General features: G+C 51.0%; 1 protein-coding gene and 1 pseudogene across 2 annotated transcripts; one reads left to right on the top strand and one right to left on the bottom strand.

Annotated features, from left to right (window-relative positions):
- The first annotated feature begins 29,548 nt into the window (after positions 1-29,548).
- On the top strand, positions 29,549-112,952 carry LOC133347981 (filamin-C-like; annotated as a pseudogene).
- A 2,449-nt stretch (positions 112,953-115,401) lies between these two features.
- On the bottom strand, positions 115,402-120,984 carry LOC133347937 (zinc finger protein OZF-like). Of its 2 annotated transcripts, none has more exons than XM_061560696.1 (3): positions 120,900-120,984; positions 119,062-119,131; positions 115,402-118,175 (listed from the first exon to the last, which is right to left on the bottom strand). In XM_061560696.1, exon 3 carries the CDS (start codon positions 118,133-118,135, stop codon positions 116,555-116,557), a length of 1,581 nt encoding a protein of 526 aa, XP_061416680.1. In that variant the 5' UTR covers positions 118,136-118,175; positions 119,062-119,131; positions 120,900-120,984; the 3' UTR covers positions 115,402-116,554. The 2 variants fall into 2 exon arrangements, with proteins under 2 accessions (XP_061416680.1, XP_061416681.1); XM_061560697.1 differs by having other exon boundaries at positions 115,402-118,145.
- Between the last annotated feature and the right edge of the window lie 23,195 nt (positions 120,985-144,179).

The following is a 144,179-nucleotide window of genomic DNA, read 5'->3' as shown; positions in this document are numbered from 1 at the left end:
GGCCTGAACCGCGATGATTGGGGCCGCCTCCAGATGGAGGATATTTCTCTCATCAAATTTCGTCGTCGTGTCGAACAGTCAGAGGGGAGTAGGGGTCATGATGGCTTTGCGTCCTTTGTCCTGCGCGATGGCCTAATGTCGTGGGATGACAGCCTGCGCCGATACAAAATTGTTGTGCCCACCGCCCTGTGGGGAAAAGCTGTTTGGGCTGCCCACGAGCGACTCTTACATTTAGGGGTGCATAAAATCCTTGCCATGCTCTAACTTGACCTTATTCTGGCCAGGCATGGCTAGGGATGTGGCTGACTTGCTGCAGGGCTGCACTCACTGCGCCCGGCGGAAGCCGCTAGCCCGACCATCTTGCCCGCCCCTGCAGTCGATTCAAGTGTCCTGCGTTAATGAGCTTATCGCCTTGGACATCCTTGGACCCTTTCCTGCCACTCCCCAAAGTAACAAATACCTGCTGGCTGGGGTGGAGTACTTCACGCGCTGGCCTATGGCTTGGCCACTCCCCAAATAGTCAGCAGCAGCCATCGTCGAGGCCTTTGTCGAGGGCTATGTTCTGGACAAGGGTGCTCCCGAACGGCTGCTGACCGACCAGGGATAAAAATTCTCATCCACCTTGCTGCGGGACGTGTGCAACATGTTGGGCGCACATAAAATCCGTACCTCCCCATACCACCTACAGACTGACGGCATGGTCGAGCGTCTACATAGAATGTTCACCTCCATGCTGTGTCATCAGGTGAGCCAATTGCAGCTTCATTGGGATCTACAGATTCCCGGGGTCCTAGCCGCATACAGAATGGCACCTCATGCAGCCACCGGATACTCACCGTTCCACTTGATATATGGCAGAGACGTTGACCGCCCCATGGAGGTGCAACTGCATGTTAAACCGGCCACCCCAAAGTCTAAGAAAACTGACCATATGTGATTCAATCTTCAGAAGTTGTCCGAGGCTAGGTAAGCCACGAGGGTAAATTTTGGTGCACGGCAACTGGCCAACGAGCGGTTGCGGAGCCTTCGTGCATCCACACATACATGGGTAAAAGGGGACAAGGCCTGGCTCCATTGCCCCCAGGTACCATTGGCAACATCGCCAAAATTACGACATCGTCCAGGTTGTGCGCCCTGTTATATATGTTGGGTTATGAAAAATTGATAAAAAATAATAAAATTAAATGAAGATTCGAAAAATGCGTAAATCTCAGAAAACATGCAAATTTATGTAATTATGTACATAAATTATGCTAATTATGGAGATGATCGTATTAATTTATGTGCATGCTTGCGATTACGTTAATGTTTAGGCTTAGCTTCGCTGCCCAGAGTCGTATCAATCGGGATAAAACAATTATTCTTGCTTAAACATTTATTGATTATATCTTAGTGTGTTATGTTAAGTCTCCAAATTCATATCTCAACGCAGGATACAGTTCTTATAAATAAGACTAGCGGTTAGTACCTGGCGCTGCCCGGGCGAAAAAGGCAGACACATGTAGTTACACATGCAAATGCATTGATACACACACATAGAGTTACACGCACAAATGGACTCACACATACATATATAGACTGAACAACAACAACCGCCATTCGTCACTAAGTGGCGGCGATGTCACAACAACGCTTGTGCCAGGCTATGTGCACCTTGAGGCCACGTGAAGTGTCGAACGACCACTGGCAAGAGGTCACGGGGCAAACCCAGATGGCACAGGTCGACTGACTGAGACGACTGGCTGATGCACCACCTTTGGCCCCTACTGTGGCAACTTTCTGTGCTTTAGCCACCCGGCGCTCCGCTCGTTGTTGTGAGCGCTGCTCCTCCGCCCTCCATTGTTGTTGGAAGGTGACTGCCTCCAACTGGCCAGTAGCGTCCTTCAGGAGCCTCCTCCACAGTGGCCGATCTTGACACGGCTGGTACCAGTCATCCGCAAGTAGACTCAGCTCCAAGTCCTCCTGTAGCACATCACTCCATCTCTTCTGCAGCCCGTGCCGCGCCCGTTTAGCCCCCTTGATCCGGCGGAACAAAAGCTGTTTAGGCATGCGGTGGCTGGCCATGCGGGCTACATGACTCAGGCAACGCAGCCTTGCCTGCCGGAGGTCACCGATGGGACTTTGACCACATCTTTAAAGGATTTGTGAGCTCCTCTCACAATGCAGCCTAGTTAAACCCAGAATGGATCGTAGGCAGGCCAGCCTAAATGTTTCTAACCGGCGAAGATATTCCATTAGGGGGGTCCAAGTGTGGCAAGCATAGAGAAGTGAGGGTAATGACCGTGGCCGAGAAGACCTGAAGGTTCGTACGGAGTGATAGACCAGGTAGCTTCCACACAGCGTTACGCAGCCAATGAAAAGATACTGCAGCTCGACTGATTCTAAGTGAGACCTCTGCTGTTAAACCGGAGCCGGTCATTAGCACACTGCCCAGGGAAACTCTCCACTGTCTCCACAACTGGCCCATCACTAATTGGGAGTTGTGGGGGTGGAGTGTCCGATGGTACAAAATAGCCAGGCAGGTGCTTAGCTTTGGTTGGGCTGATGGTAAGGCCCCACCTGTTGGTGGCAAGCTCCAGGTTCAGCAGCAGCACCTCGAACTCCTCCTCCGAGTGAGCAGCCATTAGCAGATCATCGGCATACATAACGTGGTTCAGCAATAGGGAGCCATCCCTTGACCGCACCCGGGGATGGATCAGCCTCCCATTGTATCTGTAGCAGATTGGAATTCTTCTGGTACAGGCATTGAAAGCTCGACGAACTACGTGGTCCAATGTGGGAGCTAGAGGACATCCCTGTTGCACCCCAAGGTGTAAAGGGAATGGCTCTGACTCACGGCCACGTAGTTAAGACGCGGGGCCGCTCACCATCATGAAGGTCCTTAAGGATGGTGATGAGTGGGTTCAGGACTCGGAAAGCACGAAGAGCAACCCAGAGGCCAGGCCTACTGATGGTATCATAGGCCTTGAGCAGGTCAATAAAGCACACGCATGGACTAAGATGCACACATGGACCTACAGACTGACTAACATGGAGGCATGCACACACAGCGACTAACACACACGCACATGGACTGAAACACACACACACACATATGGACTGACACACACAACACATCGACTTACAGACACACACACATATGGACTCACACACACATAGACATGCACTTGAGATACGCACACATGGAGTTACACACACATATCGATGTACACACATACAGCGACTCACACACACACACCGACTTGCACACAGCAATACGTGGACTAAAACACACATTGACGTAAACACACATATGTACTTACACACACACACATATGGACTAAGACATACACACATGAACTTACACATACATAGACTGAAACACACATAGCCCTACACACACATACACATATGGACTGTGACACACATATCTGCTTTAGATACACAGACATGGATTAACACACATATGGACTCACACACAGACGCATTGACGTACACGCACACAGATCTACTGACACACACACATGGACTAACACACACAGATAAACACTTTGACGTTGTCCGTTCGAAAAAGACACCCACATGGAGTGAAAGACACGCATGGCTCTACACGCACACACATATGGACTCAAAGACACACACATGGAATCACACACACACATCGACGGGCACAGCAATCCCCGATGATGGCACAGCTATCAGTATCGCAGTACTACGTATGAGTAAATAGCGTGACGTGAAGCGATGGAAACAATAGAAATGAATTTAAGAAATAAGCAGAAATCACAGACTGGCAGTAGACCGTGGCAGCGTTATTAAAGCGCAGCAAAAAAAGGGGAAATTGAGCAACCCAAAAATCCAAAAATAGTTTTGTGTACACAAACATAATTATTGTAACATGTCAACTTGTTTCATAATGGTAAACAATGAACCTGAGTTGTTATTTTCACAAAAACATAATTATTGTAACATCTGTGAATTTGTTTCATAATGTTGAACAATGAAGCTGAGTTTTAATCTGCACACAAACATTATTATTGTAATGTTTGTCAACTAATATGTTTAACAATAGTAAACAATGGACTTGAGTTGTTAGTGTAAAAAGCAAGGAAATTTGGACTTACCATAGCCATGTTGAGGCCTTGTGCCATGCGTAGTCCCCATCCTGGCCTACATTGGCGAGGCGGTGGAGTTGGCACATTGCCAGGCTAGGGGCTGGGCCGCTACCCCCCCTCCCCAGCATCCCCTGCCCGTGCAAGAATAATGTTTTGTAAGCAGTAAAATATTATTATCTACGGAGTCTTTAGTATAAACTGGACGCACCGTGTTGGGGGGGGGGGGGGGGGGGGGGGAAGAGGACATGACACTGAATAAATATCTGCAGCGTGATGTGTGTATGTGTTGGCTGTAAAACGCGTAAAAGAAAATGTCCCCTTGAGATGGAGCGAACGTGCGTCACTTGGCAGGGTCCACCCCCACGCAATTGGCGTCACTTGGTACGGTAGACGGCGTGCAATAAGTAAATAATTAAAAATAGAAACGGCACAAATGTGTTAATTAAACTACTTTAAAGTTTACGGATGGGAAAACGGAATAGCCTATTCCCACCATGGGGCTTAGGGCGTGCCGGCTGGCAAATTATTTCGGTCTTAAACCCCACCGTCCCAGAGCCAAATCTCCCGCAAGCGCGAGCGCACGGAGACTTTTATATATAAAGAAAGAAGAAAGAAGAAAGAAAGATAAGATTGTTTTCATGAACTTAGGAAAGAAACACTCAAACTCTTATGTTTTAAGCAATTTTAATTCTAAACAAAAACCTGACACTCTAATATGCGAACTCTCATCCTTCCGCGAGCAGTATAGATAACCATCAAGGTTGTTTCACTTTGGCAATCGCACATATCATTAATTCCACTGTGCAACGCGAGCTTAGACGGTGATGGAGAGTCTTTAAAACAGGTATGCAATGATAGTCATACGAAAGGCAATAAAAGCAATTATTATACCCCAAAGGCAAAGTATACGTCAATAGATTAATCGGCAATATTATATATTCAACGAAATGTCTTGGAACAATGGTGTGCGACGGTGGGCGTGCCCTTTTACGGTAGATTCATATCTCTGGCTAAGCTTGAATTAATTCGTGGACAGGGTTATATGGCAAAGGAACAGGTTTAACACAATATTCTCTCTCTGTGAGCGTGTAGAATCGTGATGAAGGTTTCGAAAGTTTATTTACATCGATGAATCTATTGGTAATTTATGCGATTAAAAAAAACTGAATAAAACAAATTAAAAAAACGACTAAGGCACTTATAAACAACGTATTCTTATCACTCGATGAGCCACGATGCCTTCACGGCCAGCTGATAGTTCATACACTTTTATAATTAGTCTTCTTATGATTGGCTAGGGTCGGTTCCATTGTGTGGGGGCATTTGATTGTCCCCTTGATAAATTCTTGGGGGAGCAGACGTCGGGTGCGTCGTGGGTTTGTGAGCGTGGGGGGTGGGATACGAACGGCTTCGGAGAAGTTCCCTCTCGCTCGGGCGTGGCTGCAGCGAGCCGTCGGCTTTCTCCGCTGCTAGCTGAGCGTCGTCGGCCCGATGCTGTCCTTGGAGAGGCTCGGTCGCTCGTGACGCTCGGTGGTGCCCAGTGGCCCCCGGTGGTGCCCGGTGCTCGTTCGCTCGTGCGCTGGTGGCTGGCACCTTTGTGCTCTGGGCACTGGGCGACGCGGCTGTGCGCGCTCTCCGGCTCCGGGTGCTCTGGCGATGAACGATGCTCTCGTTCGGTGATGGCAGACGCTGGGCGCTTTCGCTATTTCACGAGTGATAACTGGAATCTTCGCCAGTCTCACTCGCACTGCGGTGGCTCGGTGTCGTGATACTTCTTCTGTTGGCACAGAATTCTTGCTTGGTTTAGCATGTCGCTACCCAGCGAGCCCCTCCATACTTGTTGAGTTTTGCTGAGTCTTCTTCTGCGTCGGTGGTGATGATCTCCTGCGTCGGTGGTGATGATGATGCTCCTCCGTTGGTGGTGATGATGTCTTCGATGTATGGCCGTGTCGCTGCTTATATCTGAAAAATCTCTCTGCTTGGCACACCTGCCGGAACCAACCTTTGTTTCGTTCGCTTGTGTGTTGACACAGCTGCATGCGTGTCCGTGTGTGTGTTCTGATTTATTGGAATAATTAAGTTATTCAAACGAAGCAGCTGTGCCGGATTTTCCGTTCATCCTCTGCAATAATTAACCTGGAAGGGGGGGGTCTTCCTCGTGGTGGGTGTTACTTTGTCTCACACAACTTCCAAGTTTTTCCGTTTTCTGTTTGGAAGTTAAAATGAGACTCACTTTATTTCTCATAGCATTATTGTAATTTTGATTGTAAGTGATTCAAGGTATGTTGTAGCCGGGTTCACGGTATTTCCATCGAGGTTTGATGATTCTTTGCTTGTGTGCAAATCTTGCTATCCATGCTGTGGGAAGACAAAGGCGGTTGGGAGGTTCTTTCTCTATGGAGTACATTCCATCTTGGTTAGGTATGACTGACATATTATTGGTTTGTGTTTATTCAGGATTGGTGATTTAGCCTTATTATTGTAATGTGAGGATATATCAGGCTAAATGACATATCACAACTCGTCATGATGATTGGCTCTGCCGGTCCTGGTTTATAGCCAATGGGGGGAAGCCTAGGGGCGTGGCCCTGACGTAATGGAAAGGTGACAGCTGTAAGTAGGGGATTGGTTCTGCTGGCTTTGGCCACAGCCAATGGGGAGATGAGTCAGGGGCGTGGTCCCGGCAGCTTACGAGGAACGAACAGAGGAAGGGAGCCACGCGGGAGCGGGGCTCCCGGTTGCCACGTGGCAGTGTGTCTCTCTCTCTATCTGTCCCTCTCACACTGCCTGTCAGCAGCGTGAGGGAAAAGCTGTAATACAAGTTGAATAAAAGACAGATTCCAGAAGTCGCCTCAACAAGCTTTATTACATTGGTGTCAGAAGTATCTCTTGAGACAGTTTGGACGATCCTTTAAGATGTCCAAGCACCTCAAGAAGAAGAACCCACCGAACCCTCCGTCGGAGGAAGAAGTTGAGGCGGACGAGCTGCTGGGAACTGCGGGTCCTCTGCCTCCGGCTGCTGCTCTCCCCGACGCCGCTCATCGCCGACAGGCTGGAGAAGCTATGTCCTCGACTGCGGATGAGAGATGGCGGCGACTGGCGAAGCAAATTGATTCGCTCCGTGCAATTTTTCTGAATCTGGTGACAGTGGTCGCATCTTCAGGGGCACTCGGTCGGCTGCGTGGAATGCAACCAAGAGCCGATGGCCAGGATTTTCAGCGGGATTCGACGTCCGCCATTGCTCCTGCCGCGGAGGGAGAGGCCTCCATCTTGGGCGGGGCTGCTGCAACGAAGCTGCCGGACGCCATCTTGGGAGGGGCTGCCAACACGCGGCCGCCGGACGACATCTTGGGCGGGGCTGCCGACATGCGGCCGCCATCTTGAGCGGGGCTGCCGACATGCGGCCGCCGGGCGCCATCTTAAGCGGGCCTGATGCCACGCCTGACGCCATTCTGACGGAGCCGCGAAATACACGGGTAGCAGGATTGGGGACGCTCGAGGCGTTGGACATTCACCGCGGACATCGCTTTCCTCAAATAAAGGAATTTGTCGCTGGAGGCGATTGGAGTGCGTTCACGTGGCGCTTCGGCTCATCCTTTCGGTCGGTGCGATGGACAGAGGTGGACGCACTGGAGGCGCTGCCCACGCTGCTGGATGATGTCTCCTTGGCGGTCTTCCGATCCATCCTGGCGAGCAAGAAGAAGACGCTGCATGACGCTTTTACGGAAATGGCGGAGTTTTACGAACCGCCGACGGCTGCTACAAGGAAATTTGTCGCGTTGTTGAGGACCAGAGGAATCGCCCTTGGCGTACCGAGGGGCGCTGTTAGCGCTTGCCATGGCCGCTTACCCCGACTCGTCAGCTGATCTCCTGGATCCTCTCATCCTTTCCAGAATGATTGAGCTGGCCCAGGAACTTAACATCTCGTTGCCACTGTGCGGACACGAACCTCTTACGTCGCGATGGGTGGCGCGCTACTTGGACGCCAAGTTTAACCTAAAACGCTGGGATCAGATGGCGGCATGGACGGGGAATCCCGAAATAGATGGTCCACCATTGGGGTGGTCTCCAAGTCGGGTCGTCCACGGCTCCAATGACTCCAGCGACGACGAGGTGATGGCTGCTGTTCCTCGCTGGGCCCCGAAACGCCGGCCGCGCGAGCGGTGTGATGGGGCCGGACGACCACGTGCAAAGACCGGGACGAGCGACCACCGGGTGACGGCGGCCACGTGCTTCAAGTGTGGCCGACGAGGCCATTTCACCCGGGATTTCCGCTGCTGACCTCTGCCTTCTCAGCTCCCATCGGGCCGGCTTCCATCTCCTCTACCGGATGCGGATCCACGGCAACCTCGGGCAAGTCGGCACACATCGGACACCCGGCAGGTCTTGTCACATCACCCATCCACTCGCAAACATGTTTGCACTCCCAATGGTAATTGTGGTGTACCTGTGGCGATGCCACACTCTGCGAGACAATGGAGAAAATTGGCCCGTAGGGTGGTGGCTGCCGCATCGGGGTCCTCGACAGTACGGGGTACCATCGATGGCGTCGATGTTCGTATTTTGGTGGAAACAGGCGCGTCTGCCACCATAATTTCCGATGTAATTTTTCATCTCCTGTCCATTCCTACGTCACGGATCCGACCGGTTAATGACGCGTGCGTTGCTGCTAATGGGGGTAGCATGGGTATTTTGGGGCAAGTTGATGTGCGCATTGCTATCGGGAATATCACCGCAGAGGGACCAGTGTTGATTTCTCGTTCAATGGCCGTCCCATGCCTATTGGGCACCGATTTCTTGCGCCGCATGCCAGTTAAGATACTCGTCGACCAAGGTTGTTTAGAAATGCCAGGGGGCCGTAGGATGTCGTTCCTGCCTTCCCTGCTGGGCCGTTCGCCCCCGGGTAACGCGGTTAACGCGATTGTTGCTGCCACGGTCGAGGTGCCGTCGGGCTCACCAATACTTGTTTTGCTGCATTACTGAAAGCGTTTGGATGCTGCGGACGGTGCGACGGGTGTGCTGTTGTCCCCGTCGAATTCAGTGGCAAGATCCTTTTCCCTAGTAGCGGCTCAAACTATCGTTCGGCCTGGTCAGGCCCCGTTCATACAAGTGTTAAATGGGGGCCCGAACCGGGTCGTCATCCCGGCTGGATCGGTATTGGCTCACGCCACTACCGATTTCACCAACTTTGAGGGTAAACCACCCACTAACATGGCCGCTGTCGGGCCTCGATACGATCATTCACACGATCGATGGATCACAGATTTGTGTGGGGAAAATACATCTTTGTCAGCCACGCAAAGGAGTGCTTTGCATTCATTATTGTTGGAGTACGTTGACGTTATCAGTAAAAACGATTAGGATCTGGGCCATACCTCGCTCTTGTCGCACCATATTGACACCGGTGCGGCGGGACCGATTTGTATGCACCCATATCGCATGAGCCCTGCTGAAAGGGAACACGTGCGCGGCGCGGTGGAAGACATGTTGGCGGCCGATATAATTGCGCCGTCCAACAGTCCTTGGGGCGCGCCGGTGGTGCTGGTTAAGAAAAAGGATGGTGGGATGAGGTTTTGTGTAGATGTCCGCCGATTGAATAATATATCCATGGCAGATGCATACCCCTTGCCACGGATGGACGACTCATTGGATGCTTTGTCAGGGGCAAATTTTTTCTCCACCCTCGACCTGTTGTCTGGGTTTTGGCAGCTTCCCCTCGATGATGAGTCCAAACCAAAAACGGCGTTCCGCACGCCACAAGGCCTCTTTGAGTTTAACCGCTTACCTATGGGCTTGAATGCGGCACCGGCGACGTTCCAACGTTTGATGGAACTGGTGCTAACGGGGCTGCAGTGGGAAACATGCCTCATATATTTGGACGATATCATCGTATTCAGCCGCACGTTCGAAGAACACCTCTAATGCCTGAAAACTGTCTTTTAGAGGATGCGCTCGGCTGACCTTTAATTTAAACCGATAAAGTGCCACCTTTTGCAACGGTCTGTCCGATACTTGGGTCACATCGTCAGCTCGGACGGTGTGTCCACGGACCCTCAGATAACGGCGTGTGTCCGAGAGTGGCCCACGCCCACTTCGGTGGGCGACATACGGCGGTTTATTGGGTTCGCATCCTACTATCGCCGTTTTGTTAAGAACTTCATGACGCTGGCTAAGCCACTGCATGTTCTGACGGGGAAAAATCTGAGATTTAAATGGGGCCCTGAAGAGGAGCGCTCTTTTCAATCTCTTTGGGATCACCTCGCCACCGCGCCGACGCTCGACTACCCGGACTTTTCCCAGCCGTTCATCCTTGACACGGATGCTAGCGATATCTGCATAGGAGCCGTTTTGTCGCAACGGAAAGACGGGGTCGAGCGAGTGGTGGCATACGGCAGCAGGGTTCTGTCCCCTGCCGAAACGCGATATTGCGTGACACGACGGGAACTGTTAGCAATCGTACATTTTGTTCGCCAGTACCGGCCGTACCTGTATGGAAGGAAATTCCTCGTGCACACTGACCACGCGGCCTTACAATATTCGTTGAAATTGGAACCATCGGGTCAATTGGCTCGGTGGTTGGAATCATTACAGGAATTTTCTTTCGATATCACGTACCGCAAGGGTACTCGCCATGGCAACGCGGCCGCTCTCTCCAGGTTGCCCCCGACTCCTCTCTGCGCCTGTCTGACGGGTACGCACTGCTGTGCAGCACTGCCTACCTCGCCCTGTCCGGTTATGGGGGCGATGTCGAACGATGAAGGCCAGGATGTACCCGTTGGCGCCGACGATACGCTGCATTTGCCACACTCGGTGTGGCTACGTGAGCAGGAGGCCGATGCCTCTATGGCTCCGCTGTGGAAACTGATCGGGAAACCGAGATCTCAATTTGTGGGATGGAAATGGCAGATGTTCCGGGGCCAGGCGGGACTATTGATGTGTACGGGTGGAGTGTCTGACCGTTCACGCCTGGTTGTGCCGACATCCCTTCGCCACGACCTGCTCCGCGCTCTGCACGCCGACAAACTGATGCACCTCGGCGTGCAGAAAACGTTGGCCGCGATGCAGCAGGATTTCTTTTGGCCCGGCATGACGGCAGATGTCACTAACTTTATCCGGTCATGCCATGATTGTGCACAGAAAAAACCACCTCGTCAAAATTATGTTCCGCCACTACGTTCGATTGAGGTATCCCGTATTAATGAGCTAGTTGCTCTGGACATCCTGGGCCCGTTCCCTCCATTGGCTAGGGGAAACAAATACCTTTTGGTGGGGTCAAATATTTTTCTCGCTGGCCTATGGCCTGGCCTCTGCCTGACCAAACGGTCTCGTCCATCACCAAGGCTTTCTTGAATGGTTATGTCATGGATAAAGGAGCACCCGAAGGGCTGCTCACGGATCAAGGACGTAACTTCTCCTCCAAATTGCTCAAGGATGTATGCGCTGCGCTGGGCACAAAGAAAATCCGTACTTCCCCTTACCATCCGCAAACGGATGGCATGGTGGAACAGTTTAACCGCACCCTTTCGGCCATGCTTTGTCACACGGCGAGTGAAAAACAAACCGATTGGGACTTGCACATACCGGGTGTCCTGGCGGCATACCGCATGGTTCCGCATGCGTCCACAGGATATTCGCCATTTTTCCTGATGTATGGCCGTGAGAATGTACCCCCGATTGATGTGCAACTGGGTGCGGCGGGTAAACAACCGTCCCCTTCCTTGCCTGATCACATACGGGACTCGCTTAAACGGGTTACGGAGGCACGAGAGGCCGCCAGATGTGTGACGGCCCGTACGCAGGCAAGGAATGAGAGGTATGCGCGTTGATCGCGAACTGACATCCCCTGGTCAGTGGGTGATCTGGCATGGCTCCATTGCCCTCAGGTGCTAGTGGACACGTCCCCTAAACTGCACAAGCCTTGGCGGGGGCCTGTGAGGCTGGTGGACATTCGAAATCCCAGAGTGTTCGCATCCAGTACGGCCAACGTCGTTGGTATGTCCATTCGTCGCGACTCAAACCTTACGTTGACCCGCGTGCTGGCCCTTCATCTCCACTTGTTGACCTGCCGGGGTCTGGCATGCCGAATGTGCCACTTGCCTCGCCCGTTGATCCCCAGCGGGGCTGTGTTATACCCCCCGCAGATGAATAGGTTTTGAGGGACGACGAGACCCCGGACGTCCCTCCAACAACGGGACCTGTCCCAGATACAACGGAAACCGAACATTCTTCTTCTTCTTCTCCACGGCAACCACCTCCTGCTGATCAGTCGGCGAGGGAACCACGCGCGAACAACAGAAAGGGTCCGGCGTCGCGTACGCGGTTGAAATCTCTTCCGTTTCACTAGTATTGATTGCTTTGCGGTCTGTCACCCTGTTGTTACTGCGCTACAGGGGCACCCTAATGTATCTGTTGTTAAATGTTTTGAATTTCCCGGCGCGTAGACGCCTACTCCCCCCTTATCTTGTTAATGCATCTTAGACGCCCTAATAATTTTTCCAATGGAATTCGGCTTGTCACCCTTTTCGCAGCCGAGACGGCTGACTTTTTACACCGGGGGGGGGGGGGGGGTGATGTAATGTGAGGATATATCCAGCTCAATGACGTATCACAACTCGTCATGATGATTGGCTCTGCCGGTCCTGGTTTATAGCCAATGGGGGGAAGCCTAGGGGCATGGCCCTCACGTAATGGAAAGGTGACAGCTGTAAGTAGGGGATTGGTTCTGATGGCTTTGGCCACAGCCAATGGGGAGATGAGTCAGGGGCGTGGTCCCGGCAGCTTACGAGGGGGCCTGTAATATTCCATGGAGGCTAACCAGGATTGGTGGAAACGTACCACGTGACCCGGGTATTAAATAGGGGTGGAGACGAACGACACGTGGTCAGAACGGGAACGAACAGAGGAAGGGGGCCACGTGGGGAGCGGGGCTCCGGGTTGCCACGTGGCAGTGTGTCTCTCTCTCTATCTGTCCCTCTCACGCTGCCTGTCAGCAGCGTGAGGGAAAAGCTGTAATACAAGTTGAATAAAAGACGGATTCCAGAAGTCGCCTCAACGAGCTTTATTATATTATTACCACATATTTCATAGGGTTTTATTAACCTTCGTTCCACTGCCTGTATCCTGGGTTTGTGTTGTTTGTTCTCGAGTTATTATTATCTGATATCCCGAGGCTATGGAATTCGTTTTGGCTTAGGAACGACCCTGACTGCCATAATTATTCTTTGATGCTTCTGTCAGGTCGCGTAGAATATAATTAAAGGTAACAATAACATTAGTATTGAATTAATGAGTCATGATCCACTGGTGTAGATTGTAGCCTGGTTTTTAATTGCAGTGAGTATGAGGATCGATAATGTTCGCTTAATTTTTGTCGCTAAGTTTTGGATTTTCGTTATTAGAAGAAACATGCAAATGTTAACCAAAGCGAAACGCCTGTGTTCTCTTTCGTCGGGGGGGTGGGGGGGGGTGTTTTTTTTATGCATGACCCTTCTGTTGGCGGGAGGGTGTCATTATCTTTTATGGTTCATCTCCTGTCCTCTGGCCTCGAGTGTGAAAGGCAGCTGTGGTGAGGGTGGGTGCTACAACCTTTGTTTGTGTCCCCGTGATTGATTGAATGACCACCCGTCGTGCCTAAACCCTTTGTTGTGCCGCGCTCTTCTACTTCACTTACACATTGCGGGGGCCGAGTGCGTGATGTGTCCGAGCCAGGTCGTGTATCCACAGTGCCTAACCCTGAGCACAGCCGTCTTGTTGCACCCTCATATGCCGCAGGAGTGATTTCTCAACGGCCGTCAGTGCCAGCCGCTTCCATCAACAAGCGCTCAAATTTGTACATAGTGTAATATTTGTACAGGTGGGCTGGGGTATTTGTCGGGGTTGTTCTTTCTGTTGTTGTTGAGGCACACGTACTTGTTCTGATTTTACCATGTTCTTGTGGCGATAGTTGGCAGATGGGACGGCTGGATGCTACAAGGGGGGAAGGGGGTAATGTAGTGGCATTGTTGGACGCGATCGCCACTACTCGTTGCCAGCAGTGCTTGCCCTGTGTCAACAGGGGACGGAAGAGAGGCTGAGCCGGCTAGGTGAATGTTGTGCCGTTTAGTCCTAGGTAATCCCTGGGGAGCATCGTGACCAAGGGTGCGGACCCCAGACCCCAGGAAGGGGGCTGGGGGGATTACGTCACACTCCAGGTCCCTTGAGAAAATTCTATAAGGAAGGTGTGGGTAGGGGCGGAGTGAGCTGGGACTGTGTATAAAAGCAGGGTCCCTGAACGGTCCCGGCAGTTGTCGTCTGCCTGAAGACCGAAGAGCCACCTGAAGACTTGAAGTAAAGAGCCAAAGGAGCAGAGCCCGAACCCCTGACTAGGATTGGGCTAAAGCTTAAACCAGTGGAGGGCTGAAGCTTAACCAGTGTAGGGTGAGAGCTTATCCAGTGTGAGGGCATTGTTGTGTCTATACCCCTTTTTTTAAAAAGAATTATTCTGCCAATATATATAATTATTTTTTAAATAGACACGGGGCAACTTGGGAACGAACCATTCCCACTTCCACAGATGTGCGCGCACACCTCGCTTCAAAGGCTAGAGGGCATGAAAGAGGGCAATAAATGTCATAAAACTCCCCTAATTTCACACAAGAGGAACAAGGGAGGGGGGAATTGCAAGCGGGAGTAAGGATGACATCCATTCGTTAAAAAGCCTTACAAAAAAAAACCAGGCGCAACGGAGGAAATATAATTATATTCTTAACAAAGAAATAGCATCGACAACAAAAAAAAAACAGACGGGTTTTGATCCTCATGTATTAATTCCATACGGACATTATGTACACTTGGTAGTTTCTACGCGGCCGGGCCGAAGCATCAAAGAATAATTATGGCATCAGGGTCGCTCCAAAACAAAAATCCCTAGCCCGGGATATCAGATTAAATAATCACAAGAAGTCAAATATTAAGTACGGAATTAAAGTGGATCTCCTAGGAGAGTTAAGGGCGGAGAAGTCCCTCATAATTAACCAAACGCAACATTCCATGAGAAGCGAGCAACTCACAGCCATCTGTCTTCCCGAGAGGATCTCCACACGCAGGCACAAATCCAGGAAATGGCCCTATAAAGATCGTAGCACGCGGGCAACGACTCGAGAAAGGAAATTAATAAATAAACACACGCGCAGGGTGCTCCCACCACAGCTCACAGGCGTCTTTGTCTCCCCGCAGCACGGACAGCAAGATTTGCACACGCGAGCAAATAACATTTCCATGGGGAGATCGGGCCACGATGAAATACCGTGAACACGGTTACGGCATAACTTGGGTCGCTTGAAATCAAATCACAATGGAACTAAGCAGCAAATAAGTCGCATTTCAACTTCCAAACCAAAACAACTTAAGCTGTGTGAGACAAAAGATATAACGCCCAGAGCAAGGGAGGGGATCATTAAGCTCGCTTAACATGTAGGTTTTCGCAACAATATTATTCATAATCAACTCGGTGCGAACGCGAATCGTCGGTCTGGTTAATGGATAACTTAGGTGTCGCCGTCGCGAGGCCCCCACCCCTCCTTCCAGAATGATTACACAGCTGGTCTTTAAAGCTCCCATAAACGCGACACACGGACGGACACACACACGGACGCAGATGTGTTCACCCCCACAGGAATGTTTTATGACACAGCCTTTGAACAACTCGGAAAAACTGAGTGGATTTTCCCGATATAAGCAGAGGCAAAATCCATTCAAAGCATCTCGTCTCCGGGCTACGGCCCCCACCAGAGATCTCCAGGGCTACAGCCCATCTCATCTCAACGCCGACAACGAAGAAGCTCTTCCGTCATCCAGAATGACGAGGTTCGCGGGGTAGCGACGTGCAGCAACAAGCCGAGGTCTGCACCACCTGAGAAGAATCGCTACCCTGAGTCGCCGAGCTGCGAGTGAAGCTGACGGAGACTCCAGCTATCACTCCCGAGCCAACAAAGACACCCAACGTCCACCCTGCAACGAACGAAGCATCGCTCATCGTCAGAGTGACGACCAGCGAACAACCTGCAGGAAGGGCGGAGATCGCCAAGTGAGCAAAGCAGAGAGCGCGAAGCAGTGGAGAAAGCCTGATCGAACGGCTGAGGAGGAGGACAGCGCCATCAAATGCGCCGTGTGTTTAAAACACACACTGACCAACGACCAGTGAGAACAGACTAGACGTCCAGAGCGACGGCGAGCATCGTGCCGACTCAACAACCGTCCAGCAGTGGAGAAGCCGGGGGCTGCCACCAAGAGAGAGAAAGAGCTATCGAATGCGCAGTGTGTTTGATACACACACCAACACCCAGTGAGAACCACAAGACGTCCAGAGCGACGGCGAGCATCGTGCCGACTCAACAATCGTTCAGCAGTGGAGAAGCCGGGGGCTGCCGCAAGAGAGAGAAAGAGCTATCGCATGCGCCGCGTGTTTAATACGCACACCCAGATCAACCAGCATCAACCAAAACCGACTCGTCATCCCGCAGTGGAGAAAGAGAGTCAAAGTCTTCCGAACGAGCGCCGCCGTCAGAGCTGCAGAGAGCGCGCCACCGCGCCGTCAGCTACCGAGGACCGCCAAGCGCCGCCGCTCAACTCCCTGCGGAGAAAGTCGCGTCCGCAATCCGCACGGGCTGTGAGGAAATCTCCGAACAGGGTCGTATCACCTCCTCCCCTCACAGACTCAAGGAAGCACATAGTGAATATAGTCAAACCGTTTTCTTTGTCATAGAGTCTCGCCGAAGAATTAATTAAAACAGAGCCAGATTCGCTCTCCCACCAACACACACGCCCTCACCCACCATTGTCTCAAACATTCCGTTAACAGATATAATCTTGCCGACGAATCGATTGAAGTATGCTTCACTTTCGGAGTACAATAAGTGCTTTTATTGCCGTCACATGAATATTGTCGAATGCTTGTTTTCAAACTTGGCCAGTCGCCGATGGTGATCGATACATGAGGAAACTAATGAGATGTCTGGTGGAAAGTAGAAGTTACGGTTGTTAGAAGAGTGTTAGCCTTCAATTTAGTTAATTGCATAATCTCGCAAATGAATAAGTGTTTTAGTCATTAATTTTAGTTAATTGCATAATCTTGCTCATGAATTATTGACGCATGTTTGACCTGCATGCTAGAATGTCACATGTTTGTTTAGAATAAAATTGTTATCACAGAAGCATATCGAGTGTTCCCTCCAAGTCCATGCAAAACTGTCTTATTCTTGAGAACTGTATCCTGTGATGAGATATGAAACTGGAGACCTAAAATAACATAACACACACTAGGATAATGTTTAATCAATGATAATCGTGTTATCCTGATTGATACAACTCTGGATAAACGAAACTAAGCTTTATTATCATAACTGCACACATTAACATAATCGCAAGCATCCACATAAATTATTACGATTATCTCCGTGATTATCATAATGTATGCATATAATTACACACATTATCATAATTTATGCATATTAATACACATATTGACATAATTTATGCGATTTACGCATTTTTCGGAAAAATATTAATTTTTATTATTTTTATCAAAATTTCATAACCCAACATATACAACAGCATGATAGTCCGGAGGAGATGCCTCCCTAGAGTATTGGGTGGAAGGGGCCGTTACCTCTTTGTGTTATGGTTTATTAATGTTATAATAAACGTGTTACCTCCAAAGAAGCTTCCTCCCATTTGTACCCACTACACATGCATATGTAGTGACATAAATGGTGTCACTAGGGTGTAGTGACAGTACCGGGTGAGGAGTGGTACTGTACGTGCGGAGCCACTCTCTCTGGCACCAGAGTGGGTGTGCCATGCCACAGAGTGGCTGGATAGAGGACAAGGTCCCGGTGGCAGTGGGAGAGAGATCGGGTCAGGACATGGTAACCTGTGTGAACCCGCGAGGGCACGTGACCAGACAAGGGTAGGCAATGAGACCCCCAGATGGGGGTGAGAGGGTCACGTTGTGGGGACCTAGAGCCCCGAGAGATCGAGAGGTGGGGGCGTGGCCAAGGGCGGAGCGATATAAGCGAGGTCCCGAGAGGAATTGGGGGTCTTCAACTCGGAACAAAGCCGCCGTCGACGATCCTGGATCTCGGGTGTCCGACTTCGGTGTTATTCCGGAGAGTGTGCTAGGTGGTTAGCCATGGTGGTCACCACCCTAAGTGTTATCCTGTTTAGGGGTTAAGTTACCCCGTTGTGTTAACAATAAATGTGTTGCCTCCATTTCCAGTGCGCGCCTGAATGGAACCCACAACACATACATACCCACCACTATTTCTTGAAGGGGTAGAAAAGTTAGTCTTCCAATCCGGATAATACGGTAATAATAAAGATTCGATATATTTTATTTTAAGGCAGTGTTTTAGCAAATGTATTGCGTTATTTCAGTTTAGGTATCGCTTTACCTAGATTTGAACCCAGGGTCTCAGCTGTGCCAGCTCAGCACTCCAAGTCACCAGCCTGGCCCAGTGCGAGACGTATTTATTTATTAAAACGCGATCATATGTAATGAGACATTATACACTGAATAACCATAACACTGAAAACGTATTACTCTTCAGGGAAAACCTACAGCTAATATTTGTAATACAATGTCAGTAACACGTTTCCTCACTGCTGCCAATGTAACGCTCACCAGCCCTCTTTATTCTTCTTTTTTTATATATACAAGTCTTCTTGCGTGCTTGCGAGGGATTTGGCTCTCGAACGGTGGGGTTGATGTCGAAAAAAAATTGCCAGCCAGCATGCCCTAAGCCCCGCAGTGGGAATATGCTATTCCTTTTTTACGTCTGTCACCTTTAAATTAGTTAATTTAGCGATTTAGTGGGATTTCGCTATATTTATTTATTGCACGACATCGACCGTACCAACTCGCGCCAATTGCGTGGGGGGGGGGCTGCCAAGTGATGTGCGTTCGGTCGAGCTCACGGGGGCCATTTTCTTTTACGCGTTTAACATGCAATAAATATACACATAACGCAGCGGCTATTTATTCACAGTGTGATATCCTCTTCGCCCCCCCCCCCCAACACGATGCGTGCAGTTACTGCTATAAAGTCCGTAGATATTAATATTATTACAGCGCTTAGATAGCATTATTGTAGTAGTATTGTTTACTATTATTAAACAAATACGTTGACAGATATTACAATAATAATGTTTGTGTGCACAAAACTAATTTTTCATTATTAGGATGCTAAATATTCCCTTTTTTAGCTGTGCTTTTATGACTCTGCGACGGTCTACTGCCAGTCTGTGATGTGGCCTGCTGCCTGCTGATTAATTAACGTCAGTGCACTGGCACTTTATAATCTACATTGCTAATTTTCCTTTTGACCATTATGAGTGTATGCCAGTCTATAATCTGTTGCCTGCTTCTTTACTATCACTCAGTGTACTGCCAGCCTTTCATGTCGACTGTATTCTGCTTTTTCTGCCCGTATTGCCAGCTTTTTATGTCGACTGTGGCAATGCTTATGTCATTGAGTCGGCGTACTGGCAGTCTATAATCTAGACTGTAGCCTGCTATTTAACTTACCTGTGCGTAGTGCTGCTCTTTAATTTACACTTATTTATGCTTATTTCTTCAATGCATTTCTATTGTTTCGATTGCTCACGTCACGCTATTTACTCATACGTAGTACTGCGATACTGATAGCTGTGCCATTATTGGGGATTGCTGTGCACGTCGATGTGTGTGTGTGAGTCGATGTGTGTGTGTTTGAGGAGTGGTGGTCATGGTTACTTATGCCCCCACCAAAGGCGAACATCCGTGGAGGGATACAGGCAAAGCCGACGAGTCAGATGCCTTCTATGACCTCCTGTCACAGGTGCTGGCTAAAGTGGCATCTCGGGACAAAGTCATCTTGTTGGGTGACTTCAATGCCCTAGTTTGTCATGATGCTGGCACCTGGTCTGGAGTGATTGGAAGGCATGGGCCAGATCAGCTCAATAACAACGGTAGGAGGCTGCTAGATTTGTGTGCAGCCCATGGGCTTGTAATTACCAACACGCTCTTCCGGCATCGGCGCATCCACACAACATCATGGATGCATGCCGGGTCCAAGCAAGAACATCTGCTGGACTACATAGTGACGGACAAGCAGATGCGAGCCCATGTCCTTGACACCAGGACCTGCCGTGGAGCTGATCTGCCCTCTGACCATCGACTAGTCATCTGTAAGATGCGCCTGCCAATCTTCCACTCCGGTGGTGGGTGTACACCCAGGACCCCATTCCAACCTAAAGTGGCCTGGTCTCAGTTAGCTGATGAAAGTTGCAAGCTAGAATTTCATCATCGCTTGCAGCTGGGGTTGGCATCGTCCCCCACTTCTCCTGATGTCGAGGGTAAATGGGCGAGGTTTAGGACTGTGACTCATGCAGCTGCAATGGCTGCTTTGGGTATGCGGTCCAGGCCTCCCCAGAAATCCTGGCTGACAGAGGAAGTGTTCAGGATAGTTGAGAAAAAGCGACAGGCCCACTCTCATCGGCTACAGCATCCCACGTCAGAGAATGAGGAGGCTTACTGCAGCCTTCGCTCGGAGGTTCGGAGAGCCGTAAGCCACTGCAAGGATTGGTGGTGGTCGCGGGTTGCTGAGGAGATGGAGTCTGCCTCAGTGGCCCACGATCACAAATCACTATTTAACTCCATCGAAAAAGTAACCTGCAGCACCACACCTATTACCATCATTAGGGGACAAATCGGTGATCCAATCTCTGACCCCCAGGAAAAGATATGCAGATTTCCTGAGCATTTCTGTGAGGTCCTGGGGGAGGGGAAATCCCTCAGCCAGGAAAACATCATGGCACAAAGTGGGGATAAACCTGCTGAGGCTGGCTGAGGTGCCATCTGTTGAGGAAGTACTGAAGGCGATCCGGAGTCTGAGACCAGGAGAGGCACCGGGCAGAGATGATCTCCCAAGCTAAATGCTGAGGGAGGGTGGCGTTTGTGCACAGACTGCCCTATATAACATCATAACAACAGTCTGGACCACTGGATGGGTTCCGCAGGATTGGAAGGATGCCCTGGTGGTCCCCCTCTTTAAGAAGGGGGACGGCACAGACTGTAACAACTACAGGGGCATCGTACTCCTTAGTGTGCCGGGAAAGGTCCTGGCAATGATTATTCAACATCGCCTTGCTAGGCACGCTGAGGAGAGGCTTGCGGAGCCCCAATGCGGTTTCAGGAAAGGGCGGTCCTGCACAGATGCCATATTTTCTGTCCGTCTGCTACAGCAGAGGTGTAGGGAATTCCAACAAGACCTACATATGTGCTTTATTGACCTGGTCAAGGCCTGTGATACCATCAGTAGGCCTGGGCTCTGGGTTGTTCTTCGTGCTTTCGGAGTCCCTGACCCTCTGCTCACGATCATTAAGGACCTTCATGATGGTGAGCGGGCTCGGGTAAAACTACGTGGCCGGGAGTCACAGCCTTTCCCTGTACACCTTGGGATGCGACAGGGATGTCCTCTGGCTCCCACATTATTTAACATCTATTTTGACCACGTAGTTCGTGAAGCCTTTAATAGCTGTAATGGGGGAATTTCCATTTGGTACAGATATAATGGGAGGCTGATCGATGCCTGGGTGCGATCAAGGGATGGCTCCCTATTGGTCAACCACGTTATGTATGCCGATGATTTGGTAATAGCTGCTCATTCAGAGGAGGAGTTGGAGATGCTGCTGCTGAGATTAGAGCATGCCACTAAGAGGTGGGACCTTACCATCAGACCCACCAAAACTGCCTGGGTATTTTGTACCATCGGACACTCCACCCCCACAACTCCCAATCGGTGATGGGGCAGTAGTGGAGAGAGTGGAGAGTTTCCCATACCTGGGCAGTGTGCTTATGACTGGCTCCAGTTTAACAGCAGAGGTCTCACTCCGAATCAGTTGAGCGGCAATATCTTTTCATCGGTTGCGTAATGCTGTGTGGAAGCTACCTGGTCTGTCGCTCCGCACGAAGCTTCAGGTCTTCTCGGCCACGGTCATTCCCTCCCTTCTCTACGCTTGCGAAACGTGGACCCCCCTAATGGAGCATCTTCGTCGGTTGGAAACATTTAGGCTGGCCTGCCTACGATCCATCCTGGGTTTAACCAGGCTGGATTGGGTGAGGAGCTCACATATCCTTGAAAGATCTGGGCAAAGTCCCATCGTTGGGCTCCTCCGGCAGGCAAGGCTGCGTTGGCTGGGGTCATGTAGACTGCATGCCCAGCCACCGCATGCCTGAACAGCTTTTGTTCGGCCGGATCGAGGAGGCTAAATGGGCGCAGCATGGGCTAGAGAAGAGATGGAGTGATGTGGTACAGGAGGACGTGGGGCTGAGTGGATTTGCCGATGACTGATACCAGCGGTGTCAAGATCGGCCTCTGTGGAGGAGGCTCGTGAAGGACGCTACTGGGCAGTTGGAGGCAGTCGCCCTCCAACAACAACGGAGGGCGGAGGAGCGACGCTCACAACAACGAGCGGAGCGCTGGGTGGCTAAAGCACAGCAAATTTGCACAGTAAGGGGCACAGGTGGTGCATCAGCCACTCATCTCAGTCATCTCAGTCAGTCGACCCGTGGCACCTGGGTCTGCCCCGTGACCTCCTGCCAGCGGGCGTTCGACACTTCATGTGGCCTCAAGGTGCACATGGCCTGGCACAAGCATCGTGGTGACGTCACCGCCACTTAGTGGAGAATGGCAGTTGTTGTTGTGTGTTTGAGTCCATCTGAGTATGTAAGTCAATGTGCGTTTGTGTGTCTACAGTATGTGTGTCAGTCGATGTGTACGTGTGTGTAAGTCCATACATGTGTGTGTCACTCGATATGTGTGTGTAAGTCAATATGTGTGTGTGAGTCGATATGTGTGTGTTAATCCATGTGTGTATATCTAAAGTAGATGTGTGTGTGTCACAGTCCGTATGTGTGTGTGTGTAGGGCAATGTGTGTGTCAGTTTATGTATGTGTGTGTAAGTCCATGTGTGTGTGTCTTAGTCGATATGTGTGTTTGTGTGTGAGTCGATATGTCTGTGTGTGTCAGTTCATGGGCGTGTGTGTTAGTCGCTTTGTGTGCGTGGCTCCATGTGAGTCGGTGTAAGTCCATTTCTTTGTGTGTCTGTAGGTCCATGTGTGCGTGTCAGTGAATGTGTGTGCTTTATTGACCTGGTAAAGGCCTATGATACCATCAGTAGACCTGGCCTCTGGGTTGTTCTTCATGCTTTTGGAGTCCCTCACCCTTTGCTCACGATCCTTAAGGACCTTCATGATGGTGAGCGGCCCCGCGTCAAACTATGTGGCCGTCAGTCAGAGCGATTCCCTCTACACCTTGGGGTGTGACAGGGATGTCTTCTGGCTCCCACATTATTTAACATATCTTTTGACCACGTAGTTCGTGAAGCCTTCAATGGCTGTACCGCAGGAATTACCATATGGTACAGATACAATGGGAGGCTGATCGATGCCCGGGTGCGGTCAAGGGATGGCTCCCTATTGCTCAACCATGTTATGTATGCCGATGCTCTGATGATTGCTGCTCACTTAGAGGAGGACTTGGAGGCACTGCTACTGAACCTGGAGCTTGCCACTAAGAGGTGGGGCCTTACCATCAGCCCCACCAAAACTAAGCACCTGCCTGTGTATTTTGTACCATCGGACAATCCACCCTCAATACTCACAATTGGTGATGCGGCAGTTGTGCAGAGAGTGGAGAGTTTCCCATACCTGAGCAGTGTGCTCACGACCAGCTCCGGTTTAACAGCAGAGGTTTCACTCCAAATCAGTCGAGCACCATTATCTTTTCATCGGCTGCGTTACGCTGTGTGGAAGCTACCTGGTCTTTCGCTCCGCATGAAGCTCCAGGTCTTCTCGGCCACGGTAATTCCCTCCCTTCTCTACGCTTGCGAAACGTGCACCCCCCTAATGGAACATCTTCACCGGTTAGATACATTTAGACTGGCCTGCCTACGATCAATCCTGGGTTTAACCAGGCTGGACTGTGTGATGAGCTCACAAATCCTTGACAGATCTGGACAAAGTCCCATTGGTGACCTGTGATGCCGCCGCCACGAAGCCGTTCGGCAGGCACCCCACCCCCGACCTCGCCACCACCAAGCAACGGAGCCAACCCCTCGTCCCCCTCACCTCACCTCACATGATCACACCCGCACGCATTCCCCCCCCCCCCCCCCCATAGAGCTGGAAGGGAAGGTCACCTGATCGACCGATTTTTATCCGAGAAACCCTTATCGGGATTAACTCTCACGGTTTCCGGCGATCAGGGAATTGGACGGCCTCCCCCGACGCTACTTTGCACCGCGGCGCTGCGACCGGCTTTAAGATGGTATGGCCGCGGCGAGGGGCATTCGGCCACCGCGGTTGAAGCGCATCCCCCACACACACCACCCACGTGTCGACGGGGCAAGCAGGGGAGGGACGGGACAGCATGAATAGCGGGACCGCAGGGGCTCTTGCGCATAGTCACGGAGGGTTGGGATAATTACGCTTGAGCGCGCAGGTACCATTGTTAGGGAGGGTAAGGGATTAATTAGGATTTATGCCGTGCACGCCGCACATTGATTAGCATATCAAAAGCGCCCGGAACCGCCGTGCGCGTGCCAGGGGGCGCGAGCCCATTGTTAAGGAAAAACTCAGAGCCGCATCCCTTTGATGTAGGGAGGATAAATAGGGGGCGCAAAGGGGAAATCGCTCTCTCACTCCAGCGCCAGGCGACAGGACGCTCTCCAGTCCAGCGACCCGAACGTCCGTGAGACGCATCGAGGTACGCTGCGAGTACGGGATCAACGAACCGCCGTTGGCACCTAACAGTGAGTAAGAAGGTGAAGTAGGATCATAGCTGATAAATAGAGAATAGATTCAGGGGTGGTAGAATAGGACAGCCTCGTCGACTCATACTGATTTAGCATCAATTCGCAGGTAGCAAATAATAAATCATTAATAGCGAAGCGTGGCCTCGTGTGATCTCGTGAGCGGTGTGAACGCGTGTAGTGCTGCGGCTCGCCTCGTGGGTGCGCTGCGCAGAGCGGCGCGAGAGTGGGTGTCGCGTGTAGAGCTGCGTGTGTGTGTGTGCGTTCGCTCTGCGTAGGATACAGGTGTAGTGTTGTACAGATGGACTCTTTAACGTCTTTTAGTAGCACACACTTTTATTTGTGAATACAGTCCCTATGCACTGAGGGGTATACGGTCCCCTCACCCGTTACACTCTGAACGTACAAGCCTACAGGCTACTCATACCCTGCTCCTTCAATGTCCTCTGACTGGACCTAGGGAGATGTCTCCCTGACCACTGGTTACTCTGAGCCCTAGCCCTTATAAGGGCTGGAGGGCTTGGTCCAGGGTCTTATGCTTCTTCCGCCGTCTTGGGTCTTCGTGTCGTCGAACTCCCCGAGAGCTCTGAGTGTTCTGGCTTTATACTCGTTCGTGGCCGGGTTGTCCAATCCCCGGCCACCTTGTGGAACCCTGTGATTGGTCGTTCCCAATCTGCTTTTCGATCCCAATTCACCCTATCTGACCCTGACCGTTAGGTCGCGCGGGAAAACCTTGTTTACGGTCAGCTCTCACAACTTGTGAGACCCTGACCGTTAGTTTGAGCGGGAAAACCTTGTCAACGATTAGCTCTCCCAGTTTGTGAATATCGAGTGGGTAACTCTACTACACAGGTGCGCGATCATAACGTGAGGAGTCAGGGTGGAGTTGGAGTGCACGGAGCTGTGTGTGTGTGTGTGCGTACGTTCGCTCCGTGTGGGTTGCAGGTGCGCGATTAGGAAAGGGAGGTATCGTGGTAGCGTAAAGGGGGCATAATACTACTCGGTATCTAACCATGCCTACGACGCGGACCCGCAGTGGAGGGGAATCCTCGAGCGACGGCTCCCACACCATGGGTGAGGAACCCAGCAGCGGTCCGCTTAGCAGCGGGGGGGCGAGTGATGATGTTAGCCCGGCCGTAAGCATTATCGAGGGAGGGATCTCGGGGGCTAGCGACCCCGACAGACCTCCTACGGCAGGCAAGGCTGCGTTGGCTGGGCCATGTAGCCCGCATGCCCAGCCACCGCTGGATCGAGTGGGCTAGAGAAGAGATGGAGTGATGTGCTACAGGAGGATGTGGAGCTGACTTGACTTGTCGATGACTGGTACCAGCGGTGGCAAGATCGGTCTCTGTCGATATGTGTGTCTTTGTAAGTCCATATGTGTGTGTAGGTCAATGTGTGTGTGTGTAAGTCTATGTGTGTGTGTGTGAGTCGATGTGCGTGTGTAACTCGATGTGTGTACCTAAAGTCGATGTCTGTCTGTGTGAGTCCATATATATGTGTGTGCGTGTAAGTCGATGTGTTTCTATGTGTGTGGGTCGATGTCTGTGTGTAATTCAATGTGTGTCTGTCTTTTTTGCCCGGGCAACGCCGGGTACTTACCGCTAGTATTAAATAAATGCCACCCAACCCGAGTCCATTGTTATCTCGGGGCATTCGCTCAGGCCACACTGCCCCGTCGTCTCTGAGTGGATAATTCCCAAGCAGAGGCTGCTGATGCTGAGAGGCGACCCGTGGCGGAGTGGCGATTGCCGCAGTCACCACAGTGCAACCACGGGCGACGCTCCACCGCAACATCACTACTGCGCAGGCTAGGTGCACTTTGAGGCCACGTGAAGTGTCGCAGGCTCGCTGGCAGGAGGTCACGGGACAGACCCAGGTGCCATGGGTTGCTTGACTGAGATGGCTGGCAGATGCATCACCTGTGTTACCCACTATGCCAACTTGCTGTGTTTTAGCTGCCCAGCGCTCTGCTCATTGTTGTGAGCATTGCTCCTCTGTCCTCCACTGTTGCTAGAGGGCGACTGCTGCCAACTGCCCTGCAGCGTCCTTCACGAGCCTCCTCCACAGAAGCCGATCTTGACACTTCTGGTACCGGTCATTGACAAGTCCACTCTCATCTGAAAGCCCAATCCACTCCAACCACACCACCACCACACGTTTGGCACTCCCTGAGCGACAACATTGAGGACCTTGCAATGAAACTCTTCTCAATCATATTTGCACACTGGTTATTTCAGCTGTAATTTATCAGATAAGATCATAGATTTATTATAAACACATCGATAGGTTAATATCGCAGTGGAGGTGGCCTGTAGACGCCGCTGAGGTCCTGTGTCAATGCTAGAACCCAGACAACTGCCTAGGAAGAAGCCTCGTGTGCAATGAGCAGAGGTTGCAAACGGGTTTTGTTTCCTACCCATACCCGGCCGGGTACGGGTAGGGTACGGATATCGGGTACCTGATTGCGACCTCTGGGATGAAGCCATGTTGCAGGCGCGGTTGGATTGATTCTAGGAACTTGAATTGTGAGAAGAGACAAGACGATGGGAAATGAGTGATAAAGTTACTCACTAGTGACTCACGGTCTACCGGTACCCGGCCGCACCAGGGTCGCAAACGGGTACCCGTACCCGGCCGGGTACGGGTAGCCGGGTATCGGGTAGGGTACGGGTATCGGGTACCCGGTTGCGACCTCTGGCAATGAGCAGTGCATTTGACAAAGGCTGCGCATGAACACTTGTGTCTGATGGGCTGTGTTCATATCGCACCTCCGATTAGCACGGTTGGCTACGTACGGTGCGAACAAAGTTCAACATACATATCATTGGGGCTTATAATTATCAAACAACTCCCAACGCATTTGTCATCGCTGTCTGATTCTGATATCAAAGGCGTAAAGTATGGCAACCATGAGACCTTTAAGCCAGCAGTGGATAGTCCACGTTTGTTGCAGTACAGTGCCTACTACTGTACTGCGGGCTGGTTTGGATTCAAATGCGCCTCCCGTAGGGACACACCGCTGTGCCTATGAAAAAGACGATTAATAAAAAACGGTATTGATTTACCGAACATCGGCTGTATAAAAAAGGCATAACTAAATTCACGTCAAAAACCCAGGTAATGTCAAAACACACGAATGAAATAAAATAATTTGTATAGCTACCGAGTGCTCCGGCTGCTCGTTCCGTGATGCCTGACCCCCCTTTGTTTAAACCGCCCCATAGAAGTTCGAAACACGTGGACTGGGCTCTTGTTATCTTATTTGCTGTGTGCAGATCAACCCTGTTGGCTTCCCATTAACCTCCACTGAGAAACATGAACTCCTCCACTTTTTTGGACACTCCAAATCTTTTCTTTAATACAATTTGGCTTGTCGACTAAAATCGCAAAAACAAATATTTTCCCCGCGCATTCGGATTTTGAATTTCCACCTGAAATTGAAACGGGGGATTTTGCTGTTGGATAGGGACGGCCGTCGTATCGGTCCGGTTGTGTGTAAAGAAGCAGCGCGAGGAACACAGAGGTTGGGGGAGGGGCCGGTGTACTTCCGTGGATGTCTATCGCTCAGATAATGTGGCCGTGGGGGAAGGACGGGGGTCTGTGTGCAAACTTTGTAGCTGTGAACTCGGGTGGGGGCAGTGGGGGGTATGGACGACGACATCGAGAAGGGTTCGAATGCTTAAAAAAACCATGCGAGTTTAACACGTAGTTTTTTCGGTTAGATCGCGAAATAATTTACGCGATAATAAAAATGTAAGTCGTATAAATTGAAACACGTGGCGAGCATGCAGTAAGGGGCTTGGGGGGGGGTCCGGCCCGTGTGTTCGACACCCTTCTTGCGCTCGTGCAATATATCTCGATTGGATCTTTAATTAATTCTTGGCGCCAGGCTGTCTGGTATCATTGTGCCAATGTCACGTGGACGCTCCCTCTGACTACAAAGACAAAGATCCCCCGTATAGCCTTAGGCTGTTCGGGAAATACTATTAACGAGTCGCACATCATTAAGACCAGCACGGCACACGAGGGGTGGGTTGACCAGCACCATGCCCAGTAGCGATATGTACACACTGCAAGCTCCGGGCCAGATTTGAGGTGACCCCGCAGGAGGAGGAAACATAGATACAAATAATTATAACAGATGCAATATGCACTTAAAGAATAAACATTTTTATGTCAATGTTAAAATAAATTAAATAACCCCGTGTGCTAACTTTTAGGCCACCCTGCATTGTTTGGCATATTGTGACGGTGGCGCAATCAGCAGTTCCTGTCACCTTAGATGACCCTACTTGCAAGCGCCTTTTACTTGAACTCCAATTAAACCCGACACGTGATTCCTTTTAAGTCAACAGCTGTGGGCGGGGCTTTGGACGACTATACAAGATTAGACGCGAATTTAAGTTTCCGCAGAAGTTACCGCGTGCCCAGTCGGTGCATCCCCTTCATTGCTCGGTGGCAGTGGTGAGTCAGGCGCTCTCCGCTGCTCGATAATTGCTGTTGGCGACAGAATTGGCGGTGACTTCAACAGAGACTCCTGCTTCATGGAATACTTGCGCAGCAGCTACAGCTCTGTGAGTAGCAGCGCGCAGCAAAGCCAAGGCCAGCCGACACCGCGAATGATGAACGCTCACGGCCGCAGCAGCGGAGGCGACTTTACGTCGCCTTCGTCCGGAAACGGAACCCTGCAGAGTCGCCATCACCTCCATGGTGAGGATCTGCAGCAGCAGCCCCGAGAGTATCAGCTTTTCCCGCAGGAGCAGTTCACGTGGTCACCAATTGCAGCACCACGCCGACAACCATCACCACCACGATCTCCATCACCAGAACCGTTAACACTGGACACGATTTTCAACGAGAGTCGTTCGTTGCCAGGGGTAACACCACCACATGGCCAACAGCAGCAGCGACGGCACTGCTGTTTTGAGTTCCCACCTGCGAGGAATAGCGAGTCGGTCTGTGACTGGCGGCAGCTGCTGGAAAGGCAGCAGCAGCTACAGCAGGAGAGGCAACATCAGAAGCTGCAGGAGAGTCAACTCATGAAGTGGGGCCAGCAGATTGCGGCAGCGAGTACTGCTGACGTGACCCGTGCCGCTGTGTCGACCCGTGCCAGTGGGCAGAACCGTGCCTCTGACTCAACCCGTGACGGTGGCTCGACTCGTGCTGCTGACCGTGCGGCGAAGAGAGCCATCCGCTGCGCTTTCTGCTACAGTAACGGGGCCTCGGTCAGGACCTGCTCGTCACACGCGCTCAAGGACGCCGACGGCCGCGTCCAGTGCCCTGTGATGCGCGCCTACTCGTGCCCGCTGTGCGGCGCGAGTGGAGACTGGGCCCACACCATCTCGCACTGCCCCACGGCGCGAGAGCCCCAGCGCAAGCAAATCCTCCACACCCACCGTCTGTCATCGGGGAAAATGAACTCGAAGTATCGTCATCGTTGAACCCGCTCGCACGCTCGCCTTGATAGTAATGATGATGACACCACCGGTGGTGATGATGTGATGGTAATGATGATGGTGACGCCGAAGATAGGCGGTCGTGTTTGCGGTGTTTTCTGAGATGATAATAGTGTGGTTTAGTGCGAGCTTGTAGCAGAAGTTAATGCTTTCTCTGGTCTGAAGATGGTCCACTCCCAGAAATGTCAGCTCACTAGGCACTCTATAATATGCCGCACAACCCAATCAGAATATACTCGACTGTTTATAGTACGTTTCGCCTTTTCGTGTAGAATCGGTGACTTGACCATCAAGTAGCCCTACGTGTTTGCGCTCACTGATATTGTGATAATGACAATACGATGCGAGTTTGAAATCGTGTTTTGAGTACAGCTGTTTGGGCGCATCTTATTGCGCTTTATATGGCACGCACTCGTCACTCGATGCGTGTTTTAAAATCCAAAGGGGTTGGCAACGTGCACGGCGGCACGCGCGCTCTGGCGTCAATGCGATGTCTGGATGGGCGCAGTGAGACTTGGCAGTACTGTGGTGGTGGTGGATGCTACATTGATTAGTTGCGTTACATTGCCTGCGTCTCGTGTAATAGGGATATCTTTGTTAACAAGTTGGGATGATTCTTATTGTCTAGACATTTGCGTCGGAGTGGATCTGCTCCATGTCCACCTTGTAGAAGCTCCCGGCTGATGCCTGCTTTTATGGAAACAAGCTGGTTCTTCGCTGTTCGAAAACACGATCGTTTGTCTTTAAACATTTAGATTTTCCTTGCATGCCAGTTTGTTGGAATTAATATTGTTCAGAAGCGTTTGGTTTGTTGTATCCGTGAAAACTGAATATAATAAATCTTTGTTGCCTTAAACTGCGTGCGCTGTTAGTGTCGCTCTTTTAGTGACAGTTATTGTGTATATGCATTACAACGATACTTTTACCGTTATACATAGGGTCCTATTTAAAAATCATGGAAATTATGGAGATGGGTTTGGGCCAATGAAGGCATGAGAGTTTGTTTAAAAATTTACAGGTGTGTGCATTGCATGCATGTGCGGTGAGTGGTAGCGTAACGGTTAGCGCGTTGCACTACAAACCTGGCCTACCGAGTTCAATTCCCGCTCACGGCCAACACCAATGACGATTATCTGAATTGGTTCTGGGTCTCCCCATAGGTCGACTCGGCCTCAGGGAGAGTGGGGGAGAGAGAGAGTGGGGGAGAGGGAGGGAGAGAGTGGGGGAGAGGGAGATAGTGGGGGAGAGAGGGAGGAAGAGTGGGGGAGAGAGAGGCTGGGTTGAATAAGAGTACATTTGGCCGGATGTGAACGTCTGTAAGAGCATTTCATCCATCTGACTCCTGCACACGAGATGGTGCCATCGCTCCGTCTCCAGTCAAGCAGAGATTTCACAACTCATTGGTCGTGAGGGATCGTTTTCCACTGGTGTGTCGGCTGCGAGTCGAACTCGAGTCGCCTGTTCCGTCGAGGAGCGGCGCGCCAACCGCTGCGCCGCCGCTCTGCCCGTACGATAGACGAACGTCGTCGTCGGCGGTGACGGGAGGCCTTCCGAGTCCTGCTGCGGCCTCCGTAACTCAATCTCCCTCCTATTCCCCCCACTCCGCCTCCCCACAACTCCCCAATACCCCGTGAGGTCATGCCAGCCACGGCCAATACCAATTATAACCTCGTCTTGGCCCAGCTGTCACCGCGACCCGCCACACACCCCCTCCCGCACCTCCACTTCTCTCCGCGTGCCGGGCTGGGTGTCGGGAGAGCCCAGGGTCCCACATGCTCGGACTGTTCATAATAATAATCGTGAAGAATCCGGAGGCGGCAGCCCCCCTCTGGTCATCCCCCCGCCGGGGGAGGACCCGGGTGACGGCAGCCTCAACAGAAGGCCCGTGCCCCGACTGGCAGTCCTGGGACCCCAACAAGCCAGTGGACAATGCTCGGGAGGCCATGCAGCAGGCGGATGACTGGCTCGGCGTCCCACCGGTGAGCTCACCTGGCGACCAAACTAAAAACTTTTTTTTTTATTTTACCAGGTAAGGCCCACTGAGCTATACAGCTCTTTTTCAGAAGCGACCTGGTCACAAATCACAGCTCAACGAATTGGCTATTCACGTGGAAATGTATAGCAGCCAAATACTTTAAAACGCACGTTGATTCTAAATGTGGAGGGGAAAACCAGATGACCTGGAGAGCAATCCACGCAACCAGGGGGAGAACATGCAAACTCCAAATATACAGGTGACAGGGTTGGGATTGAACCGGCGATCTCCTATATATCAGACGAGGTAGTTAACATCTCGCAACTGTGGTAGCCGCTGGGCTGCTCGCTCGATATGCGCAGACCCAGCAGCGCTGAGCCACTCTTGTTTTCTGTAACAGGCGAGTCAGTGAGTCGGTCAGTTAGTCAATCAGTCGGTGAGTCAGTGATTCGGTCAATTTGTTAGTGAGTCAGAAAGTTAGTCAGTTTGTCAGCCAGTCGGTCAGTGGATCAGTCAGTGAGTCAGTCGAACCATCCAATGTGTTTTTGGGTGGTGAAATAGCCCAGCTTGTTGCAGAGGTTTGTGGTTCCAATCTAGCAGGCCTCCCTGGTTTTTAATGCTGTGTTCACTATAAAATTCGCGCCCTCATCATTCGAAGCGAGTAGGCCATTGTGTGGCGGCATCGCGATTCATATTGTTTGCCATATTTTAAAATTACATTCAAATCACTAAATTTGGATCACACGAAGCAGCAGCAATTCTCGCCACTCGATTACAAAAACTTGGCAGCACCCTCCTGAAAAACAGTCATGGGACTCACACACGCACGCACATACTAATAATAATAATCGTCTGTAGCACCATAAATGCTTGGGTGGCCTCCACATGACCTTCACCTCGATCTGCTCCCCACCTAGGTAATCGCCCCAGAGGAGCTCGTCGACCCCAATGTGGACGAGCACTCGGTGATGACCTACCTGTCGCAGTTCCCCAAGGCCAAGCTGAAGCCAGGGGCCCCCCCTCCGGCCCAAGATCGACCCCAACAGCGTGAAGGCCTTCGGGCCAGGCGTGCTGCTGCTACACACACTCGCCGCACCGCGTGGTAACGATGCTGCAGATGACTTGGTGACGAGTATAGTGGTGATGGTGATAGAGAATATGACTCCCGATGAAAGTGGTCATTGATGATGCTGATGAGAATGATGACAATAATGATGGTTGTGATGATGATGGTAATGATGATCGTAATGGTGATAATGATGATTCATCAAGATAAGTAATGGTTATGATGATGATGATGGTAATGACAAAGTGGCAACGATAATGAGTGATTTGACAATAATAATGACGATTACGGTGGCAATGATGAATATGAATGTTTAAATGATGCGGTGATGATAGTGGTAATGGGAACGATAATATCGGTTAGTGATGCCGGCAATGATGATGATGATGGTGACGATACTGATAGCAATGACGAGGACATCGGTAATGACGATGTAGACGAAAACAAAGATGATGGCGATGACGATATCGGGCGAAGGCGTGGATAACGACGGCGGTGACAATGTGACCGGCGGGCAGGTATCGAGCGCTCGGGTAACGAGGTGACGCGCCCCGCGGACCTGGTGCTGTGCGCAAAACACAGGAAGACAAAGGCGGCCGGGCTTGGTCGCTGACCTACCCACCCACCCCCTCGTGTGCCGTGCCGACCTTCATAGGTATTGCTCGCCGACAGCCCTTGCCCCCCAAAATGGTCTCAAGGTCACACGGGGGGGGAGGCATCTTCGTGTTGGTCCGGACCCTGACGCCGGCGACACGCGGTTGGGCCCTCACGGGATCTTAACGCCCGTCGTGAGCGGCGGCTGCAAGACGGCGCGCCTGGCGTTTGCAATGTTATAATCGTAAACAATGCCGCAGTCGGTGCTCTGCGTGTAAATACTCGGGGCGCCAGGCCTGCTTGTCTGTAACCCTGGCGCCCAGGGGGTCTCGGTGTCCACGGTCGTCAGGGTCCCCAACCCCCGCCTCACTTCGTCGTCTGTTTGCGTGTCCGCTAGGCCAAGGTGACACCCAACAACAACAAGAAGCACACCTTCTCCGTTTTGTGTACCACCCAAAGGTGGCCGGCCTGCACAAGGTGAGAGTGCCCCCCAAAAGGGGGCCCCGTCGTGGGCGATCCATTTACAGATGGCCCACGAGGGCCCTTCGCGGACGATCCACTTACCGACGGCCCCACTTTCTACAGTATCAAACATAAAAATAACCGGTACTACTTTTTCCTCCAAACTCTTTCTATTTGTCTGTACGCTAACTCGCATCTCCTCCTCTGCTAAGACATGAGGCCCGTCGGCTATGGCATTGTCATGTTGAAAATGGGGGGTATCTATAAATGGATCACCCTGTAATATCGCCTTTATAAGGGAACACTTTGTGTGATACGTGATGTTTCGGGCAAAATGGCCCTGTCGTAGCATAGGAATAAGGGCCGTTGTCCAAAATGTCACCTGTTTCATTCTTTTCTTCTTAAGGCCACGCTGTGGTTATTGACAGGGAACGTGTTGAATTTGGTTGGGGTTTGGGATTTTCTCTTCTATAGTACACTACTGTATAAAGGTACTGTATAGTCACTGCAACCAGGTTACAAGCTCACGCCTGGTTGGGGGTTCACTCAGCCCATCATCCTCTGAGTCAATAAAACGAGCACCAGTTTGTGGGGATAAGTCAAATGTAGTTGTCGTCTGGATAGGCTCAACCCCCTGCCACAAGGAATGTGGAATTATCCACCAGCGCCTCAGGGCTTGTAAACTGGAGGTGAGCACCAGTTGCCCTGAATGTTCACTCGAGGTCGGACTTCGCTTTGACGTTGACCGTTGCGTGCGGCGTCATTGGCGATGGAGATCTCCAGTGGGACCCAGTGCCACGGGCCCAGGTCACCGGCCACCACCAACCCTGGCGTCTTTCCTGGATTGGTCGACCTCCACGAATCCTGGAAGCTGATGGGTGTGTGTGTGCCAACAGCACACCGTTATCAACAGCGCTACCAACAACCATCACGAACACCGCCACCAAAGCCACCTCAATCAGCACTAATACCATCACCACAGACACCACCAGCACCATCGCGAACAACAACCAAACTCCAATACCACCATCATCATCATACTGCCACCACAATCACGAATCCGGCACGGCGCTTAAAAAACATTTGCTAGCAGTCCTGGCTTCATGGCTGCACGAGAGATCTTTGTGTGTGCACGTGCGTGCGCGTCTGTATGTGCATGCGCTAACAGTAATGTAGCGGTTAGCGCGCTGCGCTACGAATCTGGCAACCCGAGTTCGATTCCCGCTCACGGCCAACACCAGTGTCAATTATCTGAACCGGTCCTGGGCCTCCCCTATGTCGACTCAGCCTCAAATAAGTACCTGGTGTGGTGTGTAAACATCACCACTGGGGAGACAAAATTGGCCGGGCGTGGTGTTGGCAACCCACCCACTCGTGTGCCATGCCGGCCTTCAAAGGTGCTTGCTAACAGCACTTGTCCCAACGGTCTGTTAAGGCTATACGGGGGATCTTTATCATTGTTTTTTGTGTTCGTTTGTGTGTGCAGCCTGCAACCCGAGCGCGTGCCGCGCGTGAGGTCGCGGGCTGCAGTCCAAGGGAGTGTGCGTCAAGGAACACGCCGACTTCCGCGTGCACAGCAAGGGCGCCGGCACAGAAGAGCTCGATGTCACCATCCGCGGACCGCGTGAGTGGCCGCGCCCTGCCGACGAGACAAATAAAATTAAGCTGCTTGCGGCCAAGGATGCGCTTGTGCGTGTGTGCGTAAGCAATGCTCGCAACAACTAGCAAAGTGACAGGCAGGTAAAATGCAGAGATTTTGGCACAGCTGGTACACCTGCCAGTCATCTCAGTCAACTCATGGCACCCGGGTCTGTTCCGTGAAATCCTGCCAGCAGCGCGAGCCATCCACAAATCACGTGACGGCCTCCATGTGCATCTAGCCTGGCACAAGCGCTGTGATGAATCCACCGCCACTTGGTGGTGAATGGCGGCTACCGGTTCGGTTTTTATACCTCTCTCTCTTTCTCTATCCATCACCATGACCACTGCATGCCTCCACTCATTGAGACTGCATCCGGAGGAGAGAGTGGGGGTCACGGTGGAGAGTTCACGACCCGATGGGCGTTCCTTCCCCTCGCCTCTCCTGCAGGTGGCACGGACGAGGCGGTGAAGCGCACAGACATCGGCGATGGCGTCTTCGAGTTCAAGTACTGCCCCGCGGCGCCCGGGAAGTACACGATCATCATCACGTGGGGCGGCCACAACATCCCTCGCAGGTGACCATGTGCGCGCTCCCGCGGACTCAAGCACGCGCGGCACAGCGACGATCGCAGTTCCAACTCGATTTACCATTTCAAACAAGCGCTGATTATTCAAATACAGTTTGTTTCTACAATTAACTGGTAGGCTTTAAAACTTTTTTACAGCCCTCCAGGAAACGATCCTGTTTGTGAACTTAGTGCACAGCAGGTAGGTGCTCCCGATTTCCAGATGAATAAAAAAAGAATCGGGCCTAGACGCGTGGACTGTCGGACGGTCACGCGTCACGCCGCGTGCGACATCTCGTTGTGCGGCTCGCACGGTAACGTTATCATCGCTAATCCGACATTTCTGAGAACAAACGATTGAGTTTGACAGCGTTACGGAATCCATGACTTTTTTCTACCTTCAAGACTGCTTTGTCCTAACTCTGCTGTGAAAGGGAGACTCTCAGCCTCGTTGTAATGAAGGCACAGGAATAAATGAGTGATGTACGTTTTGCTGCACCAGCCCCTTCGAGGTGATCGTGGAGGTGGAGGCCGGCACCCAGAAGGTGCGGGCCTGGAGGCCCGGCCTTGAGACCAGCGTTGTCGGGATATCGGCAAACTTCGTGGTGGAGGCCATGGGGACAGAGGTCGGCACACTTGGTGAGACGTGCAGATGCACGGCCACACACATGCACAGCTGCATGCACACACAAAAGACGCGGTCATGCACACACGCTCGTATGCACGTATATATAATGGCACACTTTGTGTGATACGTGATGTTTCGGGCAAAATGGCCCTGTCGTAGCATAGGAATAAGGGCCGTTGTCCAAAATGTCACCTGTTTCATTCTTTTCTTCTTAAGGCCACGCTGTGGTTATTGACAGGGAACGTGTTGAATTTGGTTGGGGTTTGGGATTTTCTCTTCTATAGTACACTACTGTATAAAGGTACTGTATAGTCACTGCAACCAGGTTACAAGCTCACGCCTGGTTGGGGGTTCACTCAGCCCATCATCCTCTGAGTCAATAAAACGAGCACCAGTTTGTGGGGATAAGTCAAATGTAGTTGTCGTCTGGATAGGCTCAACCCCCTGCCACAAGGAATGTGGAATTATCCACCAGCGCCTCAGGGCTTGTAAACTGGAGGTGAGCACCAGTTGCCCTGAATGTTCACTCGAGGTCGGACTTCGCTTTGACGTTGACCGTTGCGTGCGGCGTCATTGGCGATGGAGATCTCCAGTGGGACCCAGTGCCACGGGCCCAGGTCACCGGCCACCACCAACCCTGGCGTCTTTCCTGGATTGGTCGACCTCCACGAATCCTGGAAGCTGATGGGTGTGTATGTGCCAACAGCACACCGTTATCAACAGCGCTACCAACAACCATCACGAACACCGCCACCAAAGCCACCTCAATCAGCACTAATACCATCACCACAGACACCACCAGCACCATCGCGAACAACAACCAAACTCCAATACCACCATCATCATCATACTGCCACCACAATCACGAATCCGGCACGGCGCTTAAAAAACATTTGCTAGCAGTCCTGGCTTCATGGCTGCACGAGAGATCTTTGTGTGTGCACGTGCGTGCGCGTCTGTATGTGCATGCGCTAACAGTAATGTAGCGGTTAGCGCGCTGCGCTACGAATCTGGCAACCCGAGTTCGATTCCCGGTCACGGCCAACACCAGTGTCAATTATCTGAACCGGTCCTGGGCCTCCCCTATGTCGACTCAGCCTCAAATAAGTACCTGGTGTGGTGTGTAAACATCACCACTGGGGAGACAAAATTGGCCGGGCGTGGTGTTGGCAACCCACCCACTCGTGTGCCATGCCGGCCTTCAAAGGTGCTTGCTAACAGCACTTGTCCCAACGGTCTGTTAAGGCTATACGGGGGATCTTTATCATTGTTTTTTGTGTTCGTTTGTGTGTGCAGCCTGCAACCCGAGCGCGTGCCGCGCGTGAGGTCGCGGGCTGCAGTCCAAGGGAGTGTGCGTCAAGGAACACGCCGACTTCCGCGTGCACAGCAAGGGCGCCGGCACAGAAGAGCTCGATGTCACCATCCGCGGACCGCGTGAGTGGCCGCGCCCTGCCGACGAGACAAATAAAATTAAGCTGCTTGCGGCCAAGGATGCGCTTGTGCGTGTGTGCGTAAGCAATGCTCGCAACAACTAGCAAAGTGACAGGCAGGTAAAATGCAGAGATTTTGGCACAGCTGGTACACCTGCCAGTCATCTCAGTCAACTCATGGCACCCGGGTCTGTTCCGTGAAATCCTGCCAGCAGCGTGAGCCATCCACAAATCACGTGACGGCCTCCATGTGCATCTAGCCTGGCACAAGCGCTGTGATGAATCCACCGCCACTTGGTGGTGAATGGCGGCTACCGGTTCGGTTTTTATACCTTTCTCTCTTTCTCCATCCATCACCATGACCACTGCATGCCTCCACTCATTGAGACTGCATCCGGAGGAGAGAGTGGGGGTCACGGTGGAGAGTTCACGACCCGATGGGCGTTCCTTCCCCTCGCCTCTCCTGCAGGTGGCACGGACGAGGCGGTGAAGCGCACAGACATCGGCGATGGCGTCTTCGAGTTCAAGTACTGCCCCGCGGCGCCCGAGAAGTACACGATCATCATCACGTGGGGCGGCCACAACATCCCTCGCAGGTGACCATGTGCGCGCTCCCGCGGACTCAAGCACGCGCGGCACAGCGACGATCGCAGTTCCAACTCGATTTACCATTTCAAACAAGCGCTGATTATTCAAATACAGTTTGTTTCTACAATTAACTGGTAGGCTTTAAAACTTTTTTACAGCCCTCCAGGAAACGATCCTGTTTGTGAACTTAGTGCACAGCAGGTAGGTGCTCCCGATTTCCAGATGAATAAAAAAAGAATCGGGCCTAGACGCGTGGACTGTCGGACGGTCACGCGTCACGCCGCGTGCGACATCTCGTTGTGCGGCTCGCACGGTAACGTTATCATCGCTAATCCGACATTTCTGAGAACAAACGATTGAGTTTGACAGCGTTACGGAATCCATGACTTTTTTCTACCTTCAAGACTGCTTTGTCCTAACTCTGCTGTGAAAGGGAGACTCTCAGCCTCGTTGTAATGAAGGCACAGGAATAAATGAGTGATGTACGTTTTGCTGCACCAGCCCCTTCGAGGTGATCGTGGAGGTGGAGGCCGGCACCCAGAAGGTGCGGGCCTGGAGGCCCGGCCTTGAGACCGGCATTGTCGGGATATCGGCAAACTTCGTGGTGGAGGCCATGGGGACAGAGGTCGGCACGCTTGGTGAGACGTGCAGATGCACGGCCACACACATGCACAGCTGCATGTGTAGTGACATAAGAAGGGAGGGGCTGCTGTAGGCTCTGGGTTCCCAGGTGGGTCCAGACGCGTAATCCCCTGGGCGCCAGGCGCTGGGTTCCCAGGAGGTCCAGACGCTTAAGCCTCTGGGCACCGCCAACGGGGGGGGCTGTGTGTGCTCTGTGGGATGTCTGGTGGCGCACACGGCCCCACCCCTCGTTGGGGACTGGGCATATAAGCGGAGCTCCCTGGACGATCGGGGCGAGTTGTAACTCAAGACCCAAGACCCACGACCAGCCATCTGAAGACCCTGGGATGCTGCGAGAGCCAGCGCTGGGACTCTGGAACTCCCGACGCTACGACCTTGTGAGGGCGAGTTCCGGAGCATAGCCAGAGTAGAGTATCTAGGCTGTGTAGCTAGGCTGTGTACCTAAGCTGTAGCAGAGTACCAGGACTGTTGGAGTGTTGTGTTGTAATAAAGAAGTTACCTCTACAAGTGTCTCCGGAACCTGTTACATTTGGCGTCAGAAGTGGCAATGGAGACAAGAGGTGAACCACGTACCTTCAGTCCTGACGGCGATGAAGAAGAGCAGGCAGCGATGGGGCGGCCAACGCCGGCCGACAGCGATGCTGCACCGCCGGCCGACAACAACGCCGCACCGCCGGCTAAGCAGCTGTCTGCTCCGCCGACCGTCCCCTTTCCAGCGTTGGGAGCAGAGATGGAGGAGGCGCTGCTTCGCCTCGCAGAGGTGCTCTGCGCCACCGCCTCCCTCTGGGGCGAGATGCGGTGCTCGCGGCCGATGGCGGCGGGAGGGAGAGAGGAGGCGCGGCGCTCGCCCGAGCCCGCCGCCGCCATTCCCCCCACGGATGTGAGGGATACTTCCGGGTGTGTCGTCACTTCCACCAGAGGAGCAGTGACCGCTGGGAGCGACATCACTTCCGGGCCCAGCGTGTGCCAACCCGACGACGCCGCGTCATCAGCGCTGCGTCCCTCACCGCCGGGTGACAGCTGTTGGCAACCTAGCACGCCGCGTCATCAGCGCTGCGACCGGACAGTGAGGGCGCCATTCTTACTGTAACCGGCGCCGGGGCCGGCACATGGACCGACACGCTGCTCGCCGCCTGTGCTGCTCTGGCCAAAGGTTGGAGGTCGGGAGACCAGGCCCCTGACACTTCGTACATTTACGCGCTCTGGATTAATGATTTTTTTGTTGATATTTTCTTCGTTGTCGTCGGGGAGTCGTGACTGTTGTTGGGTAAACTGTGTGGAGCTTCGCTCGTGAGTGTTGTCAATGTGTGTGCGAAACTTTGCTTGTGATTGTTAACAATGTATGGTTTATATTGAGCTTTGTTCGTGATTGTTAATGTATAGCTTGTGCTGTCATTGTTAACGATGTATATACTGTATGGGGCATTTATCTTGAGATGGTGACATGCTGCCAAGGATTGGAATTGTCATGCTGGCTCTCAAATATCTTGGGGTGCAGATCCTGACCAGGATGTCCCAGCGGGTGTTGCGTGTCTAACACGAGAGTTGTGGTCCCGTCATGCTATGGCTGACGGCTTGACCTGACAGCCCGGAGATAGACACTCCGTGGCATGTCTAGCCTAGTGGGCTGTGTGCTCACATGGCTCGGAGAGTGTGGTCCCGTCATGCTATGGCTGACGGCTTGACCTGACAGCCCGGAGATTGAAACACTCCGTGGCATGTCTAGCCTAGTGGGCTGTGTGCTCACATGGCTCGGAGAGTGTGGTCCCATCATGCTATGGCTGACGGCTTGACCTGACGGCCCGGAGGTTGAGACCCTCCGTGGTACGTCTGGAGCAGTAGGCTCACCCTGACGGCCTGGAGATTGAAACACTCCGAGGCGCGTTGAAACAGTGGGCTGGAGATTCGTGGTGTTCAGGTGTAGTTGTCCCGTTACGTTGGGACTGTATCCCTCAGTTGTTAGGGTGCATGTTGTGCAGGGAGTGAACAATGGGTCGTTTCAGATCGGTCGGTACAGCTATACGCTGTGATGCGAGTCTTGGAGAGAGGTTGGGTCTCAGATCGGTCGGTACAGCTATATGCTGCGATGCGAGTCTTGGAGAGCGGTTGGGTCTCAGATCGGTCGGTACAGCTATATGCTGCGATGCGAGTCTTGGAGAGCGGTTGGGTCTCAGATCGGTCGGTACAGCTATATGCTGCGATGCGAGTCTTGGAGAGCGGTTGGGTCTCAGATCGGTCGGTACAGCTATACGCTGCGATGCGAGTCTTGGAGAGCGGTTGGGTCTCAGATCGGTCGGTACAGCTATACGCTGCGATGCGAGTCTTGGAGAGAGGTTGGGTCTCAGATCGGTCGGTACAGCTATACGCTGCGATGCGAGTCTTGGAGAGAGGTTGGGTCTCAGATCGGTCGGTACAGCTATATGCTGCGATGCGAGTCTTGGAGAGCGGTTGGGTCTCAGATCGGTCGGTACAGCTTTATGCTGCGATGCGAGTCTTGGAGAGAGGTTGGGTCTCAGATCGGTCGGTACAGCTATATGCTGCGATGCGAGTCTTGGAGAGAGGTTGGGTCTCAGATCGGTCGGTACAGCTATATGCTGCGATGCGAGTCTTGGAGAGAGGTTGGGTCTCAGATCGGTCGGTACAGCTATATGCTGCGATGCGAGTCTTGGAGAGAGGTTGGGTCTCAGATCGGTCGGTACAGCTATACGCTGCGATGCGAGTCTTGGAGAGAGACTGGGTTGAAGTCCCCCCCGATATGGCCGACGTGCGCGGTTTTAGGATGGAGACGCCACGTTGGAAAGGCGGGGGGTGCAAACGGTTGACATGTAATGTCGGTGGTGGTCCTCATTGAGGGCTGCTGGGACGCAAGCACGGGATGCCTTTTGGAGATGCGGTTCATGCGTGCGGCCACCATTTATGGACAGGAGCAGGCAGATTTATTTTGTTTGTGTCATGTAAATTTTATATATATATTTTTAAAATGTAGATACTGGAGCAGCCCTGAAGTGCGACTTCTTTGCCCAGTACATGGGTCGGCCCTGAAGTACGACTTCTCGACCCGGGACTTAGACAGACGTCCGGATAAGTGCGTGTAGAGGGATGCTCGACATGTTGGTCTTCGCCTTCTCTCCACCTGACGGATGGGAGGCGATTGTGTGATTTCGGTTCGATTACCGGTGTTGGTTGTGCATCCAACGCGTCGGAATCTGTATATTTGTTGTTGTTAATTCCCCGTTTTCTATGCGGATCCCGAGGAGGGCTAGGTGTGCCGCGGGTCGTTTGTTCACGTGTCATTGCTTCACCTTTTTGTTGATTTATGCTTGTATATAGTGTAGAGTTGTACAGGTTGGTTATGGTATTTATGGTTGCTTTCTTGTTCTCTTTTCTTTTCCTGTTGAAGCTCGCGTATTTTTTTTCTTCTCTCTCTCCCTTTCGTTAATTTAAACTTTCTAATTATTGACAGCCGGGACGGCTGGAGGCTACATAGAGGGGGGTAATGTAGTGACATAAGAAGGGAGGGGCTGCTGTAGGCTCTGGGTTCCCAGGTGGGTCCAGACGCGTAATCCCCTGGGCGCCAGGCGCTGGGTTCCCAGGAGGTCCAGACGCTTAAGCCTCTGGGCGCCGCCAACGGGGGGGGCTGTGTGTGCTCTGTGGGATGTCTGGTGGCGCACACGGCCCCACCCCTCGTTGGGGACTGGGCATATAAGCGGAGCTCCCTGGACGATCGGGGCGAGTTGTAACTCAAGACCCAAGACCCACGACCAGCCATCTGAAGACCCTGGGATGCTGCGAGAGCCAGCGCTGGGACTCTGGAACTCCCGACGCTACGACCTTGTGAGGGCGAGTTCCGGAGCGTAGCCAGAGTAGAGTATCTAGGCTGTGTAGCTAGGCTGTGTACCTAAGCTGTAGCAGAGTACCAGGACTGTTGGAGTGTTGTGTTGTAATAAAGAAGTTACCTCTACAAGTGTCTCCGGAACCTGTTACATTTGGCGTCAGAAGTGGCAATAGAGACAAGAGGTGAACCACGTACCTTCAGTCCTGACGGCGATGAAGAAGAGCAGGCAGCGATGGGGCGGCCAACGCCGGCCGACAGCGATGCTGCACCGCCGGCCGACAACAACGCCGCACCGCCGGCTAAGCAGCTGTCTGCTCCGCCGACCGTCCCCTTTCCAGCGTCGGGAGCAGAGATGGAGGAGGCGCTGCTTCGCCTCGCAGAGGTGCTCTGCGCCACCGCCTCCCTCCGGGGCGAGATGCGGTGCTCGCGGCCGATGGCGACGGGAGGGAGAGAGGAGGCGCGGCGCTCGCCCGAGCCCGCCGCCGCCATTCCCCCCACGGATGTGAGGGATACTTCCGGGTGTGTCGTCACTTCCACCAGAGGAGCAGTGACCGCTGGGAGCGACATCACTTCCGGGCCCAGCGTGTGCCAACCCGACGACGCCGCGTCATCAGCGCTGCGTCCCTCACCGCCGGGTGACAGCTGTTGGCAACCTAGCACGCCGCGTCATCAGCGCTGCGACCGGACAGTGAGGGCGCCATTCTTACTGTAACCGGCGCCAGGGCCGGCACATGGACCGACACGCTGCTCGCCGCCTGTGCTGCTCTGGCCAAAGGTTGGAGGTCGGGAGACCAGGCCCCTGACACTTCGTACATTTACGCGCTCCGGATTAATGATTTTTTTGTTGATATTTTCTTCGTTGTCGTCGGGGAGTCGTGACTGTTGTTGGGTAAACTGTGTGGAGCTTCGCTCGTGAGTGTTGTCAATGTGTGTGCGAAACTTTGCTTGTGATTGTTAACAATGTATGGTTTATATTGAGCTTTGTTCGTGATTGTTAATGTATAGCTTGTGCTGTCATTGTTAACGATGTATATACTGTATGGGGCATTTATCTTGAGATGGTGACATGCTGCCAAGGATTGGAATTGTCATGCTGGCTCTCAAATATCTTGGGGTGCAGATCCTGACCAGGATGTCCCAGCGGGTGTTGCGTGTCTAACACGAGAGTTGTGGTCCCGTCATGCTATGGCTGACGGCTTGACCTGACAGCCCGGAGATAGACACTCCGTGGCATGTCTAGCCTAGTGGGCTGTGTGCTCACATGGCTCGGAGAGTGTGGTCCCGTCATGCTATGGCTGACGGCTTGACCTGACAGCCCGGAGATTGAAACACTCCGTGGCATGTCTAGCCTAGTGGGCTGTGTGCTCACATGGCTCGGAGAGTGTGGTCCCGTCATGCTATGGCTGACGGCTTGACCTGACGGCCCGGAGGTTGAGACCCTCCGTGGTACGTCTGGAGCAGTAGGCTCACCCTGACGGCCCGGAGATTGAAACACTCCGAGGCGCGTTGAAACAGTGGGCTGGAGATTCGTGGTGTTCAGGTGTAGTTGTCCCGTTACGTTGGGACTGTATCCCTCAGTTGTTAGGGTGCATGTTGTGCAGGGAGTGAACAATGGGTCGTCTCAGATCGGTCGGTACAGCTATATGCTGCGATGCGAGTCTTGGAGAGAGGTTGGGTCTCAGATCGGTCGGTACAGCTATATGCTGCGATGCGAGTCTTGGAGAGCGGTTGGGTCTCAGATCGGTCGGTACAGCTATATGCTGCGATGCGAGTCTTGGAGAGCGGTTGGGTCTCAGATCGGTCGGTACAGCTATATGCTGCGATGCGAGTCTTGGAGAGCGGTTGGGTCTCAGATCGGTCGGTACAGCTATACGCTGCGATGCGAGTCTTGGAGAGCGGTTGGGTCTCAGATCGGTCGGTACAGCTATACGCTGCGATGCGAGTCTTGGAGAGAGGTTGGGTCTCAGATCGGTCGGTACAGCTATACGCTGCGATGCGAGTCTTGGAGAGAGGTTGGGTCTCAGATCGGTCGGTACAGCTATATGCTGCGATGCGAGTCTTGGAGAGCGGTTGGGTCTCAGATCGGTCGGTACAGCTATATGCTGCGATGCGAGTCTTGGAGAGAGGTTGGGTCTCAGATCGGTCGGTACAGCTATATGCTGCGATGCGAGTCTTGGAGAGAGGTTGGGTCTCAGATCGGTCGGTACAGCTATATGCTGCGATGCGAGTCTTGGAGAGAGGTTGGGTCTCAGATCGGTCGGTACAGCTATATGCTGCGATGCGAGTCTTGGAGAGAGGTTGGGTCTCAGATCGGTCGGTACAGCTATATGCTGCGATGCGAGTCTTGGAGAGAGGTTGGGTCTCAGATCGGTCGGTACAGCTATACGCTGCGATGCGAGTCTTGGAGAGAGGTTGGGTCTCAGATCGGTCGGTACAGCTATATGCTGCGATGCGAGTCTTGGAGAGCGGTTGGGTCTCAGATCGGTCGGTACAGCTATATGCTGCGATGCGAGTCTTGGAGAGAGGTTGGGTCTCAGATCGGTCGGTACAGCTATATGCTGCGATGCGAGTCTTGGAGAGAGGTTGGGTCTCAGATCGGTCGGTACAGCTATATGCTGCGATGCGAGTCTTGGAGAGAGGTTGGGTCTCAGATCGGTCGGTACAGCTATATGCTGCGATGCGAGTCTTGGAGAGAGGTTGGGTCTCTGATCGGTCGGTACAGCTATATGCTGCGATGCGAGTCTTGGAGAGAGACTGGGTTGAAGTCCCCCCCCGATATGGCCGACGTGCGCGGTTTTAGGATGGAGACGCCACGTTGGAAAGGCGGGGGGTGCAAACGGTTGACATGTAATGTCGGTGGTGGTCCTCATTGAGGGCTGCTGGGACGCAAGCACGAGATGCCTTTTGGAGATGCGGTTCATGCGTGCGGCCACCATTTATGGACAGGAGCAGGCAGATTTATTTTGTTTGTGTCATGTAAATTTTATATATATATTTTTAAAATGTAGATACTGGAGCAGCCCTGAAGTGCGACTTCTTTGCCCAGTACATGGGTCGGCCCTGAAGTACGACTTCTCGACCCGGGACTTAGACAGACGTCCGGATAAGTGCGTGTAGAGGGATGCTCGACATGTTGGTCTTCGCCTTCTCTCCACCTGACGGATGGGAGGCTGGCAGGGTGGTGTGGATCCCTGCCATCCATGCGGTGATTGTGTGATTTCGGTTCGATTACCGGTGTTGGTTGTGCATCCAACGCGTCGGAATCTGTATATTTGTTGTTGTTAATTCCCCGTTTTCTATGCGGATCCCGAGGAGGGCTAGGTGTGCCGCGGGTCGTTTGTTCACGTGTCATTGCTTCACCTTTTTGTTGATTTATGCTTGTATATAGTGTAGAGTTGTACAGGTTGGTTATGGTATTTATGGTTGCTTTCTTGTTCTCTTTTCTTTTCCTGTTGAAGCTCGCGTATTTTTTTTCTTCTCTCTCTCCCTTTCGTTAATTTAAACTTTCTAATTATTGACAGCCGGGACGGCTGGAGGCTACATAGAGGGGGGTAATGTAGTGACATAAGAAGGGAGGGGCTGCTGTAGGCTCTGGGTTCCCAGGTGGGTCCAGACGCGTAATCCCCTGGGCGCCAGGCGCTGGGTTCCCAGGAGGTCCAGACGCTTAAGCCTCTGGGCGCCGCCAACGGGGGGGGCTGTGTGTGCTCTGTGGGATGTCTGGTGGCGCACACGGCCCCACCCCTCGTTGGGGACTGGGCATATAAGCGGAGCTCCCTGGACGATCGGGGCGAGTTGTAACTCAAGACCCAAGACCCACGACCAGCCATCTGAAGACCCTGGGATGCTGCGAGAGCCAGCGCTGGGACTCTGGAACTCCCGACGCTACGACCTTGTGAGGGCGAGTTCCGGAGCGTAGCCAGAGTAGAGTATCTAGGCTGTGTAGCTAGGCTGTGTACCTAAGCTGTAGCAGAGTACCAGGACTGTTGGAGTGTTGTGTTGTAATAAAGAAGTTACCTCTACAAGTGTCTCCGGAACCTGTTACACATGCACACACAAAAGACGCGGTCATGCACACACGCTCGTATGCACGTATATATAATGGCACACTTTGTGTGATACGTTATGTTTCGGGCAAAATGGCCCTGTCGTAGCATAGGAATAAGGGCCGTTGTCCAAAATGTCACCTGTTTCATTCTTTTCTTCTTAAGGCCACGCTGTGGTTATTGACAGGGAACGTGTTGAATTTGGTTGGGGTTTGGGATTTTCTCTTCTATAGTACACTACTGTATAAAGGTACTGTATAGTCACTGCAACCAGGTTACAAGCTCACGCCTGGTTGGGGGTTCACTCAGCCCATCATCCTCTGAGTCAATAAAACGAGCACCAGTTTGTGGGGATAAGTCAAATGTAGTTGTCGTCTGGATAGGCTCAACCCCCTGCCACAAGGAATGTGGAATTATCCACCAGCGCCTCAGGGCTTGTAAACTGGAGGTGAGCACCAGTTGCCCTGAATGTTCACTCGAGGTCGGACTTCGCTTTGACGTTGACCGTTGCGTGCGGCGTCATTGGCGATGGAGATCTCCAGTGGGACCCAGTGCCACGGGCCCAGGTCACCGGCCACCACCAACCCTGGCGTCTTTCCTGGATTGGTCGACCTCCACGAATCCTGGAAGCTGATGGGTGTGTGTGTGCCAACAGCACACCGTTATCAACAGCGCTACCAACAACCATCACGAACACCGCCACCAAAGCCACCTCAATCAGCACTAATACCATCACCACAGACACCACCAGCACCATCACGAACAACAACCAAACTCCAATACCACCATCATCATCATACTGCCACCACAATCACGAATCCGGCACGGCGCTTAAAAAACATTTGCTAGCAGTCCTAGCTTCATGGCTGCACGAGAGATCTTTGTGTGTGCACGTGCGTGCGCGTCTGTATGTGCATGCGCTAACAGTAATGTAGCGGTTAGCGCGCTGCGCTACGAATCTGGCAACCCGAGTTCGATTCCCGCTCACGGCCAACACCAGTGTCAATTATCTGAACCGGTCCTGGGCCTCCCCTATGTCGACTCAGCCTCAAATAAGTACCTGGTGTGGTGTGTAAACATCACCACTGGGGAGACAAAATTGGCCGGGCGTGGTGTTGGCAACCCACCCACTCGTGTGCCATGCCGGCCTTCAAAGGTGCTTGCTAACAGCACTTGTCCCAACGGTCTGTTAAGGCTATACGGGGGATCTTTATCATTGTTTTTTGTGTTCGTTTGTGTGTGCAGCCTGCAACCCGAGCGCGTGCCGCGCGTGAGGTCGCGGGCTGCAGTCCAAGGGAGTGTGCGTCAAGGAACACGCCGACTTCCGCGTGCACAGCAAGGGCGCCGGCACAGAAGAGCTCGATGTCACCATCCGCGGACCGCGTGAGTGGCCGCGCCCTGCCGACGAGACAAATAAAATTAAGCTGCTTGCGGCCAAGGATGCGCTTGTGCGTGTGTGCGTAAGCAATGCTCGCAACAACTAGCAAAGTGACAGGCAGGTAAAATGCAGAGATTTTGGCACAGCTGGTACACCTGCCAGTCATCTCAGTCAACTCATGGCACCCGGGTCTGTTCCGTGAAATCCTGCCAGCAGCGCGAGCCATCCACAAATCACGTGACGGCCTCCATGTGCATCTAGCCTGGCACAAGCGCTGTGATGAATCCACCGCCACTTGGTGGTGAATGGCGGCTACCGGTTCGGTTTTTATACCTTTCTCTCTTTCTCTATCCATCACCATGACCACTGCATGCCTCCACTCATTGAGACTGCATCCGGAGGAGAGAGTGGGGGTCACGGTGGAGAGTTCACGACCCGATGGGCGTTCCTTCCCCTCGCCTCTCCTGCAGGTGGCACGGACGAGGCGGTGAAGCGCACAGACATCGGCGATGGCGTCTTCGAGTTCAAGTACTGCCCCGCGGCGCCCGGGAAGTACACGATCATCATCACGTGGGGCGGCCACAACATCCCTCGCAGGTGACCATGTGCGCACTCCCGCGGACTCAAGCACGCGCGGCACAGCGACGATCGCAGTTCCAACTCGATTTACCATTTCAAACAAGCGCTGATTATTCAAATACAGTTTGTTTCTACAATTAACTGGTAGGCTTTAAAACTTTTTTACAGCCCTCCAGGAAACGATCCTGTTTGTGAACTTAGTGCACAGCAGGTAGGTGCTCCCGATTTCCAGATGAATAAAAAAAGAATCGGGCCTAGACGCGTGGACTGTCGGACGGTCACGCGTCACGCCGCGTGCGACATCTCGTTGTGCGGCTCGCACGGTAACGTTATCATCGCTAATCCGACATTTCTGAGAATAAACGATTGAGTTTGACAGCGTTACGGAATCCATGACTTTTTTCTACCTTCAAGACTGCTTTGTCCTAACTTTGCTGTGAAAGGGAGACTCTCAGCCTCGTTGTAATGAAGGCACAGGAATAAATGAGTGATGTACGTTTTGCTGCACCAGCCCCTTCGAGGTGATCGTGGAGGTGGAGGCCGGCACCCAGAAGGTGCGGGCCTGGAGGCCCGGCCTTGAGACCGGCGTTGTCGGGATATCGGCAAACTTCGTGGTGGAGGCCATGGGGACAGAGGTCGGCACGCTTGGTGAGACGTGCAGATGCACGGCCACACACATGCACAGCTGCATGCACACACGCTCGTATGCACGTATATATAATGGCATTAGTCATGACACCCATGTAGGCGGCATTGATGTTGTTGATGCTGATGGTGCCACCGACATTCGTGTCATAGACGGTGACACTGACTGTGACGGTGACACTAACGTCGATGACGATGATAATGTTGTTGACGTCTCCCCATTTCCGGTCCTCTCCTCACTCCACTCCCACCCCCCAACTTCCCCCACCTCGTTGCACCAGGCTTCTCAATCGAGGGGCCGTCGCAGGCGAAGATCGAGTGCGAGGACAAGGGCGATGGCTCGTGCGACCTCTGCTACTGGCCCACGGAGCCAGGCGAGTACGCGGTGTACGTCGTGTGCGACGATGAGGACATCAAGGGCAGCCCCTTCATTGCCCACATCCTCATGGCACCGCTTGACCACTTCCCCGAGCGCGTCAAGGCCCACGGCCCGAGCCTGGCGCACACGGGCTGCGTGGTGGACGCGCCGGCAGAGTTCACCATGGACGCTCGCGCCGCTGAGTGAGGGGCGCTCAAGATCTATGTCCAGGTGACGCACGGGCGCATGGGTTGCAGACGGCACTGCAGGTTGCTAAATTAAACATTGGCATAATGTGTCAGGATTCTAATAAAGCAGCACACCAACGAGCCGTCACACAAATTAGTCTGTGCGCAAGCAAGTCGGCACGCTAACCAGACACCATGCGGCCGTGCCAGCATGCTCACGAGTTGTTCCTCTTAACGAAGCAGCGCTCCATCGAGCCAACATGCAAATGAGCCACCTCGCTCACGAATTGGAATGCTGATGCGCTGGCATGCTCAGGGTTTGGCACCCTAACGAGTCGGCATGCTAACGATCTAACTCACTAACAAGCATGTACGCTAATGAACCAGCACTCTTAATGAGCAGCATGCTAATTAGCTGCCTCACTTGCTGGGTAACACCTGTCAGTGGACACACCAATAGCTTTGGAAACTCAGAGTGTGTGTGTGTGCATTTGGTTAGTGCGCTGCGCTACGAACCTAGTGGCCTGAGTTTGATTCCCGATCACAACCAATAACAGTGGCGAATATTTGAACCGGTTCTGGGCCTCCCCTATGTCGAATCAGCTTTAAATTGGTATGTGGTGAGGTGCGTAAACATCAGCACTGGGGAGACAAAGGCGGACGGGATTGGTACTAGCCACAGAATCCCCTCGTGTGCTTTTTTGTATACGGGATCTTTTTCCATGTTAAGTATGTTCAGTTTATTTTGGATGATAATGATAAAGGAAGCAATGTTGATGTTGCTGATGACGATATTAATGACATGAGAGTGCTGGTTTGACAATTGATGATTATGTTGGTAGTGGTGTTGATGCTGCTGAGAACGATAGTGGCGGTGATCCTGATAGTGGTGGTGCAGTGAATAGCCTGGTCGCTCGTGACGGTCGGTGTGTGGCGTTGATGAAGATGATGATTATGGTAGTGGTGATGTTGATGATGCTGTCTCTGATGAAGCAGCTGCTGATAATTGTCGTGGTGTTGATCATTAGTGACGTTGGAGTGAATATCCGATGGTGATGGTCGCTGTGTGGTAGTACGCCGAGGGGGAACTGATCAACGTGGAGGTCCGCGACAACCACGATGGAACGTTCCACTGCTGCTACACTCCGCGCAAGACCATCAAGCACACCATCATCATTGTGTGGGGCAGCGTCAACATCCCGCTCAGCCACTTCAGGGTGAGCGCCCAACACTTGCAGCAGCAGTAACAGCAGCAACACTTTTAAATCTTGATTGAAAACTCATTGTGATTATCTTCTTGGTTCTTTTGGTAAAGTCACGTAGTAGGGAAGTAATAAAATAATAAAAATAAAACATAATAAAATAATTCTTCCCTACTACGTGACTTTACCGAAAGAACCAAGAAGATGAATAAATCGAAATTCATTGTGATTAGTTTGTTATTAATCCCCTGCACCTACGATTAGCACGGTTGGCTATATATGGTGGGAAATAATTTAAACATACATACAACAACCGCACTACAGGTGGGATACCCCGCTGGGTGGTGACGTGGCTCAATGGTAGCAGCGCCCTCACTGCTCGTTAAACAGGGGGTCGCGGTTCGAATCCAGCGGCTACCCTGGTTATTACCGCAATGTACAGTGAGGGAAAAAAGTATTTGATCCCCTGCTGATTTTGTACGTTTGCCCACGGACAAAGAAATGATCAGTCTATAATTGTAATGGTAGGTTTATTTGAACAGTGAGAGACAGAATAACAACAACTAAATCCAGAAAAATGCATGTCAAAAATGTTATAAATTTATTTGCATTTTAATGAGGAAAATAAGTATTTTACCCCCTCTCAATCAGAAAAATTTCTGGCTCCCAGGTGTCTTTTATACAGGTAACGAGCTGAGATTAGGAGCACACTCTTAAAGGGAGTGCTCCTAATCTCAGCTTGTTACCTGTATAAAAGACACCTGTTCACAGAAGCAATCAATCAATCCGATTCCAAACTCTCCACCATGGCCAAGACCAAAGAGCTCTTCAAGGATGTCAGGGACAAGATTTTAGACCTACACAAGGCTGGAATGGGCTACAAGACCATCGCCAAGCAGCTTGGTGAGAAGGTGACAACAGTTGGTGCGATTATTCGCAAATGGAAGAAACACAAAAGAACTGTCAATCTCTCTCGGCCTGAGGCTCCATGCAAGATCTCACCTCGTGGAGTTGCAATGCTCATAAGAACGGTGAGGAATCAGACCAGAACTACACGGGAGGATCTTGTCAATGATCTCAAGGCAGCTGGGACCATAGTCACCCTCTGCTATTCACCCTGTACACCAACAGCTGCACCTCCAGTCACCAGTCTGTCAAACTCTTGAAGTTTGCGGACGACACCACCCTCATTGGGCTAATCTCTGATGGGGATGAGTCTGACTATAGGAGGGAAGCTGACAACCTGGTGACCTAGTGTAGCCAGAACAACCTGGAGCTTAATGCTCTTAAGACCGTGGAGATGGTTGTGGACTTCAGGAAGAATACAGCCCCACTCACCCCCATCACCCTGTGCGACTCCCCAGTCACCAATGTTGAGTCCTTCCGCTTCCTGGGCACTATTCTTTCCCAGGACCTCAAGTGGGAACTGAACATCAGCTCCCTTATCAAGAGAGCTCAACAGAGAATGTACTTCCTACGGCAGCTGAAGAAATTTAATCTGCCAAAGACAATGATGGTGTGCTTCTATACAGCTATCATTCAGTCCATCCTCACCTCCTCCATCACCGTCTGGTACGCTGCTGCAACTGCCAAGGACAAGAGCAGACTGCAGCGTATCATCCGCACTGCTGAGAAGGTGATTGGCTGTAATCTACCAACCCTTGAGGACCTGCACACTTTGAGGACCCTAAAGCGAGCGAGGAAGATTGCGGACGATTCCTTGCACCCTGGATACTCTCTGTTCCAGCTACTCCCCTCCGGCAGAAGGCTGCGGTCCATCAAGACCAAAACCTCACGTCATAAAAACATTTTTTTTCCATCTGCTGTTGGCCTCCTCAACAAGGCCAAGGGCTTAAAATGACTTTTACACTTAAAATGACTGTTACACTTACTATAACATTTTATCTACATAATTACACCTTTCCATACTTACAACGTGTAATCTTATTTGTATTTTTGTATTTTAAGATTGTTTAATACGGCTAATTAACATTTTACATTCGCATTTTATAAGGTATACTTATTCATAATTTTAAAGATTTTAGCCCTTTGGTATTACTTATACTTTGTAACGTTAGTATAGGTAGAGTGTATACCTTTTATATAAGTTAAGATTCCTACTTGTTCAATGTATGCACCGTCCCGCCATAGTGAATTCCTTGTTTGTGCAAACTTACATGGCGATTAAAACCGTTTCTTCTTTCTGAAAAACAGTTGGTAACACACTACGCCATGAAGGACTGAAATCCTGCAGCGCCCGCAAGGTCCTCCTGCTTAAGAAAGCACATGTACATGCCCGTCTGAAGTTTGCCAATGAACATCTGAATGATTCAGAGGACAACTGGGTGAAAGTGTTGTGGTCAGATGAGACCAAAATGGAGCTCTTTGGCATCAACTCAACTCGCCGTGTTTGGAGGAGGAGGAATGCTGCCTATGACCCCAAGAACACCATCCCCACCGTCAAACATGGAGATGGAAACATTATGCTTTGGGGGTGTTTTTATGCTAAGGGGACAGGACAACTTCACCGCATCAAAGGGACGATGGACGGGGCCATGTACCGTCAAATCTTGGGTGAGAACCTCCTTCCCTCAGCCAGGGCATTGAAAATGGGTCATGGATGGGTATTCCAGCATGACAATGACCCAAAACACACGGCCAAGGCAACAAAGGAGTGGCTCAAGAAGAAGCACATTAAGGTCCTGGAGTGGCCTAGCCAGTCTCCAGACCTTACTCCCATAGAAAATCTGTGGAGGGAGCTAAAGGTTCGAGTTGCCAAACGTCAGCCTCGAAACCTTAATGACTTGGAGAAGATCTGCAAAGAGGAGTGGGACAAAATCCCTCCTGAGATGTGTGCAAACCTGGTGGCCAACTACAAGAAACGTCTGACCTCTGTGATTGCCAACAAGGGTTTTGCCACCAAGTACTAAGTCATGTTTTGCAGAGGGGTCAAATACTTATTTTCCTCATTCAAATGCAAATCAATTTATAACATTTTTTGACATGCGTTTTTCTGGATTTGTTTGTTGTTATTCTGTCTCTCACTGTTCAAATAAACCTACCATTAAAATTATAGCCTGATCATTTCTTTGTCAGTGGGCAAACGTACAAAATCAGCAGGAGATCAAATACTTTTTTCCCTCACTGTACCTATTTGGGATTATACAGCAGTAATCATCGCCCCATACTGGCAGCAGACCAATGCCCCAGGCCACAATTGCAATTGAAACTCATCCTGGCCTCGAGAGTGAAAGTTCATAACTGGGTTACACATATAATCTTGGAAGTATAATTGATGTAATCGATTATGCCCCCGATTATCGATTCAATTGCTCGACTAATCGGGTAACACAGGGAAAAGAGTCTCACCTCTGCTCCAACGTGTCGCTGGATGGGAGGTGATAGGCGAAGCTTGGCGATGTCCTAAGCATCCTCAGACGTGTCACGCTGGCTCAGCGGTAGTGCGATCACTTTCTGAAGGTTTCGAATTCAAATCCTGGTTGGGGGTTGACTCAGCCCATCATCGCTCAAGGGCCAATAAAATTAGTACGACTTTGTGGGGAAGGCAACAATGGTTGTCTTATGGATAGACTTGTCGCCGCCACAGCGATGTTTAAATTCCATCATTGGCTGTGCAGGGTTGTAAACGGGGGATCAGAAATCATGTGGACTTTTTAGTGTTCATTTTGATTTGCTGACTTGAAGAGATGCCTCACCTGGCATCTGCGCCGTGCGATTCCTCTTGGCCAGGTGAATGTTGGAGAAGGGAGTCACCCGGAGAACGTGAAGGTGTACGGCCCGGGTGTGGAGAAAACCAGCCTCAAGGCCAACGAGCCGACCTACTTCACCGTCGACTGCAGCCAAGCCGGCCAAGGTGAGGCCTCAGCGACAACGGTAACACCATCGTCGTTATAGTAGACACACAGAGAAATAAACACACACTGAGATGGAGACAGTCATTACAGAGAGACAAAGACAGGCACACACACTGAGATACAGAGACACACACTGAGATGGAGATTGAGATACATACCATCACCCGAACTCCGGTCATTCTCGCAATGACTTTAAGCTGGCCATAGAAGACAGATGGTCACTGCATCGCGCACTTTCAGATGCGCGTCTGTGGCCATCTGAAGCGCTCTTTTTTCTGATATTAGGAAGCCACTGGAGCTATGCTACTTTTAAATCATCTAGATTGAAAACTAATTTCTTGAGAACTTCTTTTTGTGTTTACTTTGTTGTCCTTCCCCCACACCTCTGATTAGCACAGGTGGCTACGTACAATGCAAAACAAGTTCAACATACATACAGAGATGAAGCCGCACACACACACTCTGTCTTTTCTACCCATCTGCTCAGGTAGCTCCGTGGTAGAGCGAGCGGCTCTCAGTCGGAAGGCCCGGAGTTCAATTCTCAGTTGGTGGTTGACTTGGTCCATCATCTTTCCGGGGTCAATAAAACTAAAAACGAGGAATTTCCACGGCTGGCTCTGCAGGGTTGTAAACCAATACCTCTATTCCCATTTGAGCAGCAAGAGAAGTCAAGAGAAAGATAAACTGGTCAACGCCAATAGCAATGCGGCGGCGGCTATGCTGACGGAAGGGTCCCCCTCCTCGCCCCTCCCCCCCCTACGCAGGTGACGTGAGCATCGACGTTAAGTGCGCCCTGGGGGTCGTGGGCCCCACGGAGGCCGACATCGACTTCAACATCATCAAAAATGACAACGACACCTTCACCGTTAAGTACTCACCGCCGGGTGCCGGCCCGCTACACCATCATGGTGCTGTACGTTGAGCAGGTGGTTAGCGCGCTCGCATGCACGCACCGTGCGCATATAGACACAAGTGCACGAACAGTCGTCACAAATGCAAGCACATGTGCACACAGACGAAGATCTCCCCGGTGCAAGAGGGAGTGGGTCGACTTAGGGGAGGCCCTGGACCAGTTCAGATAATAGTCACTGGTGTTGGTGGCCGTGAGCGGGAATCGAATTCGGGTTACTGGTTTCATAGCGCAGCACGCTAACCGCAATCCCCCACCTCAACACACTCCTCACATGCATGCGTGGGTCCCTGGCTCGATGAATTGATGAGATACCAAGAATGACACCCCAGTGATAGGACCTCGGTGATGGAGCCTGTGTAGAGGTGTTACGGGAGTGGTGAACAAACACACCAGGGGTGGTTATGCCCGCACACGGAAGGATGCTTACATCCACGTCCGCACCGTTTAGCCTGGGGGGCTAAAACGGCGCTGTGATCCCCCACGGCCCCACCCCTCGGTGGGGGAGTTGCTATATAAGGCGGTGAGCCGGTGGGCTCGGGGTTCAGTGTTTAGCTTAAACCAGCGAAGAAGGAAGACCGGCTAGATAGGCCCTGGGACTCCTCTGGATCGCTGTCCTTCTGTAGTAACATAAGAAGGGAGGGGCTGCTGGGGGCTCTGGGACCCTGGGAGGGCCAGGCGCTTAAGCCTCTTGGCGCCAGGCGTGGGTTCCCAGGCGGGTCAGACGCTTAAGCCTCTTGGCATCAGGCGTTGGGTTCCCAGGCGCTTAATCCCCTTGGCGCCGCCAAAGGGGGGGGGGCTGTGTGTGCTCTGTGGGATATCTGGGGGCGCACACGGCCCCACCCCTCGTTGGGGACTGGGCATAAAAGGGGAGCTCCCTGGACGATCAGGGCCAGTCATAGCTCAAGACCCAAGACCCAAGACCAGCCATCGGAGGACCCTGGGACGCTGTGAGAGCCAGTGGTGGGACTCTGGAACTTCCGACTCTATGACCTTGTGAGGCCGAGTTCCAGAGCGTAGCCAGAGTAGTGTATCTAGGCTGTGTACCCAGGCTGTGTACCTGGGAGTTGTTACAGAGTATCAGGACTGTTGGACTGTTGGAGTGTTGAATCGTAATAAAGAAGTTACCTCTACAAGTGTCTCCGGAACTCGTTACATTTGGCGTCAGAAGTGGCTATGGAGACAAGAAGTAAGCCACATACCTTCAGTCCTGACGGCGATGAAGAGGAGCAAGCAGCGATGGGGCGGCCAACGCCGGCCGACAGCGACGCTGCACCGCCGGCCGACAGCGACGCCGCACCGCCGGCCGACAACAACGCCGCACCGCCGGCTGAGCAGCTGTCTGCTCCGCCGACCGTCCCCTCTCCAGCGTCGGGAGCAGGGATGGAGGAGGCGCTGCTTCGCCTCGCAGAGCTGCTCTGCGCCACCGCCTCCCTCCTGGGCGAGATGCGGTGCTCGCGGCCGATGGCGGGAGGGCGAGAGGAGGCGCGGCGCTCGCCCGAGCCCGCCGCCGCCATTCGCGCCACCGGCGATCCCCCCACGGATGTGGGAGATGCTTCCGGGTGTGTCATCACTTCTGCCGGGGGAGCAATGACCGCTGGAGCAACGTCACTTCCAGGCCCAGCGTGGTCCAATCAAACAACGCCGCGTCATCAGCGCTGCGACCTTCACTGCCGGTCGACAGCTGGCTTAAACCTAGCATAGCGCGTCATCAGCGCTGCGACCGGACAGTGAGAGCGCCATTCTTACTGTAACCGGTGCCGGGGCCGGCACATCGACAGACACGCTGGTCACCGCCTTTGCTGCTCTGGCCAAAGGTTGGTTGGAGGTCGAGAGACCAGGCCCCTGACACTTTGTCAATTTACGCGCTCCGGATTAATGATTTTTTTTTTGTTGACATTCTCTTCGTTGTCGTCGGGGAGTCGTGATTGTTGTTGGGTAAACTATGTGGAGCTTCGCTCGTGAGTGTTGTCAATGTGTGTGCGAAATTTTGCTTGTGATTGTTAACAATGTATGGTTTGTATTGAGCTTTGTTCGTGATTGTTAATGTATAGCTTGTGCTGTCATTGTTAACGATGTATATACTGTATGGGGCATTTATTTTGAGATGGTGACATGCTGCCAAGGATTTGGAATTGTCATGCTGGCTCTCAAATATCTTGGGGTGCAGATCCTGACCAGGATGGCCCAGCGGGTGTTGCGTGTCTAACACGAGAGTTGTGGTCCCGTCATGCTACGGCTGACGGCTTGACCTGACAGCCCGGAGATAGAGATACTCCATGGCATGTCTAGCCTAGTGGGCTGTGCGCTCACATGGCTCGGAGAGTGTGGTCCCGTCATGCTATGGCTGACGGCTTGACCTGACAGCCCGGAGATTGAAACACTCCGTGGCATGTCTAGCCTAGTGGGCTGTGCGCTCACATGGCTCGGAGAGTGTGGTCCCGTCATGGAATAGCTGACGGCTTGACCTGACGGCCCGGAGGTTGAGACCCTCCGTGGTGCGTCTGGAGCAGTAGGCTCGCCCTGATGGCCCGGAGATTGAAACACTCCCAGGCGCGTTGAAACAGTGGGCTGGAGATTCGTGGTGTTCAGGTGTGGTTGTCCCGTTACATTGGGACTGTATCCCTCAGTTGTTAGGGTGCATGTTGTGCAGGGAGTGAACGATGGGTCGTCTCAGCTCGGTCGGTACAGCTATATGCTGCGATGCGAGTCTTGGAGAGAGACTGGGTCGTCTCAGCTCGGTCGGTACAGCTATATGCTGCGATGCGAGTCTTGGAGAGAGACTGGGTCGTCTCAGCTCGGTCGGTACAGCTATATGCTGCGATGCGAGTCTTGGAGAGAGACTGGGTCGTCTCAGCTCGGTCGGTACAGCTATATGCTGCGATGCGAGTCTTGGAGAGAGACTGGGTCATCTCAGCTCGGTCGGTACAGCTATATGCTGCGAAGCGAGTCTTGGAGAGAGATTGGGTCTCAGCTCGGTCAGTACAGCTATATGCTGCGATGCGAGTCTTGGAGAGAGACTGGGTCGTCTCAGCTCGGTCGGTACAGCTATATGCTGCGATGCGAGTCTTGGAGAGAGACTGGGTTGAAGCCCCCCGATATGGCCGACGCGTGCTACTGGTTGTGACGCCGCGTCGGAAAGGCGGTGGGGTGGTAAAACGAAAATTCCCCCTCGATATGGCCGACGTGCGCGGTTTTAGGATGGAGACGCCACATTGGAAAGGCGGGGGGTGCTAACGGTTGACATGTAATGTCGGTGGTGGTCCTCATTGAGGGCTGCTGGGACGCAAGCACGGGATGCCTTTTGGAGATGCGGTTCGCGCATGCGGCCACCATTTATGGACAGGAGCAGGCAGATTTATTTTGTTTGTGTCATGTCAATTTTATATATATATTTAAAAATGTAGATACTGGAGCAGCCCTGAAGTGCGACTTCTTTGCCCAGTACATGGGTCGGCCCTGAAGTACGACTTCTCGACCCGGGACGTAGACAGACGTCCGGATAAGTGTGTGTAGAGGGGTGATAGACATGTTGGTCCTTGCCTTCTCACCACCTGACGGATGGGAGGGTGGCAGGGTGGTGTGGATCCCTGCCATCCATGCGGTGATTGTGTGATTTCGGTTCGATAACCGGTGTTGGTTGTGCATCCAACGCGTCGGAATCTGTATATTTGTTGTTGTTAATTCCCCGGTTTCTATGCGGATCCCGAGGAGGGCTAGGTGTGCCGCGGGTCGTTTGTTCACGTGTCATTGCTTCACCTTTTTGTTGATTGATGCTTGTATATAGTGTAAAGTTGTACAGGTTGGTTATGGTATTTATGGTTGCTTTCTTGTTCTCTTTTCTTTTCCTGTTAAGGCTCGCGTATTTTTTTTCTCTCTCTCCCTTTCGTTAATTTAAACTTTCTAATTATTGACAGCCGGGACGGCTGGAGGCTACATAGAGGAGGGTAATGTAGTGACATAAGAAGGGAGGGGCTGCTGGGGGCTCTGGGACCCTGGGAGGGCCAGGCGCTTAAGCCTCTTGGCGCCAGGCGTGGGTTCCCAGGCGGGTCAGACGCTTAAGCCTCTTGGCATCAGGCGTTGGGTTCCCAGGCGCTTAATCCCCTTGGCTCCGCCAAAGGGGAGGGGGTGTGTGTGCTCTGTGGGATATCTGGGGGCGCACACGGCCCCACCCCTCGTTGGGGACTGGGCATAAAAGGGGAGCTCCCTGGACGATCAGGGCCAGTCGTAGCTCAAGACCCAAGACCCAAGACCAGCCATCGGAGGACCCTGGGACGCTGTGAGAGCCAGTGGTGGGACTCTGGAACTCCCGACTCTACGACCTTGTGAGGCCGAGTTCCAGAGCGCAGCCAGAGTAGTGTATCTAGGCTGTGTCCCCAGGCTGTGTACCTGGGAGTTGTTACAGAGTATCAGGACTGTTGGACTGTTGGAGTGTTGAATCGTAATAAAGAAGTTACCGCTACAAGTGTCTCCGGAACCCGTTACACTTATAAGGACCGACCAGGGCAAGCCAGTGGCGTGGCCCCGAGAGCCCAAAACGGATTGGCGGGAACGACAATTGGCAATCTATAGCTGCGGATGCCTCGTTCCAGCAGCGATTGCCGGTCCTCAAAGAGTTTGTGGGGGAAGATGGCGACTGGGGAGCCTTCCAAAGACGTTTCCTCGCCCACCAAGAAATGTCGCGATGGACGGACGACGAAGCACTACGCGTGCTACCGGCGATGCTTGACAGTGACGCCCTCGCTACCCTCACCTCGGCGCCAAGATCGGCGCGCGCCACGCTGCAGATGGCGCTTCAACTCCTGTCTGCAGTCTACGGACCACCTTCTGACTGCAGACAGCTGTTTTACGATCGTCAGCGGGGCGCCAAGGAATCGCCGCTGGCATACCGCACAGCTCTCCTGGCCCTGGCGAAGACGGCTTTCCCGCGGATGGACGAGGAAGGGGTGGACGCTATGGTGGCTGAGAAGATATTGCTGTTGGCTGACGATTTGGACATCGTCGTCTTGGCACAAGACGACAAGGAGATGTGTTCCCTGCGGGCCGCACGGCACATCCACGCAAACTTGCTGTCCCAACGTCGCAAGGCCAGCAAGGCAGTGGCCAGGCATACCGTGGCTGCAGCCACCCTCCCATCGGAAGAGGTCTGCGCTGTGGGTCGCCCGACAGAATGGAGATCCGGGGGCCGGCCAGCTCGGGACGGGCCGAGCCACCAGGATCAACCCAAGCCGTCTGGGGCGCTCACGCGGTGCTACAACTGTGGCTCCTCGACAACGCGGTGTGACGCCTCGGCCGGACGATGCGCCTCTACCCAAGGCTCACCAACAAACTCCGGCAAATCGTGGCACCCCACATGTTTGGCCTACGCACACACCTGTGACACACTCATGCACTGCAACGAACGGGGATCAGAAATCGCTTGTCGTTGCGTCGAAAGGTGCCACGATGGGGAGGGCGTTTCAACCGGGCCAGTGGTCTGAGTTGGCCCATCGCGTTGTTGCCGCGTCGGCGGGGTCGTCGGTCGTTGTGGGGCATATTGATGGGGTTGAGGTGCGGGTCTTAGTTGATACGGGAGCATCGGCGACCATTGTGTCCGATTTAATTTATAACATTCTTCCCGTTCAAAGCCGTCCTTTGCTCTCCGTTGATGTTCCGTGCTATGCTGCCAACGGGGGCTCGCTGGGCATTATCGGACAGATCCGCGCGCAAATTTGTATTGGGGACATCAAATTATCCGGGCCGGTATTGGTCTCCTCCTCGCTGGCAGTTCCGTGCCTGGAGACGGACTTCTTGGCCAAAATGCCAATTCGAATCTTGATCGACCAAGGCTGCATCGAACTCCCGTCGGGCCAACGTATGATGTTCTTGTCCTCCCCCCCTACTGTCCGTACGGCATTTGCGACGGTACAAGCGCTTGTTGCGAGGACGGTACGCGTACCACCGGGAGCTCAGATGCTCGTGCCTCTTAGGTTGCGTCGACCATTCGCTAAGGGGATTGGGGATCGGGGTGTTCTGTTGGGACCGTCTAGGGCCGGGGTCAACGGACCTGATTTGATAGCGGCCCAAACCATTGTGAAATGGGACAGGGACCTGTTGTATATGCCGGATTATGAAATTTTGATAAAAATCATAAAAATTTATAAAAATTGGGAAAATGCGTAAATTGCGGAAATGATACTAATGTATATAATTATATGCATACATTATGATAATCACTGAGATAATCGTATTAATTTATGCGAATGCTTGCGATTATGTTAATGTGTGTAGTTATGATAACTAGGCTTAGTTTCGTTATCCAGAGTTGTATCAATCGGGATAAACGATTATCTTTGATTAAACATTTATTGATTATCTTAGTGTGTTTATGTTATGTTAGGTCTCCAAATTCATATCTCAACGCAGGTTACAGTTCTTATGAATGACAGTTTTGCATGGACTGGGAAAGAAGCACTCGAACATTTGGTGTTAAGCAATTTTAATTCTAAACAAACATATGACACTCTAATATGCAAAAGCAAAAGTATACGTCAATAGATTCATCGGCAAGATTATGCAATTAACGAAAATAAATGACTAAAACATTTTTTATTCATGTAACTCGACGGCAGCAACTGTTTTGCACGATCAGTTGATATTGAACATACCAACTTGAAATTGCAACCCTTTTCGAAACACAAAGATAACTTTTTGAAAGTCTTATTCGTGTGCGTGTTGTGTGTGCGTTGTCCCTTGTAAAATTAATTTTAAAAAACATTTTGAGTCGGGAGTTATGTCGTTAGCTTGCGGGGTGTGGGGGAGGGGTTATACCACCCGCAGCAGCTTCCCTCTCGCTTGGGCGTGGCCGCAGCGAGCCCATCCTGCCTTCTCTCTCCACTGCTAGATTGAGCGGCGTTGGCACGATGTTCCTTGAAGAAACTTGCTTGCTTGGCGCTTGATGGTTCCGGGGGCTTGGTGCTGCTCGTGCACTCTCTCTCCGCTGCTAGATTGAGTGGCGTCGGCACGACGCTCGCCGTCGTGGTGCGCGATGATTCCGTTGTCGGATAGCGCGCAGCTCCTCCACCGCTGGATGACGAGTTGGCACGACGCTCGGTGACGCCCGGGTGTGCTGCTCGTGCGCTCTTTCTCTCTACTGCAAGATGAGTGGCGTCGGCACGACGCTCCTTGAGGAAACTTGGTTGCTTGGCGCTTGATGGCGCCCGGGCTTGGTGCTGCTCGTGCACTCTCTCTCCGTTGCTAAATTGAGCGGCGTTGGCACGATGTTCGCCGTCGTGGTGCGCGATGATGCCGTCGTCGGATAGCGCGCAGCTCCTCCACCGCTGGATGACGAGTCGGCACGATGCTCGGTGACGCCCGGGTTGTGCTGCTCGTGCGCTCTCTCTCTCTACTGCTAGATGAGTGGCGTCGTGGTGCGCGATGATTCCGTTGTCGGATAGCGCGCAGCTCCGCCACCGCTGGACGTCTTCTCTGTTCTCAGCAGGTGTTGGTCGATATGTGTGTGTATTAAACACACGGCGCATTCGATGACGCTCTCCTCTTCCTCACGAGCGGCCTGCCAGACTCTTTCCACTGCTCCGTTCTCTCTCCTTGCTTTCAACTTTGGCATGCAGCTGACAGCTTCATACGGGCACTCGCTGATGCCTCTCCCGCCCTTCCTTCAGGTTTTCGCTGGTTCAGGTTCTCTCACGAGAATGATAGCTGGAATTTCACAAACTTCACTCCCACTTAACCACACCTCGCCACTTCGTTCTGCGAGAAGCGACACCGGCCATCGGTATCAGACTTCTGCGACTCCAACGACCCCTCCTCGTTCCATCTCTCCTCGAGGCACGATGCGCCCCAGCTCCCCTTGCAAGCCCCGTCGCAACGCCGCGTCGCAAGCCGAGTTGCAAGACTGAGCGCGACTTGAACCAGACTGCACACAGACTTCTGCGCATTTGTGCTTAAACTCAAAAACGTGACTCCCCACTGTGCATCTCTTGCGAGAGGAAAACAAACAACAACAAAAACAGACACCCTCCCGACCCCTCCTCGCGACCCTTTCTAACCTCCTAAGTATTTATGGTGCCATCTGTTTGTGCCGGACCGTTGGAGACAAAGGTAGCTGAGGAGATTTTGACGTTTGTTGTCTATCTGTATTCAGGGATTGCACTGTTTTACTCGAGTTATATTTTAATGTCCTGAGGTTAAGTGTAACTAAGTTTCCACTTAAGCTTTCTTGACTGCTGGAATTCGTATTCTTTAGTTTTTAGTAAGGTCATGTAGATAGAAACATACAATACAAAATAATATATATGCGGTGAATACGAGTAAAATAAGGGAATTACTAATAAAAAGCCCCTATTGTAGGCTGCAGTCTTATACCGTTGGTTGATTCTTTTTGTTAAGTTTCTACTTTTCGTTAAGGAAAACGTTAAAGAAAACGCGAGTTGCAACAGTTGTTTTTCTCTGCTCTGCACGTTATCCGTGCATCTCCAGATGTCTTGGGAAGGTTAGGCCATCGACCTTTTGTCCATCTAGATGTCTCTGACCTCTCTGTGCTCCGAAGTCTTGCCGTTTAATGGCCCTCCCCGTTTCACAGATTCCTGGTGTGCTTGTGAGGAGTAGGGGCTGCTTTCATTATTTAATTTAAAAAAATATAGAGATATAAAAAAAACATTTTGTTTGGCCTAATTATTCTTAATATTATTTTTTGAGAAAAGGGGCATAGATACAACAATCCGCCCTTTTAAAATTATCAGTGGTCGATTTAAACAAAATAAATGCCCCTTTATTCCGTTATGAACCCATCAGCCGCCCTCGTGTTTCGGCGGTTATTCCTTACAACGTGCGCGTACATATCACAAACTTAGCATGGTTGCATTTGAAATAAGGAATTTTTTTAACATCAAGGCAACAAGTTACATCGGTTCTTATCCATCATAACTACTGAATTTTTTTTATTTTGTAAAAAAATGTTTTATTAGTATTTTTTTTATTTAAAAAAATGTATTTAAAAAAACATTTTTAGTTCCTGGGAAACGCTAGGTAGTGGTTTCGAACGCATTTATGCGTTATTTTCCTCATGTTATCTCCTTGCCATATTTTTTCCAAGCTCCGAGTGTCTGGTTTACCACTTATCGCTTTGATCATTCGATCACGGTTTTTAGGTTCGTTTTTGTAATTTCCTCTATCACTCTCTCACGTCGTCGGAGTGTGTGGTGTAAAATTGTGCTGCACATAATCAGAACTCGCGCACACAACCAACTTCTGCACTCCGTTATCAGTGGCACTTGCTCCCTTTGCGACAACATGCACATTTGCCGAGTCAGCGTGTCGATTCAATTCTGTGCCCCGTGGTGTCTCCCCCTCCGTGTCCATGAGGGTGCTGGATTTCGACACAACTCTCGATACGTTCTGGAAATTCGCCTCCTCAATTTCAGCATTCCGATCCACGTAAATTTTTGTTTCATTGGGATATTTTTCATTCAAATGCTGACGCCTGCACTCCTCAGGGCGTGTCTCTGTGCTCCATCTCCCTGCACCACCATCGCGCGATCCTGCGACGTGCTGCACTGTTTTTCCTGTGCACTCCGGTTTTTCTCTTTGTCTCTGCTGTCTGTTATCTACTGTCCGATCACACTTCACTGCAGTCATGTTTTTGCGTTCGATCGGCACATAATTTACGGGAGAAATGCTTGCGTTTTCTACCGCATCGTATGCATTTAATGTTTCCCGATCGTGGCGGTATTTGCCCGCCCTGTCACTCGCAGCCTGCTTGCCTTTTCCAATGGGGCAATGATTTAGCTTCAACTCAGCAGGTGGGGCGCGTATGGGCAACTTGCTCTCAATTACTGTGGGTGGTTCATCACGTATTTGGGCCGCATTTTGTGTCTCAGTTAAGCCAGTTTGTTTTTCCTTATTATCTGTTTCTCTATTCCCTCCTGGTATAGCCAGTGGGGGAATCGGTCGGAATTGGACCGATTGTGTTTGACCTCCCATCCTGCGATTCTCATGAAGGTTTGCCTGTGTGCCTCCACAGTCTGTGTGCCACCCTCCCTCTATATGGTTATCTCGCCATCGGGGTGTGTACTTTTGACCTTGCGTGTGTCGTGGCATGGGGTGCTGATATGGTTCTGCTCTTAACCTCCACATCCTGCGATTCTCGTACATTTTTGGCCCCGTGCTTCTCCAATTTGTGTGCCACCTTTTTCTTGGATTGTTACCTTGCCATCTGTGTGTGTAATTTTGACCTTCCGTGTGTCATGGCATGGGGTGCTGGTATGGTTCTGCCCTTGACCTCCACATTCACTCTCATTTGTGTGCCAACCTCTCTCTGGGTTATTTTGCCATATGTGCGTGCGTGTTCACTCCTCTCTGCATTGTGGGACTGCTCGGTGATTTTTATTTCTCTCTGAGAGGCTAGGTTCATTATCCCTCTCCCTGTGTTCTGGATCCGAATTATGATTCTTAGCTCTGTATAACCATGCCATGTACGCCTTGCTCTCTATGCGGTGTAAGGAGGCTGTTTCTGGGTTCAAAACCATTCTCACACTTTTTGTAATCTCTGGGCTCAAGGATTAAAAAAATATAATTTTGAACATATGGTCCCCTTCGTGATACCGATTCACATCACCTGCGTAATACGCTCTTTTAAATCGGAGGAGGTAATCTCGCGGATCCTGGTCCATGCCCTGGGTCATCGATTTTACAGCATAAAACCCCTCAGTGAGTGTCGAATATTCTCCAAACTTCCGAATCACTGCCAGGCTCAGTTGTTTGAAATAATTTCTAACCTTGTATGGTAGCGACTTTACCCATGGTATAGATTGTCCATGTAAACTCCTTTTCAACAGACTCACTTTCTCATCCCGTCTCCTCAGACCTCTGATCATTGCCTCCTCTTCTACTGTTGCGATGTGGGTGTGTATATCCCTGTTCTTATCAATTTAAGGGTTTTACTGTTGAAAGAGTATTCATAAAGTTGGTCGTCGTCAGAGTCATCGTCGGACGAACTATCATCAGACGAGCTTTCGCTTTGATCTGTGCTGTGTCGGGCGTGTTGCCAATTCCCTGCAGTTTTTGCCTCTGCTCTTTGTGGAGCATATCCTGGTAACTGGGTACAAACTTAGTAATCATTGGAAAGATGTTATCAACCACGCAAAAAAGACTTAATTACACTTTTTTGGACCATCTTATCTGATAGACACTATCTTACTTTACTTTACCGAGTGTTAACATCCCCAGTGTTTAACAGTACTCTCTTCATTGTTCAGCCAGCATTGGTATAAACATGGGCATTTTCGTTCTTTTCTATCATGTGTATCAGGCCTCCCCTCCCCCTCTCTGTCCAATGCGTTGGCGTTGTGCAACAGCAACAGCGCCCACGCCGTCGTTCATTCTTTGGCCCCGCCCCCCCTCCTGATGCGTTGTACAGCAGCAACCGCGTCCATGCCGTCGTGCATTCTTTTGCCCCCCCCCCCCTCCCGATGCGTTGTACGTTGGCACTCCGTGCCGTCTTTGAGCCCCGGCCCCCCTCCCTCCCGATACGTTCCATTCATTGGCTACCACATTCTGATTAGCTCCCCCCCCCTCTCCTCCCCCTCAATGCTTTTTAAGGGATTACATCTTGAATCATTGCCTCACTTGATGCAGCTAATCCGGCTGTGACGGTCCCACCTGATGACGGAGACTTGTGTTGCCTCCGAAACGTCGTGATTTTTGTTTTATTTTATTTATTTTTATTAATTTTGATGTTTTACCTACGTGACTTTACCGAAAAAACCTAAGAATATTTATTTTAACATTTTGCCTCTCTCTAGCTTCGGGGTTGTCAGTTCCCCCTTTTTTTATTTTCATCTGTATCTCCCCATCCCTTCTCTCGAATTGTGAGGGATTTTCTTTGTCAAGGATATTTTGATTGATACCCAGAATTTTTGTGCGATCTGTCCCTGGACTATGTCCACGTACCCAAGATTGTTGTGTACTGCTACTTTTATATTTATTCTGTGGGTCAACATCTGTGAGTTTCGCTGGTGTCACGAGCACTGATTTCTCCTCCCTTGCGAGGGTGTGGGGACATTTTACCTCGTTGATTAGTTCCTCTCGATATGTCGTAGCGTCATCGATACAGCTCCCTTCCCATGTGTCTCTCTGATTGTCCTGCTTTGTAGCAGACAGGTCGGTACGTTTTAATACGAGTTCCCAGTATTCCGCAATCCATTCAAAAATTCCTCCTAATCCTAGCATCTCAAGTGTGGCAGGAGCTACTTTGACAATCCCTTTCAGAGTGCATATAAAACAATTATATCACAGAGTGTAGTCAGTTTGACTCAAGCTATTCTGTTATTTTTCGATTCAGAGTGTGTATCTCTAACACCATTTATCACAGGATGCAATCGGTTCGATATGATGTTATCTTAATCGCACTGTATTTGTTCCAACTTGCTATTCTGGAGTTTAACCTCAGAGTGCGTTTATTTAAGTTTTACGCCCGTTTACAATCACAATGCAATGTTGGATCACAATACTCTGGTTAACACGTAGTGATTCGTTCCTTCATCCATGCAAAACACTGTCTGCGATAAATCCCGGCGAGCCACCCATTATGTTGTATGTGTTGGATTATGAAATTTTGATAAAAAAAAAAAATTGGGAAAATGCGTAAACCGCGGAAATTATACTAATGTATATAATTATATGCATAAATTATGATAATCACTGAGATAATCGTATTAATTTATGCGAATGCTTGCGATTATGTTAATGTGTGTAGTTATGATAACTAGGCTTTGTTTCGTTATCCAGAGTTGTATCAATCGGGATAAACGATTATCTTTGATGAAACATTTATTGATTATCTTAGTGTGTTTATGTTATGTTAGGTCTCCAAATTCATATCTCAACGCAGGTTACAGTTCTTATGAATAAGACAGTTTTGCATGGATTGGGAAAGAAGCACTCGAACACTTGGTGTTAAGCAATTTTAATTCTAAACAAACATATGACACTCTAATATGCAAAGGCAAAAGTATACGTCAATAGATTCATCGGCAAGATTATGCATCTTCTTGGTTCTTTCGGTAAAGTCACGTAGAAGGGAAGTAATAAAATAATAAAAATAAAACATAATAAAATAATTCTCACGACGTTTCGGCCACAACGCAAGCAGCCGTCCTCAGGTGAAGAATGAAACACCACCAAGCTTGGAGCGTATATTTAAGCTGGGTTGGAGGGGGGGAGATGGGAAGAAGAGCGCCTAGACAAAATAATTTGCATATGAAGAGGAATTTAGCATATGGAAATGCATAGGAAGTGGGTGGCGGGGTTTCAAATTAATATTATGCCCGTGCAGTATGCAGGATTAGCAGCATCAAAGGGAGGGGGAAGGGGGGTAGCATTAACAAAGGAAAGGAATGTTAATAGTATGTAGCTGCAGTTGCTAAACAACCACGTAAAAAACTAAAGTATAAACTACATAAACAACTAAAGTATAAACTACATAGCATCATCAGTATACTTACTATACTCTACAATAAGCTGAGTTACTAACAGTAAGTATCACATTACAATTCTACGTCGTAAAAATTATATAATATGCTTCATCTAAACTTTGTTCTCTTACATCACACGAGTCTACACCGTACTATATACTGCCATAGACAAACCCAACATTAAATTACATACTGTATTGCCTTATACATTGTAATATTACACTATGTATTATTCTACCCACCCTAATGTATATCACACTGCTGTATATTGACTATACAATTACGATACTATATTATTACTTTGTACATTGTATTAAGCATATAAATGTTATATTATTTGTTATTATACACTGTACCATTGACCGTCGTGTCAATGGGTGAGTCGTGGGGGGAAACTTGCAGCGGAGCAAAGAATCCATTCCCTGCGGAGAATACAATGCCAGTGAGTGGAACGCGGTCTGAAAGTCACCGTAAACGTGAACACAATCAGTTAAGATCCGAAATGGTTTATTACGTTCTTCCAATGATTGCTAAGCCAGAATCCATCTTCTCGGTTGAAATTGTCTCTGTGTTTGTATATGTGGATCGCCTCATGAACGAATCTCTCATGATAGCCAGATGGCTTGCAGAGAACCTCTGTCTTGGAGAAGTCAATGTCATGTGAGCCCACTGAGTTGTAACAGTGGTCTGCCACGGCTGAGGTGTTTGTCCTACCGTATTTCAGGTCTGCTTTATGTTCACGGATGCGGTCCGAGACATGTCGTTTGGTTTCTCCAATGTAACTGCTACCACAGAGGAAACTTAGTTTGTAGACGCCAGGGTACTGTATGTCTGGAACCACATCTTTTACAGACAGGACCAGACGGGACCAGATCACGGATTTTATGCACTGTGTTGAATTTGAGACTGACGCCATCCAGACTGCCACTCTACGCCCGACCTTATGGTGACGCCCGAGTGTGCTGCTCGTGCGCTCTCTCTCTCTCTACTGCTTGATGAGTGGCGTCGGCACGACGCTCCTTGAGGAAACTTGGTTGCTTGGCGTTTGATGGCGCTTGGGCTTGGTGCTGCTCGTGCACTCTCTCTCCGCTGCTAAATTGAGCGGGATTGTCTGTTGCGGAGTGGGGGCGCCTCCAAATGGAGGACACCTCCCTCCTCGCGTTGCGCCGTCGCATCGGGGGATCTGGTCAGGGGGTGGAAAATGTCGACTCGTGGGGGTTGCTCCAGGGTCTCTTGATGCATTGGGACGGGAGATCCCGCCGCCACCGGCTGGTGGTGCCTTCCACACTGAGGGGTAGAGTGGTGTGGGCTGCTCACGAGCGACTCCTGCACCTGGGGACTCACAAAACCCTTGCCATGCTCCAGCTGGATTTTTCTTGGCCGGGCATGGCAAGGGACGTGGATGATCTTGTAGGGTCTTGTACTCAGTGCGCGCAATGGAAGCCACCAGCAAGGGGGTCCAAACCACCATTGCAGTCTATCAAAGTTTCCCGGGTTAACAAACTCGTCGCGCTTGATATTTTGGGCCCATTCCCCACTACACCTAGGGGAAATAAATACCTATTGACCGGGGTGGAATATTTTACGCGATGGCCTATGGCCTGGCCCCTTGCCAACCAGTCGGCAGCAGCCATCGCGGAGGCCTTTGTCCAGGGCTACGTCCTCGACAAAGGTACTCCGGAGTGGCTGCTGACCGACCAGGGGAAAAATTTATCGGGTAAACTTCTCCACGAGGTGTGCGAGCTCCTGGGTACGAAGAAAATCCGTACCTCCCCATATCATCCGCAAACTGACGGGATGGTGGAGCGTCTGCATCGGACTATCACGTCCATGCTGTCTCAACAGGTGTCTGAATCCCAGACCGACTGGGACCTTCATATTCCGGGGGTTTTGGCGGCCTACAGGATGGCTCCTCATGCGGCGACCGGATTTTCGCCTTTCTTCCTAATGTACGGTCACGAGGCTAACCCGCCTGTCGCGACTCAGCTGCGGATCTCGGGCGCCGCATGCGAAATCCAAATTGGCCGACCATGTCAAATTCAACATCTCTAAATTGACAGAGGCAAGGGAGGCGGCCATCCAAAATTCAGACCTCCGCCAGATGGCGAATGAAAGGCTCAAGCTGGGCCGGGTACATGTGCTCCGGTGGAAACCGGGTGATAAGGCGTCGTTGCACTGTCCCCAAGTTCCGCTGGTGACCTCGTCCAAGCTGTTGCGGCCGTGGCGGGGGCCCGTGGAAGTGGTGCAGGTCTTGCGGCCACAATGTGTACGTATCCGGTGGGGAAAGCGTCGGTGGTTCGTGCACCCCTCGTGGTTGAAACCGAGGGGTCCTCCGACTCCCGGAGTCTGACTTCGCTGCATTCGCCTGACTTGCCACCGACTGTTCTGCCTCCAGGTGCACCAGGATTGACGTGCTCGCGACCGCCAAACCCTCCTGGGGGGGTCGGGAGTCGCTCGTCAGCGAAGCCAGACACTCTCGCACCCGAACTATTGACGCCCACCGCCGGGCCGCCCGGGGCTGCCCCTTGTGACGGTCCCGCTGCAAGAACACGCGCCAAAACACGCAGACTTTTGTGAGGTTGGCCACTCGTACGCCTTTGCTGGGGTCGTGGGGTGGGGGTCCTTGAAATTGTATATATGTTGGTTTCTTACGGGATGGGGTATTTATTCGGGGGGGTGCGTCGGGTTATTTGTTTTCTCTCTCTCGATAGTGTTGTTGTTACTGTTGTTGTTGTTGTTTACGCGAGGCACACACGGGTTTGGGGGGGATGCATCTTTTATTGTGAATTTTGTTGCAGCCGGGACGGCTGCGGGCTGTACAGGGGGGGGGGTGATGTAGAGGTGTTACGTGAGGGCGAACAAACACACCAGGGGTGGTTATGCCCGCTGTCGTATATGTTGGATTATGAAATTTTGATGAAAATAATAAAAATTAATAATTTTCCAAAAAATGCGCAAATCGCATTATGTTAATGTGTGTATTAATATGCATAAATTATGATAAGGTGTGTAATTATATGCATAAATTATGATAATAACGGAGATAATCGTAGTAATTTATGCGGATGCTTGCGATTATGTTAATGTGTGCAGTTGTGATAATTAAGCTTAGCTTCGTTTATCCAGTGTTATATCAATCAGGATAACACGATTATCATCGATTAAACGTTTACGGATTATCTTAGTGTGTTTTATGTTATTTTAGGTCTCCAGTTTCAGATCTCATCACAGGATACAGTACTCAAGAATAAGACAGTTTTGCATGGATTTGGAAGGAACACTCGATATGCTTCTGTGATAACAATTTATTCTAACAAGCATGTGACATTCTATCATGCAGGTCAAACATGCGTCAATAATTCATGGGCAAGATTATGCAATTAACGAAAATGGATAACTAAAAATACTTCTTCATTTGCGAGACTATGCATTTAACTAAATTGAATAACCAAACTCTTATGCATTTGCGAGATTATGCATTCGACTAATATGAATAACTTAAAACCCTCCTAACAATCGTAACCTCTACCTTTCCACCAGGCATCTTATTAGTTCGCCCATGTATCGATCACAATCGGCGACTGGCCGAGTTTGAAAACAAGCATGACACACTTCATATGACGGTAATAAAAGCACTTATCGTATCCCAGAGGCGAAAGTATATGTCAATAGATTCATCGGCAAGTATAAAATCCTTTTAACGGAATGTTTGATATAATGGTGGGTGAGGGCGTGTGTGGTGGTATGAGAGCGAATCTGGCTCTGTTTTAATTAATTCTTCGGCGAGACTCTGACAAAAAAACCGGTTTGACAAGATATTCTCTGTGCTTCCTTGAGCCTGTGGGTGTGGAAACGATACCACCGATTAGGAGATTCCTCTGTCCGTGCGAGTTGCAGCCGAGACTTTCTCCGCTGTGAGGTGAGCGGCGGCGCTTGGCGGCGCTCGGTAGCTGACGGCGCGATGGCGCCTTTCTGCAGCTCTGACGGCGGTGCTCGTTCAGAAGACTGACTCTCTTTCTCCACTGCGGGATGACGAGTCGGTTTTGGTTGATGCTGGTTGATCTGGGTGTGTATTAGACACACGGCACATTCAACAGCGCTGTCCTCCTCCTCACAGCCGTTTGACCAGGCTTTCTCCACTGCTTCACGCTCTCTGCTTTGCTCGCTTGGCGATCTCCGCCTTTCCTGTGGGTTGTTCGCTGGTCGTCACTCTGACGAGGAGCGATGCTTCGTTCGTGGCAGGGTGGACGTTGGCGTCTTTGTTGGCTTCACTCGCAACTCGGCGACTCAGGGTAGCGATTCTTCTCAGGTGGTGCAGACCTCGGCTTGTAGCTGCACGTCGCTACCCCGCGAACCTCGTCATTCTGGATGACGAAAACTTCTTCGTTGTCGGCGTTGAGATGAGATGGGGCCGACGCCCCGTGACGAGATGGGGCCCAGAGCTCCTGACGAGATGAGATGTAGGCCGGAGCTCGTGAAGATCTGTGGTGGAGCCGGAGCCCTTGACGAGATGGGGCCGGAGCCCCTGACGATCTCTCTTGAATGGATTTTTCCTCGGCTTATATTGGGAAAGTCCACTCGGTTTTTCCCGAGTTGTTCAAAGGCCGGAACTTTTCCCTTTGTTCTGTGTTGACACATCTGCGTCCGTGTGTCGTGTGTGTGTATGTGTCCGTGTGTGTCGTGTGTGTGTTTATTGGGGCTTTAAAGGCATCGCTGTCAGTAATAATTCTGGAAGGGGGTGGGGGCTTCCTCGGACCCGGCGTCACACATGGGTCATCAATTAAACCAGACCGACGATTCGCGTTCGCACCGCGGTTACACGATCACAATCATAATCCACGTTTTTGATTATGAATAATATTGGTCGCGAAAGCCTACGCATTAAGCCAGTCTTATAATCCTTTTTCCTCACTCTTGGCGTTTTTATCCTTGTTTCACACCGCTTTGTTTTGTTTGGAAGTTAAACCGACACACTTTTAGCATTCTTGTGATTTGATTGTAAGTAGCCGTGTTCACGGTATTTCCATCGTAGTTTGATTTCTTTATGGGGAGATGTTATTTGCTCGTGTGCGCAAATCTTGCTGTCCGTGCTGCGGGGAGACAAAGACGGCTGTGCTCCAACAGTTGGAGCACCCTGCGCGTGTGTTTATTTATTTAGTTTTAAGAGCATCTGCTTCTGTTAATTCCTTTCTCGAGCCGTCGCCTGCTCGCCCCGAACTTTTATGAGGGCCATTTCCCGGCGCTGTGTGTGTGCTCTGTTTCTCTCGGGAAGACAAAGACGGCCGTGAGCTGCTCGCTTCCCCTGGAGTGTTGCATTTTGGTTAATTATGATAGACTTCTCCGCCCTTAACTCTCCTAGGAGATCCACTATAATTTCGTACTTATTTATTTGACTTAGCCTTTTTTGTTATTATTTTTTTTTCTTAGGAGTGACCCTGACTGCCGTAATTATTATTTGATGCTTCGGCCCGTATTCGTAGAAAATTATTCACGGTAAATAATGTCAGTATTGAATTAACAAATGGGGATTCACGACCCTGGTGCAGACTGTCGTATGGTTTCCAATTGGAGCGAGGATAGATAATGTTTGCTTAATCTTCATGGCTAAGTTGGTAACTTTGTTTAACTAACATGGTTCAAAACCCGTCTTGTCTTTCTTGTTGTCCATTCTATTTTGTTAAGAATATAATTTTATATATATATTTCCGTGGCGCCTGTTTTTTTTGTATTTGTAAAATGGCCTTCTGGAGTGAGGTGTTATCCTAACACCCGCTTGCAACCCCCTTTTTGTGTGAAATTTGGGGCCGTGTTATGACACTTTATGGTTCTCCCTTCCCTCGGCTTCTGGCCTTTGGAGTGAGGTGTGCGCACATCTGTGGAAGTGGGGGAACGGGTTTTCTGCTCGTCTTTGTCTGCTTCTGTTGGCTATTAAGAAAAAAAGAAATATATGTGTATAAAAAAATATCTTGGCCTAGTTATTCTTAATATTAATTTTGAAAAAAGGGTATAGATACAACACCGCACGCGGAAGGATGCTCACATCCACGTCCGCACCGTTTATCATGGGGGGCTAAAACGGCGCTGTGATCCCCCACGGCCCCACCCCTCGGTGGGGGACTTGCTATATAAGGCAGTGAGCCGGTGGGCTCGGGGTTCAGTGTTTAGCTTAAACCAGCGAAGCAGGAAGACCGGCAAGATAGGCCCTGGGACTCCCCTGGATCGCCGTCCTTCTAAGGACCGACCAGGGCAAGCCAGTGGCGTGTCCCCGAGAGCCCAGAACCGATGCTCTTGTAAGAGCCGGTCTGGGGGACTCAGGGTGCCGTAATCCCAGCTTGGCCAGAGCTGGGTCAGCTATATAGTGGAACATTCAATAAACAAGTGTGCCTCCGACTACGTCATCCAAGTCTCCTTGAACCTACTACAACTGGAGTCAGAAGTGGTCTTCTAAAGATGGAACTGTGATGTCCAACGCTGCAGGAAATCCCATCCAGCCCGTTCCGGGTGAAGGTCAACCCATCACACGATGCCAGCAAGGTCAAGGCCGAGGGCCCGGAACTCCGGCCACAAGGTGAGCCCTCCGCCATCCCCACGAGCTGCCATAGGGCTCCCTTCCTGACATGAGCCCCCTACCATCACCCTGAGCCACTACCCAACTTGTTGATTATGATGATAATAGTAATGATGCCACTGCTGTTTGTGGTGTTGATGGTGTTAATGACTTTAATGATGGTGGGTTTGCTCCAGATGCTCAGGTTTCCTCGCACCATTTATAAATACATATTAATTGGCTGAAAACATCTTAATATTTAGAGAACAGCAGTGCTCAGGGAATTGTTGGTCACGTCGGCTTATCACTCCCTTGCTGCTCCTGCCGTCTGTGCGATTCCTCCTTGGCTTTTGTGAGAGATGCAATTTGTGTGAACGATAATGCTGTATATAAAGCTAATCACGATGATGACGGCGATGATGACGGCAGGCGTGGGAGTGGGCGTGCCGACCCACTTCACGGTGTTCACCAAGGGCGTGACTTTGAGATCATTGACAACCACGACTTCACCTACACCGTGCACTACACGGCCGTGCAGCAGGTGCAGCCTCGCCCAATTGCTCACCCATCTGCTCGCCCACCCACTTGCCCACCCACCCGCTCTAAAACAGAGTACATTAAAGATCCCCTGACATCCTTGTAAATGATTCGGCCGTTCTGTTGCGGTGTCGCAGTCCAAATTTTGCCAAAGTCGGGAAAACTTTACTTATGTTGAGGAGTGGAGTGCTGACGTCAGGTCACACTCACCTCGGAGGAATGCCGTCAGGGTAAAGTGACATCATGCCCCCCGGGGTATTTGAGGGGAGACCCGTGACGTGGACGGGGTCTTCGCCGAGAGTCAGAGGAGTGAGTGGTTAGGAAGTAGGGGGCTCCGGGATAGAGGGTGGAGATCCAGGCTAAGGGGCTACTTTACCCGGCTGGCCGAGTTGGATGAACCCTCGGTCAGTGCTGTGGGAAGAGCCCGATAGCCTGGTGGGGTGTAGGGAACTCCCAGTACCCTTCCCCTGGGGAGCTTAGTTAATAACCGTTGTGTTAACCCCTTCCCCCGAGTTAGGCGTAAGCCCTAAATAAACGTTTGGCGTTAGCCCCTACACGACCGGCTTCAGCGTCCTTTTCTACCACGCAACACGTATATCAATTGGGATTTATATGCATAGCAGCAATCATCACCTCCTACTGGCAAAACTCATGCCCACTCCGCAACCCAGTACTCGGTGACCTTGTTCCACACACATGGCGACAGAGAATATGGAAGAATATCTAGAATATCAAACTATATCTACTGGACATCTGTTAAAACTATTGGACATCTAGATTTGAAGCTTTCGTGACTGCAAGGATTCATATTCTTGGTTTTTTTCGGTAAAGTCACGTAGGTAAAAAAATAAAATTAATAAAAGTAAAATAAAATAAAAATCACGACGTTTCGGAGGCAACACAAGCTTCCGTCTTCAGGTGGAACCATCACAGCCCGACAGCTGTATCAAGTAAATGAGAGATTACAGGAGATACCACTCCGTATATATAATAGTTGAGGGGGGGGGGGGGCAGGAATGGCCCACTTTTTATTATTATGGTAAGGTGCGGCTTGAGACTATGACTATGAATAGACTGCATAACAAAAGACTGAGCCTTTATTATGGAGAGGTTCGGTTAGTGACTACGCCTAGCCTACATAACAAAAGTGTGAAAAAATAAAGCTAAACCTGGTAGAAAGCTAACCTGGTAAAACAAAACTGGCTGTCCATCAGTAACCTGCAATAGTTTTCTGTCAAATAAGATGGTCCAAATAAGTGTAGTTAAATCTTTTTTGCATAGTTAATCACATATTTCCAATGATTACTCAGTTTGTAACCATCATCACGGTTGAAATTATGTCTGTGTTTGTATATTCGTATGGCTTCGTGTACAAACCTTTGATGGTAGCCAGGAGGTTTGCAGAGCACCTTGGTCTCGGAAAAGACAATTTCATGAGAGCCCACAGAGTTGTAGCAATGATCGGCAACGGCCGAAGAATCAGTTCTGCCGTGTTTCAGATCTGAATTGTGCTCACAGACACGATCAGAAACATGACGTTTCGTTTCTCCAATGTAGCAATCACCACAACTGCAACTCAATTTGTAGACTCCAGGATACTGTAAGTCAGGAACGACATCCTTCACAGATGGAATCAGATCACGGATTTTATGCACTGTACTAAATCGGACTTGGATCTTATGTTTGTTTAGAATTTTGGAGATCTTTTTGGTCACGCCTGTTATGTATGGTAACGTGATAGTTTTGGTCGGAGTTTCATGTGGCTGTTTCTGTATGGTGGGAGAAACAGCTTGGCGGATGGTGCGGTCAGAGTATCCGTTCATCCTGAGGGCCCGATGTACATGTCTTAATTCACCGGCCAGGTGGTGTTGGTCAGAAATGCCATGGGCTCTGTGGTATAGCGTTTTGATGAGAGAATTCTTTTGAGATGGGTGGTGGTGGGAATCCGGTTTCAAGTAGGAATCTGTGTGGGTGGCTTTCCTGTAGACAGAATGTCCCAAGGATCCGTCAGGTCTCCTCTCAAACAGAATATTCAAGAATGGTAGTTTACCATCTTTCTCCACTTTCATGGTGAATCTAATGGATGGGTGTCTAGAATTGATGTGGTCCAAGAAGTGGTTCAATGCTGGGAGGCCATGTGGCCAGATGACGAAAGTGTCATCCACATACCTCTTCCACAGGGAAGGACGCAGGGTGGATGTCTGGATGGCGTCTGATTCAAACTTTTCCATGAACATGTTGGCTATAACTGGTGACAAGGGGGAGCCCATAGGGGTATCCTCATTCTGTTTGTAGAAGGTGCCATTCCAGGCAAAATATGTGTTGGTGAGGCAATGCCTAACCAGCGCAGGTACATCAGAATTCAATCCATGTTGGACTAAGTCCTCAATTATTGTTAGGGTGTCCAGTACTGGGACTTTGGTAAACAAAGATACTACATCAAAACTGACGAGGATGTCATCAGGAGATAGTACCATGTCCTTAACCATAGAGACTAATTGTGTTGAGTTGAGTACTGCCGAAGAGGTCTTGCCTGTGAAGGGAAGCAGAGTATCTGATAGAAAACGGGCTAGTTTGTAGGTAGGAGAGTTTATCGTCGACACGATGGGTCGTAGCGGGCTGCCTTCTTTATGGATCTTGGGAAGACCATAGAGTCTGGGAGGTCTAGCCGCCGATGGTTTTAGAGAGGGACGTTTGCTTGATTCGATTAGGGAAGTCAAACTCGTGATGATACTGTTGGTTTTTGTCGTTAGGCTTTTAATGGGATCGTTTTTAATTTTGGAGTAACTCCCATCATTAAGAAGGTCCAGGATTTTGTTGTTGTATGAATCTTTATCCATGATGACCGTGGCATTGCCCTTGTCTGCCGAGAGGATGACTATATCATCTCTCTTTTTTAGTTCCGCGAGTTCAGAGCGTTCGTTTTTGCTGATGTTATTAGTGGGTTTCTTAGCTATTTCAGCTCTTGCTACATCCGCAAGGTGCTCTGCAAACCTCCTGGCTACCATCAAAGGTTTGTACACGAAGCCATACAAATATACAAACACAGACATAATTTCAACCGTGATGATGGTTACAAACTGAGTAATCATTGGAAAGATGTGATTAACCATGCAAAAAAGATTTAACTACACTTATTTGGACCATCTTATTTGACAGAAAACTATTACAGGTTACTGATAGACAGCCAGTTTTTGTTTTACCATGTTTAGCTTTCTACCAGGTTTAGATTTCTTTTTTCACACTTTTGTTATGTAGGCCAGGCGTAGTCACAAACCGAACCTCTCCATAATAAAGGCTCAGTCTTTTGTTATGCAGTCTATTCATAGTCTCAAGCCGCACCTTACCATAATAATAAAAAGTGGGCCATTCCTGGCCCTTCCCCCCCCCCCCTCAACCATTATATATACGGAGTGGTATCTCCTGTAATCTCTCATTTACTTGATGCAGCTGTCGGGCTGTGACGGTTCCACCTGAAGACGGAAGCTTGTGTTGCCTCCGAAACGTCGTGATTTTTATTTTATTTTACTTTCATTCATTTTAATTTTTTACCTACGTGACTTTACCGAAAAAAACCTAAGAATATTGGACATCTGTCAAAAAGAGCTTCATATTTCATCAGATTCTTCCAGTCTTAAGGGGCGCTGAGCCTTCAGCAGGTGGCGGAGTGGGGGCGGGGGGCTCAGCCCCCTCCAGTCCCCCGACACCACGGGGCTCGTGCCGTGGTGCTCCAGGTGCCGACATAGAGAGTCCCTGCTCAGTGAATCCCCCCCTACCCACCGCACCCCCCCTGCCCACTCCCCACATATGCCCCTCTTCCTCACTCTCTTCCCCACAGGTGCATGCCTACAGGCCCGGGCATGAGGTGGGCAAGCCGGCACCGTTCACCATCGACACGAAGGGTGCCAGCACAGGCGGCTTGGGCCTCACGGTGGAAGGGCCATGCGAGACCAAGATCCAGTACCACCCTAAGGTGGTGGAGTTGCTGGGAATGTTGATGACGACTGCAATGTTGATATAAGGGTGGTCAGGACAATGATTATGGTGATGGAGACAATGGTGATGGAGACAATTGTCTGTGGCATTGCTGACAGTGTCGGTGAGGATGAAAATGCTCGCATTGATAACCATGACTATGGCGGTAATTACGACGATGATGATGTTTATGCGTGCACAGCGGTGCGTGCACAGCGGTGCGGGCACGGGCGGCCTGGGCCTGGCCATCGAGGGCCCCTCCGAGGCCAAGATGCTCTGCAAAGACAACAAGAATGGCAGCTGCAGTGTGGAGTACATCCCCTTCACCCCCGGAGACTATGACATCAACATCACCTTCGGGGGCCTTCACATCCCCGGTGAGGCCCTCGCGCACGCAGACGCCCGTCACCCACCCGCGATCACGTTCCTAACGACCCCGTGGACGATCCATTCCAGCGGCTCGATGGCCGGTGGGTGCGCGGCGACAGCACGGCAGGCCAAGGACGAGGAACCATTTCCTCACTCAGGGCCAAACAGAATGTGGTGGCGATATGTTAACTACCTTGCCTGGTGTACAAGAGGGTCATGAGTTCAATTCCGACCCTGACGCCAGTATATTTGGAGTTTACATGCCTATCTACCCATGATCACGTGTATTTTTCTCCGGGTCCTCTGGTTTTTCCCTCTACATCAATGTGCGTTTAGAGTATTTGGCCGCAATACATTTCCATGTGCAAATCCACTTCATTGAGCTATCATTTGTGTCGATTCTGAAAAAGAGCTACAGTACATAGACCAGTAGGCCTTACCTGGTAAAATAAAATAGTTATATTTTTAGTTTAGTTTGGCGGGCAACCATACCTTCACTCGCACACGCACACACCCACACCTCGGAGCTATCGGATAATAATGCAAAGAGTAATCATGGCTCGCCTTCACCGGCGACTGGAAGCACAGTGCTTTGTGGCAGGTCGATAAGTGTGGCTCGGATGCTGTCAGCGATGGGTAAATGTGGAGGTGGAAGGCCTCGTGTGGACGCAGGCCGCCAGAAATGAACTTGCGCTGTACCCAGCCCATGGGCCGCAGCTCCTCTCTCCTTGCACTCGACGACGAATGTGAAGTGGCAGAGTCAAAGTCCCTGATGGGGAGGGGGGGGGTGGCAGGTTTGTTCTGTTCAAGCACTTCACTCTGAACCTGAATACCTGAGTTGAATTCCAGACCACGAGTAATATCAATGGTGAGTAATGTCTGAAACAGTCCTGGGACCCATCCCCCCCCCCCCCCCCCCACTTCAAAAGGCCATACTGTCCTACATTGTGAATTAGTCAAACGAGCAGCACGCAGAGAGGCCCTTCATCCAGCAGTCGACGACTTTGTGTGGCGTCTCGGCGCTGCGTCGCCCTGCTAACCGGGACGCCTATAGGCGGTAACTCATGCGGTGATTGTCGTTGCGGCGTGGTTTGTGTGCGGCGGTGGAGCAGGGAGCCCATTCTGGGTGCTGGTGAAGGACGCAGTGGACGCCAGCAAGGTGCGCTGGGGCCTGGCTTGGGGCCTGCGGGACGTGCCGGAATTCCGCAGACCTTTACGGTCGACTGCAGCAAGGCCGGTCGTGCCACGCTGGAGGTCATGGTTCTGGATCCACGCGATGTGGCCCGCGCGCGTTGCCGTGACGACGAGAGTGGCTAGGGTAACGACGGTGCCGAGGCTGATGAGGGTAACTATGGTTGCAACGATGATGAAGGTGGCAACAGTGGCAACGGTGACAAGGGTGATGACGGTGATCAGGGTGACGAGGGTGACGACGGTCACGAGGGTGACGATGGTGGCGACAGTGATGAGGGTGACGACGGTAATGACGACCGCCCTGGCAGGCTCTTGCGCAGTGCTGAGTGTCAGTAGTGGACAGGGAAAGGAGGCTGCCGGGTGGCTCGAGAGATTCAGAGCCAGTACCGCCGAGAGCCTGCGTTCGAATCCAAACGTGATCTAACCGTGTAGTGAATGGTAGCAGCCTGGTTACCAATGACTTACATCCATCGAGACCCATACATTCAAATAGAGACTCACAGATTCAAATGGAGACCCATAGACTTAATGTAGAGACTGATAGACTTACCGCCACAGATTTGTGACTCAGCAAGATTCTTAAGCATAATATTCTCAGCCTGATCACCAAAGACTGTACACAAAATCCAACGTAATTGGCTCTGCACTTCATTTGTCAAAATTCCAGCTCTGAACATGGCAAATATCGGTTTAACTGTCACTGCGACGAGCAATCATCTCTGGCGCAGAGCAAACGGATGAGTGCTGCACCCGAATGCATGTGTGGACCAGAGGGCACTTGCAGGGATCTCAGAGGTAGCTCTGCGATATCCGCTTTCGCGGGCTCTTCTCTAAGACCAAGGGGGTGGTGCAGCTCTGCGAGAGTTCCGAGCCGATTCTTTGTCCGTGCTACCGCCGCGACACTCGCGCTCCCGCGGCCATGTTCAGGTCTGCCCGAGCCACTGGAGGTGCAGGACAACGGGGACGGTACGCACACGGTCAATTACCTAACGAGCCATTATGGGCCCTACACCATCGGGGTCAAGTACGGGGACTAGGAGGTGCTCCGCAGGTACGCGGCGGTTGTGCGCACGGTGGAGCGTGGGTGCTCGTTTAGACACGAGCAGGTGCACAGGCGCCTGCTGCGGTGAGTTTTAAACATCGGCGCTGGGGAGACAAAGGCGGCCGGGAATGGCGCCAGCCGCACCGCCCGTTTGTGCGCCGTTGCCAGCCTGCACAGGCGCTCGCTCACAGAACTTACCCCAGCAGCAGCTTCAGTAGCAGCAGCGTGTGGGAGGAAACGTGGGACCTTTGTCAATTTACACTCCAATTTACGCCCCCTGGGCTACTCCTCTCTGTACAAATCTCAGAGGCGACCGCTCAGCGATCGTGCATTCTGCTGCTGTGGAGGACCCCTGCTCTCCGGCCCACATCCAGAATCGTGACTCCTAGCTTGAAAACCGATTTTAAATTCCAAGCCTTTTTTCCTGTAGCCTATAGTTTTATCATTGGCTTGTATCACGGATCTTCACGTTATCTATTTCGTGGGTGTAGTTATTATAGTCCTTGTCAGCTTTTTTTTGTATTTCATTTGGAATTATTTACACTTGGGAGTGTTTTTTTGTGTATGTGTATAACGCTCTGAGATTTGATGATGATGACGCATTTTAAAATCGAGATCATTTGTATTATTACGTCTCTATTGGGTCGCCGCAGTCCATTTAAGATCAAGGAAGGTGCTGCCGACGCACGATGCTAGCAAGGTGAAGGCTAGCGGGCCCGTCCTCAATTCGTTGGGCGTGTCGGCGAGCCTCCCTGTCGAGTTCACCATCGACGCATGCGACGCCGGAGAGGGCCTCCTGACAGAGCAGATCACGGTGCGTGGACGTGGTGCAGGACGTGGAGGTGTCAGACACGGGGACGCAGCTGGGTCACAGCTGGGCCACGGGGTCACAGCTGGCACACAGCTGGGGATGTGGATACACAGTTGGGGACACGGAGATACAGCTGAGGATGTGGGGACACAGCTTGAGACACTTCAGACACAGCTGGACATGTGGGGAAACGGAAACAGCTGGGGATGCGGGGACATGACGGCTGGGGACAGAACAGCAGTTTACACCGAGACATGGCCAGAGACAAGAGAGATGGAGCCATGGGACAAGGGGACAGAGATTGAGACATGGGGACACAGGAAACCCTGCCAGGGACACGGCTGCTCAACACTGTGTAATAATACTCTGGAGACGGCTTGTGGAATCGGTCCTTTTATTTACTTATCTCAGTTCACAAGCACTCCCTGTTGCTGGCAGGCAACGGGAAGTGGGCAGACAGATCGTAAGAGATGCACCGCCACGTGGCACTCGGAGCCCCGCTCGCGCGTGGCCCCTCTCTCTCTTCGTTCCTTGTCTGACCACGTGTCCCTCGGCTCTTCCCTTATTTAATGCCCGGGTCACGTGGTACGCTCCAGCCAATCCTTAATAGCCTGTGCTGAATGTTCCAGATTCCCCATCAACTCCCGGGACCACGCCCCTGACTTGTCTTCCCATTGGCTGAGGCCAAGACCAGCAGAACCAATCATCCTAGCTGACATCCCTCGATCACGCCAGGGCCATGCTCCCAGGCTCTCCCCCATTGGCTGTAGAGCAGGACCGGCAGAGCCGATCACCACGTGAGCCGGACATAGGCTCTCATTACAACTGTAACGATCACACTCACGGTTATGCACGTTCGTGGTGAGATGTGGAGTCGGGATGATCTTCACACGTGTTCACTGCCGCGCTGCTCGTGGTCCGAATGCTGGAATCCCTGGTCAAGGGGCTCCGGTTGTGCAAATTCCCTCTTGCACAAGGGGGATCGGTGACCCTTGACCCCTTGTGTGGGGGCTCGGTGAACCTTGGCCTCTAGCCCCACCGGAGGTCATCGCCATCACCCTCGTCCCCGTCGAGGTTCCCTCTGCTCCACATCGGAATTTTGCTTCTATTGCTGCCCTTGTCCAATCGGGCTCTGCTTCCACTAATCACGTGACTCCCTTTGGGCCAATCGAGCGAGGAGTCGATAACCCACGATGTGATGGTTGTGTTATGATAACCATCGTCACCATCGTCATCATCCTCGTCCTGTTCCCCCGCTCACCTCCCTCTCGCTAGGACGCGAAGGGAAACACGTCCGAGGCGACGATTTTCTTTCGCGATTGGAAATCTCGAACGATGGAGGGCTCAAAGCCTTCTCCCCAGGCTACTCAGGCCACCCCCCACTCCACCCCAACCACCTTCTCTGTAAGGTGCCCCCCCTCCTCCCCGCTCGCCTCCTCCAGCCTGGCCTGTGACTGAAAGTGAATGCAGCATGCTTGGATGGCCTGCTGCTTGCCCTTCGCTCGGCGCACGGTGGCTTTGCAAAGATCGCCCCTCTCTTTCTCTCTGCACAGCACGAACTTGCAGCACGCAACTCCATTGCTTCTCGATCGGGGTAGGGGGGGGGGTGCCGCCAAACTTTACCTTCCTCCCCTCACACTCGCCGGGCAGCCGAGCAGCCGGTGGTACTAGGGCTGGCGCCGCGTGCTTGCGTTTGGGGTTTGGAGCCGAGCAGCGACAACGCCAGGGCACATGGCGCGGGGTGTGTGGTTTTTTTTCACTGCCGCGTGCGACGCAACTCCTCTGGCATGGGTCCTTCGCTCCCCGGTCTCCGTCTTTGGGGCGCCACGGTGGCGAGATGTTAACTCCCTCACCTGATTTAAATGAGGTCGTGGGTTCGTCTCTCTCCCCGTGGTCACGTCAATTTCTCTCCGGGTCCTCTGGTTTTTCCCTCCACATTTATAAAGATGCCTTTAGAGTATTTGGCTGAAATACATTTTCACGTGATCAGCCACTTTGTTGAGCTATAATTAGTGGCCAGGTCACTTCTGAAAAAGGGCTTTATAGCTCAAGTGGGCCTTCCTTGATAATATTTAAAAAAATAGTTAGTTGGTATAGTATTTGGGTGAACAAAACAAAAGTGGGCCCCCAGAAATGAACGTCACCTTTGGGACCGACTGGCACTGCCAAATAGAATTCTCCCCGGCACAAGCTTTCGTTTTGGAGCTGAGCACCACTGGCGCTGTGGGTAGCGCGCTGTGACATGAACCCGGCTACCTGAAATCAATTATCTGGAACATAAACCAACATCAGTGGCGAGTGAAGTCCGAACCGGTCCTGGGCGTCTACCCTCTTCACCAGCCCCCGCACTGCCAAGTGTGGTGAAGTATGGTCAAAGAAGTGACGGTTCAGAGTTGGGCAAAATCTCATTTGCATGTGACTGAGATATTATTGCGTTTGTATGTTGTAATTGGTCTTTTTTATCTGATTCACATGAGACATGGTTAAATCGTTCACTTTGTATCCTCATTAGGTATCCTCCAGTATTTTTAATAAAAATGTATTAGCCAAGCTCTGCAGTTAAGAAACCCCCATAACTGGCGTGGCTCACAAGCTCTGTACATTTTAGCGATGCAAACAGCTTCTTAAACGAGTAACTCCACAGAAAGTAGATTGGCAGGTCGCCTGTGATGGGATAAAGTGTGGGTGCTCCCACCTCTTCCAAGACGTCTGGCCATTGTGGAGAGTAGGCCAAGTCCCCTCCTTGGAGATCTGCCAGCATTGGCGTGAGCGAGCAATTACAATGCTGCACCTTTACCTTGTAATAGGTTTCTCTGCAGCACCCCTCCGAATGTCCAGGGGCACGATGGGTTTTAATTTATTGGGAAACTTTCTTGAATGTCCAAGCATCTGAAAGTGCCATAAATCTCATCTCTTTAATAATGTGAAGGGCACTCCCATTGGCAGGTGTTCCTGTGTGGCATAAAGTGACGCAGCACCAGCCTGGAAGTTTTCGGTTGCAGTGTTGCTAATTGGTTATTCAGATTAACTAATCTCTAATTCACTGTGAGCAATTCACAGTCCAAAAAATGTGGACCATGATGCAGGCGTACAAACCCGTGGCCTACTCCATACCGAACAACGACACGGGATCCATTACGTCCGCCACGAAGATGACGGCGCGGTGCACTCGCACACAATGTAGCCGCGGCGTTAACCGGGACGGCCAGGGGCGCTTGAACCGCGAACCTCTACAATAAACGAGCGCCGTTGTGAGCGGAGCACTTGGTGGCGACGATCTCTGGCAGGACCTGGACGGGAAGCCGAAAAAAGCAAACATCAGAGACAACGGCGACGGCACGTACGACACCGTGTACGTACTGTCGATATGACGGGGCACTACACGATGACCATCAAGTACGGCGGAGACGAAATCCCCTACTCACCATACCGCATCCGCGCCCTGCCCACCGGCGACGCCAGCAAGTGCACCATGACTGGTATGTGTGGGTGCGCGTCAGTGAGTGGGGGACGCGTCAGTGAGTGGGGGACGCACCAGGTACTCATTTGAGGCTGAGTCGACCTAAGGGAGACCCAGGACCATTTCAAATAATCATCACTGATGTTGGCCATGAGCGGAAATCGAACTTGGGTCGCCGAGTTCGAAATGCAGCGCGGTAATCACTACACTACCGCTTTCCATAAAACGTACACGAGCGCTTGAACAGACACGCACGATGCTGAATATGCACATCAGCACGTGCACGAGCGCGGACGCATTGGAGCTGCAGCCGTCAACCGCTGGGATGGCGATTCACCGCTGGGAGGATTGCTGCTAACCCTCTCTCCTCTGCCCTGTGTCCCTCTCCGCAGTGTCCATCGGGGGCCACGGGCTGGGTAAGTACAGTTCCAGGATGAACAATCCCCACTCATCCGCCCTATACAGAGGTGTGCATTTGGGTGGGTCTGTACATGGTCTACAGTGTGGTGGTTCAGTGAGTACGTGGGTGGGTGGATATGTGCATGATCTGGAATGTGGTTGTTGAGTGCGTGGGTGGGTGAGTGGGTGAGTGGGTGAGTGGGTGCGTGCATGGTCTGCAGTCTGGTGGTTGAGTGAGTGCATGGGTAGGTCAGTGTCTGTCAGACCATGTTTGTAACGTGGGTGGAGGAATCAATGTGTGAAGAAGTTGACATGAACGGCAACCGTGGCCATAGCAACAGGAGCGTGACGAGGACATATCATGGGAAAAATTATATCTCACGATACCAGCTTCCTCCTCAACAAGTGGACGATCCTGGGACAACCGGGGAAGGCGGTAACCCGAATCCCCCCCCACCCCTCACCCCACCCTGCCCCCGTGCCAGGCGTCGGGGTGGGCCCCACGATCCAGATCAACGAGGAGACAGTGATCACGGTGGACGCCAAGGCGGCCGGCAAGGTGACGTGCTCGGTGTCCCGCCCCAACGGTGCCGAGCTGGACGTGGACACGGTAGAGAACCACGATGGCACCTTCGACATCTACGACACGGCGCCCGAGCCGAGCAACTACACCATCACCGTGCGTTTCGGCGGCGAGCTGGTCCCCAACAGCCCCTTCCACGTGCTGGTCCGACGAGGCGCGATCGCACCCACTAGTGCTGTGGGCGGCATGAGGGTGCGAACGTCACTGTGCCGGTTCTCGCCGCTGTGTGGCACGGTTCCCACGTGTGGTTTGGGTTGCACCGCACGTGGTTCGGTGCGATGCCCCAGACTCTGCTCCAAGTGGCAAGGGGACTCCGTGTGAGTCTATGAGCGACTGTGAATCTCTATGCCTCCATGTAAGTGTACAGTATTTGATCCCCTGCTGATTTTGTACGTTTGTCCACTGACAAAGAAATGATCAGTCTATAATTTTAATGGTAGGTTTATTTGAACAGTGAGAGACAGAATAACAACAATAAAATCCAGAAAAACGCATGTCAAAAATGTTATAAATTGATTTGCATTTTAATGAGGGAAATAAGTATTTGACCCCCTCTCAATCAGATAGATTTCTGGCTCCCAGGTGTCTTTTATACAGGTAACGAGCTGAGATTAGGAGTACACTCTTAAAGGGAGTGCTCCTAATCTCAGCTTGTTACCTTCACAGAAGCAATCAATCAGATTCCAAACTCTCCACCATGGCCAAGACCAAAGAGCTCTCCAAGGATGTCAGGGACAAGATTGTAGACCTACACAAGGCTGGAATGGGCTACAAGACCATCGCCAAGAAGCGATTATTTGCAAATGGAAGAAACACAAAAGAACTGTCAATCTCCCTCGGCCTGGGGCTCCATGCAAGATCTCACCTCGTGGAGTTGCAATGATCATGAGAACGGTGAGGAATCAGCACAGAACTACACGGGAGGATCTTGTCAATGATCTCAAGGCAGCTGGGACCATAGTCACCAAGAAAACAGTTGGTAACACACTACGCCGTGAAGGACTGAAATCCTGTAGCGCCCGCATGGTCCCCCTGCTCAAGAAAGCACATGTACATGCCCGTCTGAAGTTTGCCAATGAACATCTGAATGATTCAGAGGACAACTGGGTGAAAGTGTTGTGGTCAGATGAGACCAAAATGGAGCTCTTTGGCATCAACTCAACTCGCCGTGTTTGGAGGAGGAGGAATGCTGCCTATGACCCCAGAACACCATCCCCACCGTCAAACATGGAGGTGGAAACATTATGCTTTGGAGGTGTTTTTTTTGCTAAGGGGACAGGACAACTTCACTGCATCAAAGGGACGATGGACGGGGCCATGTACCGTCAAATCTTGGGTGAGAACCTCCTTCCCTCAGCCAGGGTATTGAAAATGTGTCGTGGATCGGTATCCAGCATGACAATGACCCAAAACACACGGCCAAGGCAACAAAGGAGTGGCTCAAGAAGAAGCACATTAATGTCCTGGAGTGGCTAGCCAGTCTCCAGACCTTAATCCCATAGAAAATCTGTGGAGGGAGCTGAAGGTTCGAGTTGCCAAACGTCAGCCTCGAAACCTTAATGACTTGGAGAAGATCTGCAAAGAGAAGTGGGACAAAATCCCTCCTGAGATGTGTGCAAACCTGGTGGCCAACTACAAGAAACGTCTGACCTCTGTGATTGCCAACAAGGGTTTTGCCAACAAGTACTAAGTCATGTTTTGCAGAGGGGTCAAATGCTTATATCCCTCATTAAAATGCAAATCAATTTATAGCATTTTTGACATGCGTTTTTCTGGATGTTGTTGTTATTCTGTCTCTCACTGTTCAAATAAACCTACCATTAAAATTATAGACCGATCATTTTTTGTCAGTGGGCAAACGTATCCCATCTAACCTATATAATTCATTTTTTGTCTGTCTGTCCGTCTGTCCGTCTGTCTATCCGTCTGCGTACACTCGCTAGCTCTCGGACCGTGGGGTTCGCCAAGATTACATTTTGCAGGTGGGCACGCCCCCGGCCCCGCGGTAAACTTAGGCATTTCCGATTTTTCGTCTCTAAACTTTAAATCGGACCGATTATCGATTTAGTGTGATTTATCTTTATTTATTTATTTACTATTGCCGACCGGCACGTAACGAAGCACGCCGTTGCGCATGCGGGAAGGCGGTTTCCCCTGGCAACGGGCAGTTGGCCCCTGGCAACGGGCAGCAACGCCGTCGCTGCGGGGTGGACGCCATTTTTAATTCCCGTTAAAAATATGCGCACGCATTAACACGCGACGCTGAGGTAAATTCATCAAAGTTTCACGTCCTCTTCACTCCCCCCCCACCCCAATGTGTGCAATTGCTATCATAGGGTCGGTAGATAATAAATATATAGCAATTAGACAGTATTATTGTAGTGCGGGGGGGGGGGGTGGGGTAACGGCCACAGCACCCAGCCTCGGCCGGGTGGGAAATCTAGGCGAGGCCGGAGGCTCTGCACGGTACTAGGCCTCGACACCTCACACGTCTCAGGCGACGACTTTGTGGTATAAACTGCTACGAATGGGAAATATCCGGCGTTGACCGGGGCAAATATAATAAAAAAACTCCTGAAAACTTTAAAACATAACATATCAATGAAAATAAAACTCTGTAATTAAAAATGTAGCCCAAGCGCGAAAAGAAGCGATTCTTTGCAATCGTTGCGAAGGAATCGAGGGTTGGAGATTACTTTAGAATCTCCCTATTCGCGTGTAATATACTTACGTGTCGCCAACAGACACACACATTCACACATTTAGTTTTTATATTTATCATACAAAACGTCAGCATGTACTGCTGTCATCATAGGCAAAAATATATACACCCTCACCACTCCCTCACCACTCTCCCTCACTCACCCTCACCACTCACTATCACTCACTATCACTCACCACTCACACTCACCACTCACCATCACTCACCCTCACCACTCACCCTCACTACTCACCCTTCTCCCTCAACACTCACGCTCACCCTCACCAATCATCCTCGCCCTCACCACCACTACTCATCCTCACCACTCACCCTCGCCACCACCACTGACCCTCACTCACCCTCACCACCACCACTCACCACCACTCACCCTCACCTCTCACTCACCCTCAACACTCACCCTCACCACTCACCCTCACCACTCACTTTCACCACTCACCCTCACCACTCACTCTCACCACTCACTCACCGCTCACCACTCACCCTCACCACTCACCCTCACCACTCACACTCACCACTCACCACCTCACCACTCATCACTCACCACTCACCACTCACCCTCACCACTCACCACTCACCCTCACCACTCACACTCAACACCTCACCACTCACCACCTCACCACTCATCACTCACCACTCACACTCACACTCACCACAGACCCCTCACCACTCACACTCACCACAGACCCTTCACCACTCACACTCACCCTCACCACTCACCATTCACCCTCACCACTCACCCTCACCACTCACCACTCACCCTCACCACTCACGCTCACCCCTCTCCCTCACCACTCACCCTCACCATTCACCCCTTTCCTTCACCACTCACGCTCACCACTCACCCTCACCAACCATCCTCACCCTCACCACTACCACTCTCCCTCACCACTCTCCCTCACTACTCACCCTCACCTTAACCACTCACCTTCACCACTCACCCTCACCTCTCACCACTCACCTTCACCACTCACCCTCTCCACTCACCACTCACCACTCACCTTCACCACTCACCCCCACCACTCACCACTCTCACCACTCACCCTCACCACTCACCCTCACCATTCACCCTCACCACTCACCACTCACCTTCTCCACTCACCCTCACCACTCACCCTGACCACTCACCCTCACCACTCACCACACACCCTCACCACTCTTCTTCACTACTCACCCTCACCACTCACCCCTCACTACACACCACTCACCCTCACCACTCACTGCTCTCCCTCACCACTCACCCTCACCACTCACCATCACTGTAGTGGTGGTACCTGCTATCATGACAGTAGTACAAGCTGACGTTTTGTATGTGTAATGTCAAAAGCTAAATTAGTGAATGTGTGTGTCTGTAAGAAATGTTAAGCATACTTGGCGACACGTAAGCAAGTTTAAAAAAAAAACGGGAATAGGGTGAGTGGTGGTGGTGAGGGTGAGTGGTTAGGGTGAGTAGTGAGGGTGAGTAGTGAGGGTGAGTGGTGAGGGTGAGTGGTGAGCGTGAGTGGTGAGCGTGAGTGGTGAGCGTGACTGGTGAGTGGTGAGGGTGAGTGGTGAGGGTGAGTGGTGAGGGTGTGATTGGTGCGGATGAGTGGTGAGTAGTGAGGGTGAGTGGTGAGGGTGAGTGATGAGGGTGAGTGGTGAGGGTGAGTGGCGGTTGTGAGTGATTAGTGAGGGGTGAGTGGTGAGGGTGAGCGTGAGTGGTGAGGGTGAGCGGTGAGGGTGAGCAGTGAGGGTGAGTGGTGATTGGTGAGGGTGTGATTGATGAGGATGAGTGGTGAGTGGTGAGGGTGAGTGGTTGTTGTGAGGGTGAGTGGTGAGTGGTGAGAGTGAGTGGTGAGGGTGAGTGGTGAGGGTGAGCGTGAGTGGTGAGTGGTGAGTGGTGAGCGGTGAGGGTGAGTGGTGATTGGTGAGGGTGTGATTGGTGAGGATGAGTGGTGATTGGTGAAGGTGTGATTGGTGATGAGTGGTGAGTAGTAAGGGTGAGTGGTGAGCCTGAGTGGTGAGGGTGAGTGGTGATTGGTGAGGGTATGATTGGTGAGGGTGAGTGGTGATTGGTGGGGGTGTGATTGGTGAGGATGAGTGGTGAGTAGTAAGGGTGAGTGGCGGTTGTGAGTGGCGGTTGTGAGTGGGGATTAGTGAGTGGTCAGGGTGAGTGGTGAGGGTGAATGGTGAGCGTGAATGGTGAGTGGTGAGGGTGAGCGGTAAAGGTGAGCGGTGAGCGTGAGTGGTGTATACTTGGCGACATGTGAGTGGTGGGTGGTTAGGGTGAGTAGTGAGGGTGAGTAGTGAGGGTGAGTGGTGAGCGTGAGTGGTGAGTGGTGAGCGTGACTGGTGAGTGGTGAGGGTGAGTGGTGAGGGTGAGTGGTGAGGGTGAGTGGTGAGGGAGAGTGGTGAGAGTGAGTGGTGAGGGTGAGTGGTGAGGGTGAGTGGCGGTTGTGAGTGGTGATTAGTGAGTGGTGAGGGTGAGTGGTAATGGTGAGTGGTGAGCGTGAGTGGTGAGGGTGAGTGGTGAGCGTGAGTGGTGAGGGTGAGTGGTGATTGGTGAGGGTGAGTGGTGATTGGTGAGGGTGTGATTGGTGAGGATGACTGGTGAGTAGTGAGGGTGAGTGGTGAGGGTGAGTGATGAGGGTGAGTGGTGAGGGTGAATGGCGGTTGTGAGTGGTGATTAGTGAGGGGTGAGGGTGAGAGTGAGTGGTGAGGGTGAGGGTGAGCAGTGAGGGTGAGTGGTGATTGGTGAGGGTGTGATTGGTGAGGATGAGTGGTGATTGGTGAGGGTGTGATTGGTGAGGATGAGTGGGGAGTAGTAAGGGTGAGTGGTGAGAGTGAGTGGTGAGCCTGAGTGGTGAGGGTGAGTGGCGGTTGTGAGTGGTGATTAGTGAGGGGTGAGTGGTGAGGGTGAGCGTGAGTGGTGAGGGTGAGCGTGAGTGGTGAGGGTGAGCGGTGAGGGTGAGCAGTGAGGGTGAGTGGTGATTGGTGAAGGTGTGATTGGTGAGGGTGAGTGGTGATTGGTGAGGGTGTGATTGGTGAGGATGAGTGGTGAGTAGTAAGGGTGAGTGGCGGTTGTGAGTGGCGGTTGTGAGTGGTGATTAGTGAGTGGTCAGGGTGAGTGGTGAGGGTGAATGGTGAGCGTGAATGGTGAGTGGTGAGGGTGATCGGTGAGGGTGAGCAGTGAGCGTGAGTGGTGTATACTTGGCGACACGTAAGCAAGTTCTTTTTTTAAACCGGGAATAGGGTGAGTGGTGGTGGTGAGGGTGAGTGTTGAGGGTGAGTGGTTAGGGTGAGTAGTGAGGGTGAGTGGTGAGCGAGAGTGGTGAGTGGTGAGGGTGAATGGTGAGGGTGAGTTGTGAGGAAGAGTGGTGAGGAAGAGTGGTGAGGAAGAGTGGTGAGGGTGAGTGGTGAGGGAGAGGGTGAGTGGTGAGGAAGAGTGGTGAGTAGTGAGGATGATTGTTGAGGGTGAGTGGTGAGTGGTGAGAGTGAGTGGTGAGGGTCAGTGGTGAGCGTGAGTGGTGAGGGAGAGGGGTGAGCGTGATTGGTGAGATTGAGTGGTGAGTGGTGAGGGTGAGTGGTGAGTCGTGAGTAGTGAAGATGATTGGTGAGTGAGGGTGAGTGAGGGTGAGTGGTGAGGGCAAGTGGCGGTTGTGCGTGGTGATTAGTGAGGGGTGAGTGGTGAGGGTGAGCGTGACTGGTGAGGGTGAGTGGTGAGGGGTGAGCAGTGAGGGTGAGTGGTGATTGGTGAGGGTGAGTAGTGAGGGCGAGTGGCGGTTGTGAGTGGTGAGTAGTGAGGGTGAGCGTGAGTGGTGAGGGTGAGTGGTGAGGGTGAGTGGTGAGCGGTGAGTGGTGAGCAGTGAGGGTGAGCAGTGAGGGTGAGTGGTGAGGGAGAGGGGTGAGTGGTGAGGGTGAGTGGTGAGGGAGAGGGGTGAGTGGTGAGGGAGAGGGGTGAGTGGTGAGGGTGATTTGTGAGGAAGAGTGGTGGTGGTGAGTGGTGAGGGAGAGGGGTGAGTGGTGAGGGTGAGTGGTGACGGAGAGAGGTGAGTGGTGAGGGTGAGTGATGAGCGTGAGTGGTGAGAGTGAGTGGTGAGGGTGAGTGGTGAGGGTGAGTAGTGAGGATGATTGGTGAGGGTGAGTGGTGAGGGAGACGGGTGAGTGGTTAGGGTGATTGGTGTGGGAGAGGGGTGAGTGGTTAGGGTGAGTGGTGAGGGTGAGTGGTGAGCGTGAGTGGTGAGGGTGAGTGGTGATTGGTGAGGGTGAGTGGTGAGGATGAGTGGGAAGTAGTAAGGGTGAGTGGTGAGCCTGAGTGGTGAGGGTGAGTGGTGGTTCTGAGTGGTGATTAGTGAGGGGTGAGTGGTGAAGGTGAGCGTGAGTGGTGAGCGTGAGTGGTGAGGGTGAGCGGTGAGGGTGAGCAGTGAGGGTGAGTGGTGATTGGTGAGGGTGTGATTGGTGAGGGTGAGTGGTGATTGGTGAGGGTGTGATTGGTGAGGATGAGTGGTGATTGGTGCGGGTGTGATTGGTGAGGATGAGTGGTGAGTAGTAAGGGTGAGTGGCGGTTGTGAGTGGCGGTTGTGAGTGGTGATTAGTGAGTGGTCAGGGTGAGTGGTGAGGGTGAATGGTGAGCGTGAATGGCGAGTGGTGAAGGTGAGCGGTGAGCGTGAGTGGTGTATACTTGGCGACACGTAAGCAAGTTCTTTTTTTTAACCGGGAATAGGGTGAGTGGTGGTGGTGAGGGTCAGTGTTGAGGGTGAGTGGTTAGGGTGAGTAGTGAGGGTGAGTGGTGAGCGAGAGTGGTGAGTGGTGAGGGTGAATGGTTAGGGTGAGTTGTGAGGAAGAGTGGTGAGGAAGAGTGGTGAGGGTGAGTGGTGAGGGTGAGTGGTGAGGGAGAGGGTGAGTGGTGAGGAAGAGTGGTGAGTAGTAAGGATGATTGTTGAGGGTGAGTGGTGAGTGGTGAGAGTGAGTGGTGAGGGTCAGTGGTGAGCGTGAGTGGTGAGGGAGAGGGGTGAGTGGTGAGGGAGAGGGATGAGCGTGAGTGGTGAGATTGAGTGGTGAGGGTGAGTGGTGAGTCGTGAGTAGTGAAGATGATTGGTGAGTGAGGGTGAGTGGTGAGTGGTGAGGGCGAGTGGCGGTTGTGCGTGGTGATTAGTGAGGGGTGAGTGGTGAGGGTGCGCGTGAGTGGTGAGGGTGAGTGGTGAGGGATGAGGGGTGAGCAGTGAGGGTGAGTGGTGATTGGTGAGGGTGAGTAGTGAGGGCAAGTGGCGGTTGTGAGTGGTGAGTAGTGAGGGTGAGCGTGAGTGGTGAGGGTGAGTGGTCAGGGTGAGGGTGAGTGGTGAGCGGTGAGCAGTGAGGGTGAGTGGTGATGGTGAGTGGTGAGGGAGAGAGGTGAGTGGTGAGGGTTAGTGGTGAGGGAGAGGGGTGAGTGGTGAGGGAGAGGGGTGAGTGGTGAGGGTGAGTGGTGACGGAGAGGGGTGAGTGGTGAGTGGTGAGGGTGAGTGATGAGCGTGAGTGGTGAGGGTGAGTGGTGAGGATGATTGATGAGCGGTGAGGGTGATTGGTGAGTGGTGAGGGTGAGGGTGAGTGGTGAGGGTGAGTGGTGAGTAGTGAGGATGATTGGTGAGGGTGAGTGGTGAGCGTGAGTGGTGAGGGAGAGGGGTGAGTGATTAGGGTGATTGGTGAGGGAGAGAGGTGAGTGGTGAGGTAGAAGGGTGAGTGGTGAGGGTGAGTGAGAGGGGTGAGTGATGAGGGTGAGTGGTGAGGGAGAAGGGTGAGTGGTGAGGGTGATTGGTGAGGGTGAGTGGTGAGGGTGAGTGGTGAGGGTGAGTGGTGAGAAAGTGGTGGTGGTGAGTGGTGAGGGAGAGGGGTGAGTGATGAGGGTGAGTGGTGAGGGAGAAGGGTGAGTGGTGAGGGTGATTGGTGAGGGAGAGGGGTGAGTGGTTAGGGTGAGTGGTGAGGGAGAAGGGTGAGTGGTGAGGGTGAGTGGTGAAGGTGATTGATGAGCGGTGAGGGTGATTGGTGAGGGTGAGTGGTGAGTAGTGAGGATGATTGGTGAGGGTGAGTGGTGAGCGTGAGTGGTGAGGGAGAGGGTGAGTGGTTAGGGTGATTGGTGAGGGAGAGGGGTGAGTGGTTAGGGTGAGTGGTGAGGGAGAAGGGTGAGTGGTGAGGGTGAGTGGTGAGCGGTGAGGGTGAGTGGTGAGCGTGAGTGGTGAGGGAGAGGGGTGTGTGGTTAGGGTCAATAGATACTACTTACTCTGTTGTATGTAAGGTGTGTAGGTATATATACCTACGAGGGGTAAATATATTTTTTGAGGGGGGGGGGTCCACAATTTTCAGAAACCTTTTACATCAACTATTTACCCCACACTTTCTACAACTTTTTGGACTTGTGCAAGCCTCTCATATATTTGTTGGTATAGAAATGTACAAACGGCCCACCGGGCTTTCACAATACCTTAGTATATGTGTTTATATATGTAAGGTTTTCACCCGGGCAACGCCGGGTACTTCCGCTAGTACAAATATATAAAATTAGGATGGTGGTGAAATTATGTTTGCCTAGTATTGTGGAACTGCCCTACATGTAGTGCCAAACACTGATGATCTGAAAAATATTTCTGCAGCGAATCTGTAGCCCTATCCATAACTCCAAGCCTGAACGGACTATGGAATCTATGAAAACTCAATGTCCGATTCACAAATTTGGAGGCATCATCATAGCGATATATCACTCCTCTACTCTTTACGCAATTATCTGGCTCAACCACCTCAATCCAAAAAAGTTGTTGCTCTACATAAATGTCGGCCATACAAAGAACATGACTCCAACCTCTCTTTGTCCCCTTGTGCTAATTCATTGATCAAGACAATGCGTTTCCATGTAGTTCTCCCCTCTTCGGGTTTTGAGAGATCCTTCTTCTCATGATGTGTCCCAGCTTATGTACATCAGAGATGGCAACCCTGATCATCGTACACGGACAGTCACGTTGCGTCCCTTGTCTCCTCCCATCACCCATCACCTGCCATTCCCCCCCCCCTCCCCCAATGTGACCACTCAAAACCAACTGTGATTACCTGCAGCAGTGTTTTTGACAGCCACCAGTCTTTTTTCGAAAGAGTGCCACTCGGAGTTTGGTGAATGCCCTGAGTGTGGTTTTGAGCCGCGGCCGGGAGTTGGCGGGGAGTGGCGGCATGGTTCTACTCTTGTTACCACGCCCGGTCGACCCACACCGGTGTGGCTCAATCGCCACGCGGTGCCTCAGTGAGACGAGATTTCATCGATCTCGACGAGCACGTGTCAACTATCTTGAAGTTCCGTGGAGGCGAGTAATCAATAGGGGGTCCATGACAGGTTGCCGTGATAACCCATGAAGACTACTATCTGGGGGGGGCAAGCAATATACCCTGCCCCCTGCCCTACCGTCACCGCGAGCATGGGGTCTCTGCCGCACCAGCAGTGTGGGGCTCATCGTGATGTCCTGCTTACAAGTGCAATTTCAATGCAAGCGACTTGTTAATGCGGTCAAATCAAAGAAATGTGAACTTTATTTTTCAAGTACTGTGTGTACATATGTAGAAGAGCATTGTGAGTAACCAATGAAGGTTTTTTTCGGTTAAGTCACGTAAGTAAAACATCAAAATAAAAATAGGCAAGACCTCTTCGGCAGTACTCAACTCAACACAATTAGTCTCCATGGTCAAGGATATGGTACTATCTCCGGATGACATCCTCGTCAGCTTTGATGTAGTATCTTTGTTTACCAAAGTCCCAGTACCGGACACCCTAACAATAATTGAGGACTTAGTCCAACATGGATTGAATTCTGATGTACCTGCACTGGTGAGGCATTGCCTCACCAACACCTATTTTACCTGGAATGGCACCTTCTACAAACAGAATGAGGGTACCCCTATGGGCTCCCCCTTGTCACCAGTTATAGCCAACATGTTCATGGAAAAGTTTGAATCAGACGCCATCCAGACATCCACCCTGCGTCCTTCCTTTTGGAAGAGGTATGTTGATGACACTTTCGTCATCTGGCCACATGGCCTCCCAGCACTGAACCACTTCTTAGACCACATCAATTCTAGACACCCATCCATCAGATTCACTATGGAAGTAGAGAAAGACGGCAAACTACCATTTTTGGATATTCTGTTTGAGAGGAGACCTGACGGATCCTTGGGACATTCTGTCTACAGGAAAGCCACCCACACAGATTCCTACTTGAAACCGGATTCCCACCACCACCCATCTCAAAAGAATTCTCTCATCAAAACGCTATACCACAGAGCCCATGGCATTTCTGACCAACACCACCTGACCGGTGAATTGAGACATGTACATCAGGCCCTCAGGATGAACGGATACTCTGACCGTACTATCCGCCAAGCGGTTTCTCCCACCACACAGAAGAAACAGCCACATGAAACTCCGACCAAAACTATCACGTTACCATACATAGCAGGCGTGACCAAAAAGATCTCCAAAATTCTAAACAAACATAAGATCCAAGTCCGATTCAGTACAGTGCATAAAATCCGTGATCTGATTCCATCTGTGAAGGATGTCATTCCTGACTTACAGTATCCTGGAGTCTACAAATTGAGTTGCATTTGTGGTGATTGCTACATTGGAGAAACAAAACGTCATGTTGCTGATCGTGTCCGCGAGCACAAGTCAGATCTGAAACACGGCAGAACTGATTCTTCGGCCGTTGCCGATCATTGCTACAACTCGGCGGGCTCTCATGAAATTGTCTTTTCCGAGACCAAGGTTCTCTGCAAACCTCCTGGCTACCATCAAAGGTTTGTACACGAAGCCATACAAATATACAAACACAGACATAATTTCAACCGTGATGATGGGTACAAACTCAGTAATCATTGGAAAGATGTTATTAACCACGCAAAAAAGACTTAATTACACTTTTTTGGACCATCTTATCTGACAGGCACTATTTTAATTTACTTCACCGAGTGTTAACATCCCCACGTGCAGTCTTTGATCACCGCTCACCCTCCGTCCCGACACGTTTCCATTCATTGTGTTGAGCACTGCGTGATGTCTTTGATCATCGCTCACCCTCCGTCCCGACACGTCTCCATTCATTGTGTTGAGCGCTGCGTGCAGTCTTTGATCGCCGCTCACCCTCCGTCCCGACACGTTTCCATTCATTGTGTTGAGCACTGCGTGCAGTCTTTGATCGCCGCTCCTCCTCCCTCCCGATACGTTTCCATTCATTGTGTTGAGCACTGCGTGCAGTCTTTGATCACCGCTCCTCCTCCCTCCCGATACGTTTCCATTCATTGGCTACCACAGTCTGATAAGCTCTCCACCCCCCTCTCCACCTCCCTTCAACTTGCTTATAAGGGATTACATCTTGAATCATTGCTTCACTTGATGCAGCTAATTCGGCTGTGACGGTCCCACCTGATGACGGAGACTTGTGTTGCCTCCGAAACGTCGTGATTTTTTATTTTTTTATTTTTATTTTATTTTTATTTTGATGTTTTACTTACGTGACTTAACCGAAAAAAAACCTAAGAATATGAATCTTTGCAGTCACGAAAGCTTCAAATCTAGAACCAATGAAGGTGCAAGCAGAGGGAGGTACGAGCGGGTTGCCAATCAAGAATGACGTAACGTTACGGGTTAAGGAACGGGCTTTGGAGAGCACCTTCTGGAACATGGGCGGAGCCGAGCTGGGGGGGAAGAGCTGCCCAAAGGTTCTTAAGGGGGGCCCCATGACGGAGGCGTGGTCGTCGTAGGGAGCCAGGGTAAGGATCAGCTGCAGAGGGTCTCTCCCTCGTCGCAGAGCGGTGTTGGCTGAACCCTCACTCCGGGCAGATGAGTGAGAGAGCCTAAAGGGTAGCCGAGGGTAGGACCCAAATAGTATTCGGTATCCAGGATAAAGGACCAAGATAGAGTGCACCTACACTCGTGTGAGCGTAGGATGTTGAGTGTAACAGTGTTTCATTAAATGGCAACAGCCCTTATAGAATTCCTCTTCTCCGCGTAGTTCCACTGCACTACGCAGATATTTTTTTTACAGGGAAAATAAATAATTAAGGGACGAAATTAATGTGTGTATGGGTTTGTACGAACATATTTCGCCGCTTAATCTTCAAAACAAAAAAAGTACGTTGCGGCTGATAGTAATGTTGCAATCTTTACTGCTGGTGAGCGGTGGTAGTGATAGTGACGATGAGGAGCGATGCATTAAACGGTCTTTGAACCCCCCCACCAACCCGCACTGCCCACACCTCCGATTAGCGCGGTTGATTACGTAAGGTGCAGAAGAAGTTCAACATACATACGTGGTGACGTATACTCATGTGACTGACATGAGTTCTTGTGTCAGGATGAAAAATATTTAATGCTTTTTTTTACAACAGCCATTTTAGCAGCCAAATACTATAAACGCATGTTTCCGACGTACTCGGAGGAAATCCCCCAAGGCTTTAAGAGGGGATAGCACACAATTAGTCTGCACAAACGGGTTCATAAACTCACACGAGTCTTCTCACCTGGCTAGACTCCCGTTGATATATTTAGTCAATTCCTTGTATTCCGAATGAGATGCGCGCGTCCTGCCGGGTTCATTTCAGTCGAATCTTTGTAATGAAAAGTAGAAGGCCTTAAATGAATGTATTTTACATCAACACAGCCCCTCGCACTGACAGAAAAAACAATGCTGTCCGATTCGGTAAAAAAAATCTCCAAAGGTACCCGCACTTCGCCCTCTCGCCTCTCTCTCTTGCGGACTCTTTGTGCATAGCAATCGAGCGGCGAGGGGGCAAAAGTGCAGGGAGAAGGCGCGACAAACCGAACGAAGGTAAATTACTGGAACAGCAATGGCACTGCGCTCAGGTCGTCGCAGCCTTAAATGAGTACCCGGTATGGTGTGGGAATACCAGCACTGGGGTCCTGGTGTTGGCTACACGACTTCCTGTCCGCTGTGTGGGCCTTAAAAAGGTAACAAGACTTGCACCAACAATCTTTTAAAGGCTACACGGGGTTATTTGCAGCCGCAACTGCCTGCTTAGCTCGGCACGTTCAGTAGCACAGTACGAGAACCGCTCCGCCACCGCTCGCCTATAATAAAGATAATCAATTTTAATTGCATGGAACATAATTGCATGGATTCATACCCTTTGTTTTTTTCGGTAAAGTCACGTAGGTAAAAAAAATGAAAACTAAATTAAATCACGACGTTTCGGAGGCAACACAAGCTTCCGCCTTCAGGTGGAACCGTTACCTACGTGACTTTACCGAATAAATCCTTGCAGTCACGAAAGCTTCAAATCTAGAAATAATTGTATGGAACATGTTGTTTCTGCTGCTTGGAGGTGTTCGTGATTTTCCGTTATGGGTGGAGCCATCGTCAGAGAAAATAATTACGGAGGCAGAGTCCTTGCATTCATTGTTTACAGCTTCAATTACTGTCGCTTTAAAGCTTAGCGATTTATAACGTTCCATAATCTCAATTACACGCGGTAACTGTGAATGGGTATTGATGCTGTGGTGAATGAGAAACGTGCGTAGAGTGGACGAGAATAGGGTAAGCAACTTGAAGGTTGGGAATAGCACGTGGCCGGAAAGTCTTGTGGGAAGGATCAGGTGGTGGAAGAGGTTGAGATGAGTGGGACACGGATGGAGGACGAGGGCCGAGCCGGGCATTAGAGTGGCACCCAGAGGTGAGCGATCATTACGCAGTCATCCTCACCTGCTTCCGCTCCTCCCCTACAACCCGTCTCTTCTCCCGAGACCAGGGCCCAGAAACCTGCGGCTCTAGAGCCACATGCAGCTCTTTAGGGAGAGCTTTGTAACGTTCACTTACTCATTCACCTACTCACACCACTTACCCAAATACCAACCCACTCATGAGTAAACCCACCAACTCACCCAGCCACTTCCTCTATGTCTAACCCACCCACTCCCTGACCGACTCACTCACCTGCCCACTCACCGACCCGACTCACTCAACAACCAACCCACCCAACCACTCATTCACTAAACCACTCACTCGCTTACCCACCCATTCACCAACCCACCCACTCACTCACCAAACTACACACCTGATCACTAACTCACTCACCCACCCACTTACTCACCCACTACGTCACCCACCCATCTTCTCCCGCACTCAGCCAGCCACCCACTCAATCATGTATCCACTAGCTCACTCACACACTCACCTACCCACCCACTTACTCACTCACGCACTAACTCACTCACCAAACCACTAACTAACCCACTCACCCACCCACCCATACACTCACTCACCGTCTCATTCAATCACCCCACTCACTCAACAACCCACCCACTCACCCAATCCCTAACTCACCCGCTCACCACCCACTCACCCACTACCCACGCAATCACTCAACCACTCACTCACCATCTCATTCACTCACCCCATTCACTCAACAAATGGGTGGGTACCCATCACTCAACCACCCAATAATTCAATCACCCATTAAATCAACCATGCGATGGTCACCTTACAGCCTAGGCAGTGCTGTTTGTTGCTGTGGAACTTTGAGTGTTATCTCCTTCATCTGTAGGGGTTTCTTCAGGTACTCCAGTTGCCCGTCACGTGCTGACCACAAAACCACAAAGGAACTCGAAGTTAATTCCTACAGCCTAGGGAGCCACACTGGAAAATAAGGACTTGAGTTGTTAAGAGTGATTTATTTGTTCTTTATTCATTGTCACGAGACCATCCTGAGTAAAATCACCCTCAAGTCCACTGCAGGTGCCAAAGGAAGAAAGCAAATTTAAGACAGCACAAAGCAGTTGATATATAACCTTGTGACAGCTCTCTCGCTGGTTCAGCAGTTCCACTGCATGGATTATAATTTTTCCGCCTGAGGACGACCGCTTGTGTTGCGATCGAAACGTCGTGATTTACTTTATACCTACGTGACTTTACCAAAAGAACCAAAGAGTATGGATTCCTGCAGTCACGAAAGCTTCAAATCTAGAAAGAATTAATAGACTTTACTGAAAATACAAACTTGACACTGTCACACACTCAAGAGGTGGAGCCAGGATTTTCAGGTATGGGGGGCAACCCCTCCAGCAATGAAAAATTATAGGAGTTGTTAGAAAGTTAGGAGTTGTTAAAAAGTAAGGAGTTGTTAGTAAGGACTTGTCCCCTGCTTTTTATTCGACGTGTGTGATTGGCATCGTGCTCGCTGAAGGTGTTGCCTTCAGGGAAGTCGTGTACTGTATACGCAACTGCGCACAATTCTGAGTCGCTTGTAACTGCTTTGCCGTTACATATTGCCAATTATGGACTCGGACTGTTGTCCTCTCATATAGTCCCTGGCACGTAATAATATGCCACACGGTGGCAGTGGGGGGTCGCAAAATGCCGAATTATCTATATATATAAAAGGGAAATGTGTGGATACGTGTCTGTTCCAAATGTTTAGCATACTTCCCAACATGCCACACACTTGAAATTTTGCATGTGGGTAGGTTCCATACTGTACACAATGTAAAAAGTATAAAAATAGACTTTTGTATTTTGGGGGGGGGGGGGGGTGGAATGACCATGAAGTGCGTGGCGTCAACCCGCATCACATCTGAGTTAAACAGTCTGCAATGCTTACCCCTACCATATGGCTCTTCGCGCGCCGTACTTCTACAGCTGTTTACAGCGTGCCGAGAGATTTTAGGTATAGCGCTTCCTTCCAGGCCGATGAAGCCATTGGCTTCTCGGAGTTTCAATACATATCCATGCAAAGAACGGGTACAACTGCTATCTTAAACATAAAGCAGAAATTACACCTGTTTGTTTGTGTGAAGCAGCAAAAACTCTCCAACGCTGAGCTCTGGCATCATGAAATCTTCACAGCTTATGCTGTCTGGAATTTCTAAGTGAACGCGACTTTTTTCAGCTCACGTCATTCCTTTCCCAAGTGGCCAAAATCGACATTACGTAGAAGTGGATAAAGGTTGAATTTCCACGAGTGAAAACATCCGATTTAGGTCACTTGATTTGTTTCAGCTTTTTTATTTCTTGCAAGAATCAATTTTTTTCAGGGTATTTAAGTGAAATATAAGGGAATATGAAATTATTTCAAGACAAGAATCCAAGTCCCGGTCGAAGCCAGGTAATGATGCTAGTTACTAATAAACCCCAATGATCCGATCGAAATCACCTAATTTCAATCGGATCGTTGGAGGGGCACGTGCCACCCCACCTCCACTGGCTCCACCACTGTCACACACTGGCATGGTTCACAGGCACCCACGCCCGAATTACGCACCACGCCGACCCCTTAATGCGATCGCCGCCACGGACGCCGACTGCATGAAACGCACTCGGTAAATGGCTTACTAAGGTGCGCAGCCTTACTCGCCCCCACGCTCAAATTACTAGGTAATGGCTTACTAAGGCGCAGCCTCACTCGCCCCCACGCGCAAATTACTAGGTAATATTCGCGCGTCGCACCATGGAACGTTATCGTTGCTATGTGGACACACTGCGGGAAGCGTGCCGTGTAACCACACATGCGACCGTAAGCACTGGGTGCAACGGCGAATCAATGATGATATGATTCGCGCTTTAATCCCCGGTGCAAGCACAGTCGATCGGCGAACTATTGATGACAATACTCGCGCGTTAATCCGCTGTTCACACATGCACACGAACGTCCGCGATCGTTTATGATTGGATTTGCGCCGATCGTCACACGTAGGCACGTACCCACACCACGTCCACGCTCTCTCCACACCCACAGAAATCAAGCGGCGTCGTTGTTCTATGCTAAAGTTTATTACTGGCGCGACTGTAAGAAAACCCCACGTGGCCCGGAGCCAAAACCATCCAGCGAGCAGCGTCCCACCTAGCTGTACCAAACCCTCCTCACCTATCTCTAACTAAGCCCTCTGGGAGCCCTCACACTATCCCTCACCCCTCTTGCGTACTCACGATTTCTCACGGATATGCTGGGAGTCGGAGGGACGAGGGTCCAGGAGGTCCCTGCCTGGGTTGTGTCCTAGCTGTGCTCGTCAGCGTCACTCAGACGCTCGAGCGGCTGGAAGGCTGACTGCATCGCTCGCTGACTTGAGGAGAAGAGAGCTACGGTTGTCCTCTTCCCCCCTTTTATGCCCTCCCACATCAAAGAGATCCCTGGCTAAGCGGGGCGGCCCTCTCGGCCAATCGGTGCGCTTCCCTGCTTGTCTCAGCTTTCGGTTTTCCTTCAGCCCGCTCGCTGCCCCGCCACCACTACCGGGCTCAGCCCCCCCACTGTGCCCTAGCCCGTTATCTACGCGCCCTCCCTCCTCGTGCTGCCCCCCGCTGCTGCTTGCTGGGAGCTTCGATCCCTCCGAGGCCCCCTTCCCCTGAGCTGGTTGTATTCTCATCGCGGCTGCTGAGTGAACTCGCCGTGGCCATATAATTGTAAGTTAATCCACGGCACCGCAGTGCAATTTAACCTGGGGGGGGGGGGGGTCTGCCAATTTCCTGGCCCTGGAAAACCGTGGAACACCCCCACGAGGGGGGCTCTCGGGTAAAAATCCAGAGACCAGGTGATCCCCTCACGAGGCCCTACGTGAGTGCATGTGTGTGTTCAGAGGGGGGTGCATGCGTTCGTGTGGGGGGTTTGCGAGGGGGTGGCAGCGCTGGCAGAGAGGCTCCGTGGCTGTAGCACCACAGCTGCTGCAAGAAGAGATTATATAGGATTTTGGTGGGCTCAACCCAAGGGTAAGTGGGCGGAGCTGGAGAAGGAATTTGTACGTAAAAGTAAATGTGAGAGATTAGCATGTCAATGTGAGATGGTCCCAGCCAAGAATATATATTTTCATCAGCTGCTCAACGCTGTGTGGAAGCTACCTGGCCTGTCACTCCGCACGAAGCTACGGGCCTCCTCGGCCATAGCCGTGCCCCCTTCTCTCGGCGTGCGAAGTGTGGAGCTCTCTGAATGGAAACCCTCTCAAGCTTGCCTCCCACGCCTCCACTCAGATTGAGGCGAGCCGAGTGGTGGGTCGCGCATTTTATTTTGACTTAAAACTTTCGTGACTGGAGGAATTCGTATTCTTGGTTCTTTCGGTAAAGTCACGTAAACATTTTTTTTACATAAAATACAAATATTAAAATAAACATTTTAATAATAAATATAAATTATATTTCTTTATTTGTGTTTTCTATTTACGTAACTTTACCGAAAGAACCAAGAATATGGTAGCACATTCTCTATTGCAGAGGTGCAAGGTTCAAATCCGACAGGCACACCTGGCTACTCCAGTAACATTCACCAAAATATGCGCAGTCTGCTTAAAAGCAGATGTAAAACATACCGTTGTGCTATTCACAACGCACATGTCATTGCATGTTGGTGTCACAGTCAACATTGGGGTAATTGTGGTGCCACAGCAACGGAGCAACTCCATCGGCGCCGCCATCCCCTCGCACCCCTCCACACAAACGCACGCACACCCCCACTACACACACACGACCCACCCCAGGCCAAATTGCATTGCAGCCCCCGTGAATTGGCTTAAATTTGTATGGGCGCGACGAAGCTCACTGGGCTAAGAGGAGGTGGGAGGGAAATTTCTGAACTGACTGCAGTTGCGTATGCTGTGGGACGGCCACCCCGATCAAACCGGCCGAGTCCGGGTGGGGAGGACGGATACAATGGATTACGGCGTAATGGGAAGCAACGCTCCAGGTAGGGGCAGGGCATCGGTGTAAAATCGAAAGGTAGGCGCCCGATTGGCCAGGCAGGATAACACCACGTCACCCTGGATCTTCGGATTCTGAGAGCATAAAAGGAGGGAGCGGAAAAACATTGGGGCAGTTCTCCTCCAGCCGTTCAGCTGCCCAGTCCAACTCCCAGCCGCTCGCAGCGTCCGAGGGATGCTGGCGAGTGCTGCTACAACTCGACCCCAGGCAGAGACCTCTCGTACCCTCGTTCCTCCGACTCCCACCACGTCCGTGCGACACCGTGAGCGCGTTTGCGAGTTGAGAAGAAGGGTGAGGGTATACCCCTGGAATGAATAGGGATATGCTAGGCGCTGCTCGCCGACTATTTACTCCGCGGCGTACAGGGTTGGCTATAGATGCGCCATTAATACATTTCAGTTCAGAAGATCTGTGTAGTGTGATTTCTGTGTGTGTGGGAAGAGTCCTGGCGTGGTGTGTAATTCGAGCGTGTGCGAGGCACGCTGGTAGATATTCATTAACGCCTCCCGCATCCATGCAGCGGCGCCGTGCTATTAATAGGGTGTGCGAGGGGTCAGTTCAAACCCGTTTGCCATCATTGTTTACGCGTGCTCGCGTGCGTGTTTGCACAGCGGATTAAGGCCGACCCACAGGCGGGGGGAGGGGCGAGTGCATATCCATACGGCTATTTTCAGTGCGAGCCGTGGTGAGCGACGTGCACCTGCACGGGCACGCGCGGGCAACGCAGCTGCCTCCGCATTAGTGGTGGTGTACGTGAGGAGTGTGTTGGATAACTCTGGGCGGTGGTGAGCCAGCCACTTAGCCATGCCCCTCAGAGAGGGCGCTGGTGCGGGGGGGGGCGATCACGCAATCAGCGGGGGCCCAGCGAGAAGTGGCCGAGGAGGGGGGAGAGGACGAGGTGGGCGTCAGCCCTCATATCTACACAGTTCATCCCAACAATCAGCAGTGCTAGTTTCTCCCAATGCTTCTCCATGTTGCCAAAGGGCACAAATCTTTCCAAGACCTCTAAACAGTGGAAGGAGTTGTCTGTCAAACATACAGGGCAGCTTGCAATTCTTGCGCATGATGACCATCTTCATAAATCTATGACAGAAACTTGTTGGTCAGTCCCCTTCCCAACCGAGATTGCTCTTTTGCAAAAATACAAAGAGGGCATGAGTGAGGACATCCTCCACGGAGCTCAATGACGTCAACTTTTCTGATGTCATCTTCAAACAGGCCCTCATCCTCCTTCAGGACAAACTGCACTCCATTGGTGGAAAATACCTCACGTCTATGGGACTACCAACACCCTACAGGGACAACCTGCATGCCCTTGCTCAAGAGATCCTACGTTAAATATGCTATTATGCTTTACAGCTTCTTAAAATTATTCAGGAAAATTAACCAAAGCTCATGGATGCACAAATAGAAGCCTACACGCAAATCTTGGAAGGCACTGAGACTTTAAATCGAGTCATTTTTATCCTTGATGCACCTGCCAGTACTGGGGAGACCTTTGTTTTCAAACTGCTCCTCGCTAAGGCTCGCCAGAGGGAGAAAATTGCTCTAGCTGTGGCATCATCAGGGATTGCTGTGTAAGTCGATGTGTGTGTGTGTGAGTTGATGAGTGTCTGTCTTTTTTGCCCGGGCAACGTCAAATGTCTGTGTTTGTCAGTCGCTGTGTGTGTTCGTTGTTGTATATAGGCTTTTTTCCAAATTAATATTAAGAATAATTCTGCCAATATTTTTTTAAATAATCAATCGCGAGGTCACTCGGAGCAAAAGGGGGTGATGCATAACCCCCCCTCACGAGCAGCTGCCTTTTCACACTCGAGACCAGAGAGCAGGAGGTGAGCCATACAAGTGTAATCAAAAAAACCCCAGAACAAAGAGAAGTCGGGGGTTTTGCTAATTAGATTCTGGAGACACAGGACTTCAAAAGGCCCCCTCAGGAGACGCCACAATATTTTATTTTTCGTTTCCATTAATACAACGCGTAAAAGTTCAAAACTTAGCGACAAAGATTAAGTCGATATCGTAGTAGGACAACACACTCGCCCAGATTAAGAACCAGGCTACAATCTACATTCGCGAACTTGATTTATTAATTACCTTATTTTTCTCCCGTTCACCTCACATATTGTCTCTTGTTAGATTTTGCTATCTACGTGACCTTCCCAATAACCACGGAATACGAATGCCAGCAGTCAAGGAAGCTTAAGTGAAAACTTAGTTACATCTAACCTCAGGACATAAAAAAATAACTCGAGTAAAACAGCACAATCCCAGGATACAGATAGACAACAAAGGTTAATAAACCCTAGGAATATACGTGGTAATAACCATGATAAATCACAAACCAAATAATAATTATGAAGTATTAAACCAAGGGTCATCCAGAAGAATTAAAAGGCGAAGTAGGTCAACCACGTGCAAGCAAGATAAAATGTATTCCATAGAGAATCCTCCCAGCCGCCTTTGTCTCCCAGCAGCACGTGGTAGCAATAAAACCACAAAAGGAAAGACGAATGTGATACCCTCCCGCGACGGAAGGAGCCGGGCATAAAATAGAACACACACGCACCCCGGACGAGGGGTGCCGAAACAGACGTTTTTTTTTGTTAACTTTTTTTTTTCATGTTTCTTCTAACAACAGTAAAAGTTCAAAACTTAGCGACAAAGATTAAGTGAACATCATAGATCCACACACTCACTCCAATTAAGAACCAGGCTACAATCTACATCAGTGGATTATTATTTCTCATTAATTAATTCAATACTAATGGGTTTTTTTTTATCTACGCGACCTTACCAAAGCACCAAAGAGTGAATTCCGGTAGTCAAGGATGTTCTTAAGCCAAAACTTAATCCTCCATCCTCGGGATATCAAAATATAACTCTAAGTAAAATACCGATCCCTGGCGACACAGACTTACAGCAACGCTAAATAAACCCTATGAAAATACGTGGTAATAACAATGCTAAATCACAAATCTTGAATAAACATAAACCAATTAATAATTCTTCTTGGTTCTTTCGGTAAAGTCACCGACGTGACTTTACCAAGAAGATGAATCCCTGCAGTCACGAAAGCTTTACATCCAATTAATACTTATGAAGTATTAGATCGAAGGTCATCCAGGAGGGATGAGGCGAAATAGCCCAACCACATAGGACAAAATTTTTTTATTCCATAGCCTCCCAACCGCCTTTGTCTTCCCGCAGCACGTGATAGCAAGATTTGCACACACAGACAAAAGAGCATCTCCCCTTAAAAATAAATCAAACCACGATGGAAATACTGTGAAAACGGCTACAAAACATACATTGAGTCACTTACAGTAGTACTATAAGAGGCAAAATGAGTTTTTATTTTAACTTCCAAACAGTACAACAGGACAACTTGAAAACTTTTGTGAGGCAAACAATGTCACACCCACCGCGAGGGAAGGGGGGGGGAAGACGGGGAAACCCCCCTCCTTCCAGGTTAAATATTACAGAGGGTGGGGGGACTGAATGGATGTACGTGGGGGCATCTGGGGCAGCTGCTTCCATTAATGGCATTATAACCGAGGAAGGCGACAGGAAGCAGGCTTTGATGAAACTTATATTACCTCAATAAAATCAGAAACACACACGGACACACGTACAGCTGTTCCCACAGGCGGGGAGCAAAAACAAAGAATGGTTCCGGTCCTTTGTGAGAAGGCGTGCCAAGGAGAGAGACTTTTCAGATATAACCAGAGACTCGACCCATACAACGAAGCCTTGCAGAGAGAAGACGACTCCAGCAACAGAAGACACCAGCGACAGAAGGGCTCTGCAATCAACCCAGGATGGCGAGGCTCGCTGAGTAGCGATGTGCTACCCAGTGCGAATTCAGCGCTGACCAAAGAAGTATCGCTCGAAAGCCATTCTACCCTGAGTGCCCGCTCCCACGAGCCGCTGCAGTTCGAGTTGAGCTGATGAGAATTCCAGCAATCATCCTCGAGAAAGGGCGGAAAGCGCCAAGCACCGACCAAGCCAGCATCACAGAGAACCAGCTCCAACGAGCAAGGCTGCCTGCCACCAGCGAACGAGCGCATCGTTCATCGCCAGAGAACCCGGAGCCGGAGAGAGCGCAGCAGCGCCGCCAGCGCCACCGAGCACAGGTGTCAGCTTGCCAGCGGACGAGCGACAAGAGCGACTGAGCATCTTCAAGGACAAACATCGTGCCGACGCAGCCCATCCAGTAGCGGAGAGAGCCGGCAGCGAACAGCAGACACGCCCCGAGCGAGAGGGGGGAGATCCGAAGCCGTTCGTATGACACGCTCACATTCACACGTGACCACGCATCGCACGGCATCTGCCTGATGCAAAGAATTGATCAAGGGAACCAAAACCACACACACACCCGGAATAACACAAATATTTTTTTTCACCACACACACACATGAAACAAACCGGAGCCGATAATAAAAAGACTAATTATAAGAGTGCATGAACCATTAGCTGATCGTGAAGACATTGGTGCTCATCGAGTGATATGAATACGGTCATTTATAAGTACATTAGTCGTAAAAAAATAATAATTGCATAAAAATTACCAATAGATTCATCGATGTAAATTAAACTTTTGAAACCTTCGTTACGAATCTATACACTCACAGGGAGAACAATGTGTTAAACCTTTCTTTTGATCACAGAATCTTGCCCACAAATTGAAGCTTAGCCAAAAGATAACATCTGCGTCAGCAGACATACATTACTGCACACCATTGTTCCGAGACATTTCGTTAATTGTATAATCTTGCCGATGAATATATTGACGTATACTGTTGCCTTCGGGATATAATAATTAGCTTTTTATTGCCTTTCGTATGAATATCGTCGCGTGCATGTTTTAAGGACTTTCCCCTATCGCCGTATATGCTCGCGTTACTCGGAGGAATTAATCAGATGTTCAGTTGCCCAGTTTCACAACGTAATCATTGATGGTTAAATGTACGGATCAATGAGGGGAATTTCCCCAGTGGTACTGTGTTGATAATTCCAAGCATAAGAGTTTTCATATTAGAGTGTTTTGTTTTTATTTAAAAATTAAAATTGCTTAACACAGAAAAGTCTGAGTGGTTCCTTCCTGAGTTCATGCATAATAATCTTAATTATAAGACCTGTATTTTGCGGTGAGATTTGAATTTGAAGACCTGACATAAAACACGAAGACATGATCAGTACATTTTAAAGCGAGAATAATAGTTTTGTCCTGATTGATAATACGACCCGAGACAACGAAGCTAAGCCTGATTATAATTATCGAATACATTAGTATAATCGCATACATTTACATAACTTAATACGATCACCTCCCTAATTAGCGTCATTTATGCATAGAATTACATAAATTAGCATAATTTCCAATAATTACGTATTTTCCCAATCCTCATTTAATTATTTTTATAAATGTTTCAAGAGCCGACATATACAACATAGTCCATGTGTGTGCATGGCTTCATGTAAGTCACTGTGTGTGTCGATGTGTCAGTTGATGTGTGTGTACGTCGATGTGTATGTACTAGTCCATGTGTATGTATTAGTCCGTGTGTGTATCTAAAGTCCATGTCTGTGAGTCCGTGTGTGTGTAGGCCAATGTGTGCGAGTCTATGTATGTGTGTATGTAAGTCAATGTGTATGCATGGGTCAATGTTGTGTGTAAGTCCATGTGTGTGTCTCTTAGCCGATGTGTAAATCCATGTGTGTTTAGGCCCATGTGTGTGAGTCTACGTATGTGTATACGTCGATGTGTGTGTAACTCCATGTGTATGTATCTAAAGTGGATGTCTGTATGTGTGTAAGTCGATGTGTTTGTGTGTGTGGGTCGATGTCTGTGTCTAAGTCGATGTGTATGTGTCTTTTTCGCTCGGGCAACGCCAGGTAATTCCCGCTAGTACTCTTATATAAGCGCACAACTTCATCTATCTGTGACGAATGCTGCACTTTCCGTTGTTTTCATGCAGGGGGCGCTGCAAACCTACGCGGCCGCTGCATGAAGGAGGCGCAGGGACAGACGTTTGATCACGTTGGAATCGATCTGCAGACGGCGGTCTTCTGGCACGGCCAGCTCTATTGTCGCCTTATCTCTATGTCGCGATCCCAACCAGGGGAAAGTCTGCATCGAACCAAATCCCCGGCAAGGCCATCTACTTCACGAGAGAAAATTCTAACGAAATGTCGTTTTCAATTAAGTGTTCCAGATATAAAACGATATAAGCCCTTAATAAATAAATACAATGATCTGATTTAAAACATAATACAATTTAAAGTTGTTTCATTTTCAAACTTCAAAACAGAGGATCGGGTGCTTGCGTGCATGCGTCGCTCGTGTGCAATTTTTTTCGTGACTTTCCTGGTTGCGCACGGCGCCGCAGGCGGTCCGGCTTGCTTCAACCCATGGTTGTGAACATCCAGACGTTAATCGGCAAAGACATTTCTTGTCCTAGTTCGACAACATATAAGATGTCATGCAAAATTCCAATGAGTGATGTGGAGAATGTATCTACTAGATGTGCTCTGCCTTGTAACCGAATACAAATCTGTACCAAAAATGCATTAAACATGTGCTCTTAAAATTACCTCCTTCCAATGAAGCAGATCAGCAGATACGACATCTTTCCTTTATTAATCTCTCCATGAAACAAAGGAATGTTTTACACAAACTATAACTAGCACAGCCTTCTGGGAGTGTATCATTGATTTAGTGCAAGCCACCTGTGGACCCTTATTGGTGCACAGCGTCTCAAGAGCAGCCGGGTTTGCTTCAACCGATAGTTACGGACATCCAGACGTTAATCAGCAACGAGCATTTCTAGTCCGAGTTCGACAAAATCTACGTCAACACATAATAAAAAAAATTCTAATTCGTGTTGTAGAGAATGTATCTCCTGTACGTGTAACTTTTAAGTGGTATGCCTTGTAACTGATGAATGATCCGAGTGTGCTCCCTATTTCAAAGACAATGAGTTGCTGCAGAGGGAGATGCTTCCTGAAAACACAAAAATATCCTTTGACCTTTATCACAAGAACAATGAGTCTCACCTGAGTTATCTGTCCAGGTTACTTGCAAAACACACACTTTGTCCTAACATCACTTAATCAATGTTTGACCCTTATAGACAAAATGTTACATGTATACACACAATCGGACAAGTATTCATTCTAAATTATTGACATGTATATTAACAAAATTGAATTACTGCACTGAAATATACTGCATCAGGTTACATCGCATTAACAAGCTATTTAAAAAAAAAAAGCATTGTCTGCTTAACAGTGTATGTACAACATACGATTGCAACATTCAAAACGAGTAGTCCATTGCATGCTGGCGTCTGGGTCAAAACTTAGCAAATTCAAAACATTACCTACACACTCCACAACTGAGATGCCACATCAACCATCACCCCCTATTGACAGGCTCTTGTCCACATGCAGGCCGGTGTAGGGCCACCACCTTGTGGCACAGGGGCAGCTGCTACTTGGGGGTGCTCTTCGAGTGTTTGAGACGAGATCGCTGCAAAACTCCCGTATTGCCGAGGCAATTAAGCAAGCACAATATAAATGCAATTGATAACAGTGAATGCTTGGAAGCTTATTGGTTCTCGCTCCTGGTTAGAGATCTACCCAACCCACAGGTCCAAAGACTGGCCGCTATTACCCGGCAGGTTTAACCTAGGAATTGAGTGTTCAAATTCACCTTCTTGTCATTAAAGGCCTGTGACAAAGGTGCATCTATTGGAGCGACATCGTCTCAAGCTTACACATCTACTGGGTCTCCATTTAACTTTGTATTGTCTCGGAGGAAGTCAACCCACACCTCCACTTCCACAAACTGCTGGGAGTTGCCTTGCTCTGCCTCACAATGAGAATTCTCCTCCTGCTTAACGTTGCCTGCATCGATGTGAAGGTCCGATTTTGGAGTTGATTCATCTTCACATTTTACCATCACTTCTTCGCTCTTCACCATCACTTCTTCACATTTCACCTTTACCTCTTCATATTTCACCTCGATACATTTAAAAGTGTCCAAGCTGGGATATTCTTCCGGTTCTTGTTTCATGAGGGATGGGCTCATAGCAGCACTTTGACTTTCACAAGCTAATTTCAGACTCCACTCCTGGTGGATCTTCTGATGCTTGTGTGTTCTCTGGTGTCTGTGAAGATGTGGTGACTGTGCAAACGCCATCCCACACACACTGCACTTGAAGGGTTTATCTCCCGTGTGTGTTCTCTTGTGTATTACAAGAGTAGATGAACGTGCAAACGTCTTCCCACACACACTGCACTTGAAGGGCTTCTCTCCTGTGTGAGTTCTCTGGTGTGCCACAAGATCAGATGAATGCGCAAACGTCTTCCCACACACACTGCACTTGAAGGGTTTCTCTCCCGTGTGTGTTCTCTGGTGTACTTGAAGATGTGGTGACTGTGCAAACGCCTTCCCACATACACTGCACTTGAAGGGTTTCTCTCCCATATGTGTTCTCTGGTGTTCTACAAGAGCAGATGAACGTGCAAACGTCTTCCCACACACACTGCACTTGAAGGGCTTCTCTCCCGTGTGTGTTCTCTGGTGTTCTATAAGAGTAGATGAAAGTGTAAATGCCTTCCCACACACACTGCACTTGAAGGGTTTCTCTCCCGTGTGTGTTTTCTGGTGTGCTACAAGAGGAGATGACTGTGCAAACGCCTTCCCACACACACCGCACTTGAAGGGTTTCTCTCCCGTGTGTGTTCTCTGGTGTATTACAAGAGCAGATAACTGTGCAAATGCCTTCCCACACACTATGCACTTGAAGGGTTTCTCTCCCGTGTGTGTTCTCTGGTGTTGTACAAGAGTAGATGACTGTGCAAACGCCTTCCCACACACACTGCACTTGAAGGGTTTATCTCCCGTGTGTGTTCTCTGGTGTGTTACAATAGTAGATGAACGTGCAAACGCCTTCCCACACACACTGCACTTGAAGGGTTTCTCTCCCGTGTGTGTTCTCTGGTGTACTTGAAGATGTGGTGACTGTGCAAATGCCTTCCCACACACACTGCACTTGAAGGGATTCTCTCCTGTGTGTGTTCTCTGGTGTACATGAAGATTTGATAACTGTGCAAACGCCTTCCCACATACACTGCACTTAAAGGGTTTCTCTCCTGTGTGTGTTCTCTGGTGTTCTACAAGAGCAGACGAACGTGCAAACGCCTTCCCACACACACTGCACTTGAAGGGTTTCTCTCCCGTGTGTGTTCTCTGGTGCCGTGTAAAACGTCCAGGATGGTCCGTGCTGTATGCACACCGGTGGCATTGTTGCCTTGTCGTACCGAGCTGCGCCAAGTGCTTTTGCTCCATCAGACCAATTCTGCAGAGGAAGCGACAGAGGAAGCGACAGCTGCAGACAGAAAAAAAAGAATATCCACACCATCCACACGTCATTATCGAGGCACAACGGAATGCACATATACACAGTAACACGTCACTTACACGTCTATACTTATTCATATATTCATTAATATAGTGAAAAAGTGTCCCAAATTCATCACACGGGCTGTTATGGCACACAATGAGGGGGTGAATGGTCACAAATTTCGGCTGTCTGGCTACAAAAGGAATATTTATGAAAGCTAAATTCAGTTCACATAGCAAAAGGTGTTGAAAATAATACTATTTGTGTTATGCAGAAATGCATCAATTAATGTTCAATCGCAACTTAGAGGTGTGAAGCCAGCCAGGCTCACGATGTCCTTGAATGCTGGGATGAACAGATCTGACTTCAGATGCATGTGTGTGCTGTGTTAACTTCTTGACTGTTTCCATTCTTACAAAGAGTTCCAGAGGAAAAAAAAAAACTACAGCTTTGATATAACCTCCCTGTTAAATAGAGTTAATAGACTTTACTGCAAACACAAACTTTACACTGTCACACACTGGAATGGTTAACAGGTGGTGGTGTATTAATGCTCTCTTACTCCACCAAGTAATTCATTGAGGATCAATCAACATCGCCGAGGCTGCGTGTCTCTCTCTCTCCTCGTGGTGAGATGTTAACTGCCTCTCCTGGCATACAGGAAATCGTGGGTTCGATCCCAACAATGACGCCTGCTGTATATTTGGAGTTTGCCTGCCTCTCTCTCTCTCTCCCCGTGGTCGCGTTGATTTCCCTCCGGATCCCCTGGTTGTCCCCACACCACATGCAGAGAGTGAACACCACGACGTGTCTAAAGTGAACACCGCCAAGCGTCTAGAGTGAACACTGCCACGCTGTTGACAACCCCCACCTTGTCGTTGTTGTTGTGGGCAGGTCGCTTCTGAAAACAATAGCGGTACAGCAGCTCAAGCGGGCGTGGCCTGGCAAAAAAAAACGTGAATATTTAAAATAAAACAATGTTACAAAGTAGCGAGCCAGGTTAAGAGAAATAAAACTTAAGCAAGATACTCTTTGGTTCTTTCGGTAAAGTCACGTAGAAATTTTTTTTAAATTAAATAATAGCATACGACGTTTCAATCGCAACACAAGCAATCATCATCAGGTACAAATGAAAGAAACAAACCTAGTCAACTTAGAAATACAATGCAATACATCACAGAGAGTCAGCTAACATAAGTCAGTTTTCATGTAGTAAAAGGTTTTTACCCTTTTAACTGGTGCAAAATCTGACATCTTTATACAAGGCATCATGTTTGCAATAACCTCAACACAAGAAGTCAAAATGCAAACAAAAAGAAACTCTGATGAAGATAATGCTATGCACTGTCCTTGAAGTTGATTGGTCCACATCCGAGACAGCTTTCTTTAGAGCCTAGTCTCCATTGGTGTTGGACCAGATGACGTTAAAAGGTGTACAACTCAAAGACAGCCCACTATCAGAGTATTGAGAGCTCGGGGTAAGCATTTACACTACGAGACCTCCTTTACCAGTGGCAAAATATAATAATAGGTTTTTACCCTTTTAACTGGTAAAAAATCTGACACCTTTATACAAGGCATCATGTTTTCAATAACCTCAACACAAGTCAAAATGCAAACAAAAAGAAACTCTGATGATAATGATGCACTGTCCTTGAAGTTGATTGGTCCACACCCGAGACAGCTTTCTTTAGAGCCTAGTCTCCATTGGTGTTGGACCAGATGACGCCAAAAGGCGTAAACTCAAAGACAGCGCACTATCAGAGTATTGAGAGCTCGGGGTAAGCATTTACACTATGAGACCTCCTTTACCAGTGGCAAAATATAGTAATAGGTTTTTACCCAGCATTTTTACTTCTTGTGTTGAGGTTATTGCAAACATGATGCCTTGTATAAAAGTGTCAGATTTTGTACCAGTTAAAAGGGTAAAAACCTATTACTATATTTTGCCACTGGTAAAGGAGGTCTCATAGTGAGTCAGTTTTCAGTTTCATTTATTAGGTGTAACCCTGTGAGCCCTGTGGCTCTTGAATCGGGTGCAACCGCAACAAAACAAAAACATGAACAAGAAAACATCTTAAAGTAACTACGCGCTACAGAAAAATCCTGGCAAAAACAGCAAAGTCCTCCAGAAAAAAAACCGCATTTCAACAGTGTGTGCAAAAATCCCAGTGGGATGCAAGTCAAACAATAACAACACAAAGACACACAGAGATACACACATAGGCACACAGAGAAACAACACCTCTGTGTGCGGCCTTGATTATTACATTAATATATTATAATTATTATAACACATAATAATTATAACATATAATAATTATTATAACATATTATAATTAGGGCATTGTGTCAATGAGAGATTTGGAGGTTTGGTGACTGCAGGAAATAATAGAGAGAGCCACTTAAACAAACCGAGTAGAATTTGTAAATGTAATTCAATGCAACACAGAGCGTCGGTCAACACACAATTGACGCATAGCCTGGCTGATTACGTTCTTCCAAAGATTGATAACTAAGCGAGAGAATTGAAGCAAACGCGATCAGGCGAGGGCAGGAGGCAAGGCCCCGCGTTGTAAAGTTTCAAACTGGATATCGCTTCCATGCTCGCTGCTACTCAACTGATATCCCTACGAGAGAGAGAGCGAGGCTCTACCTCGGTAAACAACAACAACCACCACAACCACCACCGCGATGAGAATTTCTCACCTCGGATTTCAGTACACGGGCAGAGCGGCAACTTCCCGTTACGTGACGTCACGCAGCACCAGGAGGTGACATGACGTCACTTGTGCGGTACAAAACACTCCCCTCCCACAATGAGCGGCTCTGTAACATAGAGACAATTATGTTAATGAGCCTGGTCCATACGTGGAGTGATGGGCGTAGAGGCGAACCCGTCGCAATAAACTCGCGACAGCTTACACAATACATTATGTTAATGAACCACCAATCACTGGGCGTGGCTTTGCCCAAATAAGGATTGTACTTGAACGGATAACGAAAGTGACCGCAGCGGTGACGTCACGCTCAAGGGCGCGTTGGACGGGGTGGGGTGATACCTTGGTAACATGACGTCACTAGCAAGGAACACCTACCCCTGGCGTTTCAAGCCGATGAGGTATTGCTGAGTGGTGACGTCACAGAGCGGGGTTGGAGTTTAAGTTGATTTAGATTTATTTTCCATTGCTCCCTCCCTTGAACAGAGACCCCTTGGATGTGTGAGCTCAGCAACAACAACGTGGACATTATTGTGTGTGTACGTACACTGTGTATACTTTACACTGTGTGTACACACTGTGTGTGTGTGTACGTGTGTACACTGTGTGTGTGTACACTGTGTGTGTACGTGTGTACACTGTGTACACTGTGTGTGTGTGCACACTGTGTTGGTAACGTAGTGAATGCTTGGGAGCTTCATTGTCTCTCGCTCCTGCCGACAGATTTACCTAGCCTACAGGTCCACAGATATCAGCCGCTCCTACTCTGCAGGTTCAGCTACGTACAGTGCGAAAGAAGTTCAACGTACACACAAACTCACACAGTCCCGAAGATGAGCACGGTTGGTTACGTATGGTTCTAAAACAGGACCTTGCGGGGTGGGCTGGTAGGAATAATACTTAGTACCGGTACAGGGATATCAACCGGGTATAGAGGAGTTAAAGAAAAAATTACTGTATTCTAGTGGAACGTTAATTAAAAGTGTTTGATTTGACAAGAAACGCTGTGAGATTTAAAGACTCGTAGTCTTTCATTTCCAACACCACCCTCAACACCACCCCTCCCACCAGCCCTCACCAGCCCCCCCACCACCCCCCACCCAACCCCACCACCACCCCACCACCACCTTCTGCACTAGGCCTCGCGAAGCCTCCCGCACTAGGCCTCGCGAAGCCTGCCGGACTAGGCCTCGCGAAGCCTGCCGCACTAGGCCTCGCGAAGCCTCCTGCAGTAGGCCTCGCGAAGCCTTCTGCACTAGGCCTCGCGAAGCCTTCTCTGCAGTAGGCCTCGCGAAGCCTTCTCTGCAGTAGGCCTCGCGAAGCCTTCTCTGCAGTAGGCCTCGCGATGCCTTCTCTGCAGTAGGCCTCGCGATGCCTTCTCTGCAGTAGGCCTCGCGAAGCCTGCCGCACTAGGCCTCGCGAAGCCTTCTGCACTAGGCCTCGCGAAGCCTTCTTTGCACTAGGCCTCGCGAAGCCTTCTTTGCACTAGGCCTCGCGAAGCCTTCTCTGCAGTAGGCCTCGCGATGCCTTCTCTGCAGTAGGCCTCGCGAAGCCTTCTGCACTAGGCCTCGCGAAGCCTTCTTTGCACTAGGCCTCGCGAAGCCTTCTCTGCAATAGGCCTCGCGAAGCCTTCTCTGCAGTAGGCCTCGCGAAGCCTTCCCTGCAGTAGGCCTCGCGAAGCCTTCCCTGCAGTAGGCCTCGCGAAGCCTTCCCTGCAGTAGGCCTCGCGATGCCTTCTCTGCAGTAGGCCTCGCGATGCCTTCTCTGCAGTAGGCCTCGCGAAGCCTGCCGCACTAGGCCTCGCGAAGCCTTCTGCACTAGGCCTCGCGAAGCCTTCTTTGCACTAGGCCTCGCGAAGCCTTCTTTGCACTAGGCCTCGCGAAGCCTTCTCTGCAGTAGGCCTCGCGATGCCTTCTCTGCAGTAGGCCTCGCGAAGCCTTCTGCACTAGGCCTCGCGAAGCCTTCTTTGCACTAGGCCTCGCGAAGCCTTCTCTGCAATAGGCCTCGCGAAGCCTTCTCTGCAGTAGGCCTCGCGAAGCCTTCCCTGCAGTAGGCCTCGCAAAGCCTTCCCTGCAGTAGGCCTCGCGAAGCCTTCCCTGCAGTAGGCCTCGCGATGCCTTTTCTGCAGTAGGCCTCGCAAAGCCTGCCGCACTAGGCCTCGCGAAGCTTGCCGCACTAGGCCTCGCGCCGTGCTTTTTGTGCACAAATAAGGCGATTAAATGTATCTCGTCTCTGTGTTAATAAATGTATCTTGTCTCTGTGTTAAAAAAACGTGCTGCGTTTCAGTAAAGTAAATTTGAAGCGAAGTTTATTATTACACTTGTTAAGCCAGGAAAGCCCCACTGAGTCAAAAGGTTTTTGTAGGGTCCTGCCAAGTGTTTGCAGTAGGGGGCGATGTTGCTACACCAAATCGGACGATACGAAGGGAGAGATTGAGGCCTAGTTCTAGGCTTTAGGCCTAGCTGTAGGCTTTAGGGCGCTGTGAGTTAATTTTTAATTTAAATGTTTTAATGATTTATGTAAAAGCTTTAAATTTAAATGTTTCTATTTAAAAACATGAGGGAATGTAACATTGTTAAACATAACTCCCTTTCACACACGCGGGGGTACGATACGAAGGGAGAGTTTCAGGCCTAGTTCTAGGCTTTAGGCCTAGCTGTAGGCTTTAGGGCGCTGTGATTTTCTTTTATTTAATTTCAAAGTTTTAATTAAAAGCTATCTCTGGGAATTATAAGAGAATGTTACACATGTCATGCCAAGTGTTTGCAGTAGGGGGCGATGTTGCTACCAGGATAGCGTCACTGAGTCTAAAGGTTTTTGTAGGGTCATGCCAAGTGTTTGCAGTAGGGGGCGATGTTGATACACGGACGGACGGACGGACACATTAATCTATTGGTGGTCTGGTCCACTTCGTTCCTACCAGTAACAGGACCCTGCGGGGTGGGCTGGTAGGAATAATACTAATACCGGTACAGGGATATCGACTGGGTATAGAGGAGTTAAAAAGAAAATGATTTGTGCATGGGGGGTGAGCGATGACGTCCACACCCCCCTCCCCACTGACTCGCGCGCACACAGAGCAATGACGTCAACACCCCCCTCCCCACTGACTCGCGCGCACACAGAGCAATGACGTCAACATCCCCCTCCCCACTGACTCGCGCGCCCACAGAGCGATGACGTCCACACCCCCCTCCCCACTGACTCGCGCGCACACAGAGCAATGACGTCAACACCCCCCTCCCCACTGACTCGCGCGCCCACAGAGCGATGACGTCAACACCCCCCTCCCCACTGACTCGCGCGCACACAGAGCAATGACGTCAACACCCCTCTCCCCACTGACTCGCGCGCCCACAGAGCGATGACGTCAACACCCCCCTCCCCACTGACTCGCGCGCACACAGAGCGATGACGTCAACACCCCCCTCCCCACTGACTCGCGTGCCCACAGAGCGATGACGTCCACACCCCCGTCCACACCCCCCTCCCCACTGACTCGCGCGCCCACAGAGCAAGGATTGCAACAGGCGATGTCATTGGCTGCGCCGGATGCGACGGCCATCTTGTTTAGTTCATTTAGTTCACGGATCGCAGGGGGAGCGGGCGGCCATCTTGTCAGACAGAGGGACGGCCTCGCGAAGCCTGTCGCAGTAGGCCTCGCGAAGCCTCCTGCACTAGGCCTCGCGAAGCCTCCTGCAGTAGGCCTCGCGAAGCCTTCCCTGCAATAGGCCTCGCGAAGCCTTCTCTGCAGTAGGCCTCGCGAAGCCTTCTCTGCAGTAGGCCTCGCGAAGCCTTCTCTGCAGTAGGCCTCGCGATGCCTTCTCTGCAGTAGGCCTCGCGAAGCCTTCCCTGCAGTAGGCCTCGCGAAGCCTGCCGCACTAGGCCTCGCGAAGCCTGTCGCAGTAGGCCTCGCGAAGCCTCCTGCAGTAGGCCTCGCGAAGCCTTCCCTGCAATAGGCCTCGCGAAGCCTTCTCTGCAGTAGGCCTCGCGAAGCCTTCTCTGCAATAGGCCTCGCGAATCCTTCCCTGCAGTAGGCCTCGCGAAGCCTTCTCTGCACTAGGCCTTGCGAAGCCTTTTCCGCAGTAGGCCTCGCAAAGCCTGCCGCACTAGGCCTCGCGAAGCCTGCCGCACTAGGCCTCGCGCCATGCTTTTCGTGCACAAATAAGGCGATTAAATGTATCTTGTCTCTGTGTTAATAAATGTATCTTGTCTCTGTGTTAAAAAAACGTGCTGCGTTTCAGTAAAGTAAATTTGAAGCGAAGTTTATTATTACACTTGTTAAGCCAGGAAAGCCCCACTGAGTCAAAAGGTTTTTGTAGGGTCCTGCCAAGTGTTTGCAGTAGGGGGCGATGTTGCTACACCAAATCGGACGATACGAAGGGAGAGATTGAGGCCTAGTTCTAGGCTTTAGGCCTAGCTGTAGGCTTTAGGGCGCTGTGAGTTAATTTTTTATTTAAATGTTTTAATGATTTATGTAAAAGCTATTTAAAAACATGAGGGAATGTAACATTGTTAAACATAACTCCCTTTCACACACGCGGGGGTACGATACGAAGGGAGAGTTTCAGGCCTAGTTCTAGGCTTTAGGCCTAGCTGTAGGCTTTAGGGCGCTGTGAGTTTTTTTTATTTAATTTCAAAGTTTTAATTAAAAGCTATCTCAGGGAATAAGGGAATGTTACACGTGTCATGCCAAGTGTTTGCAGTAGGGGGCGATGTTGCTACCAGGATAGCGTCACTGAGTCTAAAGGTTTTTGTAGGGTCATGCCAAGTGTTTGCAGTAGGGGGCGATGTTGATACACGGACGGACGGACGGACGGACGGACAGTCGGACGGACGGACGGACGGACACATTAATCTATTGGTGGTCTGGTCCACTTCGTTCCTACCAGTATAAGTTCTAGATACATATGTAGTATTCTTGAATGAGACCGACACTTCGTAGAGGCCACACGCTTTTATTCCGATAACACTAGTCCTCAGGACTCACTGGGGAAACAGTCCCACACACACAACCTAGGGAGGTACAGCCTCCGGCTCTATTCTCATTTCTCTCCTTCCCTAGCCTCCAGCTACTCTGTTACTCTCTTCCCTAGCCTACAGCTACTCAGCTACTCTCTTCCCTAGCCTACAGCTACTCAGCCCACTCAGTTCCAGCGGGGCGGCATCCTTGAGGCTTGGGGGTCCAGGATCTCCGGCTCTCCTCCTTCAGCTTCTCCTCCGATCGACCCCTCCGCTCTCCGGGAGCCGTCTTATATATCCCCTCTCTCTGAGGGGCGGGGGTGTCTCGGGCCCTGGCTCTCGCCAGCCCCCTCCCCTCAGAGCCGTTCCAACCACCTCTCGTCCCTGTCAATCCGGGCCGGTCCAGACCGGTACGTACCTCTCCCCTAGCTTGTGTGACCTGTGTGACCTGTGTCAACCTTGGTGTCAACCTTGACCACCACATCACCCCCCCCTATACAGCACGCAGCCGTCCCGGCTGCATCACTATCCACATCCCAACCCTAACTCGCGAACCAGGAATTCTGAACACGACAATAACAATGCGTGAGCCTCAACACAACAATAACAACAACAGAACAACAACAACACAACTATCCCCGATAATTTACCCCAACCCCCCTGTACACAAGAACACCCCGGACACACCACACCAACGAACAAGGTGACTCGAACACCCAGGCCCCGTGAGGAGGCAGTGTGTCTGCGACAGGTCTCAGGAGAACCTGAGACCCTTCGAACGAGTCCGTGTGGCGGGTCCATCGCCAGAAGCCAGCGTTCCTTGCGGAGGGTCAGGAGGGGCCAGATGACGGGCGTCCGGCACGTTTCGAGGCCCCGGGGACACAGCCCGCGAGCCGTCTTCCTGCTGGACAGGCGGCCGGCTCGCTTCCCGCTCCTCTGGCGAGACCACCCTAGGTGGACTCACACCTGCAGCATCCGAAAGAGTGGCAGGGGGTTTTGGAACAACAAGGGGGTCACGAGGCCCCTCCCCCAACCTGCCGGACACGTCACGCGGCCGGCCCCTGCGAGATGAAGGTGTGTGAGTGCGTGGTGCGACATAGGGCTTCAGGCGCGAGGGGTGCACGTACCAAGAACGCCGTCCGCACGCGACCCTAACACACTGGTCCCGAACGACCCGAACAATGTCGACCGGCCCCCGCCAGGGCCGCAGCAATTTCGATGACGTCGACAGCGGCACCTGCGGGCAGTGCAGCCACGCCTTATCCCCTACCGCCCATTTATACACCGTAACCCGGCGATCATACAGACGCTCATTGGCCCGTTGCCTTGCCCTGGAATTTTCCTGCGCGGCCACCCTCGCCTCGACCAACTTCCGAATATTGAACTGAGCGTGTTCGGACAGTTTCGAGCGAGAAGCCGCAGACTGGACCCGCAATTGCACCTCCACGGGGGGGTCGACTTCCCTGCCGTACATTAAGTAGAAGGGCGAATAGCCCGTGGCCGCGTGAGGCGCTAACCTATATGCGGCCAGAACTCCGGGAATCTTCAGGTCCCAATCCAACTGTGTGTCGTCTACCTGATGACACAACATAGAGGTAATGGTCCGGTGTAGACGTTCGACCATACCATCGGTCTGCGGGTGGTAGGGGGAAGTCCGGACCTTCTGTGTGCACAAAAGGTCACAAACCTCCCGCAGAAGATTGGACGAAAAGTTCTTTCCCTGGTCGGTTAGCAGCCGTTCCGGGGCACCCTTATCCAGGATGTAGCCCTGGAGAAACGCCTCCGCAATGGCTGCTGCCGACTGGTTGGGGAGGGGCCAGGCCATAGGCCAACGGGTGAAATATTCAACCCCAACCAGGAGGTACTTATTTCCCTGAGCGGTGACAGGGAAGGGACCCAGAATGTCAAGAGCCACCAACTCATTAACCCGGGACACCTGAATGGACTGAAGGGGTGGGCAAGCCGCCCTAGCCGGGTGTTTCCGCCGCGCACACTGTGTGCAACTATTCAAAAGGTCGGCGACATCGCGCGCCATTCCCGGCCAAAAAAAATCCAATTGCAGTGTAGCGAGCGTTTTGTGAATACCTAAATGCAGGACGCGTTCGTGCGCCGCCCACACGGCCCTGCCCCGCAGAGCGGTGGGGACGACGATTCTGTAACGCCCCGAGCTGGCGTCCCATGACATGAGGAGACCCTCCCGCAACCTGACAGTACCTACCCTTTCCTGACAATCTCCCCCTCTCTCCGCACGACGGCGTAACCTGAGGAGGGAATTGTCTTCCATCTGGAACCGTCCCCATTCGTCCAGAGGCAGATCGAGGAGTGAGTCGCGAGCGACCAACACCTGCGAGTCCCCCTTGGCGACAGGTTCCCTATCGACCACCCCTGCTGCCGCTGCCAAGGGAGAAGCCGGAGCGGTACTCGTGGCCGATTTGCATCTCCCCGAGCCCATAAAACACGCGCACCCATCACCCGGAGGAAGGCGTGACAAGCCATCCGCGTTCAAATGTTGTGTCCCCTTCCGGTACACCACCGTGAACGTGTAGTCCTGTAGGACCTCAAGCCAACGTGACAGCTGGCCGGACGGCTGGTCTATTTTCAACGCATACTGTAGCGCGGCGTGATCGGAACGAACCGTAAAATGCCTACCGTACAGGTACGGTCGATATTGTTGAACAAACACGACAATAGCGAGCAGTTCACGGCGGGTGACGCAATAACGTTGCTCTGCCGGAGACAGGACTCTACTGCCATAGGCAACGACCCGTTCGACCCCGTTGACAACCTGCGAAAGCACCGCGCCGATGCCGGTATTGCTGGCATCGGTGTCCAGGATGAAGGGCAACGTGAAATCGGGATAGCACAAGGGAGGAGCTCGGACAAGGGCATCGCGAAGCGCCCTGAACGCCCTGTCTTCCTCTTCCCCCCAATGGAATTTAGCCCCCTTAGCCGTCAGAGCATGAAGGGGTTTGGCGATCGTCGCAAACCCCTCAACAAACCGGCGGTAATAGGACGCAAAGCCTATAAAGCTGCGGACTTCCCCCACAGACGTGGGCGTGGGCCACGACCTTACACAGTCAGTTTTAGCAGGATCGGTGGCTATACCCGTATAACTGACAACGTGGCCGAGGTACCGCAACGATTCACGCAACAGGAAACATTTCTGAGGCTTAAATTTAAGGTTAGCCGATCGCACTCTGAGAAATACAGCCCGCAGTCTGTCCAGATGTTCCTCAAACGTACGGCTGAAAATAATCACGTCGTCCAGATATATAAGACAAGAGTCCCACTGCAGGCCAGCGAGGACCAGTTCCATCAATCTCTGGAACGTCGCTGGAGCTGAGTGCAATCCCATAGGCAACCGGTTGAACTGATAAAGGCCCTGTGGCGTACGGAACGCGGTCTTAGGTTTGGAAGCGTCATCCAAGGGCAGTTGCCAAAACCCCGACAAAAGGTCCAAGGTTGAAAAATACCGTGCCCCCGCCAAGGCATCGAGCGACTCGTCCATGCGAGGGAGTGGATACGCGTCCGCCAGCAAAACCTTGTTAAGCTTCCGAAAATCCACACAAAACCTCAAACTGCCATCATGTTTTTTTACAAGCACAATGGGCGCACCCCATGGGCTGTTGGAGGGAGCCACAATGTCTGCGGCAAGCATGTCATTCACTGCCAACCGGACATGTTCCTTCTCTGCCGGACTTAATCGGAACGGATTTTGCCGAATGGGAGCGGAATCCCCCGTATCAATGTGGTGTTTCAATAGATTAGTGCACCCAACATCGAATTTGTGTTTGCTAAAAACATCGGGAAAATCACGAAGCAACATGCGCAGCTTGAATCTTTGTGACTCTGAAAGATTTTCAGCCCCTGAACAGAGAGAATCCATCCATGCCTCATCGACACCCACCTGCGTCCCGGACGCCGGCGCCTCACCGACATGAGCTGCAACAGAGTCAGTGTGCAGCGGCAGCGACGCATGTGCAATGACAGCCCCTCGGTGCACGACCTTCGTCCGCAACCCCGCATTCAGCACCTGAATGAAGGGCTGTCCATCTCCAGGCACAAGCGTTTGTGCACCCACCAGGTCCAACCCTCGCTCGGTCGTATTTGAAGGAGACAACAAAACCCCCGACGTAGCGTCTGCCTTTAGTGGTTTGCGTAACTGAAGCGGTATCAGCATCTGCGCACCCGGCGGAATCCGCACGGTTTCAGACGCCATAGCCGGAACAGTCGTGCAAGCTGTGCGCAGCCGGTTTGGTGAGGGCAGAAACGCCATCCGGCGGCCCGAAGGAAGCTCGATGCAGCCTTTGTCAATCAAAATTTTGATGGGCATCCTCCCCAAGAAATCCGTACCCAACAGACAGGGAACGGCCAAGGCATCGGAAACCAAAATGGGACCAGATAATTTAATGTCGCCAATACAAATTTGTGCAGTTATTTGGCCAATGATCCCCAGGGAACCCCCATTTGCCGCAAAGCAAGGGACGGAGAACGGGGTGAGTGCCTGACATCTCTTTGGTAACACGTTGTATATGAGGTCGGAGATTATAGTAGCCGAAGCCCCCGTATCGACCAACAATCGAAATTGAATTCCCTCAATATCCCCGAGAATAACCGACGAGCCCGTCGCCGCGGCCACGACCCTGTGGGCCAACTCGGACCACTGAACCGCGCGAAGTGGCCCCCGAACATCAGCCCCATTCCGCTCCCCACCCCTCAATGCAACGCGATTTACTGGCGCGCCGATTCGCGGTGTATGAGATGTGGGCAGGGACCGTGTGCGTGAGGTGTCGCGACATGCCTGGGGGTCTTGTGGAGCGGCCGGCGGACGGGCGGACGATGGTGGATGACCCGAAGCCCGGCGCCGGGGTGCTGGGCAACCCGATGCCAGGTGACCCAGCTGGCCACAGTTATAGCACGTGACGCCAGCCCACGCCCGCGGGGATCCGTGTCTCCCCCGGTTTTCCCCTTGGCGAGGCCGGTCGGCCCCCCTCCAACTGGCGGCCCGCTGTGACACGAAGGCCTGGGCATCCGGGACCTCGTCCACTCTTGCAGCGGCGCACGCAGCCACCTGCCCATCCCGCTGGAGGAGCAACTCTGTGTGCAGGTAATGTGCCGCCCCCAGCGAGGAAAGGTTAGCTTCATCTTTGACGTGGATGGCAATCCTCAGTTCCCGAGCCAGCAGCAGCAACTTCTCCAGCACGATGGAGTCCAGGCCCACATCGTCCATTCGAGGGTAGGCTGCTTGAGCCAACGCCATCAGTGCACTCTGATAGGCAAGAGGTGTCTCGTCCGCCTCCCTCCTCCGACTGGCGAAACGATGTCTAGTTTCAGATGGAGGTCCATACACTAAGGCCATCCGATCGAGGGCCTCCTGCAAAGTGGAGCGTTGCCTCCGTGGAATAAGGAGGAACGTGGCCAAGGCCACGTCGTCCAAGGCGGAAGGCAGGGCTCGGAGAGCGATGTCAGCAGACCACCCAGCCGTCTCGGCATTTGCCACGAAACGGCGTGAAAAAGCAGCCCAGTCCCCCCCCTTTGCCGTGAAAACCTGAAGCGAAGGCAAGCGCTGTTGTAGCGCCGGGATGTAGTCCCCCCTCGAAGACAGCAGCGTCCCAAGTGCAGTATATGAAGCATCTTCCGGCGGCAGAATATCAGACGGAATCGGCGGGCACCTACCCAAAAACTCTGCTTCTCCCGATGTAAGGCCGCAGATGGCGGATGTGACGCGGGCCACCTCTGCCCCCTGACCTCCTGGGCGGTTGACGTCACGTCCCCCGGAAGCGGTGACCCCCCCGGCGGAAGTGACGTCATCTCCGGCGGCCGCATCCCCGGCGGAAGTGACGTCTCCCCCTCCGGAGGTGACGTCAAAGTTTTGCGCGGGAATGGCGCGTTTCTCGGCGGGAACCCGTCCCATCCTCCGGCCTGGTACTCCACCCGGCGCTCCCGCTCCCCCCAGCGTGAGCTCGTCGAGGATGGAGGCAGCGGCATGGAGGAGATCGGCCAGCCGGGCATGGGCTGACTGGATCGCCCATCCCGACGTCGGCGGACTCCTGGAGGGCCCCGGAGAACCCGAGCCCGCCCCCGCAGACCCGTCCCCCAGAAATGGCGCTCCCGCCTCCGGCTCAGCGTCTCCCTCGACGTCCTTCTCCTGGCCCCTGGTGAGCGTTTTCTGTCTTGTCTCCATGTCGGCGAGGTTCTTTGGCCGCTTCTAACACCAATTGTAGTATTCTTGAATGAGACCGACACTTCGTAGAGGCCACACGCTTTTATTCCGATAACACTAGTCCTCAGGACTCACTGGGGAAACAGTCCCACACACACAACCTAGGGAGGTACAGCCTCCGGCTCTATTCTCATTTCTCTCCTTCCCTAGCCTCCAGCTACTCTGTTACTCTCTTCCCTAGCCTACAGCTACTCAGCTACTCTCTTCCCTAGCCTACAGCTACTCAGCCCACTCAGTTCCAGCGGGGCGGCATCCTTGAGGCTTGGGGGTCCAGGATCTCCGGCTCTCCTCCTTCAGCTTCTCCTCCGATCGACCCCTCCGCTCTCCGGGAGCCGTCTTATATATCCCCTCTCTCTGAGGGGCGGGGGTGTCTCGGGCCCTGGCTCTCGCCAGCCCCCTCCCCTCAGAGCCGTTCCAACCACCTCTCGTCCCTGTCAATCCGGGCCGGTCCAGACCGGTACATACCTCTCCCCTAGCTTGTGTGACCTGTGTGACCTGTGTCAACCTTGGTGTCAACCTTGACCACCACACATACATACTCACACAGAGATCCATAGATTAGCACCGTTGGTTACGTATGGTGCGAAATACGTTCAACGTACACACAGAGACCTATGGATTAGCACGGTTGGCTATGTATGGTGTGAAAAATGTTCCAGATACACACAGAAACTCGGAGCAAGTTTGAGTCGCGTGTAGTCATGGGCCGTGGAAGTTGAACAGGTGCGTGTTGCTACTGACAATAGTTGAATATGGTTGGATTGACGCTGATAGAGACAACAACCGCTATTCGCCACTAAGTGGCGGTGACATCACCACGACGCTTGTGCCAGGCCATGTGCACCTTGAGTCCACGTGAAGTGTCGAACGCCCGCTGGCAGGTCACGGGGCAGACTTAGGTGCCACGGGTCGACTGAGATGACTGGCTGATGCACCACCTGTGCCCCCTACTGTGCCAACTTGCTGTGTTTTAGCCACTCGGCGCTCCGCTCGTTGTTGTGAGCATCGCTCCTCCGCTCTCCATTGTTGTTTGAGGGCGACTGCCTTGGGATGAACTGTGTAGACTCGTCCTAAGCCATCAGATTCACCAACAGCAGCACGTCGCTTCCTAATTTTTTAGCAGTCCATGTGTAATGTGAGGGTACACCTGGGTGATTAAGTGGTCACACCTCATTGATAATGATTGACTCTACCGGTCCAGGCCCATAACCAATGGGGAGAGGAGTAGGGGTGTGGCCCTGACGTAATGCGAAGGTGACACCTGGAAGGAGATGATTGGCCCTGCTGGCTTCAGCCACAGCGAATGGGGGGACGAGTTAGGGGCGTGGTCCTGGGACCGTAGGATGGGATCTGGAAGATTCCAGGGAGGTTACTCAGGACTGGCTGAGAGGCACCACGTGACCCAGGGATTAAAAGGGGTGGGGATGGGCAACACGTGGTCAGAGCTGGAACGAACGAAGGGGGAAGCCACGCGGGAGTGCGGGGTCCAGAGCCAGCCACGTGGCCGTGACAGTCATCTCTCTCACTCTCTATCCCTCCCTCTCACGCTGTCTGCCAACAGCATGAAGGAGTCAGATAGTAGAGGAGCCCGTACGATGAGAGCTGTGGAAGAAAGCTAATAAACAACACTGATTCCAGAAGTTGCCTCCGCGACCTTTATTACACATGTATATTAGGAGGGAACTTAATGGTAGAGCAGGTTGGCAGCAAATGGGTCACTTGGGCACAAAACCAAGAACGCCATCTTGTGGAGCCAGGGTCTGTTGTGGGGCATTTCCTTTGGTGACGTAGATGCGTTGACCATTTTGGAGGTGAAGCGCCAAATGGACGACTGTGGGGGAACGGTCATGGATGGGGAAACCAAGAATTCTGCAAATAGCCTTTATTGTTGCTGATGTATCTTCCTTGGAAAAAAAGGTTAAGCTCATGCACACTTTGCCCCTCTGTTTTGTAAGGCAAAGACAGGCATGTCAGAGCCTTTGTTGATGTATTGGCAAACATAATTGATGGCTTTTTTTAGAATAGCAGAATTTCATGGTAAAGTGGGCCTGGAAGATCTTGCACAGAAGAGGGCAGTAGGGAACGTTCCACCGGTTGTGAACCTTAATTAGCGAGTTAGTGGTAGGTCTGAGCGTTGTTTGAAATCCATGCTCAGTATTTCTGTGACGATATAGAGGAAAGTAGTTTCGTGGATACCTCTTGGTACACCTGTGGTCTTGCATACATGGCGCATTTAAATAGAACTGGGCACATGGGCCATGGACCATTTGGTTGCAGACCACATAGAAAAAAGGGCAGGGTCTTGATGGGGGTAAGATAGCTCAGCACTGATAAATGTGTCAACGTGACTTGCATGAATTGTTTCCCTCATCCATAGCGAAATGTGAGCATGAGGAAGACGACGTTTTTGCCACCCAATGGTGTGCAAGTTACTGCTTGTCTATCCAAACACGCCGCCTTCGTTGGTCGTAATAAGCATCATGAGGTCATAAACTTTTGGTTTTAGACCCTCGCTAAGATGTCATGTCTGTCTGGTGGCTTTTGGATTGGATAAAGGTAAACCTGGATCTCCTTTAATTTGGGATTGCAAGTGAAGGTGATGAAGATATGGGGCGTGGCATATTGGCTGATGTACGTCATGGCATCCCGAGTCTCCTCATGCATATATCTTGGTGGAGCTGTGAAGGATGAAGGCAAAACAACTAATCAGTCCACATTGTGACCGTTTGCATCTCCTTCGGCATTGATGGCGTCCCAGAGATAAGCATACTGTTCACACGCAGACGGTTTTGATTCAGTAGAATATAAAGAAGGCGCTCACTCTCAATGTTGGCATACTCATCGACAACATACTGGTGAAAAAGGTTGGCACACCATAATGTGGTGTCCTCCTCTGTCCATGATCACGAAGGAATAGAAGTTTTTTTTTATATAGGAGACAGTTTGGTGAGGATGTCTTTGTCCTGCAGCTTTGTAATTGGAGAAATCTTGACGTGGTACCCATCTTGGCCTTGCGACAAGAAAATGTGTTATTGTAGGGCATCGTATGCTCTGTTAGTGTCAAGAAATTGTGCGATGGTGTTTTCTTGGTATGGAAGAACAATGTCACTCTCACAATGTTCCTCACCCACCGTAAGAAAGCAAGGTCAACAATATTTGGGGCATTGAACCTCCCTGCGTGCTCTCTGCTTTGGTGGAAAGTAAAGGTGCGGTATGGCAAAATTTAAATGGGTGATGTTCCCACGAATGTAACAAAACGATAGACGAAATGCAATGGGTTGTAGCTAAGAAAATCCAACGTATTTAGCAGTATAACATACTCTCAGGTTTTTAGGTAAAGTCACGTAGGTAAAAAAAATAATAATAAAATAAATAAAAATAAATAATAGAAAAATAATAGAAATAAAATAATAAATCACGACATTTCGGAGTCAACACAAGCATCCGTCTTCAGGTGAAACCGTCACAGCACAATTGCTGTATCAAGTAAAGAAAAGTCCCAAGAGATGCGACCTTATATATATTGGTTAAGGGGGGGGGGGGAACCAGGATGGGCCACAGGAGAGGAGTTGTTGTGAGATGGTAAGTACGGCTGCTGCTTGTTGGGACTGAGCCTATTGTCATGTAGATGGCAGAAGCAGATAACTACTCGCTGTTCGCAAACTGTGAGAGCAGATCGTAAACAAGGTTTTCCCGCTCAATCAAACGGTCAGGGTCAAATAGGGTGAGGTAGGATCCAAACCCAGATTGGGAAGGACCAATCAGAGGGTCCCACAAGGTGGCCGGAAATTGGACAACCCAGCCACGAACAGGTATAAAAGCCAGAGCGCTGAGAGCTCTGGAGGAGTTCTGCTACACGAAGACCCAAGTCGGCCGAAGACGTCTAGGACCCTGGACCAAGCCCTCCAGCCCTTATTAGGGCTAGGGCTCAGAGTAACCAGTGGTCGGGGAGAGATCCCCTAGGTCCAGCCAAAGGACGCTGGGAGAGCAGGGAGATTAGATAGCCTGCAGGGTCCGGAGGCTTGTACCTTCTGAGGGTAACGAGTGAGGGGACCATATACCCCTTAGTGTGATAAGGACTGTGTATTAAGATAATAAACAGTGTGTGCCATAAAGAAGTCCAGAAGTCGGTCCTTACAACACTACAAAGGTAACAAGACTTGCACCAACGATCTTTTAAAGGCTACCCGGGGTTATTTGGAGCCGCAACTGCCTGCTTAGCTCGGCACGTTCAGTAGCACAGTACGAGAACCGCTCCGCCACCGCTCGCCTATAGTAAAGATAATCAATTCTAATTGCATTGACCATAATTGCATGGATTCATACCCTTTGTTTTTTTCGGTAAAGTCACGTAGGTAAAAAAAATGAAAACAACTAAATTAAATCACGACGTTTCGGAGGCAACACAAGCTTCCGTCTTCAGGTGGAACCGTTACCTACGTGACTTTACCGAAAAAACCAAAGAATATGAATCCTTGCAGTCACGAAAGCTTCAAATCTAGAAATAATTGCATGGAACATGTTGTTTCTGCTGCTTGAAGTTGTTCGTGATTTTCCGTTATGGGTGGGGCCATCGTCAGAGAAAATAATTAGGGAGGCAGAGTCCTTGCATTAATTGTTAACAGCTTCAATTACTGTTGCTTTAAAGCTGAGCGATTTATAACGTTCCATCATCTCAATTACACGCGGTAACTGTGAATGGGTATTGATGCTGTGATGGATGGGAAACGTGCGTAGAGTGGACGAGAATAGGGTAAGCAACTTGAAGGTTGGGAATAGAACGTGGCAGGAAAGTCTTGTGGGAAGGATCAGGTGGTGGAGGTTGAGATGGGTGGGACACGGGTGGAGGACGAGGGCCGAGCCGGGCATTGGAGTGGCACCCAAAGGTGAGTGATCATCAAGCAGTCATCCTCACTTACCTGCTTCCGCTCCTCCCCTACAACCCGTCTCTTCTCCCGAGACCAGGGCAACCTGCGGCTCTGGAGCCACATGCAGCTCTTTAGGGACAGCTTTGTAACGTTCACTTACTCGTTCACCTACTCACTCACATCACTTACCCAAATACCAACCCACTCATGTGTAAACCCACCCACTAACTCACCCAGCCACTTCCTCCATGTCTAACCCACCCACTCCCTGACCGACTCACTTGCCCACCCACCGACCCGACTCACTCAACAACCCACCCACCCAACCACTCATTCACTAAACCACTCACTCACTAACCCACCTATTCACCAACCCACCCACTCACTCACCAAACTACACACCTGATCACTAACTCACTCACCCACCCACTTACTCACCCACTACCTCACCCACCCATCTTCTCCCGCATTCAGCCAGCCACCCGCTCAATCATGTAGCCACTAGCTCACTCACACACTCGCCTACCCACCCACTTACTCACTAACGCAATAACTCACTTTACCAAACCACTAACTGACCCACTCACCAACCCACCCATACTCTCAATCACCTACCCATTCACTCACCTCACTCACTCAACAACCGACCAACTCACCCACCCACTCACCACCCACTACCCACACAATCACTCAACCACTCACTCACTGTCTCATTCACTCACCCCACTCACTCAACCCATACACTCACTCAACAACCCACCCAATCACCCACTCACCCAATCCCTAACTCAACCACTCACCTACTACCAACGCAATCACTCAACCACTCACTCATCATCTCATTCACTCACTCCACTCACTCAACAACTCACCCACCCATCACTCAACCACCCAATAATTCAACCACCCATTAAATCAACCATGCGATGGCCACCTTACAGCCTAGGCAGTGCAGTTTGTTGCTGTGGGACTTTGAGTGTTATCTCCTTCATCTGTAGGGGTTTCTTCAGGTACTCCAGTTTACCGTCACGTGCAGACCACACAACAACAAAGGAACTAGAAAAACTATTGAAAACGATGTTATTGTTTGATATCCCGTGTTTCATGAGTGTGGTATACAATTATTTACAGCCCCTTGTTAATCCACTGCTGGTTGAAGAAGGGCCCTTCTATGCTGTGTCAGTTATGGGCGCTGCTTGACCATACTTCACCACGCTGGCTAGAGTTGTTGAAGCGAGGGTTCAGGACCAGTTCAGAAAACATTCACTGCTGATGTTAGCAGCGGTCGTCAATCCAACGCGGGTCACTGGGTTCACAACCCACAGTGCCACCATACCACCGTTAGGTATACTGCAATGTAAAGTCGATATTTAGTCAGGAAAGCTTCACCGAACCTCAAAACTTTTCAGAAGAGTCCTGCATTTGGATGTTTTGCCGATGCCATTTTAATGAGTGATTTTAAATTTTGTGAAAGATGGACAACACAAGTGGCGTTTATAAGGCCATTCAACTCAAAAGGTGAACCATTTGTAATGGAGTGTGTGGCAGGAATAATATCCATTGATAAATGTGAAAGAATGATGGAAATTTCACATCCTGTGGTGGGCATCAGCGTCACAAAATAAAAACCACTGTCATCTTTTCCGAAAATGACTAATCCTACCGAATCAAGTACAGAGCTGACGATATCAGTTGTGCAGAGTTGTGCCTCGAGTGGGAATTTAACTCATGTTCATCCGATAGCGAGTCGAGCATTCTGACCACAGAGCCATTCAGTTGGAAATCCTTAAGCTTCATGCAGCTGCTTCTGCAGTGCAGGTGGGCACTGATCAATTTGGACAAAACCCACAGGGACCCAGTCTCCATGGCTTGCAGCACTTTTGACAGAAGTGGCATGCACGAGCAGACGCCGAGGACATTCTGCAGTGCGGCAGAAAGGGGGCTACCAATTTCCTGACAATGTCATCGTCAATTTTACCACCTTCTGTTCAAAGGCAATATCCATCAAAAGTGTGCCGTGGCCATGTCTGAGCCTGGTGCTGAATAAAGGATACCATTTATTAACAGGGTGAGGTTTGTTGATCTATTGTCGAGAGACCCCATCAGAGAACGGGCTGCCAGTCTAGAGACCCCATCAGAGACTGGTCGGTTGAATATGCCTTAAGCATTTTTGCCTGTTTTACATGAGTAACTTCATGAAATTGTCTTTTGTCTATCATTCACAGCAATTTTTTTTATATTTATCATGCAGGTTCTAGTGAAGCCTCATTCTGACCATAAGAATCCAGGGTTATATAGGAGGTTGAATTTGATCTATATAAGACCTAAATCTGTTGACCTATGTGAAATTAACAAGAGACGACACACAAATGACAATGAACGATTCGCTTCCTGCTGGACTTGGCACGCTGTTGAGGAGCCTTTCAAGACCATCACCTTACCCTACATTGCTGGGGTCATAAAAAAGATCTCCAAAATCCTGATTAAACACAAGATCCAGGTCCAATTTAACACAGTACATAAAATCCGTGATCTGGTCCCGTCTGTAAAAGATGTGGTTTCAGACATACAGTACCCTGGCGTCTACAAACTAAGTTGCTCTGTGGTAGCAGTTACATTGGAGAAACCAAACGACATGTCTCTGACCGCATCCGTGAACATAAAGCAGACCTGAAATACGGTAGGACAAACACCTCAGCCGTGGCAGATCACTGTTACAATTCAGTGGGCTCACATGATATTGACTTCTCCAAGACAGAGGTTCTCTGCAAGCCATCTGGCTACCATGAGAGATTCGTTCATGAGGCGATCCACATATACAAACACAGAGACAATTTCAACCGAGAAGATGGATTCTGGCTTAGCAATCATTGGAATGACGTAATAAACCATTTCGGATCTTAACTGATTGTGTTCACGTTTACGGTGACTTTCAGACCGCAGTCCACTCACTGGCATGACTATATATCTTGTATTCTCCGCAGGGAATGGATTCTTTGCTCCGCTGCAAGTCTCCTACTACCACTCTTCCATTGACATATTTCGTTGCTTCCTCTTAGTATCTTTCACTCGACGGTCAATGGTATAGTGTATAGCAGATTGTATAATAATAAATAGTATAAAATTGTAAAGTTGAATACAATGCATAAGGCAATATATAGTATTGTAATTGTATAGTGAATAAACAGCAGTGTGATATACAGTAGGGTGGATAGAATAATACATAGTGTAATATTACACTATGTATTATTCTAACGTATAGGGTGGTGTATAGTAATACAGTATATAATTTAATGTTGGGTTTGTCTATGGCAGCATATAGTACGGGATAGACCCTTGTGATGTAAGGGAAAAAAGTTTAGCTGGAAGCATATTATATTTTTTGCGACATAGAATTGTCATTTATTACTTAGTAGCTCAGCTTATTGGAGAGTATATTTAGTATACTGATGATACTATGTAGTTTATACTTTAGTTTTTTACGTGGTTTAGTTACTGCAGCTACATACTGTTAACATTCCTTCCCTTTATTAATCCTACCCCTAAACCCTCCCTTTGATGCTGCTAATCCTGCATAATGCACGGGCATAATATGACTTTGAAACCCTCCGCCCACCTACTATGAATTTCACAAGTAGTACGAATCACATACCTGCATTTCCCATAAATATGCGAAATTCCTCTTGATATACAAATTCTTTTGTCAAGGCGCCTTTCCCCCTTTCCAACCCAGCTTAAATATACGCTTCAAGCGTGGTGGTGTGTCATTCAGACGCTGTCTCCCCGACAGACCTGGTCTTCACATGAGGACGGCTGCTTGCGTTGTGGCCGAAACGTTGTGAGAATTATTTTATTATGTTTTATTTTTATTATTGTATTACTTCCCTTTTTCGTGACTTTACCGAAAGAACCAAGAAGATGACACTGGCATTATTTATGTAAATCATTGTTTTTTCAGACATTAAAAAAAATAATTTTTACTATTTAAGGGAGCCGATTTAACTAAAATGTTAAAATTTAATTCGACCAGGTAAGGCCAACTGAGCTACATAGCTCTTATTTAGAAGTGACCTGGCCACAAATTATAGCCCAATGAAGTAGCTTATTGAGTGTAAATTTATACCAAACACTTTAAATGCATGTTTTTAAATGTGGAGGGAAAAACCAGAGGACCTGTAGTAAAATCCATGCGACCACAGCGAGCGAGACATGCAAACTCCAATATACAGCCATCAGGGTCTGGATCGAACCCACAGCCTCTTGTATACTAGGCGAGGTTTTTAACATCTTGTCACCATCTCGATTATCGTAACCATCATCATACTCTTTAGATCTTTCGGTAAAGTCACGTAGGTATGAAATATAATAAATCACGATGTTTCGGGCGCAACACAAGCGTCCGTCATCAGGTGGGAAAGCATGGTCTGCTGCTGAGGCAGACTGTTGTAAAAGGTTTGCAATGGGTGTAGCCCAAGGGTCATAAAGAAGTGGTCGGGGCTAGTGATGTTAATGTGAGAAATTCGCATGTAACTGTAAGATAGGAGAGCGGCCTCCTCGACGAGGGCACGAAATAGATTTTTCCAAGACGGAGGTACTCTGCAAACCTACCGGCTACCTTCAGAGATTTGTTTATGAAGCCATCCAGATATATAAACACAGACACACTTCAATCGAGAGGATGGGTACAAACTGAGCAATCATTGTGTAATGCGGGCGTAAATGACCTTCCGGATGTGACGTCATGGGGGGGAGGAGTTACGTCACGTGGGGGTAAGGGTTCAGGTATTAAAGGGGGTGAAACCGGAAGAGGAGGAGGAGTGACGGGAGACTGAGCGAGGGTGAGGCCACGTAGGGCAAAGGACGGAGGAGTGGCGAGATCGCCACACACACAGAGTACGGTCGGCACCGTCGGCCAGCGGTGACCGACCCCGAGGAAACGGAGAGCTGCGGTGAGACCGCAGCAAGGGCGGCCGGGGAGGCAGCACGGAGAGAGAGAGAGACAGCAGCGGTGGGGCTGCGTCAAGGAGGAGACGGAGACAGCAGCGGTGGGGCTGCGTCAAGGAGGAGAGAGAGACAGCAGCGGTGGTGGCTGCGTCAAGGAGAGCCAGAAGGCTGCACGCAGAGAGCAGCAGCAGAGCTGCGGTGGGGACGCGAGAAGGCTACAGTAGCTACAGCAGCGACAGCAGCGACAGCAGCGTCGGCAGCGGAGTGGAGAGTCTCTGGGAGAGAGCCGTGTGGGGAAAGAAACTACGAACCCAAATAAAGGACACCAAGCCAGATACCGTGGTCGAGTCCTTTATTACAATTGGAAGGACGTTATTAACCAGGTAAACTGACTGTGATGTTTCCATCCTACCTGCCTATGTCAGCTGTTATTTCCAGCCCCCTCATACCGCCCCTGCCCCCCCCCGCTCCCCCCACCATCGTGACCCCCCGCGCGACCACCCTTTCCCCCCATTGCTCCCCCATAATCCCCCATGCTCCCCTACCCCCCCCCCCTCGTGACCCCCCTTGCCCCTCCCCCTCACAACCCCCCATGTCCCTTTCTCACGACTCCCTCCCCACGCCCCCCCAGCCCCCTCTCGTGACTCCCACCATGCCCCCCCTCGCGGCCCCCCATGATCCCCGCGCGCCCCCTCGCAACCCCCCATGCCTCTCCTCACGACCCCCCTCATGCCCCCCCTGCCCCTTCCCTTCCTGACCCCCCATGCCCCCCCACCCTTCCCCTCGCGGTCCCCCTCATGCCCCTCCTGCCACTCCTGCGCCCTCCCTCGTGACCCCCCATGCCGCCCCGCCACCCCCTCGCGACCCCCCTTGCCCCCCATGCTCCCCCTCAACCCGCAATGCCCCCCTACCCTCCCCCACGCGACCCCCCCTGCCCCCTGCCCCTTCCCCCTCACAATTCCAACCATGCCTCCCCATGCCCCTCCCTCACGACTCCCTCCCCATGCCCCCCCAGCCCCCCCCCCTCGTGACTCCCACCATGCCCCCCCTCGCGACCCCCCATGACCCCCGCGCGCCCCCCCATGCCCCCCCTGCCCCTCCCCTTCGTGACCCCCCTTTGCCCCCCGCCCTCCCCCTCGCGGCCCCTTCATGCCCCCTGTGCCCCCCCTTGCCCCCCTAAACCCCCCCATGCCCCCCTACCCTCCCCCTCGCGACCCCCTTGCCCCCCCCAGCCCCCCCTGGTGACTAACACCATGCCCAGCCTCGTGACCCACCCCATGCCCGCTCCTGCCCCCTCGTGACCCCCCCATGCCCCCCACTCGCGACTCCCCCCATGCCCCCGCCCTCCCCACCATCGTGACCCCACCCCCCTTTCCCCCCTTCCTGGCAACCCCCGCCCATGCCCCTCCCCCTCGCGACCCGCCCCCTCACCCCCATGTCCCACCCCCCTCCCCCCGCTGCTACTTCCGCTTAGGCCTTGGCCGAGTGGAGGCGGCGCGCGCTGTGGATTGTGGGTGGCGTGCGGCTGATTTGAATTCCTGCTCGTCGACTCAGCCTGAAGGTGAGAACCTCGCGCGGTGTGTCCACATCAGCAGTGGCGGCGGCGGTGGGGGGAGACAGAGGAGGCGCCTGGCCCACAGCCGTCACGTTCTGCTGAGTTCACGGCGCAGCTTCAAGCAGAGCTCGGCCCTGCTGCTGCTGAGAGGCACTCCCAGACGGCCGCGTGGCTGGTGGGAATTACTGTTGTGGTTACATTATAGTTGTGGTTACATTATAGTTGTGGTTACATTATAGTTGTGGTTATAGTTGTTGGTCGTGGTTATTGTTGTGATTATAATTGTGTAGTTATTGTGGTGGCTGTGCAGGTGGTGGCACACGAGTTCACCCATAGCACCAGGGTCTAGCCCTCCTCTTGTACCGAGCCAGGCAGAGCAGTCAACCCATGGCACCTGAGTCTGGCCCGTGACCTCCTCCTGCACTTAGCCTGGCACAGCCGTCAAACCATGGTACCTTAGTTATTGTGGTGACGTCACCCCCACGTAGTGGTGAATGGCGACTGTTGATGTGTGTGGGCTTGTGTGTGAGTATGATGGTGAATGCGTGAGTATGATGGTATCATGGTGAGTGTATCATGGTTAGTGAGTAATATTGAGTGTGAGTTTGACTAATTCTCCCCCCTCTCGCTGTCTCTGCTTTCTCCCCTAACTTCCTCGCCTGGTATACAGGAGTTTGGGTTCGATCCCGACCTTGATGCCTGCTGTATATTTGGAGT

The sequence above is a fragment of the Lethenteron reissneri genome, chromosome 26, assembly GCF_015708825.2.
Source record: "Lethenteron reissneri isolate LAM-NWPU_2019-01 chromosome 26, ASM1570882v1, whole genome shotgun sequence".
NCBI lineage: Eukaryota > Metazoa > Chordata > Hyperoartia > Petromyzontiformes > Petromyzontidae > Lethenteron > Lethenteron reissneri.
Note: the sequence above shows the minus strand (reverse complement) of the source record. Positions and strands in the feature narration are given on the sequence as shown.

Excerpts from the sequence above, each read along its gene's own strand:
- LOC133347937 (XM_061560696.1), bottom strand. The coding sequence starts at position 118,135 with ATGGAGCAAAAGCACTTGGCGCAGCTCGGTACGACAAGGCAACAATGC.